Genomic DNA, 144179 nt, shown 5'->3' with positions numbered 1-144179 from the left:
ATAGGTGATCCGAGAGGTTACTCGGATCACCTAATAATTTTCTAATTATATAGGGACCTACATACATGCATAAATTCATACATGTGGTGTGTATATTTGTGTTTACATGATACGTTCATTCAACACAGAATGAATACCACATACAGTGTACGTGGATACTGCATCGTTGCGTTGCAACTTTGTATACTAGCAGGCCGTTGATACTCGGGTAAAACGCATGTAAGCCGGGGTCATACCAAGAGCTAGACCCCCAAGAGCTAGACACCAAGTTAAACAGGCAAACGAGCTAGTAACATAGGCCCATGAGCTAGACACAATGCACATTTGCCTATATTTGTATTATAATTGATAGCGTCTAGCTCGTGGACTGCATACTACACCGTAATAGCTCGTGGTATGGGTCTTCTTCACTGTCATGCTGTGTGTCGTGGGCTGTGTAATGACTCGTGAGCTGTATAACTCGTGGGCAGTATGACTCGTGGAATGTATGACTCGTGGGCTGTCTGACTCATGGGTGTCCCTCTCACGACATGTATCCCCTCAATCACAATACATATGTCTTGCAATTTATTCATCACACTCACCAATAAGCCGAGACAAATTTCGTATACATACACACGAAAAAAAAAAAAAATCAACGGAACGGCACTTTTTAAACATTACAGAGTTACATACAGACACAGAGGAATGACAAATTATCATTTCTGAAATGCCCATCCAAGAAAAACAACATTAACAAGGAAATAGAGAGGAGCAGGGAATGAGAAAATCAAAAGAGAGACAATTAGAAAGGGAGACAGCGTCAGATTTCAAGCCCAAGCCACGCCTCAAAAGCTCCGTTGGCTCTTCGGAAACTGCGAGCTCAGGCACTCGGGGTCTTTCACCGTTAATCTGATCAAAGACATCATAATACACTTTCTTTCAAGTCATACCAAGTGGATCTCCACCACCGCCATGCCTAAGGACATCAGACAGTATGGGTGGCTGGAAAGCAGTATCTGTTTTCAAGGAAGAGGAATAACTTCATATGGATGGTTGATGATAAAACTGATAATGATGATATGTTGATGATGATATTAATGATGACAGAACAATCATTACTTTTACATGTACTTCTACAAGACTAGTAATGATGATAACGGTGTAATGAATACAATAATGATCGTTATTGTAATCTTTAATGATAATTATGACTTCTATTGCTATTATAATTACAGTTATGTCATTTCGTGATGTTTTCGGTAGAATTATTCTAATTAGTCATTTGATCACTAAATCCGGCGAATGTTTAATTTATTACATGATTTCTAGGTTCTTTACCTTTGTCACTTTTTTTGTATCTTCCCTGTACGAAACTGTTTGTGTAAACACTTTCACTTTCTTAATACATCATATAAAAAAAAACACAACATTTTCTACGGTATCCTTTTTCGTGATTGTTGTGAAAAAACGACTACTGTGATAGCAAATTAAAGTACAGTGTACTCGTTTGACTGAAAGAAAAAATAAATGCTTTAGTTGCGTCTGAAATGAAAGGCTATACTTGGTCTGAGCTATATATGTAAAATGTAGTAGAAATATAATAGTCATATATATAATATATAATATTATATATATATATATATATATATATACATATACATATACATATATACATACAAACATAATATTATATATATATATAGTATACACATATTCATATTAAGTGCGTATAAACACAAAGTAATCCAGCTTTGGAGGGCTACCATTATTTTTGTAATTGCCAGCTATGGAGAGTGCATATTGTGAGGAAAGAAGTTTACTCTCCTTTCCATTGATGCCTAACTGTGTTGACAAATGTCATGCATGACTGAGCACTTAAACTCTAAAGACAACGACGACAAATTGCAATTTTTCCAAGTTTTAGTGTCACATGAAGGAAAAATGAATGTCTCACTAAATGAATGAGAATCTGTAAATGAAAGTGGCCAAATAAATTGGCCAGCCTGTATGAATGCTGGTTTGTGTTTAGCGTTTCTTCAAACATTTTATGGTCCACAACGTTTAACTCTTTATGTACCATGGTGGAATCCCCCTGTGTGCCACATTATTCTGAGACACCAACGTATAGTCATGCTTTGGGAAAACATTTTTTTTTTTCAAATCTATGTAACTTCTATAGATTTCTGTTAACTCTTTATGTGCCACGTTCGCACGTCCGACTCAGTCGACGGCGTGCCAACTTCGCATATTCTGCAAAGATTTTTTTTTTTCTCAAATCAGATTAAGTAGTTGAGATGATATAATTGTGCCATATTGATTGATTTAAATAATTATCACTCCTATTAACATGAGATCACTGTAGGCCTATTTAGAGATGGCACTTTGTGCGCAATGAATGGATTAAGGAAATCACACGAACATAACTTTAAGAGAGTATATGTTGTATGAAAACATATTCCAATTATCCAAGAGAAAATACATTGCTTCGGATTTTGATTTGCCGATAGTAAAAAACAAGAATAATTTATATTTTTCATCTCAACAATGCTCGAAATATACTGTTAAATAAAATGAATGTTAAAGATACAAAAGTACACAAGATTTCAGTTTTCATTAATCGGTAGGGAGAATCAGACAACATAATGCATGAAACCCAAGACGACAACAGTTAACAAAATATGAAATTTTATTAGAAGTAAGCATCATGTGTACATACATGTCGTGTGTTGGTGTGTCTGTCTGACCGTGTATTTGAGTTCATGCTTTGAGTCATGCACGTAGTAAATCTACATACAGGTTTGTTCACACGAGAAGCTTGCAATGTGATCTCACGCGACAGGATTGAGTAAATCTAAGACTATACACCAAGTACACCTCTGCATCACACCGTGACTTCAACATAGATACGCTGAGATTTATTTATTTTTTTTTTTCATTTCGTGTCGAAAATAAAGAGTACTTGAATGCCCTGTAAAATGAAACTTTTAGTAGCCTGTTCATATCGTTCCAACACACTTACAATGATTTATGTCAATGCGCAAAGACCTAAACAAAAAAGCACATGGAGGATTTACATCTAAGCCTATGCACCAAAGACATTGTCTACCTTTATCCATGACACTTGCAATAACTTTCACAATATGAGCGGAAAATATCTCGAATCAATGGCAACTCATGTTCATACAACACAAGGGAGGGCGAAGGAAGGGACTATTCACTTTGTAAAACCATGTCCTTAATACTTTAGGAATCTCACTCCATAACCACCTAAACTTCGATTGCACATACACAAATGTAAGGGTTATTCACATCCAGCGCTTTTCCTAGTTATATACACAGCACAAAACCGCATTATGAAGAGTTGATGATGATGATGTTGTGATTGATTTCACAGCTTTTGAAAAGATGGACAAGTAATGAGTATACAGATTAATCAGACAAGGAATTTCATTACATTGCGAACGCAGATGATTCACAGCTGCGCAATGTGCTTAACAGGTGTACAAAGTACACGCAAGTTTTTATTCGGAACTCTCTACAGATCGATAATCTGCGTTTACTATAATCACAATGATGAAATTTTGTTGCAAAGACATCAAATCACATCGCAACAAAATCCTCTTATAAGGTAATTTTGCATGTGCCGACTCATTATATTTCTTTCTTTCTTTGTTTTTTGTTCGTTTATCCTGGTATTGTGAGAAACCCGATTATACAAGGTACAGTAATTGTCATGGTTTTTATCTTATAGGCCTTCGATATAACGAGGTTCCCCTGTAATATGCGATTACGTTGTTACGCAACACTATGAGATGTTAACCAATGTTCTTTATGGTTGAACAGTGGAGTTGTAGGCCACAAGTATATAACTTGGTGTCATGAAACAAAGAAAAAACAAAAAAGACACACAAACAAAAACATTTTTTGAGAAGTAGTATGTAAGAGATTTTTAAATTACAAGCCCTCGGACCAGAAACCAAAGAAACTCGGAGAGTTAAAATTATGACGGCAAGTACAAAAAATGACTTCGGCATGCATCATCACGCCTGCATGCCTCGTGGGGCTGGAAGAAGTGCATTCGTTCGAATCATACAATGTAATCTATCATGTGTAAGCCGGACTCATTCTTTTACAGCAAGCACTTTTGCCGGCACATCGGGATAGGCCTACATCGGACTGCAACTACAAGTAAGTACAGCTGTAGTTAATAAAGTTCAGTGTTTGGCAATAATCAAAAGCAAAGAGTATCACGGTTAATAAGTGCATTCAATGCAAAACAATGCAGAAAAGATGCTCTTGGACCGGCGTTCACTGGCAGATCACTTTGGACACCTAATAGGGCATGCCTATTCTTCGTTTGTGAAAGGAATTCCGTGTATTGCTACGTTTTTGAAGGGCAAGCTTAATGAATTATGTCATTTCGATAACGAGTAAATTGCCTAACCAACCGAGAAAAATAGAGAGGTCACTCTAGAAAAGGGAAAGGGAGCTATGAATTACGAACTGGCTTATTCGCCTGGCTCCTACATTTCTTTTTTTGTTTTTAATAATATGCACAATAACGTTGGAACGGGTAACGTGCTCGTGGAATGCACGGCGTAACGTCTGGCATCGCTGTGCGGATCTTTCCCGCCAGGCAGGACGGGCAGACTATATTGGATTGATTCCTCCACTTTTAAATTCAACACATTACAGTGCCGTGCATGGAGGTGGTTCTACGGCTGCCTCTCTCAAACTCTAATGACTTAAATACAGGTCCATTGGTGTGCTTTTCCTCACAGATAAATACAGTAGGTCGTTTTTTATCCCTACATCAGAATCTGCCAAGTATACCAAAAGACCAAATGAAATAAACGATTGTGGTTTATTCAATACCAGGTACTCAAAGTGAGTTGCTATACAATGTACATAATTATACTCTACATGGTCTCACTGGCGTTACATTTGAAAATGTCAGGCAGAAAATTACCTACCGGTAATTTATGACATCATCACAGGGTCACACAGAGTGGCAAGATGAATCAAGAAGACAATCCCATAAGTAGTAAATTGACCAATACCTTGCTCAACATCAAAAGAAATAGGGCCTAAAGCAAAACCCTGAAACTGACTAGTTTCTACCATACTGCTGCACATGCATAACATGATGTATCCAGTCAACTCCAACAGAAATATTCACGCAAGAATCGAATTTGCAAGCCATGTGGACCACGCAAAAGTACAAAGACTTGAATGAGAATTTGTTTGTTGCGTAATACGAAAGCTGGTAAGTCTTGAGTCTGGTTTAGAGCTTGGCAATGACAGATATTTTTTTCTTTTAATTCTATTCTACATGAGGTTGAATTATAAAGGCAATGTTGCTATTAGAGTCATATGATCTGTACAAATTAGCGCTATTCTGCAAAAAATATGGAATGAGATGAAATAGATAATTATGTTATCTACAAGAGATGAATGTACAAATGGCTCTGTGAAAAGTAAGTTATATTCATAAATTTTGGTACAATACAAGGATCCACGCTCATTAGTGATGCCATTATGATGTTAATGATGAGTATGAATGATCAAAAGTGTCATTGCAATCATGAAATCGTACATTCTGTAAATGAACAAATGAAGATAAACCACCAACGCATATATCAATGATATGACAACAAGAAACGGTTACCGGTACTTAAACACATTGAATACATATTAAAAGTGCATTATCAAAGTGAACCAAACTCATTGACTCACGTGGCACATACAAATACAGCGTTTCTCATTACATGTGACAACGAATAGTTCTTGGTCAAATATAGACTCCATTCCTGGAATAGAGGTCATATTTCATTGCACTGGGAATCTCCATTTAAGATATGATGGGCTGATAAGTTACAAGTTTAAAGTAAGTCAGAAAACAGACAAATCAATTTTAAATTAACGGCAATTCACCCCTCCCAATTAATCTATAATGTATTGTCTTCTACAAATCTGCTATCATTGTTTTTCAAACTGTAGATAATTTTTCACACTATATCTTTTTGCCAGCATCTTAACTTATTTTTATGCCAGAGAATGGTAAACATTTACTCGAGCCTGGAAAACTTTGCTTTTTATACAGTTATTTGTATACTCAGCAAAAAAGTACAATACATGTAAAAACAGGTCATTCTTTTCCATGTGATGATGCCAGTTATTTTGATTATAATAACAGTAAAAAAAAAAGAAATAATGATAAATAAATTTAAAAAAGGGATTAATTACAGCCCCCTAGAGTGATAATAACCACATACTGTAGGTCACTGTGACACCCCAAATATACAGTAATTTTAATACTGTTTTTAATAGAGTAATCATCGATCTTCACAGCTATTCAGGAGACACATTCCCTCCCCTTTGGCACAGCCAGCCACGCACATGTACAAACCAGAGGCAGTGTGCACTGGCAGACAAAATCACATGGGGTGCACATACTTGTATAGCTGACTCTTGATTAGAAACAAGCTCTTTACACTAAAATGTCAAGATTTTGCTTACATGGGAGCAGCATAAATGATGACGAACAATGAAATACTAAACTCTGAAACCAATATCATCATTTCGTTGTCATAAAATCTCGTTATGGTTGTATAATTAGTGTTCTTTAAAGAAAGTCCAGTGTACATGTACATGTACATGTTTTTATCATTACACCAAAGAAATGATTACAATAACATAAATGGCAATGACAAAATAAAATTCCAGGATAAAATTATCAATGGTGACATCAATGGCAATAAAAAATTGGGTCAACACTCGCATTCATAATGATGGTTATATTCATTAGATATGAAAATATGCATATCTACAGCATTTATACTACTAACCTACTACTGTTCATATATCTTTAAATCCAATTTCCCCTGATACACTCTACAATCTACACAATCTTTGTAATGGTATCCCTGAGTCATACAGAGTACGGTATCTTGTTTTCACCTTGATCTTGGAAATTAAACATAACTACCAGAGAGGGAACTACAGTGATATACACTATACCATGTATACAATGTACATCCATCTTCAGATATACATCTTGTGATGCTGGATCATACACGATATGTATATGTGGTCTTGCGGTATGCATTATTATTTTCCCTAATTCGTATACCACAGCTGGACCACCAATTTAACAATATGCAAAAATACACCAAAATTGCCACATAATATGGAGTAGTGTGCACTTACTATAGCTCCCATGTCAAACCATGAAAACAATGTCTCATGAAAATGTTTGTGGCCTCAGCCTCATTTGCAAAAAAAAAAAAAATCTAAAATTACAGCTTGACAGTACATGTATTCTACATTACACTGAACTCTTGCTTGAAGTTACATGCTTACAACTGTACCCATGATCATACTCATCTTGAAAAATCCCTCTTCAATAAGTACATCCATTCAATATCAATCTAATTCAGTCTGAAATCTCCTAGAAACATGAGAAATAGTCCAGCAAACCCTCCATTCTCATTTCCTTGGGTTGACAACGCCTATTTGTTTTAATGGCACAGTGTACATGTACACATAGTGACATTATGAAGTTACATAGACTGTAGATATTGATTTTAATATTGGAGGCAGTTTAATTGCAGGGAATGTATGAACGCAAGAAGGGGTCGGCAAGGGGCGCAGAGTACATCTTCTGAAGCTGTGTTGTGGTCTATGGCTTTATAAGAAAAATGTGAATAACATGATATATCATAGAGGCTGTGGGTACCATACATATTCTCAATGGCACCACTAATACAGTGACAGAACGATAATCATTTGTATGAGATTTTATAAGATTTTACAAGCAAGGACAGAGACTCCAACCCAAAGTACATTCTGATCTGGAGATTCTCCCGCCTGAAACCCCTAGCAAACGGGAGACTCAAAGTTGATGTGTGCGAAGCGCGAAATTCCCAGGGTTCTAGATGCTCTCTGGTGCTATCTAAGGCTTATTTTTTCAACATACGATAGAAATATGTAAGAAATCCTTTCCAACGGGAGACAAAGAGCCAGGGCGGGAGAAATTAAATCTCAAACGGGAGAACGGGAGATTTTGCAAAAATGGGTTTTCGGCGGGAGATCTCCCGTCGAAAACGGGAGAGTTGGAGTCTCTGCAAGGAACAATTACATTATGGACTACATTCAATTCTTTAGCACTAAACCACCCCTCAGCCTCCCTTATAATAGCAAATGTCGCTGAACCATACGTGCCCGCCCTTCTGTGCCTGCAAGAATGTGTGTGCTCATTTGGGGTGACCGTTTGTTTGTCCCGTTCATATTATCTTGGCATCTCCTTACTCCAAGGTATCGTCATAAATACATAATATGCAATCATGGACATACTGAATTATGAGTTAGGGACAGATGCAGGACTGGCCCTCGAGTAGGGAAACATTATAAAGCACAACACCTCTGAAAGTTGTGATGTTGATGCATAATAAGAACAAATTATCCATCAGTGACACAAAATACTATTATCTGTCCAAGTAATATTGTCTTTGGTCAATTTTGCATTATAAAAAAGAGAAATCTAAACAGATAGGCAATATATCAGTAATGGGACATTCACAAAAATACATTTGAAACACAGACATATTACAGGAATTGTTTTTCTTTTTTGTTTCTGATTGTGGGACTGTAATATAAGCTCTACACCAACTTCTACCATCATGGCAACTTATTTTTGGCAGCAAATGATGGCAATAGAGTATCAAAATTTTAAACCCACTCATGGAAAGGGTGGTTGCTAGTCAGGGCACGTTACAGTGTATTTTAAAGTTTTTGCTGCTTATCAAATTTCAGCTCGCAAGCTTGCCAAACAAATATCATCACATTGGAATGTTTGTGCAAAAAGTCAGAGTAATAATGTTGTGTCATATTTGCCATGATGGCACCTCAAGAGAGAATTATTAATCATCCTTCTCCCCTTATTCCTTTATTAACTACTGTCAAACAAATATCACTAAACTGTCCATGAGATTTTGATATGTAACTCTTATATGATTTATCATCTGTATATTATAACTCCCTCTCCCAAGAATTGGTGTACATGCACACACACACAAACCAAAAAGCCCCCAAACACTGCAAAGTCTGACATCCCACTTAACAGAATTTGTCATTCACTGAATGAGTTTTCTCTTTACACATTGAAAAAATTCAATCATTTGGCCCGTAGCCGCTCATGAAATATACACGCAGCACACTACTAGTATACCCTTTGACCAGCTTTACTGCATTACTGTTGAGCAAGGCATGTTTAGTATTTCTATGTACATATTAAAAAAACATAAAGGTGCAAATAATGAGAATGTTAAAACAAGAGTTGCATTGTTTTGTTTGTTCATCTTGTCATTGCACAGGATTGCTTTAATTTTCATACTTTTGTCTAATGGAGATCATGTTCAAAGAATGTGAGAATTGACACTGGTCTATCAATACTTGTTTTGTTTTTTTGTTTTGGGAAGAGAAGGGGGGGTCCTTTAATCCCTAACCTGACAATCCTTGATTTCTATTGAGCTTGATGAATCTTTGGCAAGGGTTTGAGTACTAATAAATCCTCTACAGCTAGATTTGATTGGAAAGGCAACCCTATGCAAATGTGTACACGGTGGCTTCCATATTAGGCCTACAATACAAAGTTCCAAAAATTATGTATGGAAGGGGATAAAGGGATGGAATAGTTTTGGTTGAGATGGGGCTTCAGGTTTCCACTTTTGTGTTTGTGTGTGTGAAATAACAAAAAATCTCTTATGAAATATGATAGAGCATACAATTCTAAAAGGATTTAAAGTTTATTTGATGAAAATTGGTTTGAAATGGCTGGGATATTCATAATCAAAGAGGTCCAAATAAAAGGTGGGACTACATTTTTTTTTAGGACCAATTTTCCTTACCTTGCATTTGGATATCTCCACCCTTTCAAAGCCTATTTTCTTCAAAGAAACTTTGAATTCCTCTTAGAATGTTATGACTTTTAATATTTCATATAAGTGGCTTCTAATAACTCTGCAACAAGTTACAAATTGAACCCCCACCTAAACCAAAACTACATGCATACTAGCAGACTTTCCAACCTTTCTGATTGAAAAATAGGGATGATTTGGCTCAAAAGTCGAAAAGAAAGAGCAGTTCCCATAGGAGTGTGTAGTAAAATTATCAAGAAAAATAGGAAACTCTCATTAAAACAAGACTTGGGAATGGTAAAAATTCAGATTCTCTACTCCAACCTCAAAACGGTTGGGAGGTTTGATACTAGTAATGACCTCATTACACAAAGTATTTCAGGATCACCTCTGCAAGATTTCTTGTAATCAGTCATATCCAACACCATAGAGTAACCACTGAGAATTGTGGCATATAATAAAACAAGATAAATATCAACGAAGACAAAATACTTCAAAAAGAGTCATTTTGTTCAAGATACAAGAGAATTACTCAGGCAACATACAATGATCAAGTCATCTGTCAAAAACCAAAATACAGGCCCTCCAAAATTTGAGCCATCATTTGGCAAACATTTCCATGACTAAGCATCTCAAGTTGCATTGATAAAAGTTTAATTCACGTAATAGCTACACAGGTATGATGCGATTGCGCGAACAGCATCCATCCACTGAGCTACGGCAGGCGGGCAGGCAGGCAATGACGTCATACTACGGGCGTTCCCACGGCGAAGAGCGTGAAGACGGACCAGCCGAAGAGGCAGACCGCGGCCGACATGTTGAAGACGGCAGACCAGCTGCCGGTGGAGTGGAGGATGCAGCCAGCGATGTAGGTCCCGACGAAGCCCTGCACCGCACCCATCGCATTCATTATGCCTGGCACAAAAAAAAAAGGAGTAAAGTACTGTATACGCCATATATTTCGCAAGTCTAAATTTTTGCGAATCGGGAATTCCCGGCAGTTTCGCGAGTGTTTAAATTTGCGATCGTGGAGTCCTGTACCGAACGGAGAAGTGTACATGGGTTCGTCACATTCACATCGGGATCAGAGTCAATATTTTTGCATGTCTTTAATTTCGCGAAAAGCACCTGACTCGCGAAATTCGCGAAAATACAAACCTCGCGAAATATTCAGCATATACAGTAATAGAAGAATATGCATCATGAGTAGTGGCATAGTTCTGTACTTTGTATGCAAGTACACACATAGGCAAAGAATCTTGTCTGGTATTGATAAGCTTGCACTTGAATGCCCATATTCGCTAACACTTGGCTGATGGGCGCTATTTGTGATTTTCAAATGTCTCAAGTGGACGCTGAATTCAATCAGACCACCCATACAGTATTTCCCAACAACTACTGGGGGTTTATAATGTAGCAGAAAAAATTAATTTCTGTATCTTAAAGATTAAAAAAAGGAAATAATAACACTTTATTAATGCCAGAGATCACAAAGGGTTGACTCTATGCATACAGTTGTATTCAAGAATATGTCATCAAAACACATATGTGGAAATTAATCCTTTCCAGTTTGAAAGTGAGGCTATAACTTGCAGTGAAATGTGGAAGATTCGACTTATGGATGCCAACTTAACAGTGGACGATAATGTTGAAAATTGCTTTGTTGATATTCAAAGCTATTTCAGTTATGAGTGAAGCACAAGTTGAATTGTTTGGGGAACATTTCCACAGCATCCATCTTCAGCATGATTATACAAAGGCTGCTATAAAAAACATGGCAGTAACACAAAAAAAAAAAAAAACCAAAAAAACTAAATAATGACAACTTACCAAACACCATCCCAGCATGCTTTGGGGCTATGTCCTGGGCGTTGGGCGGTATGCTGCTGTTACAACACGCCTGAGACATGACGGCGATGACCATGAGGATGAGTGAGGCATGGTAGCTGTCTGTCAGGCCGACACAGAGGAGGGAGAAGGCCATTCCAAACATGGATATTGTCTGAACAGAGAAAGTAGCATAAATTCAGGAAAAGAAGTGGGGGGGGGGGGGGGGAGCTGATATGCATGTATTGTATATGTTTATAAAATGTTGGAGCAGATCCAAATTAAATGACTTAATCATAGCTGAAAGCGTAAACAACTGCTCTCACCTTAAAGCATGTTAGATTGTTCGAAAGTTACGTTGAATGGGTAATTCTTACTGATTAAATGCTTTCCTCAAAAGAATAATTTAATCTGCATTGAAAGAGGGTATGTAACCTTAAACAATAGCCAACAATTACACAAAAGAAATCAAAAAGTAAAAATTGACCACGTTTAGTCTGAAAATTTTCTTATAAATTCTTCTTAGATGGGGTGTGGATTTGTAAGGATCATTATGAAGTTAACAATTCAAAAGTTTTTGGTGATACTGCAACTGAAAAAAAAAAATGGTAGACAACCACAAGCGGACTTGTGGAGATGACAGCACAGCCTTTATTCTACCTTTTGTAATACTAGCATTGGACAATATAAAAATCATGCACAAATGCAGGACCAAGCCACGTAAATGTCGTTTCTGGGACGATGGGTGTTGTTACTTGCATCTCAGGTAAATTCATGGTTTATCTTATCTATCTATCAATTCATTTATCTATTTGTTGATTTACAAGAGACAAAGAATATAGACTCACATGCATGACTTTCCGGGAGATTCCAACAGGCACTTTGCGAGCTATGAGGGCGTCTCCCAGACACCCTCCTGTAACTGAGGCGGGCATGGCAGCCAGCCACGGAAGAACATTATACACCCATCCCTGTGTGAGAAGGTAGGAAAAGTCACGTTCCATTTGCTAGTGATCACAACTATTAAAACACACACACACATACACACACACAAACCCAAAACAAAACAAAAAATCATAATGAGAAAACTCTGAACCCTCCAACAATTTTTGCAAAACTCCCAATAATAACCTGTATGAAGATGCCAGACAATACAGAGCCTTCAATAAAATCTCTAGTTTGACTTCCACTTTTCTAAACAGATTTAAAAATGATTTCAATGCTGGCAATTTTATCAGAGAAACATGAGTTCTTCTGGAACAAGTCAAGAGGGAGTGTTATGTGCAAGCTATTCAATAGTATGATGACCCCAAAATACTGTCTAAGGAAGGAGTAAACTCAAAGGGCTAACAACACATGTATGTTACAGTGCAGAAAGTCATTTCTGCACAAAGTCTAAACATGTGAGACCTTTACTAGAACTTTATTTGAATGAAGGGATTTTTGTTTCTTTCTTTTTTTCCTTGGAGAGAGTGTAATTACAGAGGTTTTCTTTTTGCTGATACTCTCAGCGAAAGATGGAATGCTCGATCTGTATTATGATGAAAACAAACAGTAAAAAAAGAAAGCCTTTGTTGTAACTGTTAAGCTACATGTATTACTAGTCTATAGTGTCACTGGAACCTGTAACATTTTTTCATGGATGATAAACCTGAAGTCTGAAACGTGACTTTCACAGGGCATTTGAGGGAAATCATTGTAAGATTCCAGCAAAATACTATTATCATTCCTTCTAACTTATTTGATATGAAACTTAAAAAAAAATAATAAATCAATATGGGAAACATAAGGGGGGGGGGGGTGGGAATAATATTGGGATATCGGAATAGTGTGAAGAAGCTGCCAATTGCAATTTTTTTTTTGACATTAAGGTCATATATGCAATGCACTTTAATAGATCACACAAAAAGCATGCATTTTGCAAGAATACGTAACATGCCATCTCATAAATTTGCATAATATTCAAGATTATTATGTTGATTTTCAAACTGCTTAAAGCTTTGAATACCTCTTTGTTATTAGCTTTAAGGTGTAGGGGTAGGGGGTTAGGTTGGGGGTGAGGCAGCGCATTTATGGCTCCATTAAATTGTCTAAATCAGAATTGCCACACCATGCACATGTCCATGTGTACAGTACACAACTCACATGGACAGTTCAAAGAATGCAAGCTATGTGCTGTGGTTCAGATAGAGACATCAATTTACCTTGCCTTGCGGAAAAAGTTCCTTGAAATAAGTTGGCATCCACGAGAGAATGAGATACATCGTAAAATTCATCGTACTGTGACCTATGAGCAAACCCCTGGATGTCGGAAGGTCGTTTCCGAGAGCGAGGGAATGAAAAAATATTGAAGAGGAGAAGGAAAGCCGGGGAGGAGAAGGATAAGAGAGCGAGGTAGAGATTAAGAAGCACAGACAGAAACATTGGCAGGTGGATTGATAGATGAATTAAAGTGGGAAAGAATTACAAGGAGAGACCAAGAGAATGTACAAGTTAGGGGCATGGAGTGTGAAAGTGCGCTGACAGAAATGTTTGACATAAAAAGGAGTGGGGGGGGGGGGGTAAGAAAGTTACAAAGGGATTGACGGACGTATGAGAGGATGGGTACAGAGAAGATGAAGCAGTGATGGTGGAACAAACAAAACAAAGAGAGACACCATGAACAGTTTGATGTAAACCGATCCATTAGATTCAGGCAAGGAAAAAAAAATGGGTTGAGTAAATGTCAAAATGTTATATGCACAAGGTCATGCTCAAAAAAAGAAAGAACAGGAAAAAAAAAAGGGAGTGAGGTTAGGTACCAAATTCATTGTAGTGCATTAAAAAATTTACGCATCCAAGATCCATGATATATGTGACACAACAGCAAGATTTATAGGGGTGGTATACCACATACGTGAAAACACATGATGCAGGCAGGGTTGATGAGTGGGTAGGATGTGCAAGTGTGTGATGAGTTTAATAGGGATTCATAAGGGATAAAAAGTATGTATGGAAGGCAGTCATTGACATGTAGTGAGACATTGAAGTAGGGATAGTGGAAACAGATAGTGTGTGTGTGTGTGTGTGTGTGTGTGTGTGTGTGTGTGTGTGTGTGTGTGTGGAGGGGGGGGGGGGGGGAGGCAAGAGAAACCAAGGCCACAATATTACATTTCATGGGCAAATTGCATCATTGCACACAGGATTAATGAGAAATATCACAAATGCATAGCAGGGAGAATGCGGGGGGGGGGGGGGGGGGTGAAATTATCAGGCAGAAAGATGCACAAAACAAAAATTGTGGTTTATGAGATGAGAGTGTCATCATAAGGTACAGATGTGCAAATAGAGTTGAGGCAATGTGCAGACATAATCAAAGGGGGATAGAAATACAATGCAACAGAATGGTAAAATGCACACAGAAGAAAAGAATAATTTGGAGAAAGGAAAGGGTGCAGGCATGGATGTGGCAACATAAACAAATGTTCAGAATAGAGAGATAGAGATGTGTGAATATATTGAGATAGAGATATGTGAATATATTGAGAAAGAGATTAAGTAAATATTATAGAGAAAGATAAATAATTATATAGAGAAAGAGATATAAAAAATATAGAGAGATATGTAAATATGCAACAAAAAGACAGACAGAAGAGAAAAAGCAGAAAAAGAGAGAAAAAAAGATGGAGAATGAGAGAAAACACAAAGAGGCAATTGATTAAATCTTGCATAAAGGGAAAAAAAGGTCAAACATTGCAGAGAAGCATGACTAAACTCACCTTAGACTCGGGGTAAACCTCTTTAAAGAAGGTTGGTAGCCAATTTATCAGAATAAAGAAGGAAAATATGACGCACAAGTGGCTTATGGCCATTGCCCTGAGAGAGGGTGGAAGAAACAGACAAAAGAAGTGTACAAGTTTGGGAGTTTCTTCCACGTCTCTCTCTCTCTTGTCTCTCTATCTATTTCTCTGACTTACACTTTTTACCATTTTGAAGATGGTTGCAGAAAACATTATAAACTTATTATGCAATAGAATACAGCACAGCATAACACAGTATATATTCTACAATATTTGTACACGTGACCTTGCATCTCAACACCTAGAAGAATTCAACGTAAGCAGTAATACTTGTTGGTTAGGCCAGAGTTTTAAAAGAAGAGATTTCAAGATTTGAAATGATATAAAGATGTGAAAATGAAGATTGGATGTTCCAACCCAAATTTTTATTTCTCTATATTTAGGCGTGACAGATTTTATATAGCGAGCGTTCGGCCGCGTGGGGAATGCTCGCGTTCCTCCTTTTGTTAGGGGACGCCCCTATTCCTCCTGCGTGCAGAATGGGGGGTTTAATCCCTCTATTCATCAGCCTAATGAGGGCGTTCCTTGGACGCAACAGAACGGGCTTGCTCACAAGTCGCATTCATGGCGTTCCTCTCCGCTTTAGGAACGCAAGGATTATCCCAACCACGTGCTTTCCGCGCACGGCTTCACCTTTGAAAAGAACAATTTGCGCCGGCAAGTGCACAATTCACGGTGGACGCCAGAATTCCACATCGTTCTTGCAAGTTAAAATAAATCGCGTGGCAAAAACGAGTGAGAGAAATCGCGCACTTCAGACAGTTAAACGATTGCGACTCCACATGCTCGCATACGCTACGGAGTAACATTGCACGAGTTCGCAAAATTCTCACGACTCGCAGTTTCCAAGCGTCATGAACAGGATTGGTATTCCAAAAGTTTTGCCAAAGTTTTGCGATTATTCACAAGCAATAATTCACAAGCGAGAAGTTGCATTCTGGTTTACTTTTCGATGACATTAGTCAAGGCTCGACACTTACGGGGCCACCAAAAATGCGCGTCGGGCCACCGAAATTTCAGAAATGAAGATTTTGGTACGATCGGGCCACCAAAAAAGTCGGATGTTTGCCTTTACTTTCGAAAATGAACAGCGGTAACAATCGGCTCCGTAAGATGCTAAAATAGATGTCAGATGTTTACTCTTAATTTTGGAAATGAATAACGGTAATATTCGACTCCGCATGATACTAAAATAAATGTCGGATGTTTGCTTATACTTTGGGAAATTAATAACGGTAAGAGTCAGCTCCGTACGGTGCTTAAATTAATGTCAGATAATTGATTTTGCCTTCGGAAATGAATAAGGATAACATTCGGCTCCGGAAGATGGTGAAATAATTGTCGAATGTTTGCTTTGACGTTCAGAAATGAATAATAATGATATTCAACTCTGTATGATGATAAAATAAATTTCTGATGTTTGCTTTTATGTTCGAAAATAAATAGCAATAACATTCAGCTCCGGAAGATGCTAAAATAAATGGCGAATGTTTCCTTTGACGTTCGGAAATGAATCAGAGTAATATTCAATTCCGTATGGTGATTAAATAAATGTCGGATATTTGCTTTACTTTCGAAAGTAAATAGCAATCACATTCGGCTCCAGAAGATGCCAGAATAAATGTCAGATAATTGCTTTTACTTTTGGAAGTGAATAGCAGTAACATTCTGCTCAATACCATGCTAAAACAAATGTCGGATTTGTTATTCCACACTGCTCGCTTGATTAAAAAAAACTGTTACGATTCGCTAAAGTTTGTTATTATGCTGAAGGTTCGCTTTTCTTTTTTATATAAGTTTCGAAATTTCGGACGTTATAATAATAGCTGATACGAAAACGAAGTTTCTTACCACGAATATGATAATTTCTTTACAGATAAACGACCCACCTTTTTTTCCATTTTCGGATGAATGAACCATCTGAATATTTTTTTTTCCCGGAATGATGAATATCGTGCAAAGAAGTAAACGATGTCACGTTCAGAAATAAACCCATATATTCCCGTCACAGGAAAAGATTCGGCGTTTTTAATTTTCTTTTAGCCAAAAATGACATAAGTTTCGTACCATGCACGTAATTCATTCTCACATTTACGAACCTTCGGAATAATGCCACAAATGGTATTAACGAGCCCTAATACAATTTTGGATTAACACATTACATAAGGCATATCAAATTTGCGTGTTTTGCGGGTTCAGCAAAAAGAACCATCGGATTTACGAACCTTATTCTTCTTTCGGAATAATGAACATAAGGCAAAGGAAATAACGATGCCATAATAGGAATTCAAATTTTTTCTTGCCTCAAAGATTTTCCATACTTATTTTCCGAACTACTAACCCCCAATGCCAGACTAAAAATCCGAAAATTAAATAAGCTCTGCTTTCTGATGTTTTGTTAATCCCAGAAATTAAAAGGAACAAGTTGTGTTATTCGTTTTCAGAGTAACGTAATTAATTTAATATCCCGATAAATGCACCCTTAGAATCACAAAATTCGTGCGGTTTCGGATTAATGAATCGTATTTATTTTTCACATTAACGAATATCAATACGGCAGAGGGAATTTTCGAGAATATTATAGCGAATCTTATTTAACTTTCGCATTACAAGAACCTTACAGGTGCAACGAACATCAAAATATAAGAACGATGTCAAACTAAAAATTGAAACTGTATAGTTGCTTCAAGAATTTTACCTCCCGTCTATATTGCTTTTCCGATCTAAATCTAAAAATGAAATAAAACAAAACAAAACAAAACACGATGAAACGCACTATTATTGCCGAACATAGAATACATCCCCATAGGTGGAACAAAATAACAACAGAAAAAGATGCAGAGAGAGAATGATGGGCGGGAGAATGGTCTAGGAGGTCGAAGATCTTTTGTGTGTGTGTGTATGTGTGTGGAATTGAATATTACATGAACATGTTGTGCACAGAAATCTGTCAAAGTCTGTCAAAGTGTGTCAGAGTCACGAGAAATCAAGTTTTAGTTATGCCTATAGATATAAATGTGGATTCTACAGACTCTAAAGCTACGTTTACACCATGTTCCTGGCGGCCACGTTGTATTTGCCTGAGATGCAGTGCGCTGTGGGTATACTAATGGGCAAGTCCAAGATATCGCGCACCTTACGTATGGGACATTCAGAGATTTCAAACCTCTGAAAAGTAATGAAGGAGCACTTGGATTTTACTGTTTATCATCAGGATGACTGGTATCCCTGAGAAGAACATTGTGTTTAAGTTTGATGTCATTTGACCTTGGGTTAATTATTCTATTAAGAAAAATATGGCAACTTACGTATGGGACCAGAGAAAAACTGGATTTTTCAAAAAAAAGTTTGACTTGAAAGTTCTCTGAAAGTACCTTATTGATCAAGTTCTGTTTAGAAGTGAAGAAAGGTACAATACTGAAGTATCTTTCAACAAAGTTTCATTGCAAAAGAATAAAGCATTTTTTCATGAAGTTGGTTTAATTAACGAAAGTACACCTTACGTATGGGACATGGCTCAACTTACGTATGGGACATATGTCTTTAGTGCACAAGTGTATTAATGGGAATGACTTTGAATTTTCCCATAGTGTCATATTCAGTTCCACAAATCATACTACAACATTTAACACATGAAATAGACTGCTAAGTAGGTGCTTTCCCAGTTCAGGTACCTAACAATTAAGCTAAAATAAGACAAATAAAAGTAATTACAAATTTACAATTAAAGTATTATCTTAGTTTGGATTCCGTCATGCACTAACACTGTCCTCATGATGTCTATACATACAGATACAGTATATACTGACACTCTATTTCTAGCCCATTTGTAATACTCTGGTCAATATTTTTATCAATAAAAAAAAATGTGCGAATTCTAGCTTGTGACCTTGATGTAGCATACATGCACATGTACCATGACTAATTTGTAGTCTTGATAATTTCAACTGTAAAATCAAATGTCATGTACAGTGTAATTTGCAAATACAGTTTGAAGTGGGTACTTTCAGTAGTTCTAGGCTTACCTTGCAAGTTGTCTAAGTTTTTATAGAGCTTTATAATTGTTTTAAATGCAGCACAAAACACAACAACACGAGTAATTCATTTTGCTCTGTAATCATCATGTTTTGCCATGTGAATTTTAGCTTCTGCAAAAATCAATCAAATTTTAATGAAACTTTTAGACTTTAAAAGCCGTGGTAGAACAAAGAGATAGAAGAATGTATGTACCTATGCTGGCTTTTTTTTTTCTCAAATTGCATGGCTTCAAGTCTATGAAACCAAAGACCACAAAATTTGTGTTGATACTTTGTACATACATAATGCTTGTGTAGTGGAACAGGAAAGATTATCATTTGTATTCAAATCTTAAGAGAAAATGTAATTCTAGATTTGAAACACTTAAGTAACTCACTGATCTGAAACTTACAATTTTGATAAATTCTAATAACCTCATTTGATCATACACTACCAGATTGCAATGTATGTTGATAATTGTGTAGATGTGGGGTACAAAGTACCAGTAAGTATGATTTGATGAAGGTGTCTCAGAGCACATCTGTCTCCTCAAACACAAAATAGAAAAAAAAAATGAATTCCCTATTTTTTGTGTAGTTTGTGTTTTTAGCACTCCAACCAGAGAACCAGTATTGATATTGTGGTTCATGGTAAATGTAAACTAGAGTCTTCATTTTACCGGATTTTCAGAAATCATGTTCATGACCTTGATAAAGTCATGACATATTCTGAGGGTGTGCAGTTGAAATATTAAACATCATATCAAAATAAATAGTATTCTCGTAGGGTTTTTCCTTTGCTATCAACTCTAGTCATGACAAAGTTACCTGCTGTCACCTCAAGTGATTTTTCTATTCAGTAAGACCTGTAATGTTGTCATTGATGAGCTCCACAAGCACAATTGTTTTGATTTCCCTTTTGAGGCTGTACAGCCTGTAGTACATGCTGAACAATGTACTGCACCTAAAATGACACTCAGAGAATCCCATTCTCTTGGACAAAGTCATTTTGTAGAGAGGTAAAGTTGAAAATGATAACTGAATTAAGAAAATATCCAATATCAAAATGTTAAAGGGAGGAATGCTAATTGAAGACCAGCTGCACAGCCTGTAATGAAAATAAAATAAATGAATATTCTTTATTTTCCTTTCTTAATCATATAATGACTCAATAATGCTGTTCTTACACTCTCCCTGAGGTCAACTGAGTAGGAGAGGCAGATATATAGACATATCCTTCAGAGAAGGTGCAAAGATAACCATTAACCAAACAAATGTAAGGACATATAGCATCCATGTCAAAAGGCGGTTTTCCCATTCACTTTTGCATGTAATGTCCCATACGTAAGGCATTTGTCCCATACGTAAGCAAACTTTAATTAGTTATAAGACGAAGGACTAATTAAATTTCCACATTTAGTTTTGCTAATCTGGAGTTAAAATGAATAAATTAGAACTTCCTGAAGTATGATTGGTCAATATTAGAAATCTTTAGAGAAAACTTAAAAAAACATACTCAAATCCTTACGTATGGGACACTTCGTTCTGGGAAAGTGCATAATTTGCATAATTAATGTGCTGACCTTGTCTTACCAATTGGAAATTATACTAGCTCATACAGGGGTCATGGCCATAAAGGAACTAGGTCAAGGACAAATTCAACTGATTTTATATGAATATTTTTAATTTGTCCCATACGTAAGGTTTGTTTTTACTTTATGCAAATTAAGGTCATATTTCTTGCATAAATTTGCATAATTCAATATTTTCTTTGCTGGAAATATATAATTTAACTCTATGGCTACAACATGATATCAATAACTTTTCGATTAAATCAAGATGAATTTTGAGCATCTGAGGGGACATTATCTTGGACTTGCCCTAGTATATGCAGTTGAGACATTCTCCTGTTCCCCCCCCCCCCCCCCCCCCCCCCACCTTCGCATTCTAAGTCTTGTTCGGATCGTTCCAGTCCTCGCCCCGGCGAACTTCTATAGCTATCACACGCTGTTCTCACGGCGTCTGATCAGGCTATAGACTATCAATATTTTCCGTCCCGTCCGCTGCGGACCGCCTCCAAGTTTTGTTAGGGTCTATTACGTGCCGTCGTGTTTCATTGCATTCATCCCATTTTATCAAGGCATACAAAATTCCTCATTAGCACCGGGACTGCCGTGGCAATTTTTTTTAACAGTTTAAGAATGTGACACGGCATCCACGGCAATCACGGCCTGTCACATTTGCCTATCTCGTCTCACAGCGTTGTTTCACGTCCGTCCCATTTTGTCCGTGATGGCCTGAAATGTGACTGCCGTGGTTGCCGTGAACATGTGTAAACGCGGCTTTTAGCTTTACATAATCCAATTCCACATCCCTTTAACCTTAAATACGAATATTTGTACGCTATTGTCAGTAGTTCACTTTCTAAAAAGCAAAAACAAACGAACAACCAAACAAACGAACGAACAAGTAAACAAACAAACCATGACATTAAGAATCTCTTAAAATTCAGGTTCTGTTTCCGTTCAAGCTCACAACCTGATTCTTTCCCTAAACGAAACAATACAGCAGTCGTTCTTTAAAGCGACGCACGACGGCGTTTACGCTCCTCCTCTGTCACTTCATAAGGCGAAAGCATTCTATATGAGGAGTCAAAGAAAATCATCCAATTATAAGACGGTATCTATCATCGACCAATACGGCAGCCTGATGTGAACTTCGGTGTGTTTGTGTCCGTGCCGCAAAATGAATACGTCGGTGCGCTTTTGTGTGTCGGGTGCATCTTTAGCAAGGAGCTACAAGTTTTGTTGCTTGTAGCTCCATGGCTGTTATTGCTGCCCCAAAACAAGGGAAGCAGAAGAAAAAGGGCATACCTGCTATTAAGAAAAGCCTCTTTTAAACGAGGATGTTTCTTGCTGCTATTCCCTTCCGATTGTAAAAACTAAAGAGGGTGCTTTATAAGCAATTATGAATACCTGAATTGAAAGGACCAGAGGATACCCATTCTGTAGGCGACGTAGAAAGCATAGGAAAGCCAATTGAGACAATTGGTGCTGGTCAGTCGTCTGCCGAGATCATGGTAATTGCATGTACAACAGTACTATAAACTATCAAAATTAATGTATTATACACACGAATGTAACATTGATACATATCTTTCTCATAATCTGTCACTTTGAAACACTGCATAAAATATGAAGTACCACTGACTTGGTTACTTAACTCAGCATGACATTAAAGCTTTCTAGTACAGTGTATCACATTATTGTGTTACGGGGGGGGGGGGGGGGGCGTTTAATAAATCTGTTTGTACAGTTACGAACAACTTACGAGCGACTGGTGATCAGTTCTGATGTGCTATACTTATCAGAATTTCCATAATTCAGCACAAGAACTTATCATCAGTCACTCGTAAGTCGTTCGTATCTTTACGAACAGCTTTATGACCCCCCCCCCCCCTTCACTGCGTTTCAAGCAGTGGAATATAATTATATCCTAACAAAATATAATAAGATTAAGGCATTTCGTTTTCTAGTTCACGAACTTTCGGAATAACTTTTTTATTTTGTGTGTGTGTGTGTTCTTGAATATTCATCAAAACGAACTTAATTGCATTCTATGTGATTAACGAAATTTTGGAATAATTAATTGCAGACAGAGATGAAAATGACCGTTACTGTTTCTTGCATATTTCTCAGTTTTTATGTTAACAACGATGTTCCTCGCTTTGTGATTACGTTTGGTCCATCCATCGCGTTTCCCGCAAGCTTGAAAAAGGAGCTAAAATTCACGCAAGGAGACGGGTTTTCTTCCACGAGAGACAAATCATTTGTAGAAGATGCACCGTCCTTCCCGCCTGTTATAAAGATAACCTATCATACACTATATACGGCTAGCACTGTATGTAGTACTGAAGAAATTTTTCCTGGTGAGAGTCGGTAGACTTATCCGTTCCAAGCGCGGGTAAATTAGTAAGTCTTCTCTCAGGACATTAGGTTTTACCCAGAACTTTACGGAATCCGCATATCGTCTTGCTGACCTATAAGAAAATAAGCCCAAACATTACATTTTGCAAGTTAACAAAATAAAATAGCCAGGTTAATTATTGTTGCACAAGTTGTCATTATAATACGCTTTGCAAAAAGTAGGCTTACTTTCAATCTTCACTGATGAGCTCTAAACAGCCCATTACATAACCAGGGAAGAGGGATAATAATTACATTCATAGTTTAAATGAGTTTTCTTAACCCGTTCCTCCCATAGATAGTGCCAAACTGCTCGCCAATTCTCTCATTCTCCCTTATTACGATTATTGCAGTATCTCATGGAGCAACTGCAGTAAAGGAACAAAAGACATTCTGATTAAGCAACATAAGCAGATGGCAAGAATTGTCCTTAAAACAAACATGCTCACTTCTACTTCCGAAATGTTCCGTACTTTGAAATGGATTGATATGGAAAAAAGATGGGAGTTCCAGAAAAGCAAACTATTGTTTGATATCATGAATGACAGCGCACCCTCTTACTTGTGTGACATAATCACATTGTCCACCCGCACTCATGGATATCGAACACGAAGTTCGGAGAATTATGGTGTTATTATTCCAAGAGTAAGAACTGAATGTGGTAAAAGATCCTTTTCAGTTGACGGTGCTCTACTATGGAATAGCCTGCCACCCCAAGTGCGAAATGCCCAAAGTAAGAACGTTTTTTGTTCACAGTATTTGAAATGGTGTTCTGGGTAATAAGTTTATCAATTTTTTTTCTCTCTCGCGGGATGTTGATTCACGTTGTAGCGGAGGGTAGAAGAAGAAGCAGATTGTATGTTGTTGTTTGATATTGTATGATGATATTGCAATGTTGAGTATAGTTGATTCTGTTGTTAGAAATGAATGTTCACTTTTGACGTACAGAATAGTATAATGTATAAGTGAATGAAGAGTTTAGTGTAGATAATAGTTTTTGATTTGGTAAATTGATAGAAAAAAATTTAATGCTTGTATAATTTTTTCTTCTCAGACATGTATATTTTGATATATATGATATATTTATATTCATTTAGGGGGTGCATTTTTCTTTATGAACTCAGACAGTAAGTTGCATTTTTTCCCATCCCGGTTGCAAACTGCTACATTTAGTCTCATTCTTCATTTTCCCAATGTTATGATCAGTTCTATTCTGTTTGAGGTACTATTCGGAGTTATGTAAATGTTATTTGTTGTGATTGTCACCTTGTATGTATGTGTTTACAGGGCCCCCTGGAAAACAGTACTTGATTACTGACGGGGCCACCCTGTATAAATAAAACGAAATAATAATAATAATAATAATAATAATTCTCCAAGAGCCTGAAATGCTCAAAAGCGAGATTCTCTTTGCAGGTCGACTTGAGAATGGACAGGTTGGTATTCCTCCTGTGCGGAAACAGTCAAGCTGTAGGCCTATTATGACAGTATCCCCTTTCCATGGTCAACTACAATACCATGTGCCATCAAACAATGAAAGTATCGATCGGGCACCAGGTATAGGTATGAATAGACATTGCGCTAATGGGCTCACAAACTCTTTTGTTGTACACAAGAATATTGTCACTGGAGGCAAGTATCTACTGAGCTGAGCCTCTATCGCTGTGTACATCTTAATTCGAGTTTTATTGCGAAAGAAGCACATATACGCGAAGTTAGTAACGGCAATGCACAAAACACAAAAATCTTGAGAGCTTTTGAAAGAGCGGGATCCGAAACATGGACCCGTTTCTAGACACTGTACGTTTTAAATTTGATATGAAAAAAACAAACGCATATTCCCCAAAGTGCATGCAAATTTGCGATCTAAATTGAAGTGCGTTGCTGTGAAGATATGCGTGTGAATTCGTATGATTCTGTCGAGATAATTTTTCAGTGCCGACTGAGTTGAAAGAGGATGTGTGATTTTCCTTCCCTAAGTCGCCATATTTTTATTTGTTTTGCTTACATTTCTATTGCCATACTCTGAAAATGAATTGTTCTCGCGCTCCGATTCGCAACATTACCGCTCTGTGATGTACGGCGCGGGCCAGTCTGAAATAAAAACAAGAAAAATTGTTAATCCGGAAACGACATCTTTGGGATTACTATAACCTTCGTAAAGATAAACATCTTTCCATCGTCGAACTTATTTAACTTTGGACTGAGATTTAAACCTTCGGAATAGCGAACTACAGTAACAATAATTTGCTACTATTTTTTTCATCGACATTTCGTGAAGCACGATGCGTTTCGGTAGTTTGAAACGTGTTAATGTTGCGATGTCTTTCCCCTGCTAGTGCAGACTAAGTTCAATCATGGCGAAAGTTCCGTTACGAAATAAAAAATGATTCAAGTCTTTTCAACAATAACACGCTTCGGTTTATAGTTTTTATGCGTTTAAACGCAGTTTTTAGTTTCGTACAAAAACCGCAAGTCTTTTCTGCAACGCTCTTGCGTTTTAGATACAGCGTTGCTTGTGATTTGATGGACTTGCATTTGACTATTAGAATTAGTGTTTAAACGCAATTGAGTTTAAGTTTCTTACAATTTTCTAGTGTCGGATGATTATGAAATGCAAGTCTTTTCAGCGTTCCGTGTTTGATGAACTTGCATTTGATTTTGGGGGTTGCGTTTAATTCTTAATTTTGCGTAAGAAGTAAAAAATAATGCAGGTCTTTTCAACAATAACTCACTTCCGTAGATGTTTAGAGATGCGTTTAAACGCAGTTTCTTATAATTTCGTACAAAAAGTATGTCTTTTCTGCAATACTCTTGCGTTTAAATACAGCGTCGCGTGTGATTTGATGGACTTGCATTGGATTTTTAGAATCGCGTTGAAACGCAACTGAGTTTTAAAGAAGTTCCCTACAATTTTCAAGTTTCGTATATCAAACGCAAGTCTATTCAGCGTTCCGCGTGATGACATGGACTTACAATTGCATTTGATTTTCAGAGCTGCGTTTAATTTTTAATTTTGCATACGAAAAAACAAACAAAATAATGCAAGACTTTTCAACAATAACGCACCTCCGTAGATGTTAAGAGATGCTTTTAAACGCAGTTTCTCTATAGTTTCTTACGAAAACCTCAAGTCTTCCCTGCAACGCTCTTGCGTTTGAATACAGCGTTGCGCGTGATTGATGGACTTCATTTGATTTTTAGAGTTGCGTTTCAACGCAATTGAGTTTCAGGTTCATACAACTATTTTCTAGTTTCATACTATATCAAACGCAAGCCTTTTGGCAGCAACGCACTTGCGTTTATGTGCAAAGTTGCTCGTGATTTGATACACCTGCATTTAATTTTCAGCTGCATTTAATTACATGTAGTTGCATTTGATTAATTTTCTAAAAACGGGCCCAGGTTTCTATTAACGCTTCGGAATAATTAACGTTAGAATATTCGGATAAACAGAAACACCTACACGTGTATTTCATGTTCTGATAATGATTTTCTACTAGGACCTTTATGTGTACAAAGTTTTTGCGTTTTGAGAATAACGAGCAGAAAAGGGGGAAAGTGAACTGCTTTGGGTAGCCAACTACATGTAATTCTCCAATGTAAATGAATGTATGCCCTTTCATTTCTGGCGTACAAGACAATATGACGCATGGCGCGAACGCTACCACGCCATACACTAGGGAATTACCGATTAGAAATGCAGCGAATCAGAGCGGAAAACAATTTATTCTTTTTTAAGAGAATGGCGATAAGATTTTGAGCGAAAAATTATGTCGACTTAGACGAGGGAATAAACACGTATTTCAGCTCAGTTGGCACTTAAAAATCAGGTCGACTTACGCGAGTTGTGGACTTATAAATGTCGACTAAGACGAAGAAATTTTCAAGGAATAACAAGACAAAAATCGGGACTTTTTTATCGTGTCGACTTAAGCAATGTCGAGGTTTACTGTACTAAAGCTCCATAGTTTCAGCAGAGCCAGATGTGTATGTACCTCCCTGGTTTCAGGAAGGAGGTACTAGGCGAGCTCGCCTGGTACCTCCTTGGTTTCAGGTGCAGGGAGCTCTCATCAGCTAGCTCTCGCCAACTACAGCACGTGTCTCCAACAGCATGCACGTATCACACAGCACAGGGTTACTAATACATGTACTATATACATAGACCCTCTTCCCTCCCAGCAGGCCCCATGCAATTGACACGATGTTTACGACCCATTCAGCGCGTACGCAAATTCCTTTACCCTGCGGTTTTTGCCTGGCGGCAAACCTGCTTTGAAGTTCCTGGAAATTTCCACCAGCTTGTTGCCTGGCTGGCACGGCCATGGGTGTCAAGTTTCCGTCAATCTACCTAGCTATTGTGAATGTTTTTCTTATACACTTGTCACTTCATTACACACATTTTGCTTCACCTGAGAAGCTGCTTACAAGAGTGGTCTCACGCTCATGTAAGGGGAACAAATACTATATTTCGGATACTATTTCAGATACTTCTTGATTACGCCTCTCATCGACGCAAATTAAGGTAATCACAGCGTTACTAACGCGTAATAGTGCAATGCCTTTCGTGTTTCATTTGTTTGCTAGTTTGTCCGTTTTTTTAAGCTTCCATGAAATCAACTGTGTAAGTGTTAAGCACAAGACAAAGGGAAGACTTAATCCGGGCGTTCCCGAACGCTGGCTACATGGAGCGATGGCTTCGTGGTCGATTGGGTGCAGTGAAGTTGACGCTATTGTGTTCGAAACAAAGGCACTAAACAAAAGACTTTTAAGCTGGCGTTCCCGGAACGCGGACGGCATGGGCGCATGCCAAGCTCGTGCCAAGCTGGCTACTTAACAGATAAGAAGGCATGCCGGACGCGGGCGAACGCTCGTGAGATAAAATCTGTCACGCCTTAAGACAAAATGAAGACAAGTTTTCAAAATATCTCATCATTGAACAATCCACTGAAACTACTGTTGATACCATATACTTCACGGCACTGGTTTTATTTTTGTGAAGTCAACTGACATAACTGACATAATCAACAATGCACCAAACCATTACCTTTCATAATATAATTAAATGTATGTTGTGTCCCAAACTTTGCTACCTTGAAAATGGAACATACATGTAATTCTGTCAATGTGATTCTTTATCCAAAATTTAACCCCTCACAAAATTGTCTTGACTGTCTCATTCACAAAATATGTTGCATAATACAATTATGAATACAGCACATATTGAATACTGAGTGACATTCACAAAAAGCAAGAGCACAAGCAAGGGCTCATGCAATAAATTGGATGGCAGTATCTATCACATACAATGAATAAAGGCACTCACTATGTAGAACTGCAGGGTATAGTGTGGGCAGCTTACAAAAGGTACTACATTGTATGGCACAATTTCGAAATAAAAGGCAATAACAAAAAAAGTGTTATCTCTTTCCGTAATAGAGAATTACAAATAGAAAGTTGTAATTGTGATGGTACTATGACAAGCCAGAGTGGTACGACATTAATGATCTCTTAATAGCTGAAGTGGTACCACAGAGCTATAATTACAAATGAATCAATTATTTGAGAGCTCTTCTAAAAATGCTACGACTGTACAGACATGTGTTCTGAATGCTACAGACATGTGAATCCCCCCCCTTAGGACAGCAACCAACAACAGGAAATGCAATCACAGAGTTCTGCTGCCATTACTTCAGAACTTTTTCTTCAACATATTTGAAAATCCTTCCTACATATGTATATCAGTTGTCTTTTTTATTGTGTGTCAAACTTTTGACCAGCCGTAAATGTACAGTACTCATCAATTCACGGTGACTTTACAAGTTTGTGTGATTCAGTTAAAAAAAAAAAACAGTTTAAAGTCTGTTTTCTAGTCAATGACGTCACCATGAAGTCAGTCACTGAATGCATCTAAAACCTAATAAAAGAAAAAAAAAAGATAATGGGTTGACATCATACCACAACAATTTACGTTTATTTCATGGCCCTTGCAGGACATTGAATGCAAAAAGTGAATATGAACATTTTTTTGAAAGGCATTTTGAAAGGCCCTATTGGAATGCACCAACATTTCTCTCAAGTCTGTATTGCACATAAATTATGCACATGTAGTATACATGTACATGGTGTTCAAAAGTGTTCAAAAGCGTTCATTTTCAAAATGTCTTCTTCTTGAATTCTGAAAGATACTGATGGAAAATAGGCAATAGGCGTTTTCACATCAGCCCGATAACAATCCAAGCTCGAGATATTTTCCAATTTCCCAAGTCAGAAAATAGCGTGCTATTTCGAAACATCAGGCTGATGTGAAAATGCCTAATGAGTCATAAAGATTTCTACAGCAAAGTCAAATTCCTCATTTTGTTAAATGGCTTTGTTTAGTAAATATGCGTTCACATAGTAATTGACCTTTATGAATTAGTCTGTTCACCTCGTTGGTAATTACAAGTACCTTATCCTGAGTGTGTTAACTAAGACAACAGTTTGCATGTGTGTGTGTGGGGGGGGGGGGGGGGGGGGGGGGGGGAGGGGGAGGAGGGCTACAGCTGAACTGTCACAGACTGCGGATACATTTTACTCACCAAAAAGGCCTTTTTGTGAGTAACTTCATGATAGGCAGGCTCTTCTTCTCGTCTTCCTCCTTCGTCGTCCCCGCCCTTCCATTCTGGAAGGAAAAGTAGGTTTTCCTCCTCTGCTTGCGGGAGTACGAGTGGATGAGGCACGCCACCGCGATGCCCACCGTGCCAAAAAAGTAGAACACGTAGTGCCAATTTGAGTGCTCCATGATAATGGAACCTATTGCCCCTGTTAATAGGGTACTGGAGAGGGTTGAAACAGAAAAAAAGAAAGAAGATATATATAAAAGATATAGAATAAACATATGAAATCATTAGAGGGAATATTAAAGAAATACATATTGTAAAATGATCAATCATAACAATTTTCATCCCTTTCATTTACACCATTATTGACATGAAGAGGGATGCTATGTATTTATAAATGATATTCTATGACTTCCTGTTTGTTTTAAGATTGAATGGTCTTTATGGTCCTGTCTCTCTATTCACGTCTAGATAAGAACAAAATGAAAACTCAAAGTGAATCTTTCTTTTTTTTCCGTCTCTTTCTTTCAAACTGATTTTCAGATCCAAGTTAGGGAGTTAGGTAAATCATATGTATGGTAAAAAAAGGCATAAACTTTTTTATGTGATTTCAAAAAGATGACAACAACATCGCAGAGTTTGACATACATGTCCTGTACATAGATTTATACATGATATCAAACTGACCCTAATGAACTAGAGGCGAAGACGCAGGACAACACGTAAGCTCTCTTGTCCGATGACACTTTCTGGCTAAGAAGGCTGGTAAGTGATGGGAAGTGCACACCTGAGTAAAAAAAAACAAGGGAAGAATGAATGCTGAGATTAACTGTTTTCTCAATAAAACTGTGCTAGATTCCCATCGTATTTACACTTTGAAAACACACTTGAGCTGTAATGTGCACAAAATACAACAAAGATGAAAAACAATACGTACATTCAATGACTATCTGTTCAAATTCGAGCAAATGAATCTGTCAAAATATACAAAAGAGAAAAGGAAAGGATAGATTAAACAACAGCAACTGTACGCATACCCCAACTCCAAACCACAATTGTCAACAGGTTTTTCACGCACTGCATCAGATCCTGAAAACAGACCTTTGCAGAATGCATTAAATTTACCTAAGACAGGAAAAACTAAATACAAATTACATCTGGTAATTCTTGGTGCTCTGCTAACATCATTTCCTGGTCCATGGATGAACTATCAATTAGTTCATAGCAACGGTGGCTCTGTGACATAAATTATTCATGGTAGTATGACTGACATTTAACTGTATTTTTTTTTTCCTGCAAAAAATTGACAGCAATGCTGCAGTGTTCAGAATTGTCAGCTAAATGCAAGTCTTTTGTCATAAGTTAATGGCGATAAATTTTTCATATGATTTGAAATATGGCTGGGGGCAGCAGAAACTTTGGTCCTTGACATTACTTTCATAGCATGGCAACAGGTAACTACAACTTGTATTTACACTTGGAGACAAGAGCAACAATGCAAACTGGAACGAGAAAGAGTGAAGCAAAGTTGAAAATACAGTATGTGCATACCAGTGGTAAAGGGCCAGAAAAGTGAGAGAACTGACAATACAGAATAACTCAAGGGTATGAACTGGATTAAAAACAGAGTCTCATATCAAAATGGTTTAGGGAATTCCTGCAATCTCATTGATCAATTGCCACATACATGAAACCATTATTTTCTTTCAGACATATTTACCTTTCGGTCAAGTCATTTTCCATTTAACCAGCATCTTGTATTCTAACACCAGATAGTAAGATGCATACAGAAAACTGCAATCAGCACACAGTTAGGACATAATTTTGTAGTTATTTTTTACTTATCTCATGAAACATATATATCAGGGTTAATTTTCTTTCTTGTTATTGGATAGCAATTTTAATCAATGGGCAAATATTCTGAACAAAAACACATTATGCAATGAATCTGTTTCAGAAATTACATTTTGTTTTGAATAGCAGCCATATTCAAAATGCACATCAAATTGCTTTGTAATATCAGGAAAATTATTCCCTGTGACTCAAAGTTTGTTTACTTTGTCTTTTCCATGGGTCTGGAGGAATTGTGTACATGCAGCACCTCTGAATCATCTAAACCCACCCGAGTGGGTTCAAACAATTCATATGCACTTTATGAATGTTTTAGAAATCCACTATTAAACACTTGTGAGTTATTCGTATGCCAGGGCTGCACACTAACCCATTTTTTATGCTGGTCCCACCTGTCTGTCTGACCAGTAGGTACTTGTAGCAGATTTTCCATGTTTTACTGGTCCATTGCTGAAAAAGTTACTGATCCGACAGAGATTTTTTACTGGTCAGGGACTGTCAGACCATTGCCAGTGTGCAGTGTTGCACATACTGTATTTTAAAAAAGCTGGCAATTTCTACCCACCTTGTGTGAGTCCCATGAGGAATCGAAGGAACGTCATCGACATGATGGTCCCTCCTTTAGTGGCAAAGAAGTATGGCACCAGGGGCGTCAAAATTGTGACCGTGCCCCAAATGAAGGCCGCCCTAACGATGACAAAGTCCCCTCCAATCCTGTCGCTGATCATGCCCCCCGGGATCTGGGCGATGGGATATCCCCAGAAAAATGAACCGAGTACAAGACCCTGCAGGGGAGAGAAAGGGAGTAGGGGCAGAGGAAGAAGAGTATAGGAGAAGTGACAAAAGAGACTTTATTCTGCTATGAAGAAAGTGCATCACATCTTTTTTGCATGCCTAAAGACTTCAAAGATTACTACATACTTATCCATGCCAGGCAGTACTGAAGAAGCATCTGTGTCTTTATAATGGTTACTACACGTATAAGAGATGGCTGATCTTCAGTATCTTGAACCACTGAAAGAGATACTTATCACTAAAAATGCCATATAGAGGATGTATTTGGGAAACACTGGGCTACATGGGGTATATGGGATATCAATATGTAAGTTGTGAAGAGTATTATTTTTTTTTGTGTGTGTGATACAAAGTGGCAGGTCTCACCAATCAATTTCTAGGATGGGATGTGCAAAAATTGTTGTGGATTATTGATGGCCCTTGGCCAAACAGTTCCATTTCAGCAGGGTTAAGTAAATAAAAAGTCAACAAACAAAGTAGAGCAGCAAAGTCTTTTCAGTTGGCATGATGGGAATGAAGCTCAACTGAAATGAAAATGTGCACATTGCATCTTGTTTATCACAGGTATTTAGTCTAAAAGATACATGCATGTGCTGATTAAGAGAAGTACATGTACATTGTAAATGGATCTCTGAATCATATCACGGTAAATTCTGTGAAAACAATACTCTAAAAATAGTTTACAGCTGTATAGAGGACTTCGAACTCACTGAACAATAAAAGAAAAAAATAAACTATCAACCATAATCATGTATATGCACTTACAAAAAATATGACTTCTTTTTGACATAAATGAAGTGATGAAATCTCTTATAAAATTCAGTGGAGCTTACAGTGTCTGTTTTGTCCCAGCCGAACTCCTTGGACACGTTGACTGCTACAAGAGGCACGATTGTCCGAGCTGAGAAGACCACAGTGGTCATCAGGAAGAGGAGTACTGTCCATAGTTTTCTCTCAGAACTGGGCACAGACGAAAATCACATTTTAATTGATATCAAATTACTACAGATCATGCAGTTTCTCAGAAAAGCTAGCATTTCTTTTTGTTACACCAGTACATGTACAATATTGTACAGTACAATTGGGAATTAGGTACATGTAAACATCTGTCCTTTGACGATTTACAGTATCAGTAGATAAAATTGTATTTTTGCACAGGTAATCATTTTGCACTCTGCTGAGTAAGATGAAATTGGCATGTTTTTAATTCCATGGAATCAAGACATTACGGTGTATAATTACAGATCATAAATACAGTGTACATGAAGATACAGTACTTGCATACACTTATTTTTGTGCTAGTTTCTGGTCATGGGAAATGCACAAAAATTCCTCTTTTTACACAAACAGACAATGTTTCTGTAAATCAGAGCCAGAAAATAAATGTAGGATATTGGATGGTACAATGTAATGCAGAGGACCAGTATGATAGCAAGCACTATAGTGCAGACTGCTGCAAGAGAGATGTGCATGATGGTACTATAATTTGTACATATACATTTTGTAGTACCATCAATTTGTTTTATTCTGTTTTATGGCAGCAAGGAATAGGCTAAACTGCATCATGGTACTTGTATTATTAAACCTCCAGTGCATGGACCGTACCCATGCCCTAATCCTAGCTCCAGCAGCACCGATTCACAAATCTAATTTGGCGTATCACTTCAAAGCCTCATACATGTACATGTAATTCACAAAAGGTTCTAAATTCTTGGAATAGCTTTGCTATCATTGGCTGCAAGTGAAAAGAGATTCTCGGTTGAGGAAAGCTACACTGCAAAGTGAGGGTCCAGATGGTATTTAAGTTCTGTACATACACCATGTCACTGGAGCATGAAATAGTAGTAGTCTTCCCCTGAACTAAATTACTGTAGCAGGGGCCCAATGGGCTTGTTGGGCTGCCATAGAGGTTTACTAGAGTTAGTAGGCATACAGGAATTGGTGGTCTTTTGTACAAGTTTGCTGTACATGTAGCAGTCTTCCAAGTGTACAACCTCATGGCATGCTGACTACTCATTTTAAGGGCAAATAATTCCAACAAAGATTCAATTCTTTATAAAGTCATTGTCTTTACACAACTTTACAAACAGATTCACCAAAGGTAACACACTGTTATGCTTGATTATGCCAAAAAGCACTAGATATTACAGGTAGATGATCTACAATGTACACTTGTACGTGTACATTGTATTATAACACATATAATTGATAATGATACAAACTGTACACTTGTATGAACTTTGTATGCAGATGTGTGTTTAATACAAGCAGCCATGCCATGTAATTCAAATTGATTTAATGTCAATGATTGTAGTGCTGGTAGATGTTCTACATTGTATTAAAATACCTGCTACTGAAAATGATACAAGTACCGGTACACTTGTATAACCTTTGTATGCAGATGTGTGTTTAATACAAGCCTGAGAAATGCTACATGTATTTATGGTGTAGTCTAATTGTAAAATGTCAATGATTGTGACACAGTTTTATGATCCAAAAAAGTACAGAAAGTATGTTTCTTTGAAAAGGACGATCACAAATTAAATCAAATCAAATCAATTCTGAAGAGAAATAACAATTGACACACTTTTGATTTCATATTCTCAACATAATGTACACACATTGTAACACTGAACCAGTTCCATTCCAAGGCCCCGGCCGTCACACTACACTTGTAATGTACAAATGTACAGTATGTACAGTAAATGCTCAATGAATGCCAAACGAATTCATGAAGATTTGAATATGTAGGCCTATAGTTGCATCTGCTGCTAAATATAGTTCCTAATACATTGTATGTTTGACATTCTTTGTATTCTTTTGTAGCTGTTTGAAGTAATCATAGGGATTCGCACAGATTAGTAGTACACTGGAGCAGAATCTTTTTTTTTTTTTTTTTTTTTTTAACATGTCCTAAACCGGACCTCAAGAGAATCTGTGCAAATCCCTACAAATGTAGTATGAATAGAAATCTAGCCGAATAGGTACATGTATTTGTACAAAGAATGTCATGCTAGAATACTATCTAACTAGAATAGAACTTAGAAGATTCCAGTATTTAGCAAGGCAAGGGATGCGAACGTATATTTTCAAATTTGTTGGGCATTCATGGCATTTTATTGGGCGTTCGCATCTCTCATCTCGCTTCAACACATTCAAGTTCAGGTGTTAAAATTAAAAATCTTCCTGTTCAACAATGACCAGTGATCTTGAACCTTGATTTTGAACCTTGAATGAGTACTCTCCACACAAAGCGATAAGATACATGTACAGTACTAGTAAGCCTAAATTTACTTGTTAGTTGAAGTGAACTCACAGACAAAATCGTTCCTCCATAACTTGTTATCCACAAATCACAATTGCATGAGAAATTACAATAAATTTTCTAATGTCACTGTGTGTGTCACATGTCGTGTCTCGTCATCCGTCTGACATGAAATGATACACTTTCTGCAGTGTCAGTATACACGTAAAACTCTTAATTAAGGATACAACTGTCTTAGAGTTAGATTTATTGTAATTTCAAATTCCACAGTGTAAAAAACGTTGTTACACGTTCCCGACTTAAAACCTTAAAACTTACTCGTTCCATTGAGAAGACTTGGGAAAGGGTTCACTAGACGAGTCGAGGATGATTTTCAGCGGGGCTGGGGATTTGCTTCCAGAGGAGAGAGACCCTCCCGATGAAAGTGCTGCCATTTCACGATCTTACTTCATGCTTTTACGGAGCGGACATGATAATAGTAAAAGGTTTGTGGCTATTTGGATGTGATTAACCACTGTCACTGAGTTCGAACAGATTTACTGCAATCCACACGTCCACGACACAAGAGCTGCCATACACTTTACGATGTTATACACGTATTCTTAACCAGTGTGGATTCTCAATGTATTGAATGCATTCTCGGAAACTTGTACACGTAGGTGTCCTACTCGTGTAAATTTCTGCTTTATAGAAATAATCTTAGATCAAGACGTTAGAATGAATTTCATTAACTTCTGGAATCAAATTATTTATTCAGTTACCAGTTTTAAATTAAGGTCTCTATTGAATTAAATTAAATTGATAGTTTCATGTGCAAAGTTAATTGAAAATTGGTCAGTAGTACTTTTACCCAAGTATAGTTATAACAGCAATTTTATTCTGCGTCAATAGAAGACTATGAATAGTATCTGTACAAGTACATTAAATTTTTCTCTGTCGTGTGTCAACCATTTCGATCGATTGTCGTAAGCGCTGTGGCCAAGATCAACTGCTTAGATTGTTTCTGTGCGTACGTAAATATCACTTCAACATGGTAAGAATAACTATTAATCAAAATATTTTGTAATTCATCTCCTTCGATTCTTGATGGAATCATCCTAGTAAAATCTTAAACAGAAAGATAGTTAGTGTGGTTCACTCTTTGCATTCGCCACTGGCCCACACGTGTTTATCGTAATACTAATGATGCTGCGTGAAAGATAATAGTCCCACATTATATTATTCACGTTGGGTATGACTGTTTGTCGTGTTTCGAATATTTCGTGGTGCACATTTACCATGGTGATCATGGCGATGAATGGCGTTGTCGTAGAGTAATAGTAGTTCTAAACAGCAGGATCTAGACCTAGTCAATTCAATTGCGTTTGGTGATAATTTCTATGATCTAACACTAGATAGTTCTAGTTCTTTCAGTTTCACTGGACACTGCCACTGGTTGCCTTCGATTGAAACTTTATGGCAAGGATACAAGTGTCTCATCGCTTATAGACTCCCTTGGTTGGTCGCCACTACAAGAGAGACGACGGGCAAATAGACTAACCTGCTTCTACAAAATGTTAAGTGGGACCCTGGACATTGACCATCGTAAATACATAAACCCAAAGACCCACACAATAACATTCTAAGAGGACACGACAGGCAATTCCAGTTGAATCATACAAGAACTGATGTAATACTAATACTAGTTACGCAAATTCATTTTTCCCAAGAACTGTAAGGGAATGGAACGACCTCCCTTCTACTGTAGTCTCTGCAAACACAATTGATGCTTTTAAGCACAAACTATCCAACCAACTACTAGTAATGCACTTGTCAATGTAATGACGCACCCCACTACCCCCGGACATGCTGCATGGGTGCGTGGGGTTTTTGACGGGGGTTTTTGACGCACCCCCACAGTCACTTTTTGACGGACCACACAGGGTTTTTGACGAACACCACAGTCACTTTTTTGACGAACACCTTGGTCACTTTTTTGACGGACATCCTCTGTACATTTGACGCACCCCCGTAAATACTGAAAGGATTTTTGCATACGCTTTATTCAAGCAATTTCATTTTCTTTCGGTTCGTAAACACAATTTGTCAAAGTTTCGGCAAGTTTCCCTTACCCTGGCCCTGTAAGCGCCGTACCGTCATTCACCGTACATCACTCTGCTGCTACGATATTCCGAATGTATAATCAACGTGTGCATGCAATCCATAGTCACCTGGCCATACATATGACTTGTCTGCAGATGCGCTGTATGTGCGCGGCCATTTCTAGTCCGGTTGAATGCAACACATGGACGATGTACGTTCGATGAGGAATAACGAGCACGCTGCTCACTTGCGAATTGCACAGCGTTAGCGAGCGAGTCGCGCACCACTAACACTCGACTTGCCTGCTACTGCAGGTACATGTTGTACGCGCAGTACGCACCACGCAACGGTATACCAAAGATCGTATACGGAATTCCGTATACGATCTTTGATTTTACTATTTAGTACTGTGAGGTTGAAATCGTTATATCGCTAAACAGTCCGTCTGGCTTGAGATTGAGTATGCGTGATTTCATGAGTTTGTTGGAAAGAAAATGTGAGGAGAAAGGGTGGCTTTTAAGTCATTTGCTTGCCAGATTCGGGCAAGCATTTTTCCCTCTTAGGCCTACTCCAAAACGCTTCCCGACTTTGATTTTCACTTGCCGCGGGATCGCGCTCACTGTAAATTCACTCGCGGTACGTACGTGTATTCGGTACTGGTAGCGTACAAAAATGCGTGCAGTTTTCCATAGCCAAGTGCATACCATGACGCACCCCTCGGTTCAGAATAATGCGTGTTATTTTCCATGGCCAAGTGACGTACCATGACGCACCCCTCGGTCAAAAATTTGACGACAATGATGGGATTTTGACGCACCTCTCGGTCAAAAATTTGACGGACATAGCTGGTAAAATGACGCACACCTGGGTCACAAATTTGACGGACCAAACGAGGAAATGACGCACCCATGTCCGGGGGTAGTGGGATGAGTCATTACATTGACAAGTGCATAACCACAAACCCAGTTAACCGAAAGTAATGACCACTCAAAGCCACACCTCCAGTTAAAATTCCCTAGTGGAATGTTCCGGAGGCTACCAATCCAAGATCCAAGATCCAAGATCCAAACTGATGTGAAGGCGATCGCGAAGGCCTAGATAAGCACAAGAGATGGGAGTAAATTTGTGACCAGCTACAACAAAATGATCCTAAAGTTGGGTGAGGCCGATTATTTGAAAATTGTATGACACAATTCCCTAATCTTTCTGCTTTAAATTGATATAGATCTACACTTGTATAACACATCTTATAAAAATAATCGGTTGTGGAGATATCGATGTTTAAAAGAGAGCATGTCGAGACATCTGGGAAATCACTGTTTTGAGAAAAGCGCCCTAAAAGATCTCCTTGCGACGCAATCACGATCAAGGGACATGCAAGTCAGTATTCACCTCCGGACAATAGAAGGTAAGCCCTAGCAACCCCCGAAATGCTCATTCAAACACAACGTCGGTGGTCTCCTCACCGACCAATCAGTGACCAGGATGCCAGGAGAAGCGGCTGGGCATGGCGCACCCTGCCAGCACGCACCAGTCGACTCGGCAGTGTGCGAGCTTCACACTTCGGTTAGCGGCAAGCAGCAAACTGACCAATGAGATCACTCTGGTCGTTGTTAGGGGCGGAGCCTATCTGTGGCGCTCAATCCAAATGTTCGAACTAGTTTCTGCTTCGTTGAAACGCCAAAAAACATGGCCCAGAAATATGCTATTTTTTTGGTCTTTCCTTTCATCATTTTGCTTCAAAATTTCGACAGACGATAAAAGACATGTCAGACTCTAATAATATGTCAAATTCAGAAAATCGTAAGTTTTGACCCATTTCGATGCTCTGACTTCAAACTCGATTTTCACGGCTTTGACCGTGCGCGACTTTAGGACCATTTTGTTGTAGCGGGTCACATTTAATTTAGGCCTAACTTTAACTGTTAGGTGTAATATATGAATTCTGCCAAGTTGAATAGACATCTCTCATCATCAAATACCGGTCACGTAATTTTACCATGATACATACAGTCACACTAATTTACAGAGTGTATTGCACAATGTACTGTAAATTTATGCTCTGTTCGGATTTAAAGTCTAGCCGACCAGCGAAAAACCATTTTTTTTTTTTTTTTTTGCAGCGAACTATATAACCAGAGCATAGTCAACAATGACACTTTTAAACTTCAAGCAACTGATTTTTTTTTTTTCTGTTACCAAGATTCACACCACAAGGGCTATAAAGTAACAGAGCAATAATTTGCACATTCCCCCTTCGCGTTCCTCCTCATTTGGTTCCAGTTAGACTGTTGAGTATTTTGAAGAAGAAGAAGATAGAAGACAGACGCTAGATCTATGGGTATGTCTAATGTTGTTAGACTCGCGCAGTGTCTACAGTGATATCAAAACCCTTCATTTTATGTGTTCTGTCATAAACTTCATGATGTCAATGTTAATGTTGTTCTATCTCTATTAAAGTGATATTCAATTTGATGATGCCATACAACACTAACTGTCAATGACCATAGCATAGGCTCCTTATCGTAGATCTGTTGATTGCTTTCTATATTGATTTCAGGTTTCCCTTTCTTTCTTTCTTTTTTCTTGCGCAGCCGAGCAAAAAGAAGAAGAAGTTTATTGACAAAAAGAATGCTGTCAGCTTCAATCTGGTGCACAGGAGTCAAAGGGATCCACTCCAAGCTGATGACGAGAGTTCCAAGTTTGTGCTGCAGGAGGTGGAAAGCTCCAACAAGGCAAAGGTAACATACTATGACAATTGATAAGCACAGCATGCACTTTGCAATGGCTTGATAATATTATCAATGAATCAAAAGTATTGGCAACCTTCATGGGTAATTTGCATCTTTTTATGTATTTTTTTTTCAGGAAAATGGGACTTTTCTTTGTCGTTTTCGATAGGCTGCATCCATTCTCAGTAGAGAACCCATGATCTCTAATTCAAGCATAGAGTGGACAAGGATCTCATCGGGATGTTTGCTACAATGCAGCATACTGAGATCATGTCCATGCTTTGACTCGTGATTTTAAAGGGTGTGTACAGTTCTGGTTGAGGTGAGGATTTAGCTTTTAACGTTTTGCGAGATATTCAGAAACCACTCTATGAGATGCCAAAGAGCATGCAATTCTAAGGGGTATCAAAAGTTTATTTGATGAAAATCAGTTTTAAAATGGCTGAGATATCGAAAAACAAGGTGAAACAAAGTGATAATAATAAAAGGCGTGGCCTGTCGCCTTTTATTATTATCACTTTTTTGGATATCTCAGCCATTGGAAAACCAATGTTCATCAAATAAACGTTGAATCCTTCTTAAAAGTACATGCTCTTTCATATTTCATAAGATGTTTCTCATTATCTCATGCAGGAATGTTCAAAATATGAATCCCCACCTCAACCAGTACTGTACAGTCCCTTTAAGTGTTTATGAGGCAGGCTCGTAGATATTCATCAGTGCAGCATTTTGTTTACAGCAGAAAACATAATATGTGACCCTGCACCTCAAAACAAACAAAAAGTCGCCAGACATGAATTTTTAGATAAGACCATATTCTGAAAGAGCAGACTTGAAGCTTTAAAATGATGTATAACTCAAATCAAATGGACTCTCCTAACCTATCTAAATATTGGAAAGAAAGCGCAAACTCAGGAAAAGTGTGAACTGAGAAAAGAGGCTCTGAAGTACAGTGTCTATTCAAGCGCATAATCTTTACCAAGCCGCGCTGGCTGTGCGATGAATGGGACAAAAAACAGGAAGTAAACCACCCGAGTAACAACAATGAAGGGATTATCAAATTAAACTGAAATTAAGCATGCCTCATTAACATATTCTGTCCATAATTAATGCCAACTTTCAAAGCAGTAGCACTATCCTTTCAAAAGTTATTAGAGTTGAAAGTGAAGAGTGTGGACAAGGTTTTTCAGAAATGAAAAAGGGATTCTAAAGACACACCTAATCACACTATTCTACCAAAAATGTTCCAGATAAACTGCTAAAAAATACACTTTCCTGCCCGTTTTATGATACCAAATTTTAGCATAATGTAGAAGAAGACCCGCTCTTTCAGAAAGTATGAAAAAGTCAAGTTCGGCTAGGTTGACCCATTTCACTTATTTTCAGTCCTCACGCAAAATCAGTGTGTGCGACTTTATGTTCGTTTTGAGGTGCAGGGTCACATTATTTCAAAGCATAGTTGTATTTCAAGGCAATTTGGAAGGAAAGTACAGTTTCAAAGTACGCGAGTATGTATAGTCAAAATCAAGACATGCATATAAAACTAACTTGTTGTTTTTTTCTTCAGTGTATGTGTGAATGTAACTCTGTAAATCGAATGGGCTACCCCGTAGGAGGTGTTGTAGCAAAACCAGGTTACAAGTTGTATACCATACAATGTAACACCAAAAGTGGTTGTGTTTGTTAACCCTAACTTACCTGGGGGGGGGGCCATGTGCCCCCCTCGACGAATTCCGCGACCATTCCGGCGCGCAAATTTTTTTGAACGCGCCGCTCGCTGACTTTTTACTTTCAAGTCTCGCGCAACTTTTGAGACCAAATTTGTCGCACCCGGGCATACCGTTCCGAAGCCACGCCCCTTCAAAAAATTTTTGTCAACCCCAAAATTGCTCAAAAACGTGATTTTGTGTACAAAGTCAATACAAATTGTGTTTTTTCAATTAATTCATATAAAGATTCATATTTTTAATTTTAATGACTGAAATCGATTTATTTTAGTATAATCATGCAAGGGGGGGCCATAATGGCGCCCCCCCCCCCCCCCCCCCCCCCAGGAGTTCAAGCTCGCTAAATAGCCCAGGTAAGTTAGGGTTAAACTTTTGCAGATTTTGTGAGGAGTCAAGATTAGGGAAAATAAAGTTCATGCAGTGTGTTTGTCTGTACAATGCGTTGAATGCCAGTGGAAATTCACAAATATTTTAGACTCTGAAAAAGGCCGTCAGCTCCAGTTCTTAGAAGTTCCATGCTACAAATGTTTTTCTTTTGCTGTAGAGGATAAAGACAAAAAGATATTGTCATTCTCATTTTCACTTTTCATTGTTGTCATCTTTTTAGGCTGGCAACATTGAGGAGCAGCAGAAGTATGGGATTTTCTACGAAGACGACTATGACTACATGCAGCATCTCCGTGATGTCAACTCAGAGAATGCTTGGGAGCTGCACCAGGTGGGGGAGACCAAGCCCCAAAAGAAGTCTGTGCACTTCGATGTGGAGGACCTGTCCCAGGTTCGTAAGCTGCTGTGGATTCTTTCTTTTTTTTGGGGGGGGGGGGGGGGAAGGGGGAGGGGGAGGGGGGAAGAGGGGTAGGGGTGGAGGTCATCAACTGGCGCAGGTCCCTTTGATTTTTCTTTAAATGGTAGTTCCCTGCTGCAGAGTCTTCCTGCGAAGGGTGGCATTCCACAAGTTAGACTTGCCCTAGGATTCCGGTCAGATATGCTCTTCAAAATCATTTCTTTCACCTATAAAAGCATACTTCATTAAATTTTTCCAGCATGATAAAAACAGACAATATGATCCATTTGCATAATTAAACTTCCTTTCTTGTTGCAGGTATTTCAAAATAACCAATGACAGTATAATGCATATTTGACATACAAACACATTATTTGCTTTTGTAGTGGGGTTTTGTACATGTACAACAGGATCAAACATGATACCAAGTGAAATATCTGGTATAGTAGGTAATGATTTAGCTTCAATATTTGAATGTCTTTTTTATTTTTTATTTTTTTCATTCGACCGATGATTTCTCTTGTATTAATGTCAAATGTTTGATGTGTTTATAGCACAGGATGTTGGGTAATAAATGTCTTATTCAGTATGCTGACCTTGATGTTATGATTTGCCTCATACCGTTATTCAGCCGCAGAAGCCGAAGCTTCAGTTACCAGCTGAGGTCTTCCCTTCAGAGCAGGAGGAGGATGTGGGACTACTCAACCTGGCCGCTCCAATCTCAGGTACGTGTCATCCATGCACCCCTTCCACCAGACATTTTTGTGGTGGAGTTTCCAAGTGTCACCATAAGCGCTGCTGTCACGACTCTCAAGGAAAGCAATCTGGGCTTTACGTCATTGGTCTGTTAAAAGATGCAGGCCCATACATGGTTCACTTCATATGGGTTGCAATGAATGCCAACAGATGATTGCCATTAAAAAAACCCCTAAAACAAACAAAAACAAACAAACAACACAAACAAAATGATATCAAAATCACAATGTTTATATTCAATGTTTGAAGATTAATATGTTTGAAGATGGCTTGTTCTAACCTCACTTTAACCTACAAGTAGAAGTGTGAGGCAGGATTTTATGTGTATTCGTAATGACACTTATAGATGGCTATTGAAGAGTATAGAAACATAAGATGCATTTAACTTTTTTGGCGGGGGGGGGGGGCTCTCTGATAATTATGATAATTGTTATTTTTACCAATATTGGCACCATATTCACGGGTATCATCAGTGATGTGATTTCAACCATCTGATGATCTGAATTAAACACACAGGTCCCCGACTTGACTTGGATCCCGACATCGTAGCTGCCATGGATGATGATTTCAACTTTGAGGACCCCGACAATGAACTGGAGGACGACTTTGTTGTACTTGCTCAGGGCGAGGAGGAAGGAGAAGGGTAGGTTGGAATGGAAAAAACAAAATGAATCGTAGCTCTGCCTAGAAGTTGTTTTATGGCAAGAGGTTTGTATTACTTTGGTAGAATAGTGTCTTTTTGACTGTGAAAGCTGTACATATAGTTTTGTGAAAGGACACAAAATACTGTTTCTACTTGTAGTCCCAGCGGCTAGAGCTTCATTGGCATACTGTATGGAACACTGCAAGTATTCATGAGTGCATAGTTGATGTGCCAACTGAACAAAAATTGTGTCTGGAAGATCATTTCCTTGTTTACTCTCTAGAGGGAATCCCTCCACTGATAAGAAAGAGAAAATAGTTCACTTCTATAGAATATTGTTTATTCTGATTTCATTCTGCATCGTTTTATTAAGTTGGTTTTTTTTCACAAACCTTGCTTTTGTGAATTATGAATCTTTGTTATTCACATGATTGAAGTGCTAATGAAAGATATCCTTGACTTCCTGCTTTATACACAACACAAAATTTTTTGAGGATAATTCATGAATCGGGACTTGTGAGGCAGTTAAGAGCATGGTAAAATTCATGAATGAGATGCAGAGGGGCAGGATGAGAGATGCATGGAAGTATTATCTGTTTTGAAGAAGTAAAGTAATCAACTGCTCACAAAAGCAACGATGTGCATTCGTAATACATTTTTGTTACAGGAGGCGGTGTTTCGGTGTGTGGTCAATATGTGAACGTCAGAGAAGAGGAAGATTTTGAAAAAAGAAGAAGATATTACTACCATGAACTGCAGTTTGTACGAGTGTTTTTAGAGTAGATGCAGGTAATTTGTGATTTAAAGAGTGCTTGGTGTGATAATCACCTCAGATGTACACATGTGCGTTGTATAATAAGAGGCAAACTTAAGAATATTGTGGTAATGATTAACCTGTAGGGGGCAAAAGACTTCATCAACGTGGCTGGGAGAGGACTTTGTCGATGATGACTATGATGAAGAAGATGAAGATGAGAGTGAAAGCAGTGAAGAAGACGATGAGGATGGAAGCGATGATGAAAACTACGACAGCGACGATATGGATGATGGCCAGAGGTCGTATTCCTCGGAGGAAACGAAATCTAGATTCACCAGCTACTCTATGACATCGTCCGTCATGAGAAGAAACGATGGCCTGACTCTCCTGGATGACAGGTTTGAAAAGGTAAGAACGTTTGTCGACCCTGCTGTTCAATGCGTTCACTCTTTGTGTGCCATGGTGTAAACCCCCAGTGTGCCACATTATTCCGTAATAGACCTCAATGAATGAGTGCTTTTGGAATATATTCTTTTTTTTTTGTTCAGAGCCGTGTAACTTTAATACAGAAATGCTTATGCTAGAAATGCTGTACGGCTATTAAAAGTTTGTGGGGAAATTGTAAACGTTTCTGTGATGTAGATTTTATGACAAAGAATATAACAAGTGGTAATACACGTATGGCATACGCTGCTGTGATAAATTGTAGGTCACTTAATTTAGTATGGCAAGTTGGCTGTGTGAATACCTCACAAACACAAGGCACTCGGTTTAATCCCTAGTGAGACCAGGACAGTCGGTGTTTGGGTCTAGAATCACGCCACTCTCTGTGCTTAGGGCAAAAGTTTGTCTGTTCAAACATTTTGCCCAATTTTTTGACATACATGTCTGTGACCCTGCACTACAAAACACACAAAAAGTCGCCAGACATGGATTTTTAGTTAAGGGCAGATTATGAAAGAGCAGACTCTAAGCTTTCAAATGATGTATAACTCAACTCACATGGACTCACCTAACCTATTTAAATACTGGAAAGAAGGCACACACTCTGGAAAAGTGTGAACTGAGAAAAGAGGCTCTGAAGTACAGGGTCTATTCAAGTGCTTAATCTTAATACCTAGCCGTGCTAACTGTGTGATGAAAGGGACAAAACACAGGATGTAAACCACAGGAGCAACAACAATGAAGGGATTATCAGATTTAAGTGAAATTCAGCATGCTCTATCAACACATTCTGTCCATGACTAAGGTAAACTTTCAAAGCGGTAGCATTATCCATTCAAAAGTTATTAGACTTGAAAGTGAAGAGTGTGCAAACGACGTTAAGAAATGTAAAGGGGCCTCTAAGACATACAAAAGTGTACCTGATCACTATACTCTCTCCCAAAAAAAGGTTGTGGAAAAACTGCTGAAAACACACTTTCCCATTCATATTCTGATCCCAAACTAAAGAATAATGTAGGAGACGGATAGCTCTTTCAGGAAATGTGAAAAACTCAACATTGACTCGGTTGACCCATTTCATTCTTCTTGAGTCCTCACGTAACATCAAGGGCTGCGACTTTTTGTTTGTTTTGTGATGCACGGTCACATATGACCTTTGTCTGATGACTGTAATTATTGTTTTTTTTTGCACATTCTTGTTTATTTCATTACATCATTGTGCAGTGTTTGTCATATCCTGTACCATGGTAACAGGAATCAGCGTTTATGAAGACTGTATTTCTTGTGATTATATATTAAGTGCTGTGAAAGTAATAATATCACTTGGTGTTATGTGTGACTGAAAAAAATATATGGGATGTGTGGCCCTTTTGGAGGTTATTTTTTCACTGTGTAAATCAGGGATCTTCTCTCGGGGCATTTTTAAAAATTTTTAGACAAACTTTTTAACATGTCATTGAAAAACAATTCTTCAAAACAATTACTCATCCTTTATAAAATTAATAAAGACTTCTCGGAAGAGCTTGACTGATCAAAGAAAATGACATCCATCCTCATGGCATTATGTACTGCTTTCTGTTTTCCCTCACAGCTGTATGAGGATTATGACGACATGGAGATCGGTGCCCTGGACCAGGAGGAGATTGAAGGTCATGTGACCGACCAGAGCCTGGTGCTGCAACAGGTCATGGATGAATTTGAGGCCCAGACCAAAATTACGTAAGGGTTGCACGGTCTTTACAAACTCCTCCTCACTGGAACTTCACCACAAACGACTGATTGGCTTCATTCTTCTGTTTGCTGTATCCAGCGCTGCTGTACTCCTGCATATATGTGTGTGTGTGTGTGTGTGTGTGCTTGTTTGTGTCTGTCTGTCTGTCTGTCTGTCGGTTTGGTGGTCTGACAATACTTTGCTCAATTTTTGTTCCATGTGCTTTTGTCTCACATTAATTTCTGTAATTAGCCTGTGTTAGCATGCATAAGTCTTATTTTATTATTATCAGAGGATGATGAAATATGAATGACATAGAGATTATACAATGTACACATGTTGTTTTTCTCCCTGCATTCTCGTGTCTGAGAAACAATATACTGTATATGCCATTATTTTCACGTACAGATGTTTTTGTAAGACGTTGTTTTCACAAATTTACAGTGAAGCTACACGTATTGTACGGAGATGCACTGGTTTCCTTGCGCATGGTGACATTTTTGTATGTCGTTTGGATTCACAGTCCAATAGTGACTCAAGAAATTTGCGAAAATTAAACCCTCATGAAATAACAGCTTATTTGGATTTTTAGATCAACTTTTATAATTGCCATTGCTATATTTAAATCCTTGTGTATTCATCTGATGTACATTGCAAAGAACATCATCATTCAGCCTTTGACTTTTTTTTTTGTTAATCCATATTCCAGAACTATGAACGATATACCCACTAAAAGGCCTTCACATCGAGCTAATGAGGATGAAAGCAATGAAGATAATGAAGATGATGAGGAGGAGAAGGAAGAAAAAATCAAGATGTACGTTGAGGAGAGAACAGAGAAATGGGACTGTGAATCAATTCTCAGCACGTACTCAACGCTCTACAACCACCCGGTGACCATAAAGGAGCCAAGCCATGATAGGAGGAAAAAGGAAAAGGTGAGGGAGGTATCCAAGAAACAGGAACTCGTGGTGGCCAGAGGTGAAAGGTCACTTCTTGAGCACTCCCCCTCCCCCCCTCCCCCCCCCCAAAAAAGTATGAAAGTCCCCAGTAGCGTGGTGAGAGAGGTTTGGCCAGACTCAATCGATCTTCGTATGCTGCCCATGAGGTTACATTAAAAAACCACGCCTGCAGGAATAAAATTGCCTGTCAGCAATAAATGTACACCAAAGCAGACCTTGATTTATGAAGGTCAAAACTCCAGGCAAGATTCTTTAGATTCTTTGGCTGCGTGTGTGCTGCATACAAAGCTGTACACTTTGTTACAGAGATCCCACATTATACATGTATCCGAGTCGGGCCAACCTTCCCATATCACAGTCTCCCCATGTTACTAGGTCTTTTGATAACCATGAACTAAGTACTGACTGTGGTACTGATTCCTGATTGTATGTTACATGTATATCTATGTGGACTGAAGCCAATAATAATGATAATGACAATGATGATAGTGATATAGTAATTACTGTGATTATGAATATTATTGTGACAATTTTTTCATTGGTATTTTCATCATCGCTCTGTTTCTGTGACAGTCCCCAAAATACTCTCGCTGGAAAATTAAAGAAATGCATGTGCATTAACAGGTCTAATGGTTTAATTTTCCATTCTCATCATCCTATCTGAGTAGTCATCTTCAACGGGCAAGTTGGATGGATCCCAGATCAAGCTGTCCCAGAAAACAGGCATGCCTCTCCATGTGCTGCCCTCTCCTGGTCCAACGAGGAGACAGCAAGAACGCGAGGAACTGGAGCAGATGCGGCTCCCTCCAATGGCAACTGTGCCAACGAATAGGAAGAAAGGTGTGAAGGAGTCAGCGGAAGAGAAGAGGGAACGCAAGCAGGCTGTGAAGCTTGCGAGAAAGGTATGCTACGATTAAAGCCCTGATGCAAAGGATATGCCCACGTGTTCATCGGTTGTCTCCATTCTCATCAGCACTACATTGACCATGACTTTTCTGAAGTTCTGGTTGATATTATTGTTAGACTTTAATTCTTGCAGATAAAACAAATCAACTTTTTGTTCCTCCCCTACCCCTGTCAACAATCAAACAAAACAAAATAAAATGTCTTATGAAAAACAATTAATACTTAATGATTTCTAGTTATTAATCAACTTTGTCTTCATGTATACATTCTGATCATTATTTATTTTTTGCCACTTGATCATCTGCCTCTTATTCTTTCAAGGAACACCTTCGCATTGTTTTGTAGATATGACAGATGTCATGGTAGTTTGATTTCATGCTTCCTTTTTTGTTATTGATGTTTCAAGATGTTGTTCTTATTGTTTTCTTTCAAAACGAGAGCATCGTGCTTTGTTTCCATCACATAGTTAATAATTATCCCATAGGGTTTGAAGTTGCAGTGAGAATGACACGTGAGCTTGAGCTTTGTCTGATGTGGCTGTTGATTATGATGCAGAATTTTAACATTGGGGTGTTGTTGCCATGCCAACAGGAGAGGCGGGTGGAGAAGAAGGCCAACAAGAAAGTTTTCAAGGACGAGGAGCAGCGGCAGGAGAAGGTCATGCAGAACGTGCGACAGAACTTGCAAGGTGTCAAGATTTTATAGCAGGAGGGTTGAATCAACTGTTGCCCCACCCTGCCTTGAAGAACTTGCATCGACGGTGGTTTTGACAGCGCTTCGCCATCAGTGATATCAGCCAAACCAAGAGAGACACAGACCGCCCTGTGGATGAGATCATGGCTTATCAATGACACTGTTCCTGGTTCAAGCCCTCTGCCTGCAGTGGTTGTGCACGCAGACAAGCGACTTCATCCTTAATGTCAAGTTTGTTGGAGGGGACTTTAAACCTGTCGCTCCGGTGGCTGCTCTCTTAAAGCATTCATTGCTTCTTTTGATAGCTGTCGTGTAGAACAAAGAAAAATGAATTATCCGTTCAAATCAGCTTGGGGGTACTTCTTTCATCCTGGCCAGACATAGCAGGAGGAAATGGCTGACAACAGAATTGGCTGGTCTGAAGAATTTATGAGAATGATGAAGTGTAATTGTGTATGACGTTTTATCGAGCAAAAAGGATGCAATGTGGACGTGAACTATGTGGCAGTGGCATCCACTCTCACCAGGACTTGCTCTTTTTGCATCCATTATCCATACATCTTGTATGAAAAGAGAAACAAACAAACAAGCAAACAAGAGCCAGACAAACAAAATGATACACGAGATCTTGTCAGAAGAGTATGAATATTTTATTAGAGACAACAGGATGTTGACAGTGGAGATGGACAAGAATGGATGAGAGCTGTTCCTATCCACATGTACAGTATGTGATGTACCAGATGCTATCGTGTACAATGAAATGTGTGTATCCAATCTTTGCTTAACCCTTGTAGAGCTCCATTTATATATCTGTAATTGTCTATTGGCACTGGCATCTAATCCCCCCCCCCCCCTTTGCGACTGCGATTTAAAGTATGACAACTTCAACTCAATACTGAAGGCACAGTGCCACAATTTGGCATGAAAGCCATGTTATGCTGATAGGAATTACACGTATAAAGAGTCTCCAGTCATTGTTGTTCAATGACTTACATTTAGTTTGACACATCTGTGTTGATTAACTTTGAAAAAAATACAATTGTATGCCAGTAAATGTTGTTATCAGCCAATGATCCTCTTAGGGTCTTTTGCTTCAACATGCTTTTGTGACAGCCATGCATTTCTTTGGCAGTGATAGGGTTAAACTTCACTGCAGTCAAGTTAGTTAGTGTAAGTACTTCTTTTACTTCTCCTGCTCCAGATCATGTCTATTATTTTACACAAGCATCGTAACCCAGATAGAAAGGTCTGTTAAATGGACGAACACATCATGTATATTCCAAATGTACTTGAACCAGAAATATAATTTAGTGAGTGATATAAACCATTAAAATATATATATATATATATGTCTTTCTGCATCATTGAAAGTCCCCTTTCGATTATGCAGGCCAAATTTGAACTTGTGATCTCATATTCACCACGATGCTGTATAACAGTGTCTTCTTTTTCCCATCTCTTATTCTACATGTATGTTCTGACTTTTGTGATACACTCTGCAAAGTGAAGTATACTACAGTGCACTTCCGTTATGATGACTGGGGTTATACAGTATTGGAATTCTTGTACAGTGAATTCAAATTCAGGTCCCAATATTATCATCTATATACATATATATATGTGACTTTGCATCACAAAACCGACAAAAGAAGCGGCACTCGGAGGACTCATGTGAAAGGTGAAAGGGGTCAACCAAGTCAATCTTGAGTTTTTCACATTTTCTTGAAGAGCTATTCTTCTTCATTGTTCTTTAATTTGGGATCAAAAAATGAATGGGAAAGTGTGTTTGCAGCAGTTTTTCTACCCTTTTTTTTTTTAAAGTAGTGTGATCAGGTATGTCTTAGAGACCTCTTTTAATGCAAATCCTTTGCATACTCTTCACTTTCAACTGTAATGATTCTAGAAAGGATAATGCTACTGATTTGGAGATATGTGTGAATAGAGCATGCTCATTTTCAGCTTAACCTGATGATCCCTTCGGTGCAGTTGCCACGGTTGTTTACAGCATGTTTTTGTCCCATTCATCCCCCAGCTTTGTAAGAATTACGTACTTGAATGGACCCTGTACTTCAGAGCCTCTTTCCTCAGTTCACACTCTTCCAGAGTGTGTGCTTTCTTTCCAATATTCCTTTTTAGATAGATAAGGAGAGACCATTTGAATTGAGTTATACATCAGCTTTAAATCTTAGAGTCTGCCCTTTCAGAATCTGCGCTCGACTCGAGATCCATGGCTGGCAACTTTTTGTTGGTTTTTAAATGCAGGGTTACATAATGTTTTGAAACTTGTTGAGGACAAGCCCCAAGTATACTCGGGCAGGTGTCTATGGGAAATGCGTGTTGTAGCAAAATCAGTCCATCTTTGACGGGTTGATAACATGCTATACTGTTCAGTTATAATGAAATTCTATAATATACAATGTACAGTGAAAGAAAACCGCTGGTCCCATGAACTTTGTAACGAAAGGGGTACACTATAATTGTTTCCAAAAGATTTTAAAAGTAGCATTGTCTTTCTTGTTTAAGGTAAAATATGTACAAACTATATTTACGATCCTGATTACAGTGTACAGTAGACTACTAGAGGTTATGACGTATGAGTGGACAATCATAATGATGAAAATATAACTAAATTTCCACAAAAATTCGTTTTTAATGAAAATTGCACATTTCATCAACTTGATACTGACATACGTTAAGGGCAGCAATTATTCCAATTCCTTTCTGAAAGCGGTTAGTCAAGTGCTCTTTGGTATTGCTAGAAAAGAGAATCTTTGTTGAATTTCCTTTATATTTTCTTTGTATTGTTGTCCGCTCGTACACACCATGTACGTCATAACCTCTAGTAGCCTCCTCATCCAGCGGTTCCAGCACCAAAACTTTCAAAATTCAGAACTTTTGCATCAATTGTCTGATTTTCTTTAAATCTTCACTGATGCGTTCTTCTAATGTTGCTGCTTTCACTCAATCCACATAGCTCTTTGGGTTTGCGTTCCCTTTAATCCTGTTGTGTAAGGTTCTGTTTCATGAGAAAGATGCAGTGTACAAATCAACAGCCAATAAATTTTAGGATTAGTGACTATTAGCAAGTTTTGTAAACTTTGTCTCATATGCAGCGTGGTTGCACATGTTGCGGCACATGCGACAATGTACAGTGTATATGCACACATACAGTACCTGTATTTACATTACAAATTCTACATAGTTTGAGATAAGAAATTGCGCATCTTTTTATCCTCATCTTGCATGACGAGTAAGCTTGTATGATTAAAATTATAAGGCGATTCAAATTTTTGATTTTTCTTTTCTGAGGAAATGGCTCATCAACAACACCTGTAAACCCCAGATTTCTTGGGTTACGAAGGTTATTCATTTATATTTGCTTTCTATTGTCCGACTATTTTCAAAATCATTTAGATCGAATATTAGGCACTTGATCATGCTGGAAAATTATAATATGTATATGATTTACATGGATAGTACAAACACAAGATTTTATAATGAATCTACTTTATTTTTCAGGTTTAAAATAATAACAGAAAAACAAAATGTTTGTGCCTCTGATTTTCTGTAATCCTACATTGTTGTACTGTACATGTACAATGTATATCAGTTATACTGCAGGTAATAAATGTTGCAGTAATCGTGAATTTTGGCTGACATTTGGATACTTCTGCATATTATTCCCAAGAGCAAGTTTGTAATGATCTGTTGCATAGTTTTATGATGGATTTTTCTATCAAGTGGAAATATATGCAAGAAGGTAGATGATATGGAATATAAACAGATGGAATGGAAGCAAGAAAGATTGAAGCTGCAATGATTGCAAACAAATTGGATGCAATTATTATTTTGATATCAGTTACTGTATTTAACTATTAATGAGGCTTCTTGTGGACACCAAAATTTTTCATACTTGATCCATACACAGTGGTGGATCCAGAGGGGGGCACAACCGGCACACGCCCCCCTTTACTTTTTTGCTAAAAACAAAAGAAATAAAAAGATAGAAATAAGATGAAACCCAAAAATGGCACCAGATATATTAGTTGTGCCCCCCCCCCCCCCCCTTACAGAATTCCTGGATCCACCCCTGCATACAGACTTCTGTACTGAACGAGCAGCAAGCAAATTTTTTATACAGTATCTGTGTAATTGACAATTTGTGAAAGTGTTGTAACACTACAGTGTCTTTGATGCCCCTTGCGCCAGATCTGGATTGCGCCTTTTTTTTTTTTCTAACCAAGTGAGAGATTATCCGAAACAGTATTATTTGAAATAAAAAAAAGAGTGAGAGTTTAAAGACAATTCATTTACAAAATAAAGAAGTTCTTTCACTGAGAAAGGAAAACACCATTCTTTTGTTTCCAAGCAAATGATACGGGGGAAAGAATGACATGAAAGGGCGAAAAAGAAAGATTTTGGATCAATAACCATAAACACATGATTCTGAACATTAGTAAGCATAAAAAATTACAAATCTATGATAGTTTCAATTAGTATACTGTAGTTCTAAATCCAATTTCTTTTGTAATGTCGACAAGAAAAAGACGTACAAAATGGAGTTTGGTACAAGAAGCAGTAATCTATTAGGGCTGTAAAGAGTGAAAACTTGGATATGACGTTTCAATAACTGAACATTTCATATTCAAAGCATGTGTATATGCAGATATTATTTTTTTGGCTTACCTGAGCTGGAGGCTCTCTTGAGCCAGTACGATCATTCATTTTACGTCGTCTGTTGTGCATAAACTTTTATACATTTTTATCTTCTACTTGAAAACCCCATGACGGTTTTGTCTTGTTTTATTTTGTTTTTCACCAAACATGGCATGGTCGGAGATTTTGATCTCAATTTGTTCAAAATAATAGGCACCCCCGTGGGGAAGGTAGGGGAAGGGGGATGGAATCCCCCCCCCCCCCCCAATTGAGGCAATGACCTTTTTTAAGTCTTCTTCTCTAGAGCCAGAATTGATAGATTTGAGTTAATGCTATGAGTTCTCTTGGTAACTGATAGTTTCGAATTTGTTTCCCTTGGGGTCCTGTGGCGGGGGTCCTTCTTCCTTTTTAGAACACATAGTCGACGTTGTAACCAAACTTGGCAGGCTTTATCACTATTGTGAAATTAATACAAGGATCCCTGAACCTCCAATTAGAAAAACTAAGAGAAACACACACACACACACGCACACACACACACACACACACACACACACACACACACACATACATCATTACAAGAGACCCTGCACGGGGCCTTGTGCTCAGCCGAGTAACGCAAGTTCACTTCACACGCATTCTTGCAGATTATAACCAGAGAAAACATTGTTGAACTTCACTGTGTGTGTGTTTGTGGGGGTGGGGGTGGGGTGCGTGTGTGTGTGGGGGAGGGGGCTGCAGCTTTGAGGTCCTGGGGCCGGGGGTATGGTGTCCATTTGTGTATCTTATCGAACCGGCAAAAATACCTCCCAAGTATTCAGAAAATTTGCCTATGTAGTTTCAAAAAATCAACGTGTTTAAAAACTACCCTCAAATGCAGTTTCCTTCTTCCTTTCGTTACATTCTCTTGTGTGTGTGTGTGTGTGTGTGTGTGTGCGTGTGTTTGGGTGTGTGTGCGTGTGTATGTGTGTGTGTGCGTGTGTATGTGTGTGCGTGTGTGTGTGAGTGTGCGTGTGTGTGTGTGTGTGTGTGTGTGTACGCAATGTGCCATCTGCTATGGCCTGAGTGTGTCTGTGGATGCCTATGTACGTTTGTGTGACTTTACGACCATGACAGCGTATGTTAGTGAAACATTTTCTTATCTGTGATGTTGTGGCAAACTATTCCTAGCCTATTGACGCAAGTTAATGATTGTCAGTATGTGTGAGAAAAGCGCAGGTTGCTCGTTTTTGGCGAGTTATTATTAAAAAACTATAGCAGGGGCGGATCCAGGTATTCCGTAATGAGGGGGCGCGTTTACAAAATTAAAGGGGGGGGGGGGGCGCACGCACCCCTCCCCCATTTTTTTCTTTTTATTTCTTTTGTTTCAACAAAAAAAAAATAAAGGGGGGGGGGGGGACGTGCGCCGGTTGCGGTCCTCCCTGGATCCGCCCCTGCTATAGTCTGGATGTCAATGTCAGATTTGGGGCCTAATTTTGTTTCACCCGATTTCGAACGTGCTGAATCCACATTTGGCTAATGCTACTCATTCATTCTTGGGGTTATGAAATAACTGAGATGACTGCCAAGGTTGCCGCCAAATCTGAAATTCCTGTATATAATTCCACTTAAATGGTGAAAATATTATGAAGAACGGTTCATTTTGAGGGCACTGAATTCGACCCAGATGACGCAACTTTTTTTTTTTTTTTTCTCACCTTTGGGTATAGAATACCACCTTCAGTTATTGGAGGTGTCCGTCCAAAATGTAATTTTCCACACATTATTTCCTTAATACATCATAATGTGATGGTGAAAATTGAAAAGACAATAACACTGATGTTTTTATCCTATTTTGCGAGTGCTGAATCCGAATCTGGATGATGCGACTCTCGAGGGTTTTAATATATCCGTAATTACCACAAAAATTGAAATTGTAATACAGTTCGTTTCCCTTTCAATATTGAAAAATTGAGCATGAATTTACTATCTTACCCTGTTTCGAGGATGCTGAATCCGGATTGATTGAAGCAACTCCTGTATACCTGTGGGGTTTTAGATATCTAAGGTCGTCGCTAAAAACTTGAAGTTTTAACAGAAGTATTTCCCTATAAATGGTGAATAGATATAACGGATGGATTTAACCTATTTTGTGCGTCTTCAGTAACGGTTGTACGTTGCTAGTCGTGCGTATAATGTATTTGCTTTATATTTTCTGCTTCTTCTTGGAACCCCCATAACCAAATCATCACCAAACTTGGAAGGTGTAATCGCTCTGCATCGCTTGACGTGTAAAATTCTAACAGAGTGTACATGTAACATCCAACTGTTGTTTCTTTTAACACCAGTGGGTCCTATGTACGTTCTATTTTTGTCTTCGAACAGAGAAGTATATGCCTGCCATTAGCCAAACCAACACGAAATTGCTCTGTGTCAAAAGACTGACCAAAGGCGATTTTATGCAGTCAGTCACACAAAAGTTTATTTTTAAGCTCGAATTGAAGAAAGCAACGTGAAAAAAATAGTATTCCATTTGTGAACGCCTGAATAAAATAACCAAATTATTATTTTGATAGTTGGAAAATAATTATGTTGTTCAAGAAAGACAGAAATCTGTGGTTTTAGATAAATAATAATAAAAAAAACACTAGGTAGTTGCTGGAGACCTTCTCAGTGGAAATCGGATGCCATCTCTGACTTGTTTCACGACTATCTCTCGTCTCTTCGAGTGTGATGACTTGGTTATTTTGCAACCGAGAGATAAGTTTAACATTTTAACATGGGAATGTGTGCAGGCTTTCCAACGTCGCAGGGTGATAAGACAGAAACCGGGCTTCATGCCAAGAAAGATAATCTCACTTTTTGTTTTTGTCATTAACCCCGTTGTGGCTCAGGAAAACGCATCACACGTCGTTTTCAGAGAAATTGGGTAAGTGGATGGATCAATTATTTGATATTGAATGTGTATGGTGATGAAAGTAGTTGTTGGATGTCAAATTTGACAATTAGGCTTACTTCCTAGATTGGTAGTAATGAGGATTTCGATGTGCTTCGCCTGTGCTTTGCGTTTATAATTCGGAGGTGCGTGATTTGACTTTGCACAGCATGCATGGTTGAAATATTGGTGCTTCGAGGGTCGCAAAAAAAAATGATGATTTCTGCAATTTATCTTGAAGCAAATTGATTAGAGTCTTGTCTTCATCATCTGGCTTTCAACTATATAATATTGCAAAATAGCATCGTCATGTCTTTGCTTATCAGGCCTCTCTACTTGGGTGTTCGAAAGTGCTCATAAACTTTATTGACTGACCTCATAATTATAACTTTTGTAGGTTGCATGATCCTCCAGTTGTAGGTATTTTTTTTAGATTATTTAGGAAGATCAAGCCCATTTACCTGACTTAGTATAGCACACTCTATCTATGTTATGTATTTTCCACTTTGAATCAAGTAATGAAACATCTTGAATTCCTTTGCATTTGATTATTAAATTAAAATGTCACATTTAATTTTTCGAACAATTCATTCACTCATTTATCTTTTTTTTTTGTTCTAACTGTTCTTTTTTTTAATCCTGTCTATAGCCTGATAATAACCCGGAAAATAAGTCCTTATTTCCTTTACTGTTTCCTTTCCCAGCTAGGCGTTAGTTCAGAAGAAGTCATGGGGAAACATCTCGCCATTCTCTTTATCCTGACCGCATGCATTGCTCAGCCATGCGTGTCGAAGTGCTGCGAAAGGCTTTGGATGCAGCACGGTTCGTACTGCTACCGTATCATCGGGACACCGGCGAACTGGCAAGATGCCGGTACCGGCTGCCGTAACTACGGAGCCGAGTTGGTGTCGATCCACAGCGAGGAGGAGAACATCTTCGTTTACGATCTTTGGCGCATGCAGAACCGAAGCCCAAATACGGTAAGTTCTCTGCTTTACTCATCTTTCAAAGAATGCCTTTGCTCCTGCCACTTAGCATTCATGACTCTTCTCTCACAACATCTATGCAGTATAGTATACACGTGTAAATGCATAAGTGGTTTGGAATAGATTTGTCATCAAACATTGCAACTTTGAATATACCAGAGAGAGAGAGAGAGAGAGAGAGAAAGGGAGAGAGAGGGAGAGAGAGAGAGTAAGAGAGAGAGAGAGAGAGAGAGAGAGCTAGAGAGACGAGTGCGGAGGGATAAAAGAAGGACCTTTCGGTAGATCCTAGAAAAAGAACGACAAAGATGAACCACGGTGATAGGATAAAGAGCAACCCCGCATTGATCAGTAATTATTGCGATTACATGGGTGATACAGTGAGATTTGTTATAGAGATAACAATGGAAGTAATAGTGTATTGTGATATTCCCGTTATTCTACTCACTATAATACTTAAATGGCATGATTATAACTAGTTTCTATCGCCAGGTGATTGATATAATCACAAAAACAAGGGTCAATATGATGTATGTGTGTGCTTATGTATACACTCTTCAAACATCCGAGTTAGAACTGACCCGGAACTGGGTCCGTTGGGGTCATATACCGTTCCGGGTAAAAAATGACTTGGAATTTGGTAATGAAGACCCCAAATGGGGTCACCCTGACCCAATTCATGACTCTGAATGGGTCATATGTGACCCCATTCCTTGTCATTTCTGACCCGGAACGGTGTATGACCCCAACGGACCCAGTTCTGGGACAGTTCTGACTCGGATGTTTTAAGAGTGTATAATATATATAATTATGATATAATAGGCCCTATCATTATGAATTTTGATACGTCTTTGCGGTCGCCTATAAATTCGCCGACTATATGGTACGTAGTTGATTTTTATCGATTATTATAAAACCTAATATTCTGCAAACGCTAAACTTCCCAGCTATTTCTATTCATGAATCCCAAGTTATTTCTCACGTATAAAATGGTTATGTATTACAGGCAGCAGAATAAAGCAGTTTATAGATATGAGATTAAATATTTCAGATGCAACATAGCATGTAGGAGGTTGGGCATTTAAACTCGCCGGGTTTTATAATAAAATCAACATTATGGTCAAGCAAAGCAAAAAACCATGACATTTGTATAGCCTTATCCACTTTGCAATTCAAAGACATTTTTTTTCCTCTGTCTCTGTTATGCTCAGTGCTTGTAAGAGTGACGTTATGTTTTGGTAACAGAACCTCATTTTCCTCATAAAATTGGTCAAAATTAGACAGTTCTTATAACCATCCATATTTGTTTCTATGTTATTTCTCTGCTATTCACCCCAAACGCGGGTAACATGACTGTAAAGTAGATCGATGTTCACTTTAGAACAAATTATATAATTCATTTATCTCTCGAGGTGTGTACGTAAAGAGGAATAATTATCTTCCGCAGTTCATGTTTGCGCTAAATATTATCAACAGGTCAAAAACTAATAAATTGTTAATTTGTATTTAATAAGAATGGACCATTATATAAATCATTTGATTTACTCTCTATTAAGTCACGAAGTTTAGAGACATTGAAGTTGAGAGACAGCGTAAAAGGGATGCAAGTGGGAAAAGCTTGAAGGACAAGTTCACCTTCATAGACATGTGGATCGAGTGAATGGAGCAATATTATTAGAACACATCAGTCAAAGTTTGGCGTAAATCGGACAATCCGTTAAAAAGTTATGCATTTTTGAAGTTTCTGCTCAGTCAGGGCTGGATGAAAAGACTACTATAGCTTGTGATGTCACATGAGTACAACGATATAAAGAAAGAATAAAGAAAATTCAACACATTTCCATTTTTCTCGCATAACAAAAGGACACTCGACTTCTCTCTTTCAGAAGGCAGGGGGAATAATATTACCCTTAACATACGTCAGCAGCAAGTCGAAGAAATGTGCACTTTATTAAAAAAGTAAAGTTTTGTGAAATTCTCTTTTATTTTCCTTATATAGATGTACGCATGTGACATCATACACTGTAGTAGTCTTCTCTTCCAGCAGTGACTGCGCAGATACTTAAGATATTCGTAACTTTTGAACGGATTGTCCAATTTTCCTCAAACTTTCACTGATGTGTTCTACTAATATTGCTGCATTCTCTCAATCCTTATGTATATGAAGGTGGTGACAAATGTCATAACCTACGTTCACAGCAATGTTCGCTGCTTGTCAAATCCAAACTTCTTGCTACTACCATACACTCATTGTGTATCTATCTTGATCAGTGTTTATTGTATTTAATGCAAGGTGTCCTCGTTCTGTAGCTTTACACGTTTTCTCATATAGCAGTCCCTTTCATAGAGTCAGCCTGTATAATATCTTCGATCTCCAAATAGATCTGGTGCTACAAGAATACCAATGTACTTTCTGATTTCTGGTTGACATCTGTCGGAAAAACTTTGTAGAGATGTGGGGCGGTGCAGTTGTGATTGTATTATTTTCTTTTTTGAACAGTGCCTTAAAGGGCGATTTTCGAGATTCAGAATTTTCACTTCCATCAAATAAACAAAAAAATTATATACAATGTATGTGCACAAGATATTTGTAATAGTTGCAGAATTAGGCGTAGAGAGCGTTTTTTCTTAACCCTTTGGCTCGAATTCATGAAGGTGGTACACTCTTATCCATGGTTTATGGACAAAGACGGTGGGGTGCCAAGTGTCGCATGAAATATTTCGTTACAAAATCAGTCATTTCGTAGACGAAATGATTATTTTGTAACTAAATGACAACATTTCGTCGATGAAATGATAATGTCGTTAACGAATTGGTCATTTCATCGACGAAATGGCTGATTTCGTAACTAAATAATAATAATAAATTATGATCCTTGCGACACTAGAGTTGACGCCCCATGGTCTTTGTCCATGGTTTAAGCTATGGGCAAGATTGTACCACCTTCGTGAATTCTGGCCAGTGTTTTTTTTTTTTGTTTTTTTTTTTGTGAGGGCCGAGAGCGAATTTATAACTCCCTTCTAAAAAACAGAGCAAAACTAAACTAGAATAAAGGATGAAAATGCACAATTAAAGTCATCCTCATACGGACAACGAAACAAAATTAAAGGAAGTGTAGGTTTTCGGCTTTGTTCCCCTCCACAAACAGAATCAAAGATAGCCTATGCACTCACATCTATCAAATGTTTGTTTGTTTGTTTGTTTGTTTTCTTACATAAGGATCCCTTTCTTGCAGGGTCCATACAGATTGCCTGCCAATTGATGAAATTTCCATTCGTTTCCTACGGGTCATTCAACATTGTGCACTTATTGGTTTGCATTTTATTTCTTTTATCCACAAATGTGCGTTTAAAATGATCCTGTATTGTCGCCGTCCTCCCCATCGTATTCGCATATTTATACCAACACGTGCATGTTTTAACTTTTCTGATCGTTCAATCTTTAGGGTTTTTGGATTGGTCTCAATGACATATCCTATGAGAACACCTTTTTCTGGTCTGATGGAACCACTGTCGATTACCTCCGATGGGCTCCCGGCGAACCGAACAACTACCGTGACCAGGACTGTATACAACCCATTTTACACTCTAAGCAGTGGGACGACAGGTCATGTGGAGATTGGTTGGCCTACGCCTGCAAGAAGCCACTTGAATAATAAGATCAATAAAGAAAATCTAGCCCCAGTGTAATATTCCGTTAATTTACGTACCATTACATAATTTGTCTTGATTATGTTTCGTCCTTAGAAAATCATTTTGCTGTCAAAAAACACCCATTCGTACATTTCGTAGAATACACATTTAAAAAAGTAAAAGAAACACAAACAAAGACAACGACGGAAACTTAGCAATCCAAATTACGGATTAGGTATTTGCAATCAGTCCTATCTGAGCTCATCGAAACCGTTTTCAGGGCCCCTGGATATATGCCCTCATTAAACGCATTATATCACAGTCAGACAAAATGAACTCGCTGCTCATTCGCTTGTTGATATCGGCAGGATAAAAAAAAAAACAAACAAACCAACAACAACGAACAAACATTCAAACAAACGTACAGGTATTCATCTTTATGTATTTGTTCCACTTTAGAGCCATGCGTATTTGCCGTCGATGGCAATGTTTCATAGAGATGGTAATCTTTGCAGTCGAACTTTTCAGAAACGGGTTGCCGGATTCTGATTAGTTGAAAGCCCGAGAGTGAAGTAACCTCGACTGGCGGAACCAGTATGGCTTTTCCACCGATACACAGTCCCGTTTGGCTGAAAGTTGTGTAAACCACTTTTTGCATTTAATCTTCGCATGGAAATTCGCTTGCGGATGACATGAATTCAAAACCCGTCATCAATAGTTGCAGCGTCAAATCCGTGAAATCCAGAGTTTAGCCCCCCCCCCTTTTTTTTCTACAAAATGAAAATACGATGAGCACAGAAAAACGCTATCATGTACACACACCCACACTGAATGTTCCTGGCCTGTGTGTTGACATATTATGCTTTGTTTGACATATTTTTTTCACGCATTTTTAAAGCATAATGCTAGCATACTCCTATTTTCTTGATTGTTTGTTTGTCAGCCGATATGTCGACAAAATTGATGTCCAGAATATTCATTGTGAATCTTGTCTTTTTTTCTTGTTGGTGTTGTTTTTCAACCGATTTGTCGTGAAAATAGGCAACAAGAAAAAATATAAAGACCTTTGTTTGTTTACTTGTTTGTTTGTTTGCCTGTCAGCTGATTTGGGTCATTAGGTCAACCCCCCCCCCTCCCATCCCCATACAGCAAGAAGCTAGATCCGCCCTGAGTTGCTTTTTATCCCCTACCCAGATCGAGTGGACGCCTTTTTGACTCCGAACCGTCTACATGTACATTGTATTTGTTTTCGCTCTTATTTTTATTATGTGGAAGTATACCAGCGGCTTGAAAACAACAACAACAACATCAACAACAACAACAATAACAACAAGGTCAAACGGGGCCATATATATCCAAAATATCATGCTAAAATGCGATTTATACTTTGTAATTAAAGAAATATCTCCCCATCTCACAATGAACTCTTCGAAAGTTTCATATTGTCATTAAAATCTCGATACTTAGTTAAGTAACCTATAGTATGAGTGCTAATGTATAGATAAAGGAATGCTTAAAATCAAACACGCATCTTGGAATAGACTTCTGATTCATCAGAAACGTCGGATATATATATGTGTGTGTGGGTGTATGTGCGTGTTTGTTTGTGTGTGTGTGTGTGTGTGTGTGTGTGTGTGTGTGTTAGTAATGACATACCGAAAGGACGAGCAAAATGGCCCTATTGCCAAACATTGTTGGTTTGTTTGTTTTTTGGGTATACTCGCTTTCGGCAGAAAAAAAGTCGAGCTTTGACGGATTCGCCACATTCATTGTATACCGTAGTGTTAGGATATACTAGGTGTTTCAAAAAAACATTTCCCACTTTTGATGCTTAATAATTCAAAAACTATATATCAGATAACACTGTCATTGATATGAGTGATAGTTGAATAGTGTACAATTTGGTTGAAGGTATATTTGAATATGAAAGCATAAATCAGTTTCATGAAATCCATGATTAATTTCACAGTTAGGTTCCAGATTTTGCTTTATTTTCAACCCTCTGTCCAAAATTTCACTCTGCACAGGGGTCAATGGGTGTGTATGGGAGTGTGTGGTTAACACCCTGACAATGGTCCTGAACAATGGCTAGGCTTTGAATGCTTCATTATTTATTCATGAGAAATTCCACTATCACAACTAGTCTTTATTCAGGCTCTGGCAGTATCTGTGTAAAGTCAAACGCCTGCCGATACTGTCGTTGAGTCGCGACAGTGCTCTCCCTATAAATACTTCTGAAAAACGAAACTACAAAGAATGCCTTCTGTTCTATCTTAAACATGGTGACAGGAAATAAAGAAAATCAATTAGAGTATACACTTGTGTATATGGAGCCTGAAAGAAATCTACTGTGAAGCAAATCGCCCCAATGATAAATGCTGCTGAACTCTTTACCAAAAATGATCTCTTTTCATCGAAAAAGAGAAAAATTTATCAGACTATTTAATTAGTGGACAGCTGTATTAAATTGAGGAACTTTAGATCATTTATGCTTATCTATATCCCAAATTTAGTGATATGTGAAGCAAAATTTGAAAATGATTGCCAGCTGGAATGAAATGTGGTGTTTGCAAGCACATGGAAACGTATGCTTACTTTTTCCATGTGCATACATTTTACCCTAAGTTATATACTGTGCATGAATTCAGAGTCTAGCAGTGCCCAGGGCAATCCACATGAATTATTGATTAAGCATTCATGTGCAGGGAGCGCGAGACTGACGTTTAGTCAACAGGTGGTTCAGGCATGTCCATTGTTCAGAGCCATTGTCAGCACACACTCACACAAACATCATTGGTTTCTTTGCAAAGTTCAATTTTTGTACAGAGGGATAAATCTGACCAAAATCTGAAACCTTACTTCAAAATCAATCTTAGATTTAATGAAATTGATTTATGCTTTCACATTCAAATTACCTTCAACAAATTTGTACACTATTCAGCTATTACTCATATTAATGACAGCTTTATCGGAAGAATAGTTTTTTAACTATTAATGATCAAAAGTGGAAAATGTTTTTGAAACACCTAGTACCTGTACATTCAATGGGAAAATAAACAAATTTATAGGCAAATTCAAAATGTCATGTATTTCAATCGAAATTGTATAGCAAGAGTGGTAAGAGTATACCTGGAAGGTGGTACAAATCACTCTGCCGGATAAAATTTGCATGAACCAATTTAAAGAACATCTGGGCTGCGTATTTCATTCTACTTGCAGACTGATGAGATGCGTTTGAACGAAAGAAAACTTCTCAGACACAGTTGGATTCTTTATCTCGAAGTATATGATAAGTCATAGCTTTTAGGGCTAAGAGATTGTTCCTTATCACAGTCGTGGGAAGAGTACAGCTTTTTATACTTGCGTGAGATTCCACGATAAACAAACTTCACGGCTTGTCATGAACGTCTAGGTTAGTCATCTTTGAGAGCTCCTGATACCATTCAGCTGTTCTCTCTTGAGGAGGAATCATCCAAGGTTACTGCGGTGAGCAAGGTAAGGGAATGCAACGATGATACATAATCGACCAGTCTTGAGATCTCATTTGAAAGGGAATTAGGGAAAGAAGATTCCAGTTTGCTCGAGATAGATATTAAGAGAGTAATAAGTGGGAAAATGAGCAAAGAAAATGTGATTCCTATTAACGTTCACAGCTTGAAATCCATCAAACTTATCTTACTTACTGTAAAAGCAAATCATTATCATTTTTGGTAGTGCATGAGTGGCTAAGCTATACATTAAAGCCACTGTTTACCATTGGGAGCAGTGATTAAATAAATGTTACCACACTTGGTGCATCATGTATAGTTCAGTTGTATTACAAGACATCCTACTATATAACAATTTTAGCAATAAACTATAACTGTAGACGGTGTTTTCTTGAAACAATTTTAATAAACTATTGATTATACTGAGTAACATTTTTACATTTATTGTGTCTATCCCTAATTCACATTGTAGAACTATACTTTGAAGAACTAACGGTGTTAGGACGGTGGCTATGGAGCTGGAGATACTGTGGTAATGATAAGTAGTTATGGCACAACCCTCTTCAAAAGTTCGAGTGATATAAACAGTCTCCCAGTGGAATTACATATCAATCGATGGATGAATTTTATAACATTATCATAGCGGTGGATGCATTGTGTCAAACTTTCTTCATGATAACACAAGTGAACAGCAAAGAACTAAACAAGTGGTCTTTGAACGTGTGATTCCTCCCCACTTGTGCCCCCCCCCCCCCCCCGTTTTCATGTCTTCGCTTTATGTCCATGAAAAAAGTACTAGCACGTCGAAGAGAACTGAAGCAATGGAGCGAGCCGTAGTGATTTTGCTGATCGTCTTCGCGTGGGCGCAGATGGCCGCTTGCGGGTGCTGCCCGGACTTTTGGACGGAGTTCAACTCCTACTGCTACCGCTCGATTGCCGAACGCAAGACGTGGACGACAGCGGGCTCATCTTGCCGTACTTTCGGCGCAGAGTTGGCGTCAATTCACAGTTCGGCCGAAAACGACTTCGTCTATGATCTTTGGGTCCTGCCAAACACACACGCAGACACGGTAGGTGATTTCGCTTCGTTCTAGTAACCCTACGTGTTTGCCAACTGTGCCTTTGAACATTTATCAGTATATAGTGGCATTTTATTCGCCCAGAGCCTTTCAAGATCGAATCAGAAAACTCGTTTTGTCCATATGTTTAGTTTAAATCATAGCACGCAAACATTTACAGTTTTTCAGAAAACTTGGTATATAACATCGTTTAAACTGCCGAAAAACACACTTTTCTGCCCGTTTTATGATACCCAATTTTAGCATAATGTAAAAGAAGACCCGCTCTTTCAGAAAATATGAAAAAGTCAAGTTCGGCTAGGTTGACCCATATTGTGATATATATATATATATATATATATATATATATGTATATATATATATATGTGTGTGTGTGTGTGTGTGTGTGTGTGTGTATGAAGAGTTTGTTCGCAAAAACCGATAAGTCCATTTTTGAAGATTTTGACGTACGTTCCCTGTCATAAAGTACAAAATAATACCTTTTAAACGATGTATTGGTCACTATTATAAAGGTATATTTTTGAAGTTATGGTAAAAAAAAATTCTTATTATTCTCTTTATTTTTCTTGACCTTTAATCGCAAATATCTCCATTGGCAAATATGGACTTATCGGTTTTTGCGAACAAACTCTTCATATATATGATATATATATATATATTAGATAGATTATTTGATAAGCAGCATGCCTCCAGTGGAGGGGGGGGGGGAGGTGGCCTAAACTCCCAAATCAGGTAATCTTTGACTGTAGAACAAGAAGTAACAGAGCTAAGTACATTGGTGACTGTAGTTGCAAGTTTATGACAAATCTGTGCCGGGTAGCCCTACTAATTGCAGCCCAGTTTTCATATTCTTATCTTCTTTTTGAACACGCACGATCAGATTTTCACTTTGATGCCTTTCATAAGCTTTGATTTTGTATCTATTTCCAACATTCTCAAAGAATTTCCCTTACGAAGGAGCATTCTGATCCTCGCAAAAAAAGATTAAAACATCCCCCAAAATAGATAATTAGATAAATAAATAAATGAATAAATAAATAAATAAATAAATAAATAAATAAATAAATAAATAAATAAATAGATAAATAAACAAACGAACAAATATATAAACAAAATGGTCCAGTTTTCTGTCAGAATTCTATAATAAGCCATGTAATTCAGCATTACTTGTGTGTTTGTTTGTGTATGTGTGTGTGCGTGTGTGTTGAGCTGCATTTTATTAGTTTTATTCTAATTTGATGATTAGTTTTACCTCTTCATAAGTTTATAGGGTCATTAGCGTAAAAGTTCGCTTATGAATCTGCATTATTATGTGTCTTGGACGTCCTCCCCAACTCCTACGTACTAACGAAGACCTTTGTTTTGAAATCTCTGATTGATAAATACCTAGGGTTTCTGGATTGGTCTCAATAGGGCTTTTTACACTTGTAAATTTTTGCTTAGCCCCGGACTATCGGTGGGGCTAAGGGGGGGCCTTAGCCCCACCGTTGGTACGGGACTATCCTTAGCCCACTTTCTGTTTACACTCGTTTTTGCCAAAGTGGGCTAGCCCCACCGATAGTACGGTACTATCTGGCCCTGCAAAATAGCAGGGGTTAGCACCGCAATTGCGGTGCTAGCCCCGCAATTGCGGTGCCAAGCAAGTGAGTGTAAACAGAACGAAAAAATAATCCTGGGCTAAGCGACGGAGACGAAGTCCGACCCTCACTGACCAATCAGAAACGAGGCAATCAAGTGCTGCCGGTGCGTGCGTGTACGTGTACAGTACACAGCGTAATTATGAATATTCATGTGGTTTGGAAAGTCCGGGGCTAAGAAATACGAGTGTAAAAAGGTCAGTTTTCTCCTTAGCCCCGGACAAGAGATAGTACGGGACTAATTGGCGAGTGTAAAAAGCTGAAAAAATTGGTACGGGACTAACGATAGTCCTGGGTCAGAGAAAGTCCGGGGTTAAGAAACACAAGTGTAAAAAGCCCTAATGATATATCCTATGAGGACACCTTTTTCTGGTCTGACGGCACCACTGTCGATTACCTCCGGTGGGATTACGGCGAACCGAACAACTACCATAATCAGGACTGTATACAAATCATTAAATACAATAAGCAGTGGAACGACAGGGCATGTGGTGACATGCTGGCCTACGTCTGCAAAAAGCCACTTGAGTAATCAGTAAAAGACACTCCCCTCGGCCTTCATGTGACATTACTTGAATGTAGGCCCAAAGTACGGTAGCAGTCGACTTCAATCTGTCTTTATATAAGATACGCCTATAGACCATTTCGTAATTTACTCATGCGCTTATTTCAGAAATTGATCATTTTTTTTTCTCTCTCCCAGTTTGTTAGGCACTTCACTCATGTTCAAAAAGGCAAAGGTCCTAATGTATAGACGTGCCCGACTCAACAATTTGTAGAGGTCATATTTAAACAAGGATGCAGTTGTGTATCTTTTTTCTATTATCATTTTCAAATATTGGCTATTAAGGGGATTGTAAGTACCAAGCCATTTTAAACTGTTTCATTTTTTCAAAAGATAAACTGTTACCCGCTAGTGTGAAACATTCGTCTTCCACTATATACGTATACTTATGATGAAATAACATGACAAACATAACAGTTTGAGAGTGTTTCCTCGCCAAAGTCGTTTCCAATCTAATTTACAGTAATGGCAATTATGCAGACGTCATAACTACGAGAAGCAAAGCTCGCATGCATGGACCGAGCTAAATGTGTACAGCTATCCATGCAAAATCGCACATGGAAGGTATTGTGAATTAATGCGGTTTTAGTGTGACATGTCCCGATTTCCATAGTAGGTTTAGGAAATCATAGTTTTGGAAAGGTACCAACATGCCAGTTTCATATATTGCAGTTGCTGTTGTTTTGTATTGTTTGTTTGTTTGTTTTGTTGTTGTTGTTGTTGTTGTTGTTGTTTTGTTTGTCAGCAGTTGAAACCCGGAAGTAGTAAAAATGCACGGAAGCATTTCGTTTTTATTTTGTCAGCTGATTAAACTCGGAAGTGGCAACAGATAATTATCTGTTTTGTCCCCCCCCCCTTTAACGGAATTCCTGGATCCGCCAAGGATTATACTCGGTTATGATTTATGCATTGATATCGGTATGCTATTTGGTCAAAGAATATATAGGGCTTATATCCACACATTAATACTCATTAATTGGCTCATAAATGAAGTGAAAGTGATAAGTTGGTAACATATTGTACGTTTTCATTCCGAGTGCATATCTTATTTAGATGTACACGGATGATGAACATGCGAGCGTGTAGATTATGGATGCGGATGTACAGGAAATAGTTTTTGTGTCACGAAGAATACGGTTATAGAAACAAACACCTGGTTTGGTGTTCTTCAAAATGTGACACTGCCCCTCAAAACAAACAAAAAGTCGCCAGACATGCTTTTTTAGTTATGACCATATTCTGAAAGAGCAGACTTTAAGCTTTAAAATGATGTATAACTCAAATCAAATGGACTCTCCTAACCTATCTAAATATTGGAAAGAAAGCACAAACTCAGGAAAAGTGTGAACTGAGAAAAGAGGCTCTGAAGTACAGTGTCTATTCAAGCGCTTAATCTTTCCCAAACCGTGCTGGCTGTGCGATGAATGGGACAAAAAAACAGGAAGTAAACCACCAGAGTAACAACAATGAAGGGATTATCAGATTAAACTGAAATTAAGCATGCCTCATTAACACATTCTGTCCATAATTAATGCCAACTTTCACAGCAGTAGCACTATCCTTTCAAAAGTTATTAGAGTTGAAAGTGAAGAGTGTGGACAAGGTTTTTTTCAGAAATGAAAAAGGGAGTCTGAAGACACACCTAATCACACTATTCTATCAAAAATGTTCGAGATAAACTGCTAAAAAACACACTTTCCTGCCCGTTTTATGATACCAAATTTTAGCATAATGTAAAAGAAGACCTGCTCTTTCAGAAAATATGAAAAAGTCAAGTTCGGCTAGGTTGACCCATTTCACTTGTCTTCAGTCCTCACGCAAAATCAGTGTGTGCGACTTTATGTTCGTTTTGAGGTGCACGGTCACAAATAGAGTTTGGTTCCGGGACGGTTCGAAGTCATCGTTTGGATTCTCATCAAGTTCGCTCTTTACCACGAAGTCGTGGCACTAGAGACACTTCGTTGGGGCCCCAACCGCGAACTCCCCATCCAGGTTTTGGTGTGTTTGAGTGTGGGTAGGTTCGTATTGGTGTATTGGTCCGTGATAACGTAATTATGATAAACACCTAGGTTGCATTGGATCATGATTATAGTCTAGAGGTATATGTAGTTACTTTGACACTTATGCTCGACGTTACCAAAGAAAACCTGATGCAGTACATGGAAAGTTCTTTTTAAATTTAACTTTGATGTGCAAGCTCGTTTCATTGTTCTGCTGATTGGCCGAGCTATTGTTTATTTACCTCACCAGTACGGGGTGCCAAGTGTCACATGGTCCCTTTCGTTAGAATCAAATCAGTCGTTTCGTGAGGAAATGAACATTTTGTGAACGAAATGACTGATTTCGTAACGAAAGTGACCATGCGACACTTGGCGCCCCATACACCCAGGACGGTATCAGTCTGGGTGCCAAAATCAGATTTTAGGATTAACCTTGCTTTGCCGTCCGCACAATGTTTCCTTTGTTTTTATGTTTCCTTTTGAATGATATGCCCTATTTGGAAGCTGCTGCATCGGGATAATGCAACTCTTGCATCTATGAGAAATTTGAAGCATTCAAGATGGCCGAAAAATATTATGATTTCCATGCATTTCGTTAACAAATGACAAAAATTGAAAAGATTTGGAAAATTCATCGTGATTATCCCTTTTCGAGGATGCTGAATCCCAATCTGGGTTATGCAATTTTGGCACTTCTGAGCGTTCTGATATATCAAAAGTGGCCGGAAAAAGTTTAAATTTTGATATTAATGTTTTCGTATAGATAGTGAAAGTTTGGAAATGATTTAAAAGTTTTACACTATTTTCTTGGGTGCTGACTCCGAATCTGTTTGAAGCAACTGTTGTTGATCTATGAAAGTTTTGAGATACTCAGTATCCCAGATGACCGCAGGAAATTCAAATTCCAATATAAAAATTTCTTTATAAACCGTGAATACATTAGAAAATAAATTGATGAGTTTGCTCTTTTTCGAGGGTGCTAAATCCGAATCGGATTGATGCATCCCTTGCATTCTTGAGGGTTTTGAGATGTCATTTCGGAGGCCATTTTGGATATCTCAAAACCCTCAGTGATGCAAGAGTTGCTTCATCCAAGTTCAGATTCAGCACCCTTGAAACTACCATTTCTTAAAACAATTTTTTTTCACCATTTGTAAGTAGTTTTAATGGGCACAATCAATTTTAGCGGTATCATAAAATGTAAAACTCCTCCAGGATGCCAAATTTGCATTATCCAGATTCGAATTCAGCACCTAAAAATAAGTAAAGCCAATTTTTTTCTTTCATTTTTTTCATCATTAGTTCAGAATGATAGGAATTGAAGTCTTTGGCGGTCATTTTGGCGACCAACACTAATATCTCAAAACCCTCAATGATCAGATGATGCATTAGATACATCATCCATTTTCGGATTCAGCACTCAGGGGGGAAAAATGGTAAAACACCTTTAAAAATGGGCGGCACTGAAACAAGGTTCAGCCTTTGGCACCCAGACAAATCATAAAGTTGCGGATTAGTTTCTGTCGATATATTTCAGGATAATGGTAGGTAGGCAAGCAAAATTTGATTTCATGTGAGTGGTTGTGTCATATAGTATCCAGTGACCTATAAATGACAACATCTTCAAAACTTTAGCAGCGCCTATTTCAACTCTTCGATACCTACCTACATCCACACCGCCATGCTTATGTACACACAGAACCATGACACATCAAGTACATGTATAATGATTACAGGCATCAATCTGAATGTATGTATGTTAGTGTGTATGTGTGTAAAGGTGTATGAGGGTGTGTATGTATGTTTGTGTGAGTGTGTGTGTGTGTGTGTGTGTGTGTGTGTGTGCGTTCTGATGGATGTCTACGTGTAGGCCTACAAAGTCTCGAATGAAATTGAAAAACAATTTGAAACTGAAGACGTTATCATTATGAAAAGATATGAAGAGTTTGTTCGCAAAAACCGATAAGTCCATTTTTTAAGATTTTAAATGTTATATTGGTCACTACATACAAAAGTATATTTTTGAAGTAATGGTCAAAAGAAGCAAAACATTTCTTATTATTCTCTTTATTTTTCTCGACCTTTAATCGCAAATATCTCCATTTGGCAAATATGGACTTATCGGTTTTTACGAGCAAACTCTTCATATAATTTTGTCAACGCAAGTGTTGAATCATAATTCACAGTCTGCTTTTATGTTAATCCATAGGTTTATATGGTTTGCACCAAGCATTTACATAATACGTTCCATCGTAACGTATTCCGTAAAACGACCAGCTCAAGTCTATGAAATGTTGGGTTTAAGTGACGCAACAGTATGTAGGCCTCGTTGCAATCCACGAAAGCTCGCGTAAACTGAAATTGGTGTTGAAAATAAAGTACATAAAAATTACAAAACTTGTAGTAGCATTTTACATCAGAAACAGTATTTGCTGTATATACCAGGAAAATAAGGTGACTAAAACAACATAGACACACAGGTGGTCCCGCAGAAGAAGAGAGACAAAAATGCTCGCATGAACATAAGACGCAATACTGTAGCAAGAAACGGGAACACAATTACTTACACCACAACCAGCGAAGTACGAGGAGAAAGAAGTAGGAGGAGCAGACAAGAAATTCCACTCCATCGCCATGACAGCTGTACTAGTAAGTACAATTTTTTTTCACAAAAACAATGTTATAATTATTTAGTGGGGTATAACATAGAACTTGTTTTCATTGTGTATATATATATATATATATATATATATATATATATATATAAACGAGAGTAAAGAGGCGGTACACGTTGCTTAATCCTCACAAGAAGTGAGTTTACTCAAGCTTTCGGGCTTCCTGCCCTTTGTCAAGACTGGGGACAAGATACAAAACATGGATATCATATACACAAATAGAAAATAATAATGATGATCAAAACAATAGCGGAACTGATAACTACAGAGAAAGAGGCAGAGACGGCAGGGAATAATTACACAGGTGGGAGTGTATATATGCATCAATCTTGCAGAAAAAAAAAAAATCTGAAATTAGATCTCATCAAAACTATTCCGTTAAAAGTAGGTAAAGTTCGGAGGGATTAAGTGCATGCCGAGAAAGAAGTGGTATCAATGTACCCACCGAGACTTAAAAGTCAGGTTTCAATTTCGATCTGCCTTGGACATTTTTGCGGGTTTTTTTTTTTTCATTTTATTTTGTTGTTTTTGTTTTTTCATTGTTCTTGTTTTGTATAATTTGCCTCATTCAGCCATGGTACACAGCGTATTCTGACAATGCTGAGACAATGATAGGAGCGGAACCGTGCATGCCAGGCCAATCGCTGGAAAAATTCCTGTCTTTAAGTGTTAAATCCCCAACTTGTCCTTTCTTATCGTGGCTACAATCCATGCAGCCCCATACGCATAGCGTAATGGGGCTGCGCACTGTAGCATTTATGATCATGACAGATTAGTATAGCGGACAAAATATATCAACTTCAAATCGAAAAATGTCTCCAATTTGAAGACTTACCAGTGAAGTTGAAGTATTGACAACAGGGTTCGTGCAACGTTTAGTTCTGCCAATAGTCCCTTTCTGTTCAAATTGATGACTTAATGTGACTCGATCCAGAGGAACCTGGGAGAACTACACTGAATTGACGGCCAGCGCATGCGCACACAGACATCTTATCCAGTCAATGGATTTGGGTTTGTGCGCATGTGATGTGTGCGCATGCGCTGGCAGTCGATTCAGTGTAGCTCTCCCAGGTTCCTCTGGACTGAGTCATATTAAGTCATCAATTCGAACAGAAAGGGACTATATTGGCAGAACTAAACGTTGCACGAACCCTGTTGTCAATACTTCAACTTTACTAATAAGACTCCAAATTGAAGAAATTTTTCGATTTTAAGTTGATATTCGTCCGCTGTAGTAATCTGTCATAATCCTAAATGTTACAGTGCGCAGCCCCATTACGCTATGCTTATGGGGCTGCTGGTCGTAGTTAATGGTGGATATACACCATTACACAGCGTTGGATGGTGTCTTACCTCTCGCTCGCCACTTGCATGACCTATACATCTCACTTTCCCATCCGGATAAGCAGACTTCAACAGCTCTAGATTGAACTCACGTAATACGTGGCAAACTTTTAGCCAAGGTTGGCAAACCGCCTAAAATGTCTTGGGCGGGGGCAATATCTGCACAGATAACAACTGCCGCCACCGATTAATGGTTAACGCGTTTTAATAGTGTATCAATTTTGATAGCGTTGCATCTGCCAATTCTCACAGCTCCACTGTCTCAGAATATGAAGGAAAGGGAAAGAGACTGTAGAGAATTCCAACAAGACAACGAATTCGTAACATTAAATTGGTGTTTGTGTGTTTGTGTATTTGTTTGTTTTTCCTTGGGCTAATAATTCCTCTTGGTAGTGGTAAAGAAATGGGTATCTTCCCATGCTATGATAGTGACAAGCCCAACTAAGTGATTTAGAGACACACCTGGTTGAGAGTATTGCAATCCGTAACTACTACCACAACCGCCACCACCACCGTCGTCATCATCATTATCATCATTATCATGATCATCATCATCATCATAATCCTTATTACTCTCTATTGTCTATACCACCTTTTTATCCTTCCTGTCGCTATAGAGAATTGCCCAATTTAATGATTCGTCACCTCTCCCCACTTTCATCTTCATCCCCCAACTGAATTTGGTTACAGCTCGTTATTCCGAAGGTTCGTTATTCGGAGGCTATTTATTCCGAAGATTCGTTATTCCGAAGGTTCATTGTTCCGAATTTCATTTTCGGATAAACGAATCTTCGGAATAACGAACCTTCAGAATAACGCCACAAATGTTCGGACTAACGAACCTCTAGGTATGGGGAATTTGTGTGTTTCGGATAAACGACCCTTCGGAATGACGAACCTTCGAAATAGCGAACCTTCGGAATAACGAACAGCTCCCCTGAAGATATCCACTTCTACAAAACGATCCATCCAAATGGACACCCAAGCTGCATTGACTGGCAAACTTTTGGCTAAAGCTAGCAGACCTTTGCTTCAAAGCTCGCAAACCGCTAAAAGAGTGAAGGGGGAGGTAGAGGTCAATATCTAGATAAAAGCCCCGCCATTAATTAATTGTTAACAAATCAGGTTCTAGTTTGTTTGAATGCTGCACATGCCTGGAATATTCCGCCGATGACTATACATCATGGCAAGATAATAGTTGTAGTTCTTAGGCAAATTTACTCTGAAAAATAACGAAAGGACAAATGGAATTACATGAATCCTATGAAATCATGTGAAATCTCATAAATGCAGAAAAGGGAAAGTGACTGCAGAGGTTCCAACAGGAAACAATTTCTTGAATTTTTTTTTTTTTTTTTTTTTTTTGGGGGGGGGGGGTTCTCCTCAACCATGAATTGGCATTGAATGACGCATATGAAATTGCTTTTTGGCGCCTCAGCTCATGTTGTCATCCTTGCCGTCTGTTCTCGTCACCCTTTACTAGGAAGTCAATGGTGCTTTGGAAGATTTTTATTCAGCATCCAACCCATATCGTCACGCTTTGGGAAGCAATGATACACAAAATGAAGGAGGATGATTAGAGATCTTGCACATACGGAGACACACAATTCTAAGGAAAGAAAGATGAGAACCATTCTTATACATTGAAACGAGTGGAGTTACTCTTGCCGAATGATGTTGTCACCCTTGAAAATGTCATTATATCAACGCATATATAATTGGGTTATTTCTGGATGTCGAGCATTCAGAATTAGACAATTCAGAGCAAAGTGCATCAAAACGATTCGATTCTATTTCACCCAAAGTTGATTGTACACGCAGAGACTTATTGGCAATCAAATCTAAGTCATCAATTACTTTTACATTTTGGTGGACTTTATATTGAAGTAGAAGGGCACTGGTTTGTATACTTATGGCAAAGTTTAATACAGGAATATTTCATATTACAAGCATGTGTATATAATATATCATGTCAATATGTATCGATTTTCCCTTTTTTGTTGTAGTGTGCGCTTGTAGAAATACGTGTGTGTATGTACATCTGTCAGTATGTGTGTCTTTTTGTATAGGCACGTTTACTTTGGCGTGCGCGAGTCACATGCATTCCATTGTTTGTAAATTGATGGTAAACTTTTCCTAGCTGGAATATTGACACATAATGTCTATGAATGCCTGTATTTGTGAGAACATCGCAGGTTGCTTGCTTTTGTGAGAGATAAAGAACTGCGTTGTTTCAAGTGTCGAATGCTGATTAAAATGAAGAGCCAAGGCGGATCGTGTCATTCAACTCAAGACTACCCAACTGAGCTGCACCGTGACAGTCAACTTTCCAAAGTCAATATTCAGGTAGGTAACCGCTTTCCAGTTGAATTTTATATTATGATTTTTTTTCCTATCATCAACATTATTTCATTTATTTCCATGTGCATGTTTGTGTAATGATTTTTGTACTTTATAACTCACTTTTCCTTCTGCGCCTTGAGCACGATAGTTACATGGAATTGGCGCATTATATAAGTACCCTGTAAATTGTTACAATGTATTAATAGTATAAAAATGATGCACAGGATAGATTGCGTCAGTGGAGGCGTATAGCGCACTCGAGGGTATTTACAATTGTGAAACATGCACTACATTGTAAATACCCGAGAGTGAGCTGCATCTCCACTAACGCCACGAAATAATCCTGTGTATCATTTGTTTTATAAAATGGGTCGAAAATTCGAAAACTAACAGCATTTTTCAGCGTTTTTCACGTACCTTTGTGGGTAAAGACGTCCGAAGATGTTCGTCCCAAACATTTACGCACGTCGCACTCGGAAATCCCGCACATACAGTATAAGTATGATGGGGGGTTGGGTTTCCGAACACTTAAGTTTCCGCATGAAAACTTACTTATTTTACATAGAATATGCACCCTTTACCTTAAAGACTTGATATAGACTCCTCATATAGGCCTACTAGACAACATACTCTGAAAATGGCGTGAGAATTAACCTGCTAAATCGTTGGATTTGCCCTTCAAAGTGACTCCATGTACGCGCTCGGTCCCACAACGCTTGGTCTACTGTACTGTACGTATACGTACGCCACACATGTTATGCACAAGGGAAGAAAGGCCGGCCGGCCGGCAGCCCGAACTAGAAGTTGTTTACAGGATTGACAGCGCGTAGACGTATGCATGCAATTCAAAGGAGCCGCCACGCGCACAGACGATCGGCAATAGGATTTAACACGCAGTGCGATGGGACTCGAATAACCAAAGCACACGTGACTCATTTCAGCGCTTCCTATTGGCTACATTCTTGAACCCATTTTATAATATGTGTCATCATAATAGAGGCCCTGTCACCCCGTTCCGGGTTAGTTAATACGAGGACTTGGTGCGAATACGAATTTTCCAGCACCAATGCATTAATATATCTAGGTTGTGTATACTCCTCTTTTTCGTCAGCCTAATGAAAAAGAAAATCTCCTAAAATTGGACTTAAGTTAGAAAAAGTCACGTTTGATACAACGAAACATTGATCAGAAGTACCGCTTATTCTTACCAGGTCTGTTATTTTGTTTTCCCGGTTGACGTGGACATTAAGAAAATTTTATGCAACATAATAATGGCGAGATGATAATTTGGTGATACTTTATACTCAAGCAGGCACATTTTAAGGAAGTGGAGACAAGCTCTTTATGTGCCGTGTTCGCATGCCGACTCAGTCCATATTCTTCTCAAACACAGAAACCCGCTGAAACCAATCGATAAATCGCCAAATACCACAGAGTAATGAAAGCGTTTCTCGCTAAACAACGTGCTAAACCGTTACAATAATGTGGCTTGCATTATTATTATTTTTTTTTAATGTGGTGATTAGCTATCAATCTTTGTCACCGATAGGATTTGCGAGTAAATTCTAGGTTTCTGATTTTGCTTTGCTATGCAAAAATCATGTCTCTACAATAATGTAGCTACTGTCAGTTGAAAGAAAAACAATAATAGATTTGTCCTACCATTTTCATCAAAGCAACCCTTGGCAGTTTCTCTATAATGTATACAACTTTGCTCACTGTATGTCCAGGGTAACAGCGATCTATAAAAGTTACATAAATTTGAAAAAAAAAACGCAACAAAATGTTTTTGAAAAGCATGACTATGTTGGTGTCTCAGAATAACGTGACACACAGGGGGTGTTCACCATGGCACATAAAGAGAAGGTTATTTGCTACAACTCTCTGAGGAGGCAAAACAATTACACAAAACAAAGGAACGTCGGTAAGACAAGTCTATCGGGTCGCCTCCTCGCCCTCTCATTCTTAGCAATGCGCGAGGTTTTGGCAAGTCTCCTTATACCGACACTTCTTGTCTAATAGCAAACTAGCGAGTGTTAGCAAGCTATATCTTCTTGCAGTGATGAGTTTTAATTCGCGCGTCACCGTCTTGGGTCCTTTACTCCAAGCAAACCGCGTAGGCGAGTTTCATCAAATTTCACTCCTTGTTTGTTTGTTTCATTTCAATTCATTCAATTCCTTTCATTTCATTCCCAAACAAAAGTATAAAGTACAATATTGCTTGTTTGATTTAATTTTCTTCAACATAATTCATAGTAACTAAATAATTTTTCAATGATGTAATTGAAAATAACATAAGTACTGTGTAGTGTACATGATTCGAAGAAAGTCAGTAAATGTAAACATGCCCATACATTGACAAAGTTCATAATTACCAAATAAATAAGCAAATATTTAACTAAGAATGTATGCGAAAGATGGAGTGAAACTATAGGCTTGCCGTCCTAAACAAAGCAATGTTCGCTTTGATTGATCATTCTTTCTCATTGCACATACACAACTTCTACAGGAAAAGAGACCACTTTTTCTTTGTAGATTTGATTCTTTGCTCCTTACCTACAGCTCTTACTTCATTGAACGTCAAACTTAATTTATTTTGAGCTTATCCTATAGTATGAATTCATCGGGTACCTTAAAAGGGATAGTCCAGTTTCGGCTGAGATGGCGCTTCAGCTTTCCAACGTTTTTGATGATGGTTTGTTAGATAGCGATAAACATGTAATGAAATATAAACGAGCGCATAATTCTATGAGGAATTCAAAGTTTATTTGGCCCTAATAAAAGAATTTGAATGCCTTTGTTTTAATTTGTTTTTTTTTTTTTGTTGGATATCTCTGCCAATTTAAAACTGATTTTAATTAGAATAAACTTTGAACTCCTCATAGAATTGTTTGCTCTTGAATGGGTAAATCCAGTCCAAAAATAAGTTGGTCTGAGAAAAAAGACTAAAGTCTTTCGAGTTCAACCGTAACAATCTGACTGAAATTGGATGAAAAATAAGGAAATTATGAAATTCTGAAGTTTTTGTTTATTTCTGCAAAACAGCTCTAGTACAGTGGATATGAATATACAAATAAATGAGCTGACCATGTCATAACCTCCCAATTTTCCATTTATCGTTAACAAAAAAAAATGAAGAAAATTCAATGTTTCTGCCATTGGAGTCTAAAATATAGATGTTATACTGGTTGAATAACTTCAGAATATTCATGATAGTGATCAGTTAGATATATCAAGATTGGAGCTTTGGGCATGATTGCGTTTGAATGAAAAAAACTTAAAATTGCAAAAATTTATGCACAAACTATAATGGCAAGTTGTGAGGGTATGACATGCTCGCCGTTCAAGAACTGCGTGTTTTCTGAAAAAATTATCAAAACCTAAAAATGTCATAACCTTCTTATCTTTTACCCGATCTCGATCAGAATTTTACTGTTGAAATCGTAATATTTTGCTCTTTCTTGTCAAACTAATTTATTTTTGGACTGGATTTCCCCTTTAACATTTTATACCGTGCTTTCTAAGTATCTCGCAAAAAGTTAAAAGTTGAATCCTAACCTAAATCACTATACCATCCCTTTAATAACACTCTTTCATGAAAAATCATCTTTAGAAAAGAACTGTGGAGGAATGTGTTTACTGTTAACATACAGTGATACAGTTACCGTGCTCTTTTATTTGCTCTGTTAACAGTTTGGTAACTCGCAATGGTCAAGTCCGTGTGTATGAATATTCATATTCATACCACCTGGTCAACAAACACCCTAAACAATGAGTTCACGGCCATAACTGAAGTAACATTCACCTCATCACACTGATACACAAAATAACACTCAACGTACAAACCAAGATTCATCCCAACACAATGCACACCGCACTGCACCGCACGCCCTTCGCACAATTACTTCCCACTCAGTGAGTGGCAAGATTTTCTTTATGTATCTCTTCGTTGAGCCCATTGCACAATTACCCCCCACTCAGTGAGTGGCAAGATTTTCTTTATGTATCTCTTTACCTGGGGCCATCATCCTCGTCAAGCTTAGCTTATGATGATGGTCCCCTGCATTTCATTTTTATCATTTCCTATTGCTTCCTTTCATATATGATATTCGTTCTTGAAAAAAAAAAGAGAAAATGTATGTAAGATCCAAACGTTACGAATATTAGCTGTGTAAATGACTATGTAAGTATTTTGTTGATTTGTTGATTTGTATTGATTTTGAAATGCAGAAATAAAAACTGAACTGAACTGAACTGAACTGTGCGGCTCTTATCCTCGTGTCGTTCTTCTACTGCGTGGTAGCCGAATGCCCAACATATTACACGGAGTTCAATTCGAAATGCTACCGCGTGTTCGGAGCGAAGAAAACATGGAGTGATGCTAGTTCGTATTGTCGTCTCGACGGCGGCGGTAACTTGGTTTCGATCCACAGCTCTTCCGAGAACGACTTTGTCTTCGACTTCTGGCGCACATCAACCGGAGGCAATGACGGGGTACCATGAATTTATTTTTGTCTGTTTGTCATAGAATTTGTCCGTTTGTTGTTGTCTTGTTTCCCTTATGTGCATGTAGGGATTCGCTTAATAGTTCCCAGCTCAAGAATTCAGTCAAAAAAGTAGCTTCTGGCGAAATTACAAAGATAACAGAGAGGACAGTAAAATTATGTTGAATATCATATTAGAATAAAAGTATGTTGTTGATTCATCTTTCCTGCTTCTAATAGCAAATTAAAGTCCGTTTTATATCTCTTTCCTCAACAGTTGATCACGTGGGAGAGAGAATCCTTGTTCGTTGTATTCTATTTATTGTATATTTGCCATTATAGCTTGGAATCTTATCGCACAAATTTTTGTTGGTTATATAATGCGGCACCATGTACACTAACACACACACACACACACACACACACACACACACATGATATTTTGTGTACTCTCAGAGGGAAGAATTTAAAGGGGGTATTGAGTTTTACTAGACATGCCTTGTGCTTATAAATATGAAGTGCCTTGTGCCTTGTGCATACACGTATAAACATAAAGTAGCATATTTATATCAAATCCATTTGACGTACTTAAATAAGATTATTCTCTTTTTTCACTTTAGTACTACTGGATCGGTATGAACGACATCGACAATGAAGCTTGGTACAAATGGAGCGACGGTTCATCCGTCGTCTACCAGAACTTCTACATGGGCGAGCCGAACAACAACGGCAACGAAGATTGTGTTCACGTTTATCCATCCGTCAAGCAATGGAACGATTGGAAATGTTCCCAAGAATTGTCCTTCGTGTGTAAGAGGGACACAATTTAATAATATGAGGGCAGGACCATATAGGTGACCGTGCATTACATAACCAATAAAAGTCGCACCCCTTGATTATACGTGAGGACTCAAAAAAAAAAAAGTGAAGCCCGTTAGCCAAGTCAGTGTTAAGATTTTCATATTTTCTTAAAGCGCTATTCATCCACAAAATCCTTAAGTTTTGGATCACAACATCAATGTTTTTTTTTTTTTTTAGAGTAGTGTGATCAGGTATGTCCTAGAGGTCCCTATATTCATTTCCTGAAAATCCTTTGCACACTCTGCACTTCCAATACCCTTTGAAAAGATAACGTTAATAAAGTGTACTTGGCATTGATCATGGAGAGAATGTGCAAATAAAACATGCCCAATTTCAGCCGAATCTGATAATCCCTTCATTGTTGTCGTTACGATGTTTTACGTTCTGTTTATGTCCCATTCATCGCGCAGCTAATGCAGCCTGGTAAAGATTAAGAGCTGGACTAGACCTTGTACTTCAGAGCTTTTTTCCTCGGTTCACAGTTTCCTGTGGTTTTTTTTCTCTCCAAAATTTAGATAGATTAGGAGAGTCCATTTGAATTGCGTATACATCACTAAATGTTTAGGATCTGCTCTTTCAGAATCTCACCTTTACTAAAGATTCATTTCTGGCGAATTGTTGTTGGTTTTTGTGATGCAGGGTCATATATGCGATCACGCCACCCTACAGCCAAGCTCAAGTTCAAAGAGTATCATAAATTAAGTGGATTAGTTAAGAAAAAGAAAACATATGACGCCGTATCCTACCAGTGACTTCTTAAAGATTAGGATGAAATAAACATTATACGGTATTGTAAAATGCCATCTGCCCTTGCATTGAACGAAAGTAAACATTGCATTTGATTTTAATTGATAGAGCTACGATTTAAGGGCAGACAAATAAAAGAACCCAAAAAAGTGAATTGCCTGATTTTTAACAGAAAATACGCAAAAATGTATAATGATAGATTAATGGTTAAGTTAAAAAAAGAGTGTGGGTAGTTTACTAAATGTAATTTACATTTGGAAAATGTTGAGACCGTACCAACAAAGGTCTGTCGTTCATAATTAATGGAATTACAGCTATTAAACAAAACTAATAGCAAAGGGCGCTCTGAAAATGGCAAACTGAACTGACTTTCAGGAATGAATTGCGTGCAGTTTCTCTGTTTGCTATTTGAGTCCATCTTTTCTTATAAGATCAGTTTTATTTATTTTTTTTTCTCAATATTTCTTCATTTTTAACAGTTCCTTCTTATCCTTTCATCATGTTAATTGAGATTCTCCACCTTTTCTCACATTATGTTCAATTAAGAATTATTTTTTTTTTACGTCTTGTGTAAGTTAGCTCCCTATTATTTTATGCATATACCTTCATTGCTGTTTATAATGTATGCATGTTTCAAACTAGCTCTAATAATAATACATTGTAGAAAATCTGAACCTTGTAACATTAATTACGTGAGAAGTTGGGTGTCAGATGGGTTTGAGGATTCTAACATTTTTGACGATGATTCTTTTGAGATAATGAGAAATATATGGAATATGAAAGAGTATACACTTCGAAGATGAATCAATCTTATTTTAATGAAAATGGGTCTTTAAAGTGCTGAGATATCTAAAACAAAGCAATAATCTAATGAAAGGTGGACCCTACTTTTTTATTGTGAAAATTTAACCAATTCAAAACCAAATATCAACAAATAAAATTTGACTTCATCTTAAAGTTGTAAACTCTCTAACATTTCTTAAAGTGTTGTCTAAATATCTCACAAAAAGTTAAAAGCGGAATTCTAACCTCAACTCATACTGTACCATCCTCTTAAGGTCTTCTTATCATTGACTGAAACTCTTATGTTCCCTCATATTAGTAAGGGCTTTAAAATTCCATAGCAACTGCTATGTAATTCAATGATATAGTGATGAGGCATTCCCGAGAATTCGAAATTAGAAAACTCATTAACTACATTTTCCTGATGAGTGTTTTTGCATATATATATATAATGCGCATGCGCAATTGTTTGTTGTTGTCATAGAAGAAATCATAACAAAAGAACACTTTCATCCACTGAGCTGATCCGAGTCCAACGTTACCGGACACCCCGCACTCTCGCTTGTTTTGTGGATAATTAATCCACATTTAACACCAGTTAATATCGGTGGCTGAGGCATACTCTCTCCATCACGGAGTTTGTCAGGACTTTGTTGTCTGCCTCCTGTTTTAACGTTTGGATCACGATGAAGATGGTGTAGCTCTTATGGTTTAGCTCTTCACCTTGAACACAGTGTTGCGTTGTTTTAGGTTTACATTTTAATTTCATTCTTTGTATTCTTGTATTCCAAAAAAAAAATGTATTGTTTTGTAATTGTTATTCAGATCTAAAAAATAAATGAATAAATAAATTCACTATTCAATTCAAAAGAATTGCTAATAATGCGTCGTTCTTTCTCCCCCAGTCTTCTTATTTGAACAACAGATTTAGAAAATTGCTCTCCCACTTTATATATATATATATATATATATATATATCGTTGCTGGGGTGACAAGACCTGGTATCTGCAATTTTGGTAAAAATGACTTTTTTTGATAAATGGTCAAATAATAGGTTAAGTGATGTCCTGTCCAAAATCCCAACTGTATTACTCCAAAAATGAAGCCACCACGGCATGTCAAAGGAAAGGCTACTCAGTATCCCATTCGCCACAGTGCTTTGACCACCATGTTTTTTGGCTCTCCTGAACAGTTGACATTTTGTAGATACGAGGTCTTGTCACCCCAGCGACGATACATATTATATAATTTACTCTCTAAAAGGATCGAGTGAAAATATTCACTCTTAATGGAGTTAATTTTGAGTGAAAATGTTCATTTTCAATCGTTTTGGAGTGACCTCAGGGATTACTCGAAGATTTTGAAGTGATCCCTGAGGTCACTCCTTCAAGAGTGAATATTTTCACTCTATTTTTTTTTCGAGAGTAAATACGTAATTATGTATAGATTCATATATATATATATATATATATATATATATATATATATATGTTTATGATGTGTATGATACATAATATGTGACCGTGTACCTCAAAACGAACATAAAGTCGCACACATTGATTTTGCTTGAGGACTGAAAATAAGTGAAATGGGTGAACCTAGCTGAACTTGACATTTTCATATTTTCTGAAAGAGCGGGTCTTCTTTTACATTATGCTAAAATTTGGTATCATAAAACGGGCAGGAAAGTGTGTGTTTTTTTAGCAGTTTATCTCGAACATTTTTGGTAGAATAGTGTGATTAGGTGTGTCTTTAGAATCCCTTTTTCATTTCTGAAAAACCTTGTCCACACTCTTCACTTTCAACCCTGCTTTGAAAGTTGGCATTAATTATGGACAAAATGTGTTAATGAGGCAAGCTTAATTTCAGTTTAATCTAATAATCTCTTCACTGTTGTTACTCTGGTGGTTTACTTCCTGTTTTTGTCCCATTCATCGCATAGCCAGCACGGTTTGGTAAAGATTAAGCGCTTGAATAGACAATGTACTTCAGAGCCTCTTTTCTCAGTTCACATTTTTCCTGAGTTTGTGCTTTCTTTCCAATATTTAGATAGGTTAGGAGAGTCCATTTGATTTGAGTTATACATCATTTTAAAGCTTAAAGTCTGCTTTTTCAGAATATGGTCGTAACTAAAAATTCATGTCTGGCGACTTTTTGTTTGTTTTGAGGTGCTGGGTCACATATATTACACTAACACTGTATATACGAACTACTTGAATGAAGAATCGTGATCAGATATTTTTCACCTTGAAGATCACTACGTCATAAAAGCCGTAAAACTTTTTGCATTACACTGCACAATCACTCTAATCAATACTGCACATCAATCTGCTGTTGTCATAATGCAATTATCAAAAACCTTTCATGCTATCACTAATGAACCTGCCGAGCAAGACACACACACACACACACACACACACACACACACACACACATATATATATATATATATATATATATATATATATATTATATACACGTCCATTATATTCGCGTAATCATTGAGGTGACAAGGACAACATAACATCAAACAAGCGCATACAAGAATGATAATAACAGACATCGATCTGAATATTTGTGTGCTTGTGAGCACGGCAGCACGAATACGAGTATCATATTTTGTAACAGGCACTTTTGAAACTTTTAAACGAGAAGAATTATCACTTTAGATAAATCGGTAATATGTGCACAAAGAAAAATCAGTGGAAAGTCGTTCCCTGCCAACCCAATCATTTTCCTGCAGATTATCTACAGACTATCATCCTCATTGTCCTTTATAAATGGATACAATAAACGTTAATTATGCAGAAAAATGCAAAGTTTCCATTCTTCGTGTTCTTCTTTTCGTGTGATTTGCTCTCTGGTAAGCACCTTCACTGGAATGCTCTCCTCGCACATATAATTATGTCTCTGAATTAATTGCCAATAGATAGTTGTTTGTGACCTTGTATCACAAAACCAACAAATAAAAAAGTTGCCAGACACGGATTTATAGTGAAGGGAATGTTCCGAAATGGCAAGACTCTGAGCTTTGTAATGATGTATAACTAAGTTTAAATTGACTTTCCTAACCTACCTAAATATTGGAAAGAAAGCACACACTCTGGAAAAGTGTAATCTGAGAAAAGAGGCTCTGAAGGGCAGGTTCTATTCAAGCACTTGGCGCGTGGAGGCTGTGCAATGAATGGGACAAAAAAAAGCAGGATGCAACCCACCATAGCAACAACAATGAAGGAAATATCAGAAAAAAAGCATGCTCTATTGACACATTTTGTCCATGATTAGTTTACTACTAACTCCCAAGGCAGTAGCAATATCCTTTCAAAACATGGAAGTATTATCTGTTTTGAAGAAGTAAAGTAATCAACTGCTCACAATAGCAACGATGTGCATCCGTAATACATTTTTGTTACAGGAGGCGGTGTTTCGGTGTGTGGTCAATATGTGAACATCAGTCAAAGAGGAAGATTTTGAAAAAAAAAAGATATTACTATCATGAACTGCAGTTTGTACGAGTGTTAGAGTAGATGCAGGTAATTTGTGATTTAAAGACTGCTTGGTGTGACAATCACCTCAGACGTGCACATATGCATTGTATAATAAGAGGCAAACTTAAGAATATTGTGGTAATGATTAACCTGTAGGGGGCAAAAGACTTCATCAACGTGGCTGGGAGAGGACTTTGTTGACGATGACTATGATGAAGAAGATGACGATGAGAGTGAAAGCGGTAAAGAAGACGATGAAGATGGAAGCGGTGATGAAAACTACGACAGCGACGATCTGGATGATGGCCAGAGGTCGTATTCCTCAGAGGAAACAAAATCTAGATTCACCAGCTACTCTATGACATCGTCCGTCATGAGAAGAAATGATGGCCTGACTCTCCTGGATGACAGGTTTGAAAAGGTAAGAACGTTTGTTGACCCTGCTGTTTAATGCATTCACTCTTTGTGTGCCATGGTGTAAACCCCCAGTGTGCCACATTATTCCTTTAAATTACCCTAAAAGGGCCGGGCTCTTTTGGCTATGCTCAGACCAGGGGGGATGGATTCCCCCCCCCCCCCCCCCCACCCCGAGATCTCTGCCATCAGTGGTGCGATCGCGATGAAATTTTGCATGAGTGAGACCCACGTCATAATCTACAAGATTGTGTCATACGATTTTTTTGAAACAATCAATTTCTAATTTTAATTAATTAATTATGCAAATTAAGCTCAAGATCATATTTTAGCCTAATTAAAAGCATTGAGAGTCTCATTTTTGATCTGTAAATCTGTTTTAGCATATTCAACAATTGTACATCACAAAAACTTCCAAAACTCATTTCAATTCTTATGTATTTTATTGTTTTCAGAATTTCTTATGTACTTCCTTGTTTTTCAATTCAAAAAAAAAAATTTTATCGGAAATTGTCACTGACCGCTTTTCTACCATAATCAGCAAAAAATGAATCAATGAAAGTGATTAATTGTAAAAATAATGAGGTTTTTATGACTTTCATGACAGAGCACTGTTTTATAGGAAATGTACAAAAAAAAATCACAAAATTGTGCCCGTTTTGGGGCGACATTCTGTTACAAAAATGGGCGTGGCTTTGCAAAAGTATGCACGGACGTTGCAAATTTGATCTCAAAAGTTGCGCGAGACTTGAACAGAAAAAGTCAAGAAGCCTCGCGACGAGGCCTTCTCGTGTTACAAAATTATAGTGCGAAACGTCCAATCCCCCCCCCCCCCCTGGCCCTTTTAGGGTTAATAGACCTCAATGAATGAGTGCTTTTGGAAAATATTCTCTTTGTTTTTGTTCAGAGCCGTGTAACTTTAATACAGAAATGCTTATGCTAGAAATGCAGTACGACTAAGTTCGTGGGGGAATTGTAAACGTTTCTGTGATGTAGATTTTATGACAAAGAAAAAACAAATTGTGGTAAATAATACACGTTGCTGTGATAAATTGTAGGTCACTTAATTTAGTGGGGCAAGTTGGCTGTGTGAATACCTCACAAACACAAGGTCCTTTGGTTCAATCCCTAGTGAGACCAGCACAGTCAGTGTTTGGGTCTAGAATCATGCTACTCTCTCTGCTTAGGGCAAAAATTTTGTATGTTCAAACATTTTGCCCAATTTTGTGACATACAAAAGTGTATGACCTCATCTGATGACTGTAATTATTATTATCATTTTTTCTTTGCACATTCTTGTTTATTTCATTGCATCATTGTGCAGTGTTTGTCGTATCCTGTACCATGGTAACAGGAATCAGCGTTTATGAAGACTGTATTTCTTGTGATTATATAAGTGCTGTGAAAGTAATAATATCACTTGGTGTTATGTGTGATTGAAGAAAATATATGGGATGTGTAACCCTTTTGGAAGTTTTCTTTTTACTGTGTAAATCAGGGATCTTCTCTCGGGGCATTTTTTCAAATTTTTAGACAAACTTTTTATTTAAACATGTCATTGAAAAACAATTCTTCAAAACAGGTACTCATCCTATAAATTAATAAAGACTTCTCGGAAGAGCTTGACTGATCAAAGAAAATGACATCCATCCTCATGGCATTATGTACTGCTTTCTGTTTTCCCTCACAGCTGTATGAGGATTATGACGACATGGAGATCGGTGCCCTGGACCAGGAGGAGATTGAAGGTCATGTGACCGACAGAGCCTGGTCCTGCAACAGGTCATGGATGAATTTGAGGCCCAGACCAAAATTACGTAAGGGCTGCATGGTCTTTACAAACTCCTCCTCACTGGAACTTCGCTACAAACCACCGATTGGCTTCATTCTTCTCTTTGCTGGATCCAGTGCTGCTGTACTCCTGCATGTGTGTGTGTGTGTGTGTGTGTGTGTGTGTGTCTGTCTGTCTGTCTGTCAGTTTGGTGGTCTGACAATACTTTGCTCAATTTTTGTTCCATTTGTTTTTGTCTCACATTAATTTCTGTAATTAGCCTGTGTTAGCATGCGTAATTCTTTTTTTATTATTATCAGAGGATGAAATATGAATGTCCAGTAATGAGATAGAGATTATACATTGTACACATGTTGTTATTCTCCCTGCATTCTCGTGTCTGAGAAACAATATACTGTATATGCCATAATTTTCACGTACAGATGTTTTTGTAAGATGTTGTTTTCACAAATTTACAGTGAAGCTACACGTATTGTACGGAGATGCACTGGTTACCTTGCGCAAGGTGACATTTTTGTATGTTGTTTGGATTCACAGTCCAATAGTGACTCAAGAAATTTGCGAAAATTAAACCCTCATGAAATAACAGCTTATTCGGATTTTTAGATCAACTTTTATAATTGCCAGTGCTATATAGTGCCAGTGTGTATTCATCTGATGTACATTGCAAAGAACATCATCATTCAGCCTTTAACTTTTTTTTTGTTAATCCATATTCCAGAACTATGAACGATATACCCACTAAAAGGCCTTCACATCGAGCTAATGAGGATGAAAGCAATGAAGATAATGAAGATGATGAGGAGGAGAAGGAAGAAAAAATCAAGATGTACGTTGAGGAGAGAACAGAGAAATGGGACTGTGAATCAATTCTCAGCACGTACTCAACGCTCTACAACCACCCAGTGACCATAAAGGAGCCAAGCCGTGATAGGAGGAAAAAGGAAAAGGTGGGGGAGGTATCCAAGAAACATGAACTCAATGGTAGCCAGAGGTGAAAGGTCACTTCTTGAGCACTACCCCTCCCCCCCCCCCCACCCCAAACTATGAAAGTCCCCAGTAGCGTAGTGAGAGAGGGTTGGCCAGACTCGAATCAATCTTCATTCGCTGCCCATGGGGTTACATTAAAAAACTACGCCTACAGGAATACAATTGCGTGCCAGTAATACTGAAGAGCAGGCATTGATTTGTGTAGGTCAAAACTCCAGGCAAGATTCTTTTATAGTTTCTTTGGCTGCGTGTGTGCTGCATACACAGCTGTACACAATTCGTTACAGAGATCCCAATATACTTGTATCAGAGTCAGGCCAACCTTCCCATTTCACAGTCTCCCCACGTTACAAGGTTTTTAACCGTGAACTATGTTAGTACTGGCTGTGGTACTGATTTTTGATTGTGTGTTATGTCAATGTGGACTGAAGCCAATAATAATGATAATGACAATGATGATGGTATATAGTACTCATGGTTATTACCTCCGCCCAGGGAGGAGGTCATGTTTTTGTTACCGTTGGTTAGTTAGTTAGTTAGTTTGTCTGTGTGCAAAATAACTAAAAAAGTAGTGAACGGATAGGGATGAAACTTGCAGGAAAGGTTGAGAATGATACAAGTACCAAACGATTAACTTTTGGCAGTGATCCGATAATTTTTGGGGAATTTATGAAGGATTTTTGACATTTTGGCAGGTAGGGTCATTGAACTTTGGAGTTGCAGGCTGCGCGTATTTGAGGTTTGCCTGCGCGCACTAAAGTGCGTGCTCTAGTTTCTGCTGGGGTGAGTCGCGCCGTGCAGCTGAGGGTTTATGACGTAACAAAGGCTTCTATATAGGGAAATCTGGCAACTTTCAGCACACAATGCAGTACGTATGGGTGGAAATCACTGATATCTCTACGGAAGAACAAGATCAGTGGTGAAAATGATTTGCATGCTTGGCGGAGGTCTGCGCTCTCAGAGTGCTTCTCTAGTTAGGATTATTATTATGACAATATTGGTATTTTCGTAATTGTTCTGTTTCTGTCACAGTCGGCGTAATACTCTCACTGCAAAATTTAAGAAATGCATGTGCATCAACAGGTCTAATGTTTTTATTTTCCATTCTCATCGCACTATCTGAGTAGTCATCTTCAACGGGTGAGTTGGATGGATCCCAGATCAAGCTCTCCCAGAAAACGGGCATGCCTCTCCATGTGCTGCCCTCGCCTGGTCCGACGAGGAGACAGCAAGAGCGTGAAGAACTGGAGCAGATGCGGCTCCCTCCAACGGCAACAGTGTCAACAAACAGAAAGAAAGGAGTGAAGGAGTCAGCAGAAGAGAAGAGGGAACGCAAGCAGGCTGTGAAGCTTGCAAGAAAGGTACAGGTGTATGCTACTGATGCTACTGCCCTGATGCAAAGGATATGCCAATGCGTTTCAATGGTTGTCTCCATTCTCATCAGTAGTATTTTCACTTTGACTCCTCTGAAATTTCTGTTTGATATGAAGTTAAACTTTTATTTCTGCAGATAAAACAAATCAACTTTTTTTTTCCACCCCTGCCCTATCAACAATCAAACAAAACAAAATGAAATATTAAATGGGTTAGTCAAATACCGGTTAGTGATTGGCTAAGCACAGTCACGTGATGGAGGAACATTGGTTGACGTATTTGACGTACTGGTATTTGACTATTAACCCAATGTATAATATAACAGATGATGACTTTTGTTGTCGGTAACATGTACCAAATGTTCCACCCCCAGGGTTTTGAAATGCTGTTTTTGGAGGTTATAAGTCCCTTAATAGCATTTCAAACCCTTCTGGTGGAACATTCGGTATTTTCCCTCCCCCGCCAGTCATCATCTATATAATGTCTTATGAAAAACAATTAATACATGATGATTTCTAGTTGTGAATCAACTTTGTCTTCATGTATACAATACATTCTGATCAGTATTTATTTTTTGCCACTTGATCATCTGCCTCTTATTCTTTCAAGGAACACCTTCGCATTGCTTTGTAGATGTGACGGATGTCATGGTAGTATGATTTCATGCTTCCTTTTTTGTTGTTGATGTTTCAAGATAGATTGTAGTTCTTATTGCATTCTTTCAAAACGAGAGCATTGTGCCTTGTTTCCATCACATAGTTAATAATTATCCCACAAGGTTAAGTCGCAGTGAGACTGACACGTAAGTTTGGGCTTTGTCTGATGTGGCTGTTGATTATGATACAGGGTTTTAACATTTGAGTGTTGTTGCCATGCCAACAGGAGAGGCGGGTGGAGAAGAAGGCCAACAAGAAGGTCTTCAAGGACGAGGAGCAGCGGCAGGAGAAGGTCATGCAGAACGTGCGGCAGAACTTGCAAGGTGTCAAGATTTTATAGCAGGAGGGTTGAATCAAACATTGCCCTACCCTGCCTTGAAGAACTTGCATCAATGATGATTTCGACAGCGCTTCGCCATCAGTGATATCAGCCAAACCGAGAGAGACACAGACCGCCCTGTGGATGAGATCATGGTTTATCAATGACACTGTCCCTGGTTCGAGTTCCCTGCCTGCAGTGATTGTGCACGCAGACAAGCGACATCATCCTTAATGTCAAGTTCGTGGGAGGGGACTTTAAAGCTGTCGCTCCCGTGGCTGCTCTTTCGTAAGCATTCATTGCTTCCCTTGATAGCAGTCACATAGAGCAAACAAAAATGAATATCCAATCAAATCAGCTTGGGGGATACCTCCTTCATCCTGGCCAGAAACAGCAGGAAGAAGTTTGCTATCAACAGAATCAACTGGTCTGAAGAATTTATGAGAATGATGAAGTGTTGCTCCACACAATTTTGTGTATGAAGTTTAGAGCAAAAAGGATGCAATGTGGACGTGAACTATGTGGCAGTGGCATCCACTCTCACCAGGACTTGCTCTTTTTGCATCCAGGATCCATCACAGCTTGTTTGAAAAAAAGAAACAAACAAACAGAGAGACAGACAGACAAAATGATGCACAAGATCCAGAAGAGCATGAATACAGTTAAACTCGCCTAAGTCAACATCGCATATGTCGAATAATCGCGCAAGTCGATGATTTTAAAAAGTCCCGACTTTTCCCCATTGACTTACGTGTAATAATTCACTCACAAGTCGAATTTTATAAGTCGAATACTTGCCTAAGTCGATGAAATTCCAAGAACACTTTCACGGAAAAACCATTAAATTCACTGTGCCTAAGTCGAATAAGATTTTATTGTGCAATAAATCACTGTCAAAATCACGAGACGCCAGTTTTTGTTTACATAAGAACTAGCCCGACCAGACAGGTGACAAAAAAATGATCTAAAGTATCAAAATTCAAAGCGATCGCATGCGATTGTTGAACTCTCTTCGTGTTTGGAGGTCCTCTGGTACAGCCATGTTGCGCTAGCGCTACGTACGTACAGCGACTGGGCTGTGTATAGTTGTGCATACAGTGACTGGGCTGTGTATAGTCTGTGTATGTTTGCAGTCTGCGCTGTGCAGTGGATGGATGAAGCTGCTGAGTTTTCAAAGCGGAGAGTAGGGGGAAAGTTACGGGCACGGGTAAATCAGAAGTACACCTCTACACGAATTTCAAGCCACGGTAAACTGGAATCAATCACTGCTCAAATATCGTTCATATTCACTTCCCCAAGGTTTAACAAGGGTGTAAAGTAATCGGACCTGTGCCAATGCTAATGCACTGTCCATGCAAAGTAATGTTAGCCGCGGCCCTGCCGGGCGACCCGTGCTGCGGCACACCTCTCCAGCTCTCGGCTCCAGAGTAGACAACATACATGTACATTTATACATAATGTATGTGTGGTGTGACTGTTGTTAAGTCGATTTTTTTCGACTTACGCACAAGTCGAAACTCGCCTAAGTCGATGTGTTTTGCTCAGTCCCGAGAAGATCGACTTATGCGAGTTTAACTGTATTTTATTAGGGACAAGAGGATGTGAATGGATGAGCTGTTTCTATCCACATAGTCTACGCGATGTATCTGAAGTATCCAAGTGTCCACCCAATGGTACCTAAAGATGCTATCTAGCAATTGAATTGTGTGTATCCAATCTCTGCTTGACCCTTATAGTGCTCCATTTTAATATACATGTAGTTATCTGTAACTTGTCTATTGGCACTGGCATTTAATGCACCCCTCCCCCCACCCTATCACGACTGTAATTGAAAGTATGACAACTTCAACTCAATACTGAATTGTGACAGTGCCACAGTTTGGCATGAAAGCCATGTTATGCTGATAGGAATTACATGTACGTCGTTGTATAAGGAGTCTCCAGTCATTGTTGTTCAATGACTTACATTTAGTTTGACACACCAGTGTTGATTAACTAATAAGTATGAAAATATGCCAGCAAATGCTGTTATCAGCCAATTAATCCTCCTGAGGGTCTTTTGCTTCAACATGCTTTTGTTACAGCAGATGCCATGCATTTCTTGGGTAGTGATAGGGTTAAACTTCACTGCAGTCAAGCAATCAAAAGTTAGTATGACTAATTCTTTTACTTCTGCTTCAGTTCATGTCTATTATTTTACACAAGCATCATGAAGGTAAAGTCAGATGGAAAGGTCTGTTAAATGGACAAACATATCATGTACATAATTACAGTGCATGTACTTCAACCCAAAATAAAATTTAGTGAGTGATACAGTGTATAAACCATTTTTTTTTTGGTAAATATTTATTTGTGCATCATTGAAATTCCCCTTTTGATAATGCAGGCCAAATTGGAATTTATGATCTCATATTTACCACCATGCTGTATAACTACAGTTTGTCACTCTTCTTTTTCCCATCTCTCATTCTACACATATATTCGTACTTTTGTGATGCATTCTGCAGTGTGAAGTATGCTACAGTGTACTCTCGTGACAATGACCATGGTTATATTGAAATTCTCGTACAACGAATTCAAATTCAGGTCCCAATTTTATCATGTATATTCATGCACATATAGCAGGTACATGTATATGACCTTGGATCATAAAATCAACAAAAACAGTCACACCCCATGGTTTTATGTGAGGACTCCTGTAAAAGGTGAAAGGTGTCAACCCGGTCAATCTTGAGTTTTTAATTTTCTTCTGAAACCGAGCAGCTGTTCTTCTACATTATTCTTAAATTGGGGATTACAAATAATTGTATGAAATGAATGGGAAAGTGTGTTTGCAGCAGTTTTTCTACAACCCTTTTTTTTTGTAAAGTAGTGTGATCAGGTACAAATGTCTTAGAGGCCCCTTTTCATTTCTTGAAAATCCTTTGCATACTCTTCACTTTCAACTCTTATAATTTTAGAAAGGATAATGCTACCACTTTGAAAGTTGACATTACCGGTAATCATGGACAGAATGTGTTAATAGAGCATGCTCAATTTCAGCTTAAATCAGACAGTCCCTTCAGTGTAGTTGCCACAGTTGTTTACATTGTGTTTTTGTCCCATTCATTGCCCAGCAAGCATGGCTTGGTAATGATTACGTGCTTGAATAAACCCTCTACTTCAGAGCCTCTTTTGTCAGTTCTTATTTTTCCAGAGTGTGAGCTTTCTTTCCAATATTCCTTTTAGCTAGGTAAGGAGAGTCCATTGGAATTGAGCTATACATCAGTTTAAAGCTTAGAGTCTGCCCTTTCAGAATCTGCCCTCAACTGAAAATCCATGTCTGGCGACTTTTTGTTGGTTTTGTGATGCAGGGTCACATATTATGATAACACACTATACTGTTCGGTTATAATTAAATTTTTAAAGTGTGGAAGAAAACCGCTGGCCCCGAGGACTTTGTTATAACAGGAGTACACTATGATAATTTGCACGCTATTGTAAATTATCATTGTGTTTCTTGTTAATCTGTACAAAGTGTGCTTACTTACGATCCTGATTACAGTGTATATACAGCGTAGATCTCCTTTGGCAATTCTACTCGGCAATGATCCTGATCCCCATGTACCCCATCACCAAAAAAATAATCAAATCATTGCTACCTCCCTGATTAAAAGAGAAAGAAAGAAAGAAAGAAGAAAAAATAACCAGGACCTTAAATTGTAACAATGCATTGGTCGGCTACACTGCAAGCCGACATAAGGAAAACATAGGCCTAATGGTTAGCTGAAAATGTATTTCTTTTGACTTCAGTTTTAGTATTGAAGCAGCATTCTTGGCGTACCAGCCCTGGCTGGAAGGTCAAAATCAAATTGAATTATACTGCACAAGTTGATCCCAGTGTACCATTAGGTGTAATTGGTGATCGGTTGTTTTGATTTACATATTTTTTTTCTTCTTTTTTTTGGCTTGTATGAACATATAAAAAAAAAAGAAAAAAAAACACACACAGAGTTTTTGCAATTGCAATATCCTGTTGTGTAAGGTTCTCTTTTTTGAGAAAGATGCAGTGTACAAATCAACAGACAATATATTTCAGGATTAGTGACTATTACAATGTACCAAGTTTTGTAAACGTTAGCTCATATGCAGTGTGGTTGCAGATGTTGCGGCACATGCGACAATGTATACTTATGCTCACATAAAGTACGTACATGTATTTTTAAGATGCATTTAAAGATGCAGTGTACAAATCAACAGGCAATAAATTTCAGGATTAGTGACTGTTGCCAAGATTAAAAAACTTTGGCTCATATGCAGTGTGGTTGCAGATGTTGCGGCACATGCGACAATGTATATGCACACATACAGTTCATGTTTTTACATTACAACTGCTACATAGTCTGAGATAAGAAATTGCACATCTTTTTATCCTCATCTTGCATGACATCTTTACGACTGTGTAGATAGGGCATTCCATATTTATCATTACCATCATAATCACCATCACTTTTATGTTTAATCTCCAAATTTTCTTTTTGTTTTTTATCCTGGCTTTTACAGTCCATGGTGGCTATGGCATTGCCCAATTTGATGGTGCCTCATCTCTCGCAACTTGCATCTTACTTCCCCATCTGAATAAACACACTTCTGGTTATCTAGATTAAAACCACGTATAGGAGTGGCAAACTTTGGCGAAAGTTGGCAAACCGCCTACATTTATTTGGGGGGGGGGGGGGGGTCCAGGGGCAATATCTACGCAGATAGAAATGACGCCATCATGTTAACACGTTAGTCTGTTTGATGGCAGCGTGCACCTGTCAAGTCTCACAGCTCTAATGTCTCAGAAAACGCAGACAGGGGAAAGAGACTGTGGAAATTCCAACAAGACAAATTCGTGACATTAAGGTTGTCACTGATGGCGTTTGGTCGTATGTTTGTTTGTTCGTTTGTTGTGTTTCTTGGCCTAATACAATGTAGTTCCTCTTGGTAATGGTACATAAGAAATGATTACTTGCAATGCTCCGATAGTAACGAGCCAGACCAATTGATAAAGACACACCTGGTTGAATATGGCAATCCGTTACCATCATCATCATCATTATTATCCTTGTTACTCTTTTTATCATTTTTCCCCTTTCCTGTCTGTACATAGAGTTACCCAACTTGATGGTGTCTCACGTACCTCTCGCCACTTTTATCTCCGTTCCCCGCGGCCGGTCCCTCGATCATCCGAGTAAACTCACTTCTATAGAAAATGACGTTTTAGTAATCTGAAATGAAACCCCGAACTAATGGCAAACTTTCGGCTGAAGCTAGCAAGAAACATTTGTTTGAAGCTGGCAAACCGCCAGAATGGTGAGATGATAGTGGGGGGCACTATTTACGCAAATTAAAACGCCGTTATTAAGCAATCGTTGACACATTAACTTTTAAGTTTGTGTGCTTGCCGGCGCATGCCTGAAACCCGCCGATAACTACATGAGTCAACAATAACACATACAAAAAAGTTTCAAGGCAAACTTACTCTGAAAACTTTACTAAATTGAGACTTAAAGGAGACGACGATAAGAAAACATGCTTATTCTTACCTGTTACTTTAGTTTATGCCGTGTGAGCTTCGTGAGAGCATTGATAATGATCCGTTTTCAGCTACGAGCGACATACGGGGATTGCGAAGTATCCTCGTATAATTGTATATGAATTGCCTGAGAGGTGCTGCCGCCTACTGGCGTTCTACTTGTACCTCTGCGGGCAACCCCCACGACTCACCCGAAACGAGTTTTTAGCACTCTCATGGCCTTGCCACACCGTGTCTGTTGACATGAACACATAACTACATAAATTACATAAATTGTGCATAAATTACATAAATTTTATATAATTTGCGAGTGTGCATGTGATTACGACTGTGTTTATGTACGTCTGTCAGTATGTGTGTCTTTCAACACAGGCACGTTTACTTTATCATGTGTGAGGCACGTTTACTTTATCATGTGTGAGTCACATGCACTTCATTATCTGTAAATTGATCATAAACTGTTCCTAGCTTCGATATTAACAAAACATCTATGGATGCACTTTTTGTGAGAACATCGCAGCTTGACTGTTTTTGTGAGAGATAAAGCGCTGCATGTTTTCAAGTGCCGAATCCTTATTAACGAAGAACCTGGGTAGATTGTGTCATTCAGCTTCTCCTCCTCGTCGACGCAGCATCGTCAACTTTCCAGTCAGCGATCAGGACCGGTATGTTTTACCATAATAACATAATGATAATTATTAATGGTTTATAGTTGCTATATAGACCTATCATATTTGTCTATACAGGTAGGGGTCCTATTGGGTAGATACTGCATAAACAGATTGATAGACTGATTATAACAATACTGTATAGATACTGTACTTGTCTGTGGGAGTGTTTATGTAAATTTTGGGTGCATGGATGGTTTTTTTTTTTTTTACCATACAACATAAATGGTTCATGTACAGACCTAACATGTACAGGTATTAATTAGATACTACATAGATTGATAGATTGATTATGTACCTGTGTGAGTGTGTTTGTGTAAATTCTGGGTGCATGGATGCATTTTATTTATGTAACGTTTACACGTGTGCGTGCTTGCAAGTGTGTGCTAGGGATGAATCCTTTTGATTTTCTAAATACTGTTTCATTAAAATAACTAACAATTATCAACTTACAGGTTTTTAGCTATCAAAACGACCACAACAACACATCATAAAGATACGCGATCATAAGCTGACTTCTAAAAGCACACACTACACTACTCGTGTTTCGACACTAAAGGTCCATAAACATTGATAAAGCCATGGTTCATATAAACAAAATATCTATTCATCCTCGATGTTATCATTCACGCAGTCACGCATTCGCAATGTGTCGATGGCATTGATTTTTGGTCAAACCAAGGACCCAACTAACATTTTGACGTTTTCTGAACGTTCTTGAAACGTTCCAAGTTCGTTATTTGGACGTTTTGTCAAAACGTTTTCAGAATGTCTTTTTGTGGAAGATTTTCGACGTGTTTAAAACATTTCAAATGGAGGCGTTCTGAAAATGTTTTTAAAACGTTTAAAAAATCAATTAAAACTTTCCGGAATTTTAAAGTCCTGCAAAAAAGCCTTTTGGAGGTTATAGACGTCAATAAAAACTTTAACGAATATTCAAAATGTTCTGTGGTCGTTCTGCGGACGTCCAGAAAACCTTTCAAAACCATCTAGAACGTTCAAAAAACGTGTTAAGAACGTCTTAAAAAGTAGTACCGTTCCAGAACGTTTAGAGAACCTTTCATATCTGTCTAGAACGTCCAGAAAACCTTTTAAGAACGTCTAATGTTTATTTCTTATTGGGTATATATATATATATATATATATATATATATATATATATATAACACATTTATAGGTGATGAGATTATTCAGGCATAATCTGGGATTAATGTGCCCTAATCCTAATCCTTTATAATCCTATTCTAACCTGTTCCTGATGTCCTACCACCTATACCTGTGTACATCCTTTTCCCAACTGATGAATCTGTATCGCATTCTTTTATATACATTGTGATATACCAGCAAAATGTTGAGATGTATGAAGACATAATGGTCTCTAAAGTTAGATCACACACACTCCAGCAGGCCTATTAACATAATTCAAGGATTATAAAAATACCTCCTTATAACACAATTTGAATTTGTGAATAACTGAACAACAACGTAGGTAAGTTCATTTCTAACACAGAAAGTTTGAACCCAGCATAAATCTTTAGATTTTAATTCCTTTTATCTATTTGCACTACTTTTCAAATCGTATAATTTAAATACATTGTGTACATGTATTCATAAATAGGCTTGAATATTCATGATAAAGAAACCTATGACGAATACGTAGCGGACCAAATAAAAACGTTTTTTAAACGTTCATTAAAGACGAAGTCGACGTAGCAAACCTAATAAAAACGTTTTGTGGACGTTTATAAAGGATGGACGCGTTGCAGACATAATAAAAACGTTTTGTAACGTCCATTGACGTTTTTAAAACGTTTTCCAAAAAAGTGTGCTTTGCTGTAAATGCTATGTCCCAACTTTGACGTTGTATGTACGTTTAAAAACCTCCATTTTACATATGAAGACGTACGGAACCTTAAAAAAGAAACGTTTAGGAAACGTTCTGAAAACGTTATGTGTTTGCAGAGAAGAGCATTATTACAATTCAAACCACACAGATATCATTGTAATTTTTGTATACCACGCCATACATATCAATCTCTATCTTTTGCTCCCACATCTATCGTCGCCGAGATTTTATTTTGTTCAATCATCAAGAATTTGTAGGACATAAACATGGATTTCTTTAATGAAGTAAATCAGTGATATAACTATATAGTTCATGTATACTTCCCAAGTTTTCATCTCATTATTTAAAGTCACCCTTAAACAGCACCCATGTCATATTGCACGATGGTTTAATACGAATGCTCGTCACGAGACCGACACCCACGAGTTATACAGCTCACAAGTCATACTGCTCATGAGTCCTACATCCCACAGGTCATAAAACCCACTAGTTATACAGCCCACGAGTTCAACGCTAAAGCGAACAAAGCTCACAAGTTCGACATCAAGTAAAATAGGGTTACCTTATACCGCCCATGTGTTCGACACTATTAGGCATGTAAAGCCCATAAGTTCGACATGAAGCAAAGACGGTTCAGGTACGAGACCAACACGACGCAAATATGGCTCACGAGACCGACTCACACTACGCAAAAGAGGTTCACTAGACCGTCAGTGGGCAAAATGAAGGCCACCGAAACAGACAGCATGAGCAACGCCATCTATAAAACCTATGAAGAGTGCGTACTTGTAAAGGCTGTCCTGATATTGATATAAGGAAGAAATGAGTGATGGGAAAGGGTAGTTGCTATGAGGTACGTTACCACGTCAGTTGCCCTCTCTCACCTCCGAGAATTTTCAACGTGTTCAAGATCTTTATTTATGTGTGCATCCGGATGTGCTAGCGCTTGTGCAAAAATTGATGAAATTCAATGAAAGTGTGCACTAGATCCTTATACTTCAATTCCTAAAATGCAAAACATCGTCGCTTGCGTATTAACTCCTCAATATTTTTAGATATTCTTGCTCACCCTCCCTTAAAAAAATAGAAAAAAAAAGAAACAACAGTCTGTACACGGCCATGGTTATGACAGTCTAGTGGGATCTGCAAAGAAAATGTAACTGATATTGATATAAAAATTCCTTCATTATTGCCTCATCACAATAATTTTGTACAAGTTTATAACAGTTCTTTATGAAATAAAAATTGAACCTTCACAGTCCATTTTGCTCCTTTTTAAGAGGAAGTAGTGAAATTTATCCCCGAAGCCATTCTGTCCCCTCATACGCTCACGTCTACCGCTTGATCTAAACAGGTCTACTGTTTTTGTTGCCTCGGTTGGTGTGGCAAATTACTAGGAAGCTCAACATGCGACATGAGGGCATTCTTTTTCTCAAAGTACAAACAGACGCCTAATAAAAGAAAGGAAGGATGCAAGATGACGTGCTGAATCTCTTTGGGTTGTCAAGGCGCTTTTGGATTCTTCACACAAAACTCCTCGCTTCATCATCCAAATATCTTTTTTGTTTGTGCTGCTAGCCTTGTCTGTACTATTTTTTTTTCCGTTTCATTTAGTGTATCACCCCAAGAAACAATACACACTTATGTATGCATTTATGTTTAATTCGGTTAGTAGTTTAAGCAATATGTATTATTGGGTTATGTGACCATAAATATGATTTTATTTCTTTTTTTTTAGTATGTACATTGCACATTTTAACGAGGGGTGGGGGGGGGGGGGCCCGCAATCTACAAGCTTCGCTTTTCAGTGGGTCCCCCATCTCCACGCTCTGATTTATATTGATTTATCATAATGCTTATTTATCATAATGCTTATGAATGGGCCCCCTTTTAAAGCCTATAATGTATTTTGTTTTCATAGACTACTTTCGTTGAAATTCTTGATTTTCACTTACACTTATACATATGATAATTGGTTATGTTGCGAATTGCGATGGAGACAAATAATAATAAAAAAGATAAACTGAACTGGACTGAAATATTATACGTACATTGAAACCACATTTACCGAGTCGCTTCGCAATAGGAAGGCGCGTGAACCACATTATATTACTGACTTCTCATTTTCGGCAAAACATATTAGCGAGTTTTAACAAGTTACCTTCGCGCCTTCTCGTTCTGAACATTACAGAGTGATGAGTTTTAGCACTTCATCTCCTAGGTCTATTTGCCCTTAACAATTAGCTTAAACGAGTTTCAACAAGAATTGCTTTTGAACAAGAACTAATTAGGCAAGTTTGAACAAGTCGAACCATTCAGATTTTCTTGTAGTAAGTCTCAACTTCACTGTAGAGCTTCTCTCGACCCCTTTCTTATATACCTACAGGCCCAACTTGAGGATACTTCGGTACATGAGATTGGCAGACATAATATTCATATATCTACAACGAAAAGGGGTTCATGTGTTATTGTTATTACATGTACATGGACCTTTTTTCGTGATTTGAATATTTACAGTCGCCATAACACAGTAATCATGGTTTTGTTTCCTGTCTTGACAGTTTGATTACCCAGTACTCACAATGACCAAGTCCCTGTGTGTGGTGGTCGCCATCCTCGCGTCGTTCTTCCACTGCGTGGTAGCCTGTTGTCCGACGTATTACACGGAGTTCGACTCGAAATGCTACCGCGTATTCGGAGAAAATAAATCATGGTACGATGCGGCTACAACATGCGGTTATGATGGCGCTGACTTGGTTTCAATCCACAGCCCCCTCGAGAACAACTTTGTCTTCAGCTACTGGCACTCCTCGAACGGAAATAAGGGAAATGTAAGTCGTACAGGGAGGTGCTGGAGAAGGAGAGACAACTACTGCTCTCCTTTGAAGTCACGCGCGGCACCGCCGAGAAGTTATGCGTTCAACTACAGGTGTTACCTATGTGCTTTGACAAAAGAGAGCATCAATAATCAGGACTAGCGCTCTCACATCTAGAAATACTTGCCCCTACTGCAATTCGCTCTCTCTCTCTCTCAATGTGATGGCAACAATGAATTTGTGTACCTTGAATTGGAGTAGCGAATAAAAATGCAGTGAAAAACTGACAATATTTTAACAGCAAATAGTTTAAAAGCACGCTGGAACACCCTTTAGCGGGGTACTTTATTTGAAAGATCAAAATATCCCAGATTAAAAGATAGAAAACTAACATGCGGAAATGTGCGCATTTTACAAAAATATTAGGTTTTTAAGAGGGCCTAATTTTCATTTCATTTCGATTTGCGCGTTACGAAGAAACTAGAAATACATGTTTATAGCATTGAATTCTTTCCTAAACTATTCAAAATCAATTCGAGTATTTCATTTAAAATTTTACGGTGAAATAAAGCTTGTAAGTCAACGAAAGGTGAAATGCGTTCTTCGTCTCCGAACTTCGTCTTGCAACTAGAGCGGTGCCGAGCATGACTTCAAAGCGTAGTGGAATGCTAAACATCCCATTGTAACGCCTTGAACCCAAACATGTGTTTGCATGAATTACGAAGAGTTGCCACTCCATCTCTGCAACACCTCCCTGAGCCCTACAACGATTTTTTTTTTTCTGTCTGTCATAGAGGTTATCTGTTTGCGGTTGTGGTTATGTGTGATTGCTTTCGTTTACTGTAGTTGTTTCAAGCTCGAAATTTGAGTTGAACCAAGTCAAAAGTAATATTGTATTCCAACGCATGTAAGCTGCTTATTTTTTTTTTCATTCTGCTTCTTAACAAACTGAAGTTCGCGTTCATTTCAGTACTGCCCCTACGTTTTCAGTAAAAAAGAAACAAAAATGCGAACAATTGTGGTCTATTCGTAATAACCGTTACAATGGTTGGCATGAAGTGCTTCCTACCCCCCCCCCCCTCCCCCTCCAAGGCACACGTTTAATGGGTGACCCATTGCCATTGTAAAGATTAACTTAACCCCCCCCCCCCCCCTCACAGGCATTATCTCTGCATGTTCGACTTTCGTCATTAAGTTTGGCTGGATAGGAACATTAGTTTGGGATAATTATATATTTTATGGACCAACTCCCTGTATACAATGACACATAACCTGGCACGCGCGCATGAAACATTTTAGTTGCTGAAATTAATAATCATTTTCCCCTAGGGCTTCTGGATCGGGCTGAACGATATTTCGAGTGAAGGAAGTTTCAAATGGGACGGCGGCTGGACGTTCAACTACGCAAACTGGAGGAACGGCGAGCCAAACAACAGGAACGACGAGGATTGCGTTAAAGTCTACAACGACGATGGGCGTTGGAACGACGAGGACTGTCATCAAGAAAAGACCTTCGTGTGCAAGCGCGGCATGATATAAAACGGTGGCAAGAAACAGCGTCTTTAAAGATAGAAAATGTCGGTTACAGCTCGTTATTCCGAAGGTTCGTTGTTCCAATGGTTCGTTATTTCGAAGATTCGTTATTCCGAAGGTTGGTTAATTCGAAAATGTGATGAGGTTTGTTATTCCGAAGGTTCATTAATCCGAAAATGAAATAAGGTTCGTTATTCCGAAGGTTTGTTAAAGGAAAATGGAACAAAGCTCTTTTTCCGAAGGTTCGTTACGGAACCTACCATTTCGGATCAACGAAAGATCGGAATAGCGAATCCTATTTTATTTTGGGATTAACGAGCCTTCGGAATAGCGAACCCTTTTTAATTTCTGGATTAACGACTCTTCGGAATAACGCCACAAATGTTTGAATTAACGAACCTCTAGGTATAGGGAATTTGTGTGTTTCGGATTAACGAACCTTCGGAAAAACGAACCTTCGGAATAGCAGACCTTAGCAGTAACGAACCTTTGGAATAACGAACAGCACCCGAAGAGGTCATAGTCAGTGTTAACAAAATCATCTGTCACCACACCTACCCTCGGCCAGGTTTGAATTCAAACACGATTGCAAATTTAGTAAAAAAATTTAGAAGGAAGAGGCAATGCTAATGTGATATTCTATCAGTGATTTCTTTCAAAATAAGGTATAATGCACAAACTCTACGATTGGATTGCCCATAATTGCAACAATTATGATCACTACGCGTGCATCAAAGGGAGTAATTAAAATGGATTAAAATGATCAGGATGAAAATAGATTTGACAAGCTGACCAAATCGTAAGGTAGTTCCTAATTATTTCTCAGATGATGTACAATAACATACGCTTTCATTGACCGATAACACGCCCTAGCGATATCTATATCGTTAGCGAATATTTTGATGCCTCCTTTCATGTTTAAATATAAAAAACGCTGGTTGTGTACTGAAATGAGTGAGATAAACTTAAAGTATATTATTATCATCAAATGACGTCTGCTCTATCTGATATTACAAAATAAATATGTGGAATTGTAATAGAAATTCATAAGGTCTAGAGATAAAAAAAATGATTACCCTCGAAGTCAATGATATTAAGAAGGAATATAATGTCACAGTTGATTAATTGTTTGGTAGATATACAAACACAGAAAATGTCTAGAAAAAAAATCGTTGATATAAAGTCAACAAAGTTCTGTAACACAGTCATAATTTACCACAACAGCAATTACAGACGTTCAATATAGAACAATAAAACTCAACCGACTTTCACGAATGAATATGTTATCGTCGCTCTGCTTGAGTTTCAATCATGTCAATGCTTACAATATCTCCTTTTATCCTTCTATTCTTTTGGTTCCTCGTCTTGGATCCCTATTTAGCTAAAAGACTTTGTAATATAGATCATTAGGGATCTTTTCAATCTCTCCTCCAACACTGTCCCCTTCTTTGTTTGTGTTCTTCTTTATAACACTTTGTTCTTCAATCTGTTCTGTTCGTCATGTCTTTTATCGTATCTATAAACATTTCTGTGTGTGTGTGTGTGTGTGTGTGTGTGTGTGTGTGTGTGTGTTTGTGTGTGTTGACATTTCTGATATTGTGAGCGTATGTTCGTATGCCTAATACGTAGGTTGATGGTAATACTCATGGTACTGGTATTGACATTATACAGGTGACCTTCTCCTTTTTTCTTTTTGTTTTTGTATTGTTTTTGATTTTACGTCACCGAGAGCAATAATTTATCAAACGCTGTAGGCCCTACATACATTTTATGGGCCGCCGCGCCGCCGTGCACCGTGCCGACACATAACAATCATTTATAATTATGTAAGGCGAAGAAGTAGACAATGCCAAAGTTTAAAAAAAGGAGAAAAGAAGGGCTTTTCCAGTGAAGCTCTTCATAGACAAGACAACACAAGCCCGTATACTGCAAAACACAAGACATACCTGCATAAAGAGTTGTAGTCTTGTATAGGTTTTCCCATTCATTTTCAAAATGTTTTTCATTCAATTTCACAAATTTTTACTTCAACTTCGTCGCGGAATGTCGGGAATAGGCCAATCCTACTTTCAAATTCGTCTTTCGTCGTTCATTTTCGAATAAAGTCCATTCAATTTAGTCATTTGGCACACATTTTCGTCTTTTACAGTTCAAATTCGTCAGTCTCACTCGCAGCAGCAGACTGCACTCAAAACAGCAGGATCGATTTCGTCTTTTGGCAATCATTTTCGTTAAATTATCATTCATATTCGTCTCAAAGCTCTATCCGGTGTGATTTCCCAGTAAAATGTGAACTACTACAGAAAAAAAACGTAAATAACTTAGTCATTCACGTATTTTTTTTTCTGTAGCCGTTAACATTTTACATTCAGGAGTTAACATACACGCAACACTTTTAGTGCCCCCTCCCCCCCCCCCACACACACACAGAACCACAGATACACACACACACACAAGCAATCCGAGTACACACTGATACAAACAGACGCATACCGTCTCGCATACGAAAACACTGACAAACGATTTCTAGGTAAACAGGATTAAAGCCATGTTTTCGTGTGTATTGTCTAAGCAAATGGTTAGAGAATAATGTGTAACGATACAATTTACGAGAGAAAGTAAAAATATATCGGCTTAAAGTTGGTTCACCCTCAAAATAAAGAATCGACAACACCCGGCTAATTTGAATGAAAATTCATGAAATTGTGTGAACAAAAACGAATTTGATCTTCACATTCTGCGATCCGTCAGCAGGAGGGGAGAATTTGAATGACAATTGATGATTTTGAATGCTACTATATGCCTTCGAAAATGTTTGTCGAAAAACGAATTACAATGACAATTGACGAAAATGAAGTTAGGATTTGCGTTTCACTTGCTTCTCAGGACGAAAATGAATAATAAATCTTTGAAATCGAATGACAAAAGTGCGAAAGTGGATGGGAAAACCTATATATATATAAATATATTTGTGTGTGTGTGTGTAACCGTTCAAATCTTAAATTCAGGAGTTAATATACACACAAGTGCCCCTCCCTACACACACACAAACACAGAAACACAGATACAGACACGCACACAAGCAGTCCGAGTACACACTGATACAAACAGACGTTCCGTCTCGCATGCGAAAACACTGACAAACGATTTCTAGACGAACATGATTAAGGACAAAATGTTAAGTGTAGAATTGTAGTCTGTTTAATGTCAAAGAATGGATAAAATAATTATGTTTGCTGCTTTCCAGGTTAGGGAATAATGTGTAACGATACAATTTACGAGAGAAAGTGAAAATATGTCGGCTTAAAGTTGGTTCGACCTCAAAATAAAGAATCGACAACATCCGGCTAATTTGAATAAAAAATTCATGAAATAATCGTGTGAACAAAAACGAATTTGATCTTCACATTCTGCGATCCGTCAGCGGGAGGGATGAATTTGAATGACAATTGACGATTTTGAATGCTATGTCCTTGAAAATGTTTGACGAAAAACGAATTACAATGACAATTGACGAAATTGAAGTTGGGATTTGCTTTTCACGTGCTTCTCGGAACGAAATTGAATGATAAGTCTTTGAACTTGAGTGACAAAAGTGCGAAATGGATGGGAAAACCTATACTTCCTCCATACTATTTTTAGCAATCCTGCAGCTCATCTTTGATGTCTGACAATCACATGCCCCACTGTGGCTGACCACGGAAGTCGAATGGCGCCACCTTGTGATCACCGAGAGACCATGATATAAATCAGAGGTTTCGCACAACACTACACAAAGTTGTCATAATTGTTACAACCATTATGAAAACCAGTATACCGTCATTACTCTCATTAGCACCACTGTGTTACTATTGCTATTTCTAATATAGGATTTACAATCTGTAGGCCAACAGTCACAATTTCCTGCACGTTATCATGGAAAGGACTGTATCGCACATTAATTCATTTGACTTCTATTGATAAATTCTCCTTTTCATCACATATGCGGCCTCGAGAATACCGACAAATGTTCCATAGTTTGTCTTACAATACTAATTTCTCATTTTCTTCTGTATTTTTTTTTGTGATTACTTGGATAGGCCGACATTTTTCTTTTCAAAACCAAGGATTCTGTCACTAACGTCATTTGTCAATCAGTGGTAAAGTGCCAACAGGCCCACCATGATTACAAAAAGTAATTAGAACACGAGACTGGGCAGTTAACTTGGACAGGGTGAGACATTTCTTTTCATATTTTTTTTTTGTTAATCATAGCGGTACTTATTAGTGATGTAATTGATTGAATCTTGATTTGAAGGTTTGTGAAAAAGAAAAATGGTAGCAAAATTATACAATGTAGGACACGTAGTTACGTATTAATCAACCACATAAAAGTAATGTGGAGGGTACTATAAATCATTTCAATTCAACATGCATTTGAGTCTTTAGTTCAATTAACGACTTTTTCGTGTATAATTGAAATCTATACGATCTTTATATCTATTTCTACAAGTCCATTTTGATAAAAAATCCATTTTGATAAAAAATCAAATAAAACTGTCTCCTCTCGCAACCATGAACTGGCGTATATTAACACAATGAAATTTCGCACTGTGAAATACAACGGACAAGGTTACTGACTTGTCTTCATATGCATTCACACCATCCAGCATATTAATTTCTTCGTATTTGTATATGCACGTCAGCGTGGGAGTGAGGATGTGATTTTTTAAAGGTAAATGAATAAATAAGCGCTTCTAAAGCTTTTAAACAATAAGAGATATCAGTTTAGATAACCTGATATCATCATTATGATTTCAAAGCAACCACTCTCAGCGGGAAATGATCCCACTCCTGCCGACAAATACTATCATACTGAAGCATAATATAGTTTATGGTCATCCACACGATCCATGTGGTCCAGCAGTAGCAAATAATCACCTTAAACTCAAATCAATTGTGTTATATCTTTACACAACGTTACGCCTGGGATAACTTAAAGGGATGGGTACAGTATTGGTGGCGATTAATTTTGAGCTTTTAACTTTATGCGAGATTCCAAGAAAACACTTATGATATAGTACAGAGCATACCATTTTATGAGGAATTCAAAGTTTATTTGATGAAAATCGGGTTTGGAATGACTAAAACATCCAAACACAATGTAAAACAAAGCGATCGAAATAAAGTGTGGGTCCCACACTTTCTTGAAATAACTCCCTTTTGGATATCTCATCCAATTCAGAACCAATTTTCATCAAATAAACGTTGAATTCCTCATTTACAGAAAGACATGCTCTCTCATATTTCATAAGAGGTTTCTCATTATCTCACCAAAGAATGTCAAAAACCTGAAACTTGGTCTCAACCAAAACTATCCCGTTAAAAGTAGTTCAAGTTCGGAGGTAATTAAGTGCATGCCGAGGAAGAAGTGGTATCAATGTACCCACGGAGACTTAAAAGTCAGGTTTCAATTTCAACCAGCCTTGGATATTTTTGCGGGTTTTTTTTTTTCTTTTCATTTGGTAGTTTTTGTTCTTTCATTGTTGTTGTTGTTGTTTTGTATATTTGCCTCATTCACCCATCATGGTACACAGCGTATCTGACAATGCTGAGACAATGATAGGAGCGGAACCGTGCAAGCCAGGCCAATCGCTGGAGAAATTCCTGTCATTAAGTGTTACATAAATCCCCAACTTGTCCTTTCTTATCGTGGCTACAATCCATGGTGGCTATACACCATTACACAGTGTCTTACCTCTCGCTCGCCACTTGCATGACCTATACATCTTACTTTCCCAACCGGATAAACAGACTTCTACAGATCTAGATTGAACCCACGTAATACGTGGCAAACTTTTAGCCAAGGTTGGCAAACCGCCTAAAATGTCTTGGGCGGGGGCAATATCTGCACAGATAACAACTGCCGCCACCGATTAATGGTTAACGCGTTTTAAAATAGTGTATCAATTTTGATAGCGTTGCATCTGCCAATTCTCACAGCTCCACTGTCACAGAATATGCAGGAAAGGGAAAGAGACTGTAGACAATTCCAACAAGACAACGAATTCGTAACATTAAATTGGTGCTTGTGTGTTTGTGTATTTCTTTGTTTTTCCTTGGGCTAATAATTTCTCTTGGTAGTGGTAAAGAAATGGGTATCTTCCCATGCTATGATAGTGACAAGCCAACTAAGTGATATAGAGACACACCTGGTTGAGAGTATTGCAATCCGTAACTACTACCACAACCGCCACCACCACCATCGTCATCATCATTATCATCATTATCATGATCATGATCATCATCACAATCCTTATTACTCTCTATTGTCTATACCACCTTTTTTCATTCCTGTCGCTATAGAGAATTGCCCAATTTAATGATTCGTCACCTCTCCCCACTTTCATCTTCATCCCCCAACTGAATTTGGTTACAGCTCGTTATTCCGAAGGTTCGTTATTCCGGAGGCTCTTTATTCCGAAGATTCGTTGTTCCGAAGATTCATTGTTCCGAATTTCATTTTCGGATAAACGAATCTTCGGAATAACGAACCTTCAGAATAACGCCACAAATGTTCGGATTACGAACCCCTTTTCATTTTCGGATTAACGAACATCTAGGTATAGGGAATTTGTGTGTTTCGGATAAACGACCCATCGGAATGACGAACCTTCGAAATAGCGAACCTTCGGAATAACGAACAGCTCCCCTGAAGATATCCACTTCTACAAAACGATCCATCCAAATGGACACCCAAGCTGCATTGACTGGCAAACTTTTGGCTAAAGCTAGCAGACCTTTTCTTCAAAGCTGGCAAACCGCTAAAAGAGTGAAGGGGGAGGTAGAGGTCAATATCTAGATAAAAGCCCCGCCATTAATTAATTGTTAACAAATCAGGTTCTAGTTTGTTTGAATGCTGCACATGCCTGGAATATTCCGCCGATGACTATACATCGTGTCAAGATAATAGTTGTAGTTCTTAGGCAAATTTACTCTGAAAAATAACGAAAGGACAAATGGAATTACATGAATCCTATGAAATCATGTGAAATCTCATAAATGCAGAAAAAGGAAAGTGACTGCAGAGGTTCCAACAGGAAACAATTATTTGACATTTTTTTTTTTTTTTTTTTTTTTGGGGGGGGGGTTCTCCTCAACCATGAATTGGCATTGAATGACGCATATGAAATTGCTTTTTGGCGCCTCAGCTCATGTTGTCATCCTTGCCGTCTGTTCTCGTCACCCTTGACTAGGAAGTCAATGGTGATTTGGAAGATTTTTATTCAGCATCCAACCCATATCGTCACGCTTTGGGAAGCAATGATACACAAAAATGAAGGAGGTTGATTAGAGATCTTGCACATACGGAGACACACAATTCTAAGGAAAGAAAGATGAGAACCATTTTGTACATTAAAACGCGTGGAGTTACTTTTGCCGAATGATGTCGTTACCCTTGAAAATGTCATTATATCAACGCATGTGTAATTGGGTTATTTCTGGATGTCGAGCATTCAGAATTAGACAATTCAGAGCAAAGTGCATCAAAACGATTCGATTCTATTTCACCCAAAGTTGATTGTACACGCAAAGACTTATTGGCAATCAAATCTAAGTCATCAATTACTTTTTCATTTTGGTGGACTTTATATTGAAGTAGAAGGGCACTGCTTTCCTCAATTTTCAGCCGAAAGGGACTCTGGTATGATATAACGGAAAATACATTATCGGTTTTAAACGGTCGGTCCCTGTTTTGCATCATCTCCAATATGAGAGGTTGGAGGTCTTCAATTTATAGTTACCTGAACGTATTTACATTAAAGATTGCATCGCTGAACTTTTCAAGAAATCACAACCAAACAGTGTGAGTAATGAGTTTGATCTCTCTTTTGAAAGGTTAAATATAAACTTGAATATAAGTATGTAGATGAAACTGCACTGTCATATGTGAAAATTGAGACAATGCTTATACAAAACAAACACGTTCTTCTGACTTCTCACTCAAAAATTAATTTGTGTGCATGACAAGTTTACCGTTTCTGACAAGAAAGAACACAGAATTTTTGAAATAACGTGGCGATAAATGCATAATTCTGAACATTTTCTAAGCATATTAAATCTTTGAATTCAAACTGGTTTCAGTACACTCTGACTATTAAAGAAAAGCATGGAAAATAGGGGCTCCCCAGGCCTCCCCCCCCCCCCCCCAGAGAGAGAGAGAGAGAGAGAGAGAGACTGAGAAGCAGTGTACTTAAGCTTAGAAAGTGTGAAAGTTTGTATACTTATGGCAAAGTTTAATACCGGAATATTTCATATTACAAGCATGTGTATAAATATTATGTCAATATGTATCGATTTTCCCTTTTTTGTTGTAGTGTGCGCTTGTAGAAATACGTGTGTGTATGTACATCTGTCAGTATGTGTGTCTTTCTGTATAGGCACGTTTACTTTAGCGTGCGCGAGTCACACGTATTCCATTGTTTGTAAATTGATGGTAAACTCTTCCTAGCTGGAATATTGACATAATGTCTATGAATGCCTGTATTTGTGAGAACATCGCAGGTTGCTTGCTTTTGTGAGAGATAAAGAACTGCGTTGTTTCAAGTGTCGAATGCTGATTAAAATGAAGAGCCAAGGCGGATCGTGTTATTCAACTCAAGGCTACCTAACTGAGCAGCACCGTGACAGTCAACTTTCCAAAGTCAATATTCAGGTAGGTAACCGCTTTCCAGTTGAATTTTATATTATGATTTTTTTTTCCTATCATCAACATTATTTCATTTATTTCCATGTGCATGTTTGTGTAGTGATTTTTGTACTTTATAACTCACTTTCCCTTCTGCGCCTTGAGCACGATAGTTACATGGAATTGCCGCATTATAAGTACCCTGTATCATTATTATTAATATCATGTGTCATCATAATAGAGGCCCTGTCACATCGTTCCGGGTTTGTTACGAGGACCATGGTGCGAATACGAATTTTCCAGCACCAATGCAGTAATATATCTAGGTTGTGTATACTTCTCTTTTTCGTCAGCCTAATGAAAAAAAAAATCTCCTAAAATTGCACTAAAGTTAGAAAAGGTCACGTTTAATACAACGAAACTTTGGCCAGAAGTGCCGCTTATTCTTACCAGGTTTGTTATTTTGTTTCCCCGGTTGACGTGGAAATTAAGAAAATCTTATGTAACATGATATGGCGAGATGATAATTTGGTATAACAAATACTTTATACTCAAGCAGGCACATTTTAAGGAAGTGGAGACTAGCTCTTTATGTGCCGTGTTCGCATGCCGACTCAGTCCATATAATTTCTCAAAACACAGAAACCCGCCCAAACCAATTGATAAATCGCCAAATACCACAGAGTAATGAAAGCGTTTCTCGTTAAACAACGTGTTAAACCGTTACCGTCACATGTGGCTTGCATTATTATTATTTTTTTTAATGTGGTGATTAGCTATCAATCTTTGTCACCGATAGGATTTGCGAGTAAATTCTAAGTTTCTGATTTTGCTTTGCTATACAAAAATCATGTCTCTACAATAATGTAGCTACTGGTCAGTTAAAAGAAAAACAATGATAGATTTGTACTACAATTTTCATCAAAGCAACCCTTGGCAGTTTCTCTATAATGTATACAACTTTGCTCACTGCATGTCCAGGGTAACATAGATCTATAAAAGTTGCATAGATAAAAAAAAAAACCGCAACAAAATGCTTTTGAAAAGTATGACTATATTGGTGTCTCAGAATAACGTGAAACACCGGGAGTTTACACCATGGCACATAAAGAGAAGGTTACTTGCTACAACTCTCTGAGGAGGCAAAACAATTACACAAAACAATGGTACGTCGGTAAGACAAGTCTATCGGGTCGCCTCCTCGCCCTCTCATTCTTAGCAAGGCACGAGATTTTGGCAAGTCTCCTTGTACCGACACTTCTTGTCTAATAGCAAACTAGCGAGTGTTAGCAAGCTATCTTCTTGCAGTGGTGAGTTTTAATTCGCGCGTCACCGTCTTGGGTCCTTTACCCCAAACAAACCGCGTAGGCGAGTTTCATCAAATTTCACTCCTTGTTTGTTTGTTTCATTTCATTTCATTTCATTCAATTCCTTTCATTTCATTCCCAAACAAAAGCATAAAGTACAATATTGCTTGTTTGATTTAATTTTCTTCAACATAATTCATAGTAACTAAATAATTTTTCAATGATGTAATTGAAAATAACATAAGTAATGTGTAGTATACATGATTCGAAGAAAGTCAGTAAATGCAAACATGCCCATACATTGACAAAGTTCATAATTACCAAATAAATAAGCAAATAGTTAACTAAGAATGTATGCGAAAGATGGAGTGAAACTATAAGCTTGCCGTCCTAAACAAAGCAATGTTCGTTTTGATTCAGTATTCTTTCTCATTGCACACACACAACTTCTACAGGAAAAGAGACCACTTTTTCTTTTAAGATTTGATTCTTTTCTCCTCACCTAGAGCTCTTACTTCATTGAACGTCAAACTTAATTTATTTTGAGCTTACCCTATGGTATGAATTCATCGGGCACCTTAAAAGGGATAGTCCAGTTTCGGCTGAGATGGCGCTTCAGCTTTCCAACGTTTTTGATGATGGTTTGTTAGATAGCGATAAACATGTAATGAAATATAAACGAGCGTATAATTCTATGAGGAATTCAAAGTTTATTTGACCCTAATAAAAGAATTTGAATGCCTTTGTTTTAATTTGTTTTTGGATATCTCTGCCACTTTAAAACTGATTTTAATTAGAATAAACTTTGAATTCCTCATAGAATTGTTTGCTCTTGAATGGGTAAATCCAGTCCAAAAATAAGTTAGTTTGAGAAAAAAGACTAAAGTCTTTCGAGTTCAACCGTAACATTCTGACTGAAATTGGATGAAAAATAAGGAAATTATGAAATTAAAAGTTTTGTTTATTTCTGCAAAACAGCTCTTGTACAGTGGATATGAATATACAAATAAATGAGCTGACCATGTCATAACCTCACAATTTTCCATTGATCGTGTACAAAAAAAAATGAAGAAAATTCAATGTTTCTGCCATTGAAGTCTAAAATATAGATGTTATACTGGTTGAATAAATTCAGAATATTCATGATAGTGATCAGTTAGATATATCAAGATTTGAGCTTTGGGCATGATTGCGTTTGAATGAAAAAACTTAAAATTGCAGAAATTTATGCACAAACTATAATGGCAAGTTGTGAGGGTATGACATGCTCGCCGTTCAAGAACTGCGTGTTTTCTGAAAAATTAGCACAACTTAAAAATGCCACAACCTTCTTATTTTTTACCCGATCTCGATCAGAATTTACTGTTGAAATCGTAATATTTTGCTCTTTCTTATCAAACTAATTTATTTTTGGACTGGATTTCCTCTTTAACATTTTATATCGTGGTTTCTAAGTATCTCGCAAAATGTTAAAAGTTGAATCCTAACCTAAATCACTTCTATACCGTCCCTTTAACAACACTCTTTCAGGAAAATCATCTTTAGAAAAGAACTGTGGAGGAATATATTTACATACAGTGATACAGTTACCGTGCTCTTTTATTTGCTCTGTTAACAGTTTGGTAACTCGCAATGGCTAAGTCCGTGTGTGCGGCTCTTATCCTCGTGTCGTTCTTCTACTGCGTGGTAGCCGAATGCCCAACATATTACACGGAGTTCAATTCGAAATGCTACCGCGTGTTCGGAGCGAAGAAAACGTGGAGTGATGCTAGTTCGTATTGTCGTCTCGACGGCGGCGGTAACTTGGTCTCGATCCACAGCTCTTCCGAGAACGACTTTGTCTTCGACTTCTGGCGCACGTCAACCGGGGGCAACGACGGAGTACCATGAATTTATTTCTGTCTGTTTGTCAAGTTGTCCGTTTGTTGTTGTCTTGTTTCCCTTATGTGCATGTAGGGATTCGCTCAATAGTTCCAAGCTCGAGAATTCAGTAAAAAAAAAAGTAGCTTCTGGCGCAATTACAAAGATAACAGAGAGGACAGTAAATATGTGTTGAATATCATATTAGAATAAAAGTATGTTGTTGATTCATCTTTCCTGCTTATGATAGCAAATTAAAGCCCGTTTATATCTCTTTCCTCAACAGTTAATTACGGGGGAGAGAGAATCCTTGTTCGTTGTAATCTATTTATTGTAGTTACTTTTGTACGCATAATATTTGCCATTATAGCTTGGAATCTTATCGCACAAATTTTTGTTGGTTATGATTATAATGCGGCACCATGTACACACACACACACACACACACACACACACACACACACACACATGGTATTTTGTGTACTCTCAATGGGAAGAATTTAAAGGGGCTATTCAGTTTTACTAGACATGCCTTGTGCTTATAAATATGAAGTGTCATATGCCTTGGGCATATAAACATAAAGTAGCATATTTATATCAAATCCATTTGACGTGCTTAAATATGATTATTCTCTCTTTATTTTCACTTAAGTACTACTGGATCGGTATGAACGACATCGACAATGAAGCTTGGTACAAATGGAGCGACGGTTCATCCGTCGTCTACCAGAACTTCTACATGGGCGAGCCGAACAACAACGGCAACGAAGATTGTGTTCACGTTTATCCATCCGTCAAGCAATGGAACGATTGGAAATGTTCCCAAGAATTGTCCTTCGTGTGTAAAAGGGACACGATTTAATAATATGATGGCAGGACCATATAGGTGACCGTGCATTGCATAACCAATAAAAGTCGCACCCCTTGATTATACGTGAGGACTAAAAAAAAAGTGAAGCCCGTTAGCCAAGTCAGTGTTAAGGTTTTCATATTTTCTTAAAGCGCTATCCATCCACAAAATGCTTAAGTTTTGGATCACAAAATCAATGAAATTTCTTTTTTTTTGTAGAGTAGTGTGATAAGTTATGTCCTAGAGGTCCCTGTATTCATTTCCTGAAAATCCTTTGCACACTCTGCACTTCCAACTCTAATAACTTTTGAAAAGATAACGTTAATACAGTGTACTTGGCATTGATCATGGAGAAAATGTGCAAATAAAACATGCCCAATTTCAGCCGAATCTGATAATCCCTTCATTGCTGTCGTTACCATGTTTTACGTTCTGTTTTTGTCCCATTCATCGCGCAGCTAATGCAGCTTGGTAAAGATTAAGAGCTGGACTAGACCTTGTACTTCAGAGCCTTTTTCCTCGGTTCACAGTTTCCAGAGTGTGTTCTTTCTTTCCAAAATGTAGATAGATCAGGAGAGTCCATTTGCATTGAGTATACATCACAAAATGTTTAGGATCTGCTCTTTCAGAATCTCCCCTTTACTAAAGATTCATGTCTGGCGAATTGTTGGTTTTTGTGATGCAGGGTCACATATGCGATCACAGCACCCTACAGCCAAGCTCAAGTGCAAAGAGTATCATAAATTTAGTGGATTAATTTCGAAAAAGAAAATGTATGACGCCGTATCCTACCAGTGACTTCTTAAAGATTAGGATGAAATAAACATTATACGGTATTGTAAAATGCCATCTACCCCTGCATTGAACGAAAATAAACATTTAATTTGATTTTAATAGATAGAGCTACGATTTAAGGGCAGACAAATAAAAGAACCCAGAAAAGCGAATTGCCTTATTCTTAACAGAAAATACACAAAAATGTATAATGATAGATTAATGGTTAAGGTAGAAAAAGAGTGTGGATAGTTTACTAAATGTAATTTAAATTTGGAAAATGTTGAGACTGTACCAACAAAGGTCTGTCGTTGATAATTAATGGAATTACAGCTGTTAAACAACACTAATAGCAAAGGGCGCTCTAAAATAAAATGGCAAACTGAACTGACTTTCAGGAATGAATTGCGTCCAGTTTCTCTGTTTACTATTTGAGTCCATCTTTTCTTTTAAGATCAGTTCTATTTCTTCTTCTTTTTTTCTCAATATTTCTTCATTTTTAAAAGTTCCTTCTTATCCTTTAATCATGTTAATTGAGATTCTCCACCTTTTCTCACATTATGTTCAATTAAGAGTTATTTTCTTGACGTCTTGTGTACGTTAGCTCCCTATTATTTTATGCATGTACGTTCATTGCTGTTTATAATGTATGCATGTTTCAAACTAGCTCTAATGATAATACATTGTAGAAAATCTGAACCTTGTAACATTAGTTACGTGAGAAGTTGGGTGTCAGATGGGTTTGAGGATTCTAACATTTTTGACGATGATTCTTTTGAGATAATGAGAAATATATAGAACATGAAAGAGTATACACTTCGAAGATGAATCAATTTTATTGTAATGAAAATGGGGTTTTAAATGGCTGAGATATCTAAAACAAAGCAATAATCTAATGATAGGTGGACCCCACGTTTTTATTGTGAAAACTTAACCAATTGAAAACCAAATATTAACAAATAAAATTTGACTTCATCTTAGAGTTGTAAACTCTCTAACATTTCTTAAAGTGTTTTCTAAATATCTCACAAAAAGTTAAAAGCGGAATCCAACCTCAACCCATACTATACCATCCTTTTAAGGTCGTCTTATCATTGACTGAAACTCTTATGTTCCCTCATAGGTAAGGGCTTCAAAACTCCATAGCAACTGCTATCTAATTCAATGATATAGTGATGAGGCATTCCCGAGAATTCGAAATTAGAATACTCATTAACTACATTTTCCTGATGAGTGTTTTCGCATACCGCATATCATATTCATAAATTATATTATATATATATATATATATATATATATATATATATAATTTACTCTCTAAAAAGGATCGAGTGAAAATATTCACTCTTAATGAAGTGAATTTTGAGTGAAAATGTTCATTTTCACTCGTTTTGGAGTGACCTCAGGGATCACTCGAAGATTTTGAAGTGATCCCTGAGGTCACTCCTTCAGGAATGAATATTTCCACTCTATTTGTTGTTCGAGAGTAAATACGTAATCATGTATATATACATTTATATTTATATACAAAATGTATTCACATATACATACAAATATATATATATATATATATATATATATATATGTATGTATATAGACATACAAACATGAATGCAAATGATATGTATACATATATATATATATATATATATATATATATATATATGTTTATAATGTGTATGATACATATAGTATATTACACCAACACACACACACACACATTTATATACGAACTACTTGAGTGAAGAATCATGATCAGATATTTTCACCTTGAAGATCACCACGTCATAAAAGCCGTAAAACTTTTTGCATTACACTGCACAATCACTCTAATCAATACTGCACATCGATGTGCTGTTGTCATAATGAAATTATCAAAAGCTTCTTTCATGCTATCACTAATGAACCTGCCGAGCAAGGCACACACACACACACATATATATACACACACACACACGTCCATTATATTCGCGTATTCATTGTGACAACAAGGACAACATAACTTTAAACAAGCGCATACAAGAATAATAATTACAGACATAGATCTGAATATATGTGTGCTTGTGAGCACGGCAGCACGGATACGAGTATCATATTTTGTAACAGGCACTTTTGAAACTTTTAAACGAGAAGAATTATCACTTTAAATAAATTGGTAATTTGTGCACAAAGAAAAGTCAGTGGAAAGTCGTTCCCTGCCAACCCAATCATTTTCCTGCAGATTATCTACAGACTATCATCCTCATTGTCCTTTTTAAATTGATACAATAAACGTTAATTATGCAGAGAAATGCAAAGTTTCCATTCTTCGTGTTCTTCTTTTCGTGTGATTTGCTCTCTGGTTAGCACCTTCACTGGAATGCTCTCCTCGCACATATAATTATGTCTCTGAATTAATTGCCAATAGATAGTTGTTTGTGACCTTGTATCACAAAACCAACAAATAAAAAAGTCGCCAGACACGGATTTATAGTGAAGGGAATGTTCCGAAATGGCAAGACTCTGAGCTTTGTAATGATGTATAACTAAGTTTAAATTTACTTTCCTAACCTACCTAAATATTGGAAACAAAGCACACACTCTGGAAAAGTGTAATCTGAGAAAAGAGGCTCTGAAGGAAAGGTTCTATTCCAGCACTTGGCGCGTGGAGGCTGTGCAATGAACTTCATTCAAGAGTTCATTGTATATCTATTGTTGTTTGAAAATGATTTGCTTCAGAACGGTCTCATATTCAAGTAATGTGCAGATTAGTGCTCCGTCACTGACCAGGGACGCTAACCTGGAAGCATTAAACTGCACATTACTTGAATATGAGACCATTCTGAAGCAAATCATTTTCACACAACAATAGATATACAATGAACTCTTGAATGAATCCCATAAGGATTGGAACAATCATCTCCCAGTATTTCCACTGATTCCCACTGATCAGTTACTAGCCTTCCCCTTTAAAGTAGGCCGACTGACTTTAATATTAGTAGGATAAAGTTTAAAGGAGACGTCGGCACATGACGAAAGCCGGAAGAGATCCTTAAAAAAAAATGTCTACTTTCGAACAAAAGCAAGCCATATGGAAGGGCCTGAATCCAAGAAAAAAAAATTCACAATCATTAGATAATATCTCAGGATTTATGATCTCAGCAAATGTTGAAAGAGAAACAGTGACTCCAATAAGTTGCAACAAGACACGAAGTTGTGAGGCTCTCAAGTTTAGACTGCTTTTATTCCCGGCGTCCTGATGCGGTTTCCTTAAAGAAATGTCTCCTTTTTTGTTTTTGTTTGGCTGACAGCGAACAATGAATAAGACATTATTCAACACAAGTTCAAATTTACTATTACTTGACTTTTCTAAATAGCTACATTACTTACCGCAAAGTGGAGACTAAAATGAAGACCTAACTTCTGCATGTAAGTTATCGAGGAGTTGAAAATGAATTAATTTCCATAATATTATTCTCATTTTTTTTTTTTTGGGGGGGGGGGGGTTCTAACAGAGGTTATTGCAAATAAGGAGATCTTCACTTAATCTTCATCTGATAATTCATAGTGAATTTTGCATAATTATAGGAATGCTTTTTCTTCCTGAGTCCCAACCTACATCAAGTATCTAATTTTCAAGAAATAAGGATTTCCTATAGATACATAAACATACTTCCAACTATAATGAGAGAGAAAAATTCATCAGCAAAGATATTTACCAGATTTGGAGAGGTCATGGAGGGCATCTACTAGTATTTATGCCGCATTTGAATGTTCTTTTGTTTACTGGGTTTCGATGTAAGTGTAACGTTATCGATGACTTTTACATCAATTCTTTACAAACTTTTCATTGAAGCAAGCAACATCGACTTTTTGAAATTAATTTTTAGTCACTGTATTTGTAATTGAAATTTCAACACATACATTAAGCAAATGGGTAGCATTGAGTTTGTCAGTGAGTGATATAACGTTTAATATTGAGGCCTGGTAGGTTATGACATGCATGAACAGGACTTATTGCGTAAACATTTAGAAGCTGATGTGTGATGCTGAATGGTATATTGATACTAGTATTTGTCTTCTCCATAGTATGTTCATGTTTTTCATTTGCTAAGAGTTTTCCTGACATGCGATTTTTTTTTTAATCTAATGAAGAAGACCGAATAACGACATTCTGACAGATATATTTTGCCTCTTATGTTTGCGACGGAATATCACGTGGCGCTGGGTTCACTTGATAGCCTATTCAAGTGCCATCTTGCAGACGTATGCTAACTCGCTCGAACATTCCCTGTCATTCCACTCCTTGGTGTTTTTCCACAAGTGTATGCAGTCCTCGTTATCGTCATTGTTTGGTTCGCCGGGAGCCCAATGTTGGTAATCGTAGGCAGTGCCGTCAGAATAGGCAAAATTGTTTTCATTGGACACGTCGTTGAGACCAATCCAGAAGCCCTAAAGATTGTCGGATTAGGGAAGTTGAAGCAAAGGTTTTCGTAAGTACTTAAGGGGTTGTCGGGATGTCATCAACAGAAATAATGACACATCTATATGACTTTGTATGAGCCTTTAAACATAGATCATTCAAAGATGATTTACCTTTTGGATATATAGTGTGAGCTGTATGGTAAGTCATCATACTACTACCTGTCTCTGTTCGTGTTCAAAATGGACTTGAAATCCACAGAAAGGGACCCTAATGAATTGCGACTGGCCACGAATTTGATTAGGATCCATTTGTTTTACCTTGTTTTTTGATACCTCATTCCTTTCAAGAATTAATTTTCATCAAAAACAATTTCAATTTCTTTAAGAATTGTGTGCTCTTTAACATTTCAAAGAATGGATTCTAATTATATCGCAAAACGCTAAAAGCTGAATCAAATCCTCATCTAAATCAATACTTTACCATCCCTTTAAGGAAATAAAATGTTTCAAACAGCTAATATGTGTGAGCGATCATAATCCCTATATTTAACAACCTTAAACATTATCATTTGGTGAGAAACGTCTTTTGACATCAGCTGATGTATGTGTATAGCTATCTTTAGATAGCGACAATTCATTTGTTAAAATTAGTTTTCCCTGCCGATTTCATTGTTTTGTCATTCAATTTAGTATTAATAGCATTTATTTTAGTCCAATTTGCTCCCACATCAAAATGCGGTTATTCGAAATCGTTTTTCTCCGTTCAAATTGACTAATTTGACGACCGATTTCGCATTTGTCCTTTTAATTCACTGATTGCCCATAAATTTTTGGCAATTGTTATTCAATTTCGTCTACACCTGTCGCCAGCTCGTTCAGAGTGTTCAAATTCGGATGTGGGCAAACAAACTCATAAGAGGAGCATTCAACTTAAACCTGTACAATATCCAATAAAAAGTAGGCCTACATAACTTGTACTGTGTTGAATGCTAAAAGTGTCTACACGTGGATCACACATGATGATGCAAATAAGAATATAAGATGAGATCAGAAAGATGTATGATAATCCAAATTGATATGAAAATGTCAAGTTAAGATTACAAACACAATATGATGATCTTAATGAAAATAAAGATTATATGAATTAGAGACAATGAAAGCCATACAATTACGTGACAAAATGAAGGTTTTGTATTGAAGTTTGAATAAAATGTTTAGCCATAGAAAATAATCTGGATAATCAAATAAACAATGCTGATCATAATGATGAAAACTAAGATGAAGAGTCACAGTCAATAACTACCTGACATTTTACTCTTGCCTATTCATAAGTAAATTAAATTGAATGCTTAAATGTAAAAAAGAGCTTAAAATTGGAAGTGCGTTTTAAGTGCTCATCGAGCCCATCGCACTTATTTGAATGCACAATATATCATCCATGCCCAAACAAGAAATTGAATGCTCATATCCGTATTTGAACTTGTGACCACTAATTTAGGTGCCTAAAAACGAATTTGAAATTATTAAACGTGACATCGTTTGACCAAAGTCAAAGGCTATCAATGTATAAGGATAGACCGAAAATCGAAGTGGTGGTAGTACTGTGACCTACATCAAGGAAAATGTTGAATTCAGTGTCAAAAAGGATTTATTCATTTACGGTCTAGAGCTTATGTGTATTGAAATTTGTTTGCCAAAGCAAAAATCTATCATTATTGTATATTGGTATCGTCCCCCAAACTCCCACAGTGCGATTTTTTATCAGTTTGAAACTTTATTGCAGTCGTTAGAATTTTCCTCAAAAGATGTTATAATCTAAGGAGATTTGAATTGTGATTTAATGAAGAAACCTTGGTCATGTCAATCGAGACGGCTTCAACTTTCAGCTAAAGATTTTGATCTGAAGCAATATGTCGGCAAGCCGACAAGAATAACATCGTCAACAGCGATATTGATAGACGTCCTGTTTTCATCTTGTAAGGATAAGGTAGATTTCTGTGATGTACTGCCGTTATCAATTAGTGATCACTATGATAGTCTAGGTAAAGCTAAAGCTGAGAAAAGTTACCATAAGTTTACATACTGCCGAAATATGAAAATGCTTATCTGGAGGACTTTAAGGCTGATTTAGAAAAGATTAGCTGGGATAATGTACTGGGTGAGTCAGATTTCAAACAGTGCGTATGACAAATTTTCTCATAAGTTTATTCCTCTATTGGATAAACATGCCCCTCTTCAAAAGAAAAGAATACGGTATCGAGAGTCACCGTGGATGAATTTTGGCATATTACGTAAGATGCGTGAAAGAGATCAAATGAAACAAGCCCATCGCTCTAACATCGACGAGGATTGGAAATTGTATACATGGTATAAGAGATTGAGAAACTCTGCAACTGATATGATACGGCCAGCGAAACAAGCATAATACGCGTCTGAAAGCATTGTAAGGAATAATGGTGATACAAATGCAATGCGGAAATCAATAAGACGTATAATGCCAAAGAAAATCAATGATACTCCCATTCAAAAGTTGATCATTGAGGGAAACGAAGTTAAATGTTCAAAAGAAATAGCGGCTTCTTTGAATGATCATTTTGAAAGTTTGATCATATTTTCCCTCAGCGCTGCGCGCTTCGGGAAAATGTAATCCCTTAGGAAAATATAACTCCCTGGCGGTCCAAAGAATGTTATATTCCACCCCGTACTAGTCAATATCTGTATAAAATGATTCATTCATAATCCTACGATGCTCTTACAAGTTATTACCAGTCAGCAATAGTTCCGTGTAAATACGACGTACCAAAGTTATCCCTGTTTACTAACCCACCTCGGGCAATTGTCAGAAGATAAAGGAATAGAATATGAAATGGAAAAAAAGAAAATCTCCTAGCTATGATGATGACACCTGCGTTTGTGAGGAATGTAATCAACGACTGTATCTGCGTAATGCGGGAATATGAGAATCGTTTGCTTAGAACCACATTTGTGAAAGAAAGCGAGAATAAGAACAGAAACAACAACAACAACAACAAAGTTTTCTAATATGAACTTGTAACGGCTCTTAATCAATAAAAAACGATTGTATGCTTATGAAATCTAAATGGCACCGTTGGCTTAAGTTATGTAATATTACAATAAAGCGAATATAATTACCGCGTCTGCGTGTTTGTTCGGTAAACTCCAGAGATCGTAGACGAAGTCATTTTCGGCCGAACTGTGAACTGAAGCAAGCTCGGCGCCAAAACTGCGGCAAGAAGAGCCCGCCGCCGTCCAGGTTTTGCGTTGGGCAATCGAACGGTAGCAGTAGGAGCCGTACTGTGTCCAAAATTCTGGGCAACATCCGGAGGCGCCAATCTGCACCCACGCGAAGACGATCATGAAAATCACCGCGGCTCGATTCATATCCGCTGGTGTCTTATGTGTCCTTAATTGGCAATACTATCAGGCTGCAAGGAAGAGAAAATAAATACAATTTATTCTGTTCGCTTGTACTGCAATGAATCTAGACTGGCACCTCACGTGTACTTTTATTATTATTCTCAATATTATCATCATTTTGTCATTAGTTTCTATACTGAGTAGGTATATTCATATTTGTTGATATATGCCTATACATGTATACATATCAAAACATATAATATCATAGATAGAGATATAACAGTATACACGTAATATTCTCTCAAAAGTACTATTCATCACCACAAAACCACACATCTAAACTCATAGCTGAAGGGGAACTCAAGGGGCACAACATTTACCCCATCCCCCATACCAAAGTATAGATGAAAATTATGGATTTGAAATAATATTACAAGAATGAAAATAATGATCCCAACCGTTAGTATCAGTGTTCTATAGCTTTAACGCACTCTCTTTTTCCCTTTATTTACTTATTTGTTTATTCATTTCAATTTTTATTTCATAAGAAACCTACTTATGCTAAGCGGGGACCTGTACAATAAGATTATTGGATGTCTGCATTTATTCTGTCTTGAATTTGTCCAAAGCCAGGAAAACAGTCTTCGCAATAATTAAGCAAATCTAAAATATTCAAGAAGCCAAGCTGGAATGAATCAAATTTCAAACGAATATCAGTAAGGCAAACTAATATTCCTCTTCTTAATAATGCAAAGAAAAAACAAAATTCAATAGAAAGATAATGTAGCATGGCTATTTATCTGTTTGTTAATATCGAAGTACTCTTGTCAACGATATTGTACAATCTAAAACAGAATTGATGCCTTTATTGTTGTAGAGCTACAGCTAGTGCACGTGAACAACAAAGGAGAGAAAACTATAAAACTGATTCTATTCTCACAACAGGGAACAGTGGGGTGTTTCATAAAGCTGTTCGTAAAGTTACGAACGACTTACGAGTGACTGGTGATCAGTTCTTGTGCTGAATTATGGAAATTCTGATAAGTATAGCACATCAGAACTGATCACCAGTCGCTCGTAAGTTGTTCGTAACTTTACGAACAGCTTTATGAAACAGGGCCCAGGGAACATACCGAAGCATGGGCGCAAGTACAAGCACGCGCTCGTGAGCACGCGCGCACCTATTTTTGAGTGCGCGCAAACGGTCGATCATTCGGTGCCTCCGTATTGTTTGCGAAATAGACATCACTAGTGGTTTACGTATGTTGATGGATGTCGTTCTATACGAAAGAAGACTGTCGGCAAAAATGTCTAGTTTATACTGGCAAAGTGACCTACAGTTGGCCGCTAAAAGGTTTTTCTTTTTTTTCACTCAAATTTCTCTCAGTTTCAGCCAAAACGGAAGGCGGGCATACTCATGAGACTCATAGGATCGCTTGTGCTTCAACGTAATACTCGCGCAATTAAAGTTTCGACAACCACAAATGATTTTCGTTTCCGTCGATTATGGTAAAGTCTGATGGATTTCAAGCAGTGCTGACAACGTTAATACTTAATACTATTCTTAAATGTATCTGGGACATGTTGGCCTCTTTTTTCCCCTTCCCTTTCAAATGAGATCTCGAGACTGATCGATTATGTATCATCGTTGCATTCCCTTACCTTTCTCACCGGAGTAACCTTGGATGATTCCTCGTCAAGAGAGAATAGCTGAATGGTATACGATTAGGAGCTCTCAAAGATGACTAACCTAGATTCAAAGACGTGAAGCTGTGGTAGATTGGTTATCTCTTATCTTCACGCGAGCAGAGCTAAAAGCTGTGCCCTTCCCATGCATCTGATAAGGATCAGTCTCTCTCCCTCTCTCACCGAATAACAAATATGCTTACATTCAAACACATGTCAACAGCCTTTATCACTAAAAATTAAAGACGAAACCTAGATCATTTTTCCATGTCTAGTACTACACTATAAGTGCCTGTGGGCTTCCACAGCTAAAATTAAATCAGAGACGCACAATGGTGGAAGTTTCATTAAAACTTGCTCTAATGGATGAAAAACTAGACTAAGCTTATGTGATGTCACTTGCAATTAAGAAAGGAGAATCGGTAATATCCATTTCATATTAGATAATCAATTATTTCTTGCATTGTCTCTCTTTGATATATTTGCATTGATGAATTACGCATGGTTTATAGTAAAGAGGTAACCCCATGATTTTTTTTGGTCATCAAAAGTGTTAAATTCACATTGAATTGACGACTGTAATACATTTCATACATATACACGCACACAGGCAGAAGCACATCGTGTATTCCTCTAGGTATATCCGCATGCACATTTACGAGTAATACACGCAAACGTATACACATGCGCTTACACAATTTGCTATAAAAGATTTGCAGACGTATTAGTCAGTATTTATAGATCTCTATTTCAACTACACATATGAATAAATTGTATGTTACGGTATGCTTGGATGTAACGCGTTTAGAGGATTTCTCATTTTATTACAGTCTTTTTTTGAAAGAAAACTTTTAGAGAATTGGAGAATTGTTGAAGTTTTGTAACATGTGATACCAAATAAGGAAACTATTTTTCTAAAACCAAAGAAACGAAATCGACCAAGGCTTAGTCTTTCTGTGTGTGTGTGTGTGTGTGTGTGTGTGTGTGTGTGTGTGTGCGTGTGTGTGTGTGTGTATGTGTGTGCGGGGTATGGTGTGAATGACATATATTTTTGTTCTAGGCACAGGTAAGACAATATGTGTTATCCATTCTCATTTTTTGTTTAAGAGATGACGAAAAAAGAATCATAAACGATGACTCATACAGCCTAAATCACTGTGAGTAAAGGCTCCGTCACATCTTTCTGGGCAAGCCTTGCGTGTGACTTGCGAAAAAAAAATGCTACCCGGAGGTTCCCGCAGATGACCCGCACATGGCAGTACCTAACACGTATCTGAGACGTAATTACCCGGAGTTGCTCATGCAAGTCCTATTCACCCGCATCCAAATTTAGGCCCTGCCACACCTTTCCGGGCAAGCTAGGCGGGCTTGTTGCGTGTGGGGATTTTCCATCTCACAGGACAATTTTTTTTTCTTTTTTTTGCAGGCGGAAGAGCATTTGGGCGAGTTTCGCATGACTCTTACCTGCTGAACCCGTGCTTCTTACGTTCTACTTACGTGCATTCCGTGTGACTTGCGTGTCAGGCGCATGGGTGGCGAGTGGGAGCTGACAACTCGGTGAAGTAATCCCTCTGAAGGATATTTGATATGGCAGAAGTCCCACAGAATGTCATTATCTTGGCCGCAACCGACTCTCACCTAACCAGCAAAAAGGCAGTAACTGACCCTCAGCATGCACGCAATTTGCTCGTGTAGCTCGCTCGACGCGCGCAGAACCGACCAGATACCCGGATTTTGGCAGTTCGACACCGTTCCTTGCCAGTATAGCTCCCGTATTAAGCTCGTAGAATACCTGTAGATGACACGCGATTCCGGCGCATAAGCATAGATCCACGGGCAACTTACGTACATCAAGCGGGTCAACTGCCTGTGACTTGCGGCGGCTACGGGCCTCCTACTGGCTTTCCCCGCGACCCACCAGGAAAGTTTTGTCATGGTCAAAACTTGGCTGCAGGTAAATCGGACTTGCGTGCGCACCTCCGGGCAACTACGGGCAAGATACGCGCTAGGTACTGTCAGGTGCAGGTCAAATGCTGGGAGGTCCGGGTAGCTAACTCCCCCTCCCCCCCCCCCCCCCCCCCCCCCAAGTAGAGCCGCAAGGCTTCCCCAGACACGGTGTGACAAGGCCTTCAGCATGCTCAAAACTCGTTCCGGGTGAGTCGCGGTGGGTTGCCCGCAGAGGTACACGCGAAACACCAGTAGGAGGCCCTTAGCGGCAGCACCTCGCAGGCAACTCCCACGCAGGTACTTTGCAGCTTTAACGCAGGTACTTCGCTCGTAACTGAAAAGGGATGAGTTTCGAAGCTCTCACGCAAGTCTAACGGAATACACGCGTCTAGCAGTAAGACGCAAGTACGGAACTCGCTAACATCCTCGTATGCCCGCATAAAATTCTCCTGCGTGCTGGACTCGCAACAAGCTCGCGTAGCATACTCGGAAAGGTGTGACAAGGCCTGAACCGTTCGACGTCTTTTGTTGACACGATACTATACAAGATCCCTGGTGGGATAATATTGTCTGAACATGAATGCACATTTCTCAAACGAAGTGATTACCTTTAGGGCCTACGGTAGGTATACGTCTTAAATGAAACACATAATATTCTAGCACAAAGTAGTAATAACTCAGTTTGATTCAAACTTTAATTCAAATTTTATTTTCACTTGTTTTTTTTTTCAACATAATGTACAAGAAACAATACAATGAATTTGACATGCGAGTCGTTGATAATATACATGTACATAGCCAGACAGGGATAACAACATGTTCATGTCTACTGTAATGTTCGGTACAAAAAGAAACATACACTCTATTTATACACTCTGCGAAAAAAAGTGGAGGTACCCACTCAGTTCACAGTTACAATCTGAGCATGTGCAGATAAAGTTCATTGTAGACCATCAAAACCTCCAGTGTGGAGTGTCACTGAAATATATATATATATATATATATATATATATATATATATATATATATATAGGCCTATATAAAAACTCCAAAAAACTGAATAATCTTTATGAAGTACTGGTGAATGTGTATTCGTTCAACCAAATCAACGAAAGACATTCATGCAGCAATTGCATGTAAGTTACCACTTTCTGTTTGGTTGTGCTCTTATTATAACTGCTCTTACTAGAGATAATTCCATGTTTTGTAAAGTCTTTGGTTCAAGAGGTCAGTGCAGACTGGTGCTAACTGTGAACTGGCTTTGAATATACGTTCCTTCTAGTAACAGTTGGTGATTTTCTAATAGTATCTTGAAATGCAAGATACTTGAGAGATATGATGCCACAAAAACGTTTGCACAATTGACGTGTCATGTGGAAGTTGGTGAAGCATGTCGATGATATAATGAGTTAATATCCAACTACATTAATTTGCTATTATCGCGGACCTAGGAAAAGTCTGCCCTAAATTGACACAAAGTTCGTTGACCGCACAAAGATTTTTATCGGTAAGTTGTCTACTTGTTCATTCAATATTAATTCAGTTGTCCATCGACATCTACCTTTTTAGTTTATCAACTCATTATTTACACTATGTCATTTTTAGGGTCATAGTTTGTTAGTAAAAATCGAAGGTTTTTAACCACTATGCTTAGAAAAATACATCAACAGGTATATCAGACAAAGCCAGGGACCACGATGGCATTCGCTGATGTATACTACAACAATGATATCATAATAATTGGTATAGCTTTAACTTCTTAATGAAAAACAAAGCTGGTAATGGCTGTGTACTTCGGGAGGTTTTTTCGCTTCAAGAACTCAGTCTTACTCAATTCAAAGGTAGACCACACTTTTAAATTCATTTTTAGGTTTCCAGACTATTTTTTTTCCCTTTCTACTCAATCTTCTCTTCCATGCACATCTATAGCTTTGAGGAGCCTATATTTCACTACACACGGAATATTGCTGTCATATAAACTATGCTTTGTAAAGAATGAAGAGAAATGTAGCAAAAAAGTGCACATTTTAGTATCCTTGGCCCGATCCTGGTATGAATCTAAAATTGAAGGTCAAACGATCTTTCAGAAAATAAAAACCAAAATGTGATATTACAACGTTTCTGCACTGTCTAAGCCTTTGTGCGTCATTATATTGTTATATTTTAGTGAAGCTTTAGTCTTTTTATTAAGAGTTCGTTCTACGTGATTGAATTTCTCCTATGTATGGAAGAAAGATTTGCTTTATATGTGAACGTGCACCTCAAAACGAGCATAAAGTCACACACACTGATTTTGCGTGAGGACTGGAAATAAGTGAAATGGGTCAACCTAGCCGAACTTGACTTTTTCATATTTTCTGAAAGAGCGGGTCTTCTTTTACATTATGCTAAAATTTGGTATCATAAAACGGGCAGAAAAGTGTGTTTTTTAGCAGTTTATCTCGAACATTTTTGGTAGAATAGTGTGATTAGGTGTGTCTTTACAATCTCTTTTTCATTTCTGAAAAAACCTTGTCCACACTCTTCACTTTCAATTCTAATAACTTTTGAAAGGATAGTGCTACTGCTTTGAAAATTGGCATTAATTATGGACATAATGTGTTAATGAGGCATGCTAAATTTCAGTTTAATCTGATTATCCCTTCATTGTTGTTACTCTGGTGGTTTACTCCTGTTTTTTGTCCCATTCATCGCACAGCCAGCACGGTTTGGTAAAGATTGAGCGCTTGAATAGACACTGTACTTTAGAGCCTCTTTTCTCAGTTCACACTTTTCCTGAGTTTGTGCTTTCTTTCCAATATTTAGATAGGTTAGGAGAGTCCATTTGATTTGAGTTATACATCATTTTAAAGCTAAAAGTCTGTTCTGTCAGAATATGGTCTTAAGTAAAAATTCATGTCTGGACTTTTGTTTGTTTTGAGGTGCGGGGTCACATATTCCCAGTGGTACACGTCATGACATGATAATTATTACCTTTCTATGTCCTTATAATGGTTTACGACTTAGAGCTGCCATTCGACTTACTACACGTAAGCATGTATTGAAGTAACACTTCGAGATAGAAAATATGTTGCTTTACCTCCTGTTGCTGCTCTTTTCTTTCATTAATGAAGCACCAACCAACAGGAACGCTCCTCGGATCTGGCAGCATTTTTTTTGGTCCCTTACAATTATTCTGAATTAACTCCATGGTGCCATTGTATTTATGATCATATTACAGTACAATATTCTATACCAAATTACACGGGGGGGGGGGGGGGGGAGGGGCTGTGTGGGTGTACTCTTTCCTTGACTCACTAAATAAAACTGTTTATAAAGAGTTAGTTTTTGGTTCATTTTAACTAAAGTTTGTTCTTTCCACTTCGTATGTGATTATTACGTATCATAATGCCTCATTCTTTTCTTGTGAGCGTTATCCATTTTACTATTATTATTACATAGTATATTCCCAAATAAAATGTTTTGGGGGCAAATCGAGTGTTTGCCCCCCCCCCCCCCCCCTTCCCCCAGTGCCCCTGTAACAGATAATTAATCAATTATTTAAAGACCAAAATAAACATTAAAGGCATCTTCTTGTTTAAAAGTTGTCAATTTCATAACTGCAATGCGAAATTTTCTCTCCGTTAATACACTAAAAAAAAAATACATTATTATACCTATACACTATAATATTTACTTATAAGTAACGTGGTAGCCTCGCGTCACATTAATGTATCGATGCACCCCCTATGTAATATGTAATCAAAGTACTTCGCACTGATTTTTATTTTACTGTTTAATTCCTTAGAAATTTGCTTTGAAATGCTCTATAAACGCGACTTTTGTACTCTGTTGTCAAAAGGTCCCCACCGTGTGTGTGTGTGTGTGTGTGTGGGGGGGGGGGGGGGGGTAACCCCCTTCCACACCCTCTCCCCTCCCCCCCGCTCTGTTGCTTCGCTCCCTCGCCGAGGATCTTACATCGTCACATTGCCCCCGTTCAGATTTTGCCCCCCCCCCCCTTCCCCCCCCCCCCCCCCCCAACCAAAAGTGTTCCGTCGCAATACAGTGCATCTGTTTCTGAGGCCGGAGGCACAAGTTTTTCCCGTCTTCTTTGTCCTTTTATTCTTTTTGTTGTCTTTGTTGTTGCTGTTCTATCCAAATCTTTATTGTTATTGTTCTGGCTGTACTTGATGCAAAATTATTCTGTATTTCTCGGTTACGGTCGTCTTTTCCTATGTTTTGCATTTGCGTGCTATATTTTCCATTATATTACTGATATTAATTTCCATGCCAAATGTTATTTGTGCACAATAATTAAAGGGATAGTATAGTATTGGTGGAGAATGAGGATCGATTAACTTTCTGGCAAGATACCAAGAAACCACCTGTGAAATGATACAGAATGTACTATTCTAAGAGGAATTCAAAGTTTGTTAAATGAAAAACGGCTGTGGAATGACTGAGACATCCAAAACCAAAGTAAACAAAGATTGTAATAAAAGGTGGGTCCCACCTTTTATTAGAAATGCTCTTTTGGATATGTCAGCCATTTCCAAACCAATTGTCATCAAATGAACAGTGAATTCCTCTGGAAATAACATGTTCTTTCATGTTTCATTATAGGTTTCTCGTTAATTCACCAAAAACTGGTAGAAACATGAACTTAGGTCTTAACCAAAATTATGCGATCCCGTTAAGCCCCTGTATATTTCATTTTGAAAGTTAACTTTTTCAAATCTCTTCCCTATCTTTTGTCACTCTTTGTATTTTCTTTCATGTTCTCTTTCTCTGTATTTCAATTATGAACACAGTGTAAAAAATCGAGGAATAAAAAAGAATGTGTATTTTCGTTGTCTACCAAGTGTTGTTGTTTGATATAAATTCATGATTGATACCAATAAGTCACAAGTAAAAACTTCAGGCAAAGTTTCAACTTTTGTTTTCCATTATTACGTAAATGTTCTTTAATTTTCTCGATTGTGTTCCCTTTTAGCTCTTATATTGGAAAAGAAAGGTTTGATAAGGTGTGCAATCTAATCAATTCGTGACATAACCTATTAGACTGCATTTCCTAGGTATCATTCATACATACACACTCTCATAGACACAATATATATATATATATATATATATATATATATATATATATGTATGTTAACCTGAATATAAAGACTACCCAAATTCAAATTTGGCAATCGTCTTTAGAGACCATTTACGAGGTCATGCAAAGATAGATAATCAGTCAAATCTTTTTTTTACATTATACATTTTCAAAGTTGTGCAATTAACATTCCACTAAACTAAAAACAAAACATTAGGAAACTTCACCAAGATTTCTTCCCCCCCCCCAAATTTTCTGTTGATGGACTTATTGATGGGTTGATGGGTTGATGGGTTGATGGGTTGATGGGTTGATGGGTTGATGGGTTGATGGGTTGATGGGTTGATGGGTTATTTTTATTTGCAGGAATTCATGTTACTTATTGTATAGTAATAACAAACGTATGTGTGTGAATTTACACGCACACATGTATACTTATACATATACACACATCCTCTCATATATATATATATATATATATATATATATATATATATATACAGTACAGGCCAAAAGTTTTGGGCCACCCTCAGATTCAGAACAAAATCATATAAAACACTGCATTCTGCATTCATTCAGATGTATTGACACTGAATGGGCTATGGCGGTTCCATTACATCACACAAGCATGTTTCCAACCGGTTTTCGTAATATATTCAAATTTTATGCATATTCTTTAAAGCAAAGGTTCCCACTGGGCAATTTGTTACCGATTACCGATATTACCGGATATTACCGGTAATATCACACCAAAATTTGACTAAGACCAAATATTACCAATGTTACCATGTTGTTATACCCAAATACTCGGTAAAATGTTGGTTTCAACACGGTGATGACAGTATTTTGGGGACTTGAAAATGTCACTTGGATTGCTATTCAACATTTCCTATTTTACCCCTCATCATCCTGCTGTAAATCGGTAAAATGAGGTTTTCAACAGGGGGATAACAGTTATTTGGGGGACCTGAAAATTTCGCTTCTATTGCTCTAGGTTACTGCAATTACTGAAGTTCCCAATGTTATAACCAATTAAAGCCATTCAACACTACCCATACCCCTCATCATCCTGTTGCAACTCGGTTTGAAATGTTGGTTTCAATAGGATGATAACAGTAATTTGTGGAACTTAAAAGGTTTAGTAAGATTGCTAAAAATTACTGTAATTACTCAAGTTCCAAATGTTATAACCAATGAAAGCCATTCAACATTACCCATATTACCCCACACTCTGTTGTAACTCGGTAAGAAGTCGGTTTCAACAGGGTGGTAACAGTAATATTTTGGACTTGAACATTGCGTTACGAGGTGCATCGTTTTTCAATTGGTTTCCTCATCAGAAACAGATCCTATCTGCCTCGAGGATCATTCATTATCTTATCCTTATCTTTAAAATAAAAAAGGTAAGGAATCTATAACACTTTCATTATTACACAGGTAATATCATTTGGGTAACAACATGGCAATATTGGTAGTATTTGATCTTAGTCAAATTTTGGTGTGATATTTCCGGTTATATCCGGTAATATCAGTAATCGGCAACAAATTGCCCAGTGGGAACCTTTGCTTTAAAGATATGTATACAATTTGAAAATATTACGAAAACAGACGGGGGTTCACGGAAGTACACTCAAAACCGGTTGGAAACATGCTTGTGTGATGTAATGGAACCGCCATAGCCCATTCAGTATCAATACATTTGAATGAATGCAGAATCATGTTTTGTTTGATTTTTTTTTTTTAATCTGAGGCTGGCCCCAAACTTTTGGCCTGTACTGTATGTACGAACTATCAATTTTAGTGGAAAAGTGAGCAAAGAAAATGGGATTCCATCGGGATTCGAACCCGAGACCTCCGGATTGCTAGACCGGTGCTCTACCGACTGAGCTATAGAAAGCCCTAGTGCAGTGTTCGTCCCAGAAACCCTTAATTCTCAATGCTCGGGTGGTCAGAAGCTATAGCAGTGTGTTGGTGTGTGACACACACGCACACACTTGAACCTGGCATAAACCCGAAGGATAATTCAACTTGGGGATAAATGCGAGGGATCACCGAAGTGATGCAGCTTTTGGGTTTGTAACAAATAAAGACAGAATAAACTGACCAGAAAGAATATAAATTATTAGTGGAAAAGTGAGCAAAGAAAATGGGATTCCATCGGGATTCGAACCCGAGACCTCCGGATTGCTAGACCGGTGCTCTACCGACTGTGCTCTACCGACTGAGCTATAGAAAGCCCTAGTGCAGTGTTCGTCCCAGAAACCCTTAATTCTCAATACAATTTTGTATGATCCAAGTCAAACTTTTTTATATACAATATGTAATTAAAAATGGGGGTGTATGTGTCACCTTTTATCCAAAAAAAAACCCAACAAAACAAAACATTGCAAAGTTGCAGGACTTTGCTAAAGCCAAGTGAGAGTGTGATGTGAGTGACAGCTCCTCATCTGTATCTTACTCTCTGTTCAGAATTGGAACCTATGCTTAACAAACTCGATTTCAAGTAGGTTCCATCACATTTCTTTAAAGTTATACATAGGGCCAAATTTACGAAGATTGACCGCTATGCTTTATTATTCTATTATGTTTACATCAATTTACTGTGCATCCAAGCCAGATATTATGATTCACTTCGTTTTTAATTATATTTGATGTACATTCCTTCATTGAGAAATATGTAAATGAAATAAATTGAATTGAATTGAATTGAACTGAACTGAATAACTTCTTCAAACTTTCATTAAAATACGAACCATAATGAAATTCTGGAAATCGCATTGATAGCCGAACGACGATTGAGAATAGTGGCTTCTATGGCGACTTTGGGATTAAAAAAAAAAAACTAGAAAAAAAAAACCCACACACAAATGACCAATAAAACCACATACTCCCAAATATCCTTTTGGTTTAAAGTTGACTGAAGAAAACATATGAAACTTGGACATTTGAAAGAAAACCAAGCATGGAAAACGAAAAAAAAAACCCTGAATAGATATAAATTCGACGTTTGACACCAAAATAACGTGACTTCCAGTTTCCTATTTGGCTTGCGGTTTTGCGCCTTCACTCGGTGCAGTATATTTCAGATTCGTCCTTCTATTGAAGTATAAGTAGTTTTATCTACTTTATACGACCCATTGAAAGACGACCCATCATACAAAAGAAACAGATACTAAAATTGTGTTGGCCACCACAAGGAAATGTATTTCGATGGTATCCGGTAAGGCAGTGATAACAAAGTATATCGCAGTATTGAGGAGGATAAAGCAGACTTACTTGATGTAAATAGATAAAACAAGCTTTTCTGTAGATCAATGAAAGAGGGAACCTACATGTGTAAGTACATGTATTAGCATAATATATTTGCAGATTTACAGCCATCTTGAGACATCGAATATGTCTCTATAAAAATAATGAGAATACAATGTGAAACTCCCCAGTGTTTACGTCGCACGTTATCTTTGTCCTATGTCCTAAAGGCAGTAGTATTGACAACAAAATCAAAGAATAAATCACGTCCTACAAAGATATCATTGTCGAGTTCTATCATCCTCATTTATAAGGAAATAAAAGAATACATCAATTCTTACATTGTATTTGCAAATCAATACGACTTATGCAGTGATTAAGCCCCTAATTCCCCTTTCCATTGCTTATACAGCATGATTATATGATATGATGCAAAAATTCTTCACTTCCGTTTTCATCCTATGGTCCAACAAAGATTTCCATGTTCTGTTTATTCAGGGGCGGATTCAGATTTTTGCTAGGGAGGGGTGGACCGATTACAAGTACCTTGCCAAATTGCCAACTCGACTAACAAACACACACACACACACACACACACACACACACACACACACACAACCCCTCAAAATGGTTTCACATGCCAACTCTGGCAACGTTGGGCTGTGCCTCAGACGGAGTGCTTGGAAAATACTGGAAGGGTCTTCACACTCATGTTGTCGTTTTTCTATACAAATCACATTTTCAATTTGCAGGCCAGGGACGGGGGGGGGGGGGGGGGGAGAGGGGTATTATCCCCTTCTGTTTGTTTGTTTGTTTGTTTTTTGCTGTTCTCATAAAAGTGATACTGGACACCACACAGAGTTTCCCATTAAACCCCAATGATCAATGAAAAATTATTACGAGTGTATAGAACAGACGTCGCAAGTACCCATCAAGAGCACTTTCTCTTTGCAAGAGACAAAATATGTATGCGGGCAGCCAACAACTGAGCAAAAATGTATTTCACAGCCTATCGACGACGAGTTCACAATTCAAACTATACATCCGTTTTTATTGAAAATGGCATCATGGATGAATTTATACAAGTCTAACTGGCAGGTATGAAGATGCCCTACGGGGGAGTTTTTACATCTATTTATTCTAAATTGACGGACACACACACAAAAAAAAAATAAAATCAAGACCATTCTCCATTGTTGCCTCTTTTAAATGGCTACTTGAAATTATGAAATCTTTAGGAAACACGAATTTGAGACGTTGACGGGCGTCTAAACGCAATGATCACTGCCGTTCTAATTGGTGTAGCTTTGGTTTTGTTTTTCTTTGTTGCTTTTGTTTTGTTTTTGTTTGGTTGGTGAAACTTCCTCTTATTATGCGGTTCACTAGAAGCATTCCGCACATTGATACACTTCGGGGACGATGGGGCCAGATGTTACATTTTCTACAGTGCTTTCTTGCAGATGTAGGACAAACCGGTGCCGCAGTCCGCGTCGTTCCATTGCAGGGAGCCGTAGATGATATGGATGCAGTCCTCGTTGTTCTTATTGTCGGGCTGTTTGGGATCCCAGTTACTGTATGTTACGTCAGTGCCATCTGACCACTGGTACAGACCCTCTGTGTACCGATCATGCAATCCGATCCAAAAACCCTGTTTATCGATGAAAACAAAGCGAGGAACAATCAGCTAAAATGTGCGACTATAAAGTAAACTAAATAGAGGCATAGTTACATCATTATAGATAAAATACCAATATGCCCATGTATATATATATATATATACATACATGTATGCTATACATAATACACACACTCAGCATAAACAGAAAGTAAACCCTTTTTCCAGTATGTGACCCTGCACCAAAAAACAAACAAAAAGTCGCCAGACATGAATCTCTAGTTAATACCATATTCTGAAAGAGTAGACTTTAAGCTTTAAAATGATGTATAACTCAAATCAAATGGACTCTCCTAACCTATCTAAATATTGGAAAGAAGCACAAACTCAGGAAAAGTGTGAACTGAGAAAAGAGGCTCTGAAGTACAATGTCTATTCAAGTGCTTAATCTTTACCAAACCGTGCTGGCTGTGCGATGAATGGGATAAAAAACAGGAAGTAAACCACCAGAGTAACAACAATGAAGGGATTATCAAATTAAACTGAAATTAAGCATGCCTCATTAATACATTCTGTCCATAATCAATGCCAACTTTCAAAGCAGTAGCACTATCTTTTCAAAAGTTATTAGAGTTGAAATTGAAGAGTGTGGACAAGGTTTTTCAGAAATGAAAAAGGGATTCTAAAGACACACCTAATCACACTATTCTACCAAAAATGTTCGAGATAAACTGCTATTAATTAAAAAAAAAACACACTTTACTGCCCGTTTTATGATACCAAATTTTAGCATGATGTAAAATAAGACCCGCTCTTTTAGAAAATATGAAAAAGTCAAATTCGGCTAGGTTGACCCATTTCACTTATTTTCAGTCCTCACGCAAAATCAGTGTGTGCGACTTTATCTTCGTTTTGAGGTGCACGGTCACATATGAATGTTAATTTGTTTAAGAAAGTATCGTCCAGAAATGAATCAGACGTCTTGTTATTTTACTGTCATTGAATGTTGTTAAGAATGTTTGTCTTTGTTTGTCAAAAATTTAATGCAAAGTGACTACTGAATAAAGGTCAATAAAATGATCAACAAAATCCAGAAATAAATGAAAACCCCTCTCTCATTAGGTTCAACATAAGGCATGTTTTACTTCTATTTTTCTAGCTTGATGTCGAATAAACACATGATGAATCGAGTCCACAATGAACTTTCTGTCACTCTAATTCTATATCAATAATATTGGATGCTACCAAAGGAGGGTACGAATTGCTAGAAGTACATGTAGTGGTGATATTTGAAAGGTGGTTGAAGAAAATTATGCCAACTTACCCCACTTGGACTTCGAGTCTGCGTGCGCCACAGATCGTACACGAAAGTGTTCTCAGCACCATCTTGGATCGACGCAAGCTCGCCGCCGTAGTTACGGCAGGCGGTACCGGCGTCTAGCCAATTGAGGGGAGAGCCGATGACGCGGTAGCAGAACGAACCGCGCTGCATCCAAAACGTCTCGCAGCACGATGACGATGCACACCATTGAACATTGCAAGCGGCGAGGATAAAGATCACAGCAAAATATCTGCCCATGGCGTGCTTTAATTTCACTGCAAGCTGGGAACCTAGGAAACGTTAAGAAACAAAATACATTGTTACGAGCTTTTAAACAACATTTGTTAATTTTTTTTCGAAGTTGTAAATCTTGACATAAACACTACCCCCCCCCTCCCCCCAAAAAGTGAATGAATATTGCTGTATTAATGACACATTCTTTGGTAGACACACACACAAACACACACATAAGAGGAAGGACGGAAAAATAGAGCTTGGTAATGCTCAAAGTTTTTAGACGTCAGGTTACTTCGCCCTTGAAATCTTAATTGAAAGTCTGAAGGGGTTGTATAGTATTGTTAGATATAAGGATTGGGCTTTTAACTCTTTGAGAGATATCAAGAAGACACCTATGAAGTAGTACACAGCATACCATTCTAAAAGGAAGTCAAAGTTTATTTGATGAAAATCGGTTTCTGAATGGCGGAGCTGCAATCCAAAAACAAAGTAAAACAAAGCGATCGTAATAAACGGTGGGTCCCATCTTTTATGAAAATTGCTCGTTTCTTGGATACCAATTTTTGTCAAAAATAAGTGTTTAATACTTCTTGGAATTACATGCTCGTTCTATTTCATAAGAGATTTCTCATTATCTCACCAAAAACGTTAGAAACATGAAGTTTGGTCTCAAGCAAAACTAGACGATCCCTTTAACGTACGTGATGGGTCGAGGGATTGAACGTATCTGTTTCCAGTCAGAAAATAATGGAGAGTCATATTAATTTTGTAAGCGGGGAAGAGTAGTAATCGCTAGATTCATATAGAAAAGTTTAAAAGTTTGTGCTAGGAAATTAAATCAGTTCTTGTTCGCAGTCGCGGGCCCTGTATGGGAGCGCCAGAAGGCGAAATACGCAGTGAAGTATTTTATCATTTCTATTAATCTATAATTTTATATTCACATAAATGTATTTGGGCAGGATGACTAGATCAGATGGTGAGTGTTTTGTACATCAAGTCCCCGCATAATCCAAGTGTGTGCATAAAACAGGTTATAGAATTAATTATAAAAAAAATAACAGCAATGACAAGAGATGAAAGAAGAAGGACGTCCAGGAGAAATTAGTACTGCCCGGATAAATGTTGAATATAACAAAACAATGCACCAGTTAAAAATCATATATCACAACGTAACCGTTAGGATACCAAATGAACTCAAAGGGATTGCGAAGTATCTGTAGGGAAGAGAATTATTGGACTGTTAACTTTTTGCAAGATACCAAGAAATCACTTATGAAATAGTATAGCATACCGTTTTAAGAGGATTTAAAAATTTATTACATGAAGATCCGTTTTGGAATCAATTAGACATCCTAAAACAAAGTGAAATAGAAATCCTATGATAACAGGTGGGTCCCACATTTTACATAGGAACGCTCAATTGGGGATATCTCAGCCATTTTAAAATTGATTTTCATTAAAATTAAACGTTGAATCTTTTGGAATTACATGTACTGCTCTTTTATATTTCATGAGAGGTTTCTCATCATCTTCCCCAAAAGGAACAAAAAAATGAGAAAAACTTTAACCAGTCTTCCAGCAAGGGCTTGAATTCAAAAGCTCACATTGCCAAAAAGCAAAAATAAGAAAAAAAATGCTCATGTATTAAAGAGTTTACAGTGAATAAATCACCTATAGTCATGACCATTAAACACAAACCATAAACGCCTGTCGATATCACACCACGTATTCAAGCTCCAATACACACAAACATTGCACAAGACAGGTATGGCTAATACAATGTGCCAAATGAAAGTATTAGACATGATATCTTATGTAAAAATAAATAGAACAAACTAAATAAAATCAATAGATATACATTTTCTTAGTATTTGCAGTTTTCAATATGTTAACGTCAAG

The 144179-nt window shown here is 37.8% G+C and overlaps 8 protein-coding genes and 1 pseudogene across 9 annotated transcripts; 6 read left to right on the top strand and 3 right to left on the bottom strand.

The window, feature by feature from the left end:
• Nucleotides 1–10634: 10634 nt before the first annotated feature.
• On the bottom strand, nt 10635–36637 carry LOC139744997 (voltage-gated purine nucleotide uniporter SLC17A9-like). Of its 2 annotated transcripts, none has more exons than XM_071655401.1 (9): nt 36378–36637; nt 33628–33754; nt 32565–32784; nt 30836–30935; nt 30128–30364; nt 15485–15581; nt 12575–12697; nt 11730–11901; nt 10635–10814 (listed from the first exon to the last, which is right to left on the bottom strand). In XM_071655401.1, the coding sequence occupies exons 1-9, from the start codon at nt 36491–36493 to the stop codon at nt 10645–10647; spliced, it is 1362 nt and encodes a 453-aa protein (XP_071511502.1). In that variant the 5' UTR covers nt 36494–36637; the 3' UTR covers nt 10635–10644. The 2 variants fall into 2 exon arrangements, with proteins under 2 accessions (XP_071511502.1, XP_071511503.1); XM_071655402.1 differs by lacking the exon at nt 15485–15581 and adding an exon at nt 13931–14027.
• A 390-nt stretch (nt 36638–37027) lies between these two features.
• On the top strand, nt 37028–50493 carry LOC139744986 (protein LTV1 homolog). The gene is given in 10 exon segments (XM_071655392.1): nt 37028–37092; nt 40736–40882; nt 43208–43378; nt 44016–44109; nt 44657–44787; nt 45718–45948; nt 47576–47703; nt 48405–48633; nt 49326–49559; nt 50155–50493. Coding segments are annotated over 10 exon segments (1482 nt in total). The 5' UTR covers nt 37028–37089; the 3' UTR covers nt 50269–50493.
• Nucleotides 50494–58554: 8061 nt separating this feature from the next.
• LOC139744995 (alpha-N-acetylgalactosamine-specific lectin-like) lies at nt 58555–62465 on the top strand. The gene is made up of 2 exons (XM_071655398.1): nt 58555–58806; nt 62256–62465. Exons 1-2 carry the CDS (start codon nt 58555–58557, stop codon nt 62463–62465), a joined length of 462 nt encoding a protein of 153 aa, XP_071511499.1.
• A 4286-nt stretch (nt 62466–66751) lies between these two features.
• Nucleotides 66752–69178, top strand: LOC139744994 (C-type lectin domain family 19 member A-like). Its single transcript, XM_071655397.1, has 2 exons — nt 66752–67000; nt 69005–69178. Exons 1-2 carry the CDS (start codon nt 66752–66754, stop codon nt 69176–69178), a joined length of 423 nt encoding a protein of 140 aa, XP_071511498.1.
• Nucleotides 69179–80234: 11056 nt separating this feature from the next.
• LOC139744992 (uncharacterized) lies at nt 80235–93502 on the top strand (annotated as a pseudogene).
• A 6149-nt stretch (nt 93503–99651) lies between these two features.
• Nucleotides 99652–105917, top strand: LOC139744985 (C-type lectin lectoxin-Thr1-like). Its single transcript, XM_071655390.1, has 3 exons — nt 99652–99706; nt 104117–104386; nt 105701–105917. Exons 2-3 carry the CDS (start codon nt 104138–104140, stop codon nt 105908–105910), a joined length of 459 nt encoding a protein of 152 aa, XP_071511491.1. The 5' UTR covers nt 99652–99706; nt 104117–104137; the 3' UTR covers nt 105911–105917.
• Nucleotides 105918–117511: 11594 nt separating this feature from the next.
• LOC139744991 (alpha-N-acetylgalactosamine-specific lectin-like) lies at nt 117512–118601 on the top strand. Its single transcript, XM_071655396.1, has 2 exons — nt 117512–117760; nt 118392–118601. The coding sequence occupies exons 1-2, from the start codon at nt 117512–117514 to the stop codon at nt 118599–118601; spliced, it is 459 nt and encodes a 152-aa protein (XP_071511497.1).
• Nucleotides 118602–123584: 4983 nt separating this feature from the next.
• On the bottom strand, nt 123585–127169 carry LOC139744990 (C-type lectin domain family 19 member A-like). Its single transcript, XM_071655395.1, has 2 exons — nt 126921–127169; nt 123585–123794 (listed from the first exon to the last, which is right to left on the bottom strand). The coding sequence occupies exons 1-2, from the start codon at nt 127167–127169 to the stop codon at nt 123585–123587; spliced, it is 459 nt and encodes a 152-aa protein (XP_071511496.1).
• Nucleotides 127170–140548: 13379 nt separating this feature from the next.
• Nucleotides 140549–142301, bottom strand: LOC139744989 (alpha-N-acetylgalactosamine-specific lectin-like). Its single transcript, XM_071655394.1, has 2 exons — nt 142047–142301; nt 140549–140755 (listed from the first exon to the last, which is right to left on the bottom strand). Exons 1-2 carry the CDS (start codon nt 142299–142301, stop codon nt 140549–140551), a joined length of 462 nt encoding a protein of 153 aa, XP_071511495.1.
• Nucleotides 142302–144179: the final 1878 nt, after the last annotated feature.

This window comes from Diadema antillarum, unplaced genomic scaffold (assembly GCF_040938485.1).
Source record: "Diadema antillarum isolate AM-2024a unplaced genomic scaffold, OU_Dant_1.0 seq00001225_RagTag, whole genome shotgun sequence".
NCBI classification, from domain to species: Eukaryota; Metazoa; Echinodermata; class Echinoidea; order Diadematoida; family Diadematidae; genus Diadema; species Diadema antillarum.
This window is presented reverse-complemented; position numbering and strand designations above follow the sequence as displayed.

Excerpts from the sequence above, each read along its gene's own strand:
- LOC139744991 (XM_071655396.1), top strand. The coding sequence starts at position 117,512 with ATGGCTAAGTCCGTGTGTGCGGCTCTTATCCTCGTGTCGTTCTTCTAC. Across the intron at positions 117,761-118,391 it reads CAACCGGGGGCAACGACGGA|TACTACTGGATCGGTATGAA; the intron begins GTACCATGAATT and ends TTTTCACTTAAG.
- LOC139744994 (XM_071655397.1), top strand. The coding sequence starts at position 66,752 with ATGGAGCGAGCCGTAGTGATTTTGCTGATCGTCTTCGCGTGGGCGCAG. Across the intron at positions 67,001-69,004 it reads CAAACACACACGCAGACACG|GACACCTTTTTCTGGTCTGA; the intron begins GTAGGTGATTTC and ends ATATCCTATGAG.
- LOC139744990 (XM_071655395.1), bottom strand. The coding sequence starts at position 127,169 with ATGAATCGAGCCGCGGTGATTTTCATGATCGTCTTCGCGTGGGTGCAG. Across the intron at positions 123,795-126,920 it reads CGAACAAACACGCAGACGCG|GGCTTCTGGATTGGTCTCAA; the intron begins GTAATTATATTC and ends GACAATCTTTAG.
- LOC139744989 (XM_071655394.1), bottom strand. The coding sequence starts at position 142,301 with ATGGGCAGATATTTTGCTGTGATCTTTATCCTCGCCGCTTGCAATGTT. Across the intron at positions 140,756-142,046 it reads AGACTCGAAGTCCAAGTGGG|GGTTTTTGGATCGGATTGCA; the intron begins GTAAGTTGGCAT and ends ATCGATAAACAG.
- LOC139744985 (XM_071655390.1), top strand. The coding sequence starts at position 104,138 with ATGACCAAGTCCCTGTGTGTGGTGGTCGCCATCCTCGCGTCGTTCTTC. Across the intron at positions 104,387-105,700 it reads CGAACGGAAATAAGGGAAAT|GGCTTCTGGATCGGGCTGAA; the intron begins GTAAGTCGTACA and ends ATTTTCCCCTAG.
- LOC139744997 (XM_071655401.1), bottom strand. The coding sequence starts at position 36,493 with ATGGCAGCACTTTCATCGGGAGGGTCTCTCTCCTCTGGAAGCAAATCC. Across the intron at positions 30,365-30,835 it reads TTCGCCTCTAGTTCATTAGG|TACCCTATTAACAGGGGCAA; the intron begins GTCAGTTTGATA and ends AACCCTCTCCAG. Across the intron at positions 12,698-15,484 it reads AGGTTTACCCCGAGTCTAAG|GGATGGGTGTATAATGTTCT; the intron begins GTGAGTTTAGTC and ends CTTCTCACACAG.
- LOC139744995 (XM_071655398.1), top strand. The coding sequence starts at position 58,555 with ATGGGGAAACATCTCGCCATTCTCTTTATCCTGACCGCATGCATTGCT. Across the intron at positions 58,807-62,255 it reads AGAACCGAAGCCCAAATACG|GGTTTTTGGATTGGTCTCAA; the intron begins GTAAGTTCTCTG and ends TTCAATCTTTAG.